Raw genomic sequence first — 107,065 nt, 5'->3', positions numbered from 1 at the left:
AAAAAATATTTTCAATTTCAAAAGACCTGTACCTTCCTTTTCTATTAAAATAAGCTTGAGGTTATTACTGCTAAAAGCGTATTTAAAGTTTAACTTAAATTCCATTTTCCATAACTGACTATCTGGGTGGAGCTGGCCTCTCCCCTTTCCTAATAAATCTTTTCATAATATTGCAACATAGATGACTTCATTCTGTTAATTGTTCATGAGTTGTTCATTTAGTTACATTCAGGATTTGAAACCCATAAGATTTTGTGCGTCTAGTTCTGGTTAATTTTTCATGCCGAAGACGTAAGTTTTGATCTTGGCTAACTTTGATTGTTTACCATTTTCTTACAGCACTTGCTTAAAATCCCCAGTGTTTTTTCCCTTCTTTAAGTGAACATGAATGTTTTAAGAAATGTGGAGCAGAGTTTAATTCGACGTAGGAAAGGATTGGGGCGAGTTCAGTGTAATCAGGTGTCCCCCAAACCACCCCGAATTTGCTTGGATTGAGCCACAGTTGATTCATCCAAATATACTTGTCACTGTGCTCACCATGTTGTGACCCATCTGCTCTGTGGGTTCCAATAAAATACATCATATTATGAATTACAGATTTTTAAAAAAATTTATTTATTTTTGGCTGCATTGGGTCTTTGTTGCTGCCTGCAGGCTTTCTCTAGTTGCGGCCAGAGGGGGCTACTCTTTGCACAACCGCGAGCGGTGCGTGGGCTTCTCATTGCGATGGCTTCTCTAGGCGCGCAGGCTTCAGTAGTAGTGGCAAGCGGGCTCAGTAGTTGTGGCTCGCGGGCTCAGTAGTTGTGGCTCGCGGGCTCTAGAGCACAGGCTCAGTAGTTGTGGTGCACGGGCGTAGTTGCTCCGCGGCATGTGGGATCTTCCCGGACCAGGGCTCAAACCCCTGTCCCCCGCATTGGCAGGCGGATTCTTAACCACTGCGCCACCAGGGAAGCCCCAAATTACAGATTTTTCATTGAAGTTGGGTATGAGTGCTTCATAGATGGTTTTTTTAAAATTAATTATTAAATCCTCTTTTGGACTATTTAACCATGAAAACATTCACAAACCACATACTCTATAAACTAGAGGATGTAGCTCCTTTGTTCTTAACCCAGATGCTGCACCTTTTCTGACAGTTTTATGACCGTCCTGTGCCTTCTCTTCTACAATGCCAAGGCTCTGCTGATCACAAGGGTAAGGAAGCTGAGGTTTACAGGAGAGTATCAGTTACAGAAGAGAGTCCCAGAGGGATACAACCACCACATATTATTTGGCTTTTAAGCCATTACTAGCAGTCTTCTGGCAAAAAAATGCTTTGTCTGTGTTAGTTTAGGATGAAGCATGGGAAAGTATCTAATTCTTGTCAGGGTCTTGACTTATATAGTCTCCAAAAATCATTTTCTTAAAATCACCAATTTGCAGTCCCACATATTCATTCAGTCAATGATCATCAACAGATGCTGAAACCATTAGGTGAAAGATCGTTAGTGAACAGCATATGTTCGTGGCACCAAAGTACCATCCACGGATTCATTGTGAATTGCAAAGAGAAGACACACCTTTATAATGGAGCAATCTGATTATCACCCCTTTAATCAGGTGATCAACATTAGCCTCACAAATAGTGGGACACCCTGAGTGTATGTGCCTCCCAGTGGGATGCAAAAGGCACCCAACATCCCCCGTGAAGGACTGTCCAAAATGTCTTACTTGCATCTACCAAAGCTGTAAACCTAACCCCCAGTCCACAGGAAGCACAGGGGAGGGAGAAAAAGTTAAGTGACATCAAGAGGCCGCTTAGACAAATCTAGGCAAATCCAGGCTGTGGAGCATTCCAAAGGATAACAGTCCTGGACTCATCAAAAATTCAAGGTCACGGAGGAAAAAAAAGGAGTGGGTAGACTGAAGAACATGTAACAAGCAATTCCAAGGCAATAAAAGCTATAAAAACATCCTGGGCACAATTTAGGAAATTTGAATATGGAGTGTATATAAACGCTATTCAGGAATGATTGTTAGTTTTTTCAGGTGTGATAATAGGACTGTGGTCACACAGGAGACTGTCCTTATTCTTAGAAGACTCATGCCGGAATATTTAGGATGACCTGTCCTCCTATCATAATGTCTGCAACTTTACTTTCAAATGACATAACCAAACATAAACGTAAATTATATAACGGTACATCTATCTATGGATCAAAGCTATCTGCCTAGAGAGACAGAAGCAGAGAGAGTTTGGGAGAGAAAGAGAGAGAGGGTACACATATGGCAAAATGTTTAATCTGCGTGGAAGGTACAAGGGTTTTCATTGTACCATTTCTTCAACTTTTCTGTATGTTTGAAACCCACTCCACCCCAACTGAAAAAAAGGGAAAAAATTAAGTATCTTCATTTTTATTTCAGCTGGAATTATCCACAATGCAGTTGAATCTGAACTTCACTTTTCAATTCTTAGACATGCTTTACACGGGGGAATGCTGGTTTGGATCAACTATATGCACTCAACTGCTAGGATGAAATTTACCATTCTCAGGACAGCTTAGTCAAACCGTCATTTATTGTTCGATAATTTAAAATTATTTATTGACAATTTGATTCTGTGGGGACTTCGTCAAACAAGATGTGATGAGCTGCCTTATGGTATTCTCGGCGCTGCAGCCTTTCAGTTTTCATGGACCAGAGCCCCTTCCCTTTGGTGTGCCAATGCTGGCACGTGCAATTCTGCTGACCGCTATCGATAAAGCCAGGCCCCGCCTTTAGGTTTATGGGCCTGTAAAAGCCCACCTGGGTGTTTCCGTTGCCCAGCTTTAATATAAGCAAGATCAGCTCAGGAAGCGTTTGTGTGCTGTGTTCGTACTGAAGCATAAAATCAGGTAATTTACATAAATGCAAAACCAAGGTAAAAATTCTGTAGGCTACATTAGTAATTTTAATATTATTTATACCTAAAAATTAGTCTTTTAATACAGGATAGTAGCTATTGCTGTTGTATATACTAATCTTACTTTAGAGGTCTAACAAGATATTAAAAGTAATAGGGCTAGGTAATTCAGGAGGTAAACTAATTAACTTAATTTTGTATTTATTTCTAGTTTATGCTTAACTACCTCATGTACATTTGTGCTCATGTACAGATCTTTATTACACACTGCTTTTGATAAAATAAAGATTTATTTTATGGCTCAAACATTAAGAAGATAGCATTCATAGTTCACACGCTATAAGCTCTTAGTCTGTATTTAGGTTTTTACGTCATATCTGAATTATAGCATCTCCCTCACTTAATAAGATACCATGTGATCTGAGTGATGTCAAGCTGCAGCCTTACAGTTTATGTACTTTTCTGTATGTATGTTTTTTGTTTTTTTTTTAAATTTCCATTTGATCTCTTGTTTAGCATGTTTTTTTTTAAATTAATTAATTAATTAATTTATGGCTGTGTTGGGTCTTCGTTTCTGTGCGAGGGCTTTCTCTAGTTGCAGCAAGTGGGGGCCACTCTTCATCGCGGTGCGCGGGCCTCTCACTATCATGGCCTCTCTTCCTGCGGAGCACAGGCTCCAGACGCGCAGGCTCAGTAATTGTGGTTCATGGGCCCAGTTGCTCCGCGGCACGTGGGATCTTCCCAGACCAGGGCTCGAACCCGTGTCCCCTGCATTGGCAGGCAGATTCTCAACCACTGTGCCACCAGGGAAGCCCTGTATGTATGTTAAGGTTACATTAAAACAAAATAAAACAAAAGATACCCAATTGAAGAAACGATAGTTATGTGTGACTATGGACCAATTAATCATGAGTTCATTGTCATGATGTCTCATTTAAGAGGAATTAAGGTCAGTTTTAGATCGCATGATCTTGAAGGAAGGACCAGCCATAGTTCAGCTTAGAAATTGCTTTGAACAGCAGGCCAGGCCAAGAAGGATCTTCTCCAACAGGGTTGCTGGTTTCTCATGAGTTTGCTGATCAAGGAAAGAATGTAGAGATGACATGCATGGTGATAAAGTTACAAATAGTATGTGATGTGGAAAGTGTAATGCACCTGGTCTTGTAAAGATGTTAATGAAGCAAGTATGGCAAAGTGCTAATATCCATTTTTGAAATTAATGGTGGATGTGTGGTTGTCTGTTATATTGTTTCTCTACTTTCCTGAAGGTCGAAATATTTCACAATTTATAATTTAAAAATATACTAGAAAAAGCATTCGACTAAAGTGAGGCTTAAAAAAAGAGAAAAAAAGAAAAACAAAAGAATGGAAAAAAAGGAAAAAAAATTAAGTGAGGCTATCAGTTGCTAAAGATGACACAGTAAAAAGGAAGGATGAGACTAGGTTTCCTGTCTCACCAACATCTGTTCATCCGTAAAGCTGCGATTAATAGAGCCACGAATACAATTGCTTTAAAAAAAGCATGTGCTTATTGCAAAGGATTTTTAAGTACCTTGGCTTCATTCCAATTGGTATATTATTACTCCTAATAGGCAGAAAGCTGAAAAAGCAACAATTTTTTTAATGTTTAAAAAGTCTTTATTTTTAGAGCACAGCAAAATTGAGCAGAAGATATGGAAAGTTCCCACGTACACGCTGCTCCCCTCCACCATCAACATCCCCCACCAGATGGTACATTTGTTACAATTAATGAACCTACATGGACCCATCATTATTGCCCAAAGTCTGTTGTCTACAGTGGGGTTCACACTTGGTGTTGTACATTCTATGGATGTGGACAAATATATCCACTATTATAATATCATACACAGTAGTTCACTGCCCTGAAAAGCCTCTGTGCTCCACCCATTCACTCTTCCCTCCCCCCAACCCCTGCCAGCCGCTGATCTTTTTACCATCTCCATAGTTTTGCCATTTCCAGAATGTCATATAGTTGGAATCATATAGTATGTGGCCTTTTTAGATTGGCTTCTTTTACTTAGGAGTACACACTTTAGGTTTCTCCATGTCTTTTCATGACTTGATAGCTCATTTCTTTTTAGTGCTGAATAAATTTCCATGTTGAGATATACCACCGGTTACTTATCCATTCACCCACTGAAGGACATCTTCGTTGCTTCCAAATTTCGGCAATTCTGAATAAAGCTGCTATACACGTCCATGCACAGGTTTTTGTGTGGACGTTAAGTTTTCAGCTCATTTGAGTAAATACTAAGGAGCATGATTGCTGAGTCATATAAAAAGAGTATGTTTAGTTTTGTAGGAAACTGCCAAACTGTCTTCTCAAGGGGCTGCACCATTTTCCATTCCTACCAGCAACGAAGGAGAGATTTCCTGTCGCTCCATATCCTCACCTGCATTGGGTGATGTCAGTGTTCTGGATTTGGGCCATTCTAACAGGTATGTAGTGGTATCTCATTGTAGTTCCTTAATGACATGGGGTGTGGAGCATCTTTCCATATGCGTGTTTGCCATCTGTATGTCTTCTTTTTAAGTGGGTTTGATTACTTTCAATTGGTATTGTTACTGACCAAGGTTCTTGGCCTCCTTAATCAATAGAAATTGATTAGAGGCCAGACAGGAAATTCAGGCAATCTGTATATCTTCTTTGGAGAAGTCAGAATGGCCATCATCAAAAAATCTAGAAACAATAAATGCTGGAGAGGGTGTGGAGAAAAGGGAACCCTCTTGCATTGTTGGTGGGAATGTAAATTGATACAGCCACTATGGAGAACAGTACGGAAGTTCCTTAAAAAACCAAAAATAGAACTACCATATGACCCAGCAATCCCACTACTGGGCATATACCCTGAGAAAACCATAATTCAAAAAGAGTCATGTACCACAATGTTCATTGCAGCTCTATTTACAATAGCCAGGACATGGAAGCAACCTAAGTGTCCATCGACAGATGAATGGATAAAGAAGATGTGGCACATATATACAATGGAATATTACTCAGCCATAAAAAGAAATGAAATTGAGTTATTTGTAGTGAGGTGGATGGACCTAGAGTCTGTCATACAGAGTGAAGTAAGTCAGAAAGGGAAAAACAAATACCGTATGCTAACACATATATATGGAATCTAAAAAAAAAATGGTTCTGAAGAACCTAGGGGCAGGACAGGAATAAAGATGCAGATGTAGGGAATGGACTTGAGGACACGGGGAGGGGGAAGGGTAAGCTGGGACGAAGTGAGAGAGTGACATGGACATATATACACTACCAAATGTAAAATAGATAGCTAGTGGGAAGCAGTCGCATCTCACTGGGAGATCAGCTCCTGCTTTGTGACCACCTAGAGGGGTGGGACAGGGAGGGTGGGAGGGAGACACAAGAGGGAGGAGATATGGGAATATATGTATACGTATAGCTGATTCACTTTGCTATAAAGCAGAAACTAACACACCATTGTAAAGCAATTATACTCCAATAAAGATGTTAAAAAAAAAAAAAAGAAATACAGGCAAGGCTTTACTGGGGCCCCTGCTGTAGCAGCGGGGAGCAAAAACAAGTAACAGGTTCCCTTACTTGCGCCCCGAGCAGGGTGGGAAGGGAGGGGGGTGGTGCGAGCTGGTTCCTCATATGGGGTGAGTGTAGGGGTGTGTCCAGGGGTTGGGCAGGAGGGGGGGCTTAGGGGGTCTGCCCACCCCTTAGGTGGTGTCTTGTGCAGGGGGCATGCGCAGTACCTTGCTTTTGCTCCTGGCTCTTCAGAAGTGGCAGTTGGGTTTTTGGTCTTTTTGTATCTTGTTGTCCATAATTTGCCCCAACTGCCCATATACGCGGTGATTTTTAGTCCCTTATAATTTCTTTGTGTTTTGTTGCTAGAGGAGATGCAAGTCCTGCAGCAAGGGCTCCCAGGTCCCAGGTCCCAGCTTGTCTCAGTGTTATTCGTACTCTTAGTAGGTCAAAGGTTGAAAAGCCACAATTTAAAAATCTAATGTTTTCGTGAAAATTAGATTGCTATCTGGGCTCATAAACAGAGTGTTCTGTTTTGTTTTGTTTTCTCTAGGTGATATTAGACTCAGATTAGTGTAAACACATCCAGTTCCACTCTTGTCCTGTAATGAGTTAGGGCTGTTAGGGTGGAAGATTTCTACTGTATGAGGCAGTCATGGCCAGACTCAAATTGGGGTGACTTCTCAGGTCTTTCAAGGAAACCTAAAATGGGAAGCCAAGTAGGGTTGATTATAAAAATTAGTTATAAGCTTATGAAGTAGAGTTAATTATAAATTTTTCAAAACCTGATTCAAAGCTGACAATTCAACACAGTTGCCGAGAACTGCTTGGAAGGGTGCTGTGTTTGCAACTGTTTGACCGTATTATTAACGAGTGAATTAACATGACTACTGTGCCTTCTTACTCAATAAAAAGTTTGAAAATATCATTAGGCATAAGAGTTATAGTGATCATAAATCAGGGTAAATGTTTTGAGTAATTGATTAATATTTGAGTAAATATGTACCCATTTTTTAAAATTTCAGAATTGAACATGTTCTTAAAAGGCAGGAGGAATAAAGATTACTGAAATATAATCAAATTTAACATTTATGACGAGCCTAAGTGTTTGCATAGTTGGTCAATGTGGGTTTGAAATGGTAGTCATCTGACCTGCATTAGTAAATGTAAGACCAAGAAGAGGACAGGTTAAAAAGGCATGTGAAAGAGCTATTTGAATATTGATATGACTCGTGCAAATGTGTGGATAACGCAGGAAAAGTGACCATCAGGTTTATTACTGTTAAAGTATTAGTATATTAATACTTTTTAGTGTGGAGCATTACCAAGTTTTTGGCTCCTGAGCAAACGAACAAACTAAAAATTATTATCTAAAATCTTTAAAAAACCACTGTTACATAAAGTAACAGGAATTCGAAATTCTTAAAATTTTTCTTAATACATGAGGACTAATGAGCTTCTCTTCATAGAATCATGATCCAAGGTTTAATTTAAATTGTATTTACAGTACTTGAACCCATGAATAATTTTAGGATTAAGTTATAGGAGTAGCAGAGAGATTACATATAAATTTATGTGAGCATGTCTATATACAAAAGATGGTTTAGTGCAATTAAAATGATTAATACATATGCTACTTTCTATTATAAAGACTGTATAATTAGAACGAGCTGTCATTACTAAATTTAGAACTATCTGTAAAACAGTAATGCTCGATTAAAAGAAAGAATCATTAGTTACAAGTTTGTCCCAATTAGATTAATAGGCGGGGAAAAGCTAGGCTTCTTAAGTCAGCTGACAATAATGTTTATAATCCTCACACAAATAAATAGCACTACTATAAATTTCCTTATAATTTGAATTACCAGTTAAGTAATATAGATGTTAAATCATGAGCGATCATAAGAGGTTTTGCCCCTATAAACATTCATATGCTTGAATTAGTGCTGCCGTTACTGTTGCTGATGCAGAAGCCATTTGTGATTTTTAAAAGTCCTTTAAAAAATATACCCCCGGGACTTCCCTTGTGGTCCAGTGGTAAGGAACCTGCTTTCCAGTGCAGGGGACGCAGGTTCGATCCCTGGTCGGGGAAACTAGGATCCCACATGCCGCGGGGCAACTGAGGCTGCGTGCCACAACTAGAGAGAGAAAACCTGCTTGCCACAGGTAGAGAGAAGCCCGGGTGCCACAACTAAGACCCGGTGCAGCCAAATAAAAAAATTAAAAAATATATATATATATACACACACACACACATATATATGTGTGTGTGTGTGTGTGTGTGTGTATCCCCAAAAGGCAGTATTTTAATTTTTAACGGATAGGTTCTTCTGCTGTGGGAAGATGGAATAAACAGATTTTCTGTATTCCTCCTGCTAAATACCACTGGAAACCCTAGACATTACACATAAACTTAAGAAGAGTCTGGAAGGTGGAGAGGAGGCAGACTGGCTAGGGGGTCACAAGTCCCAGGTGGTGAAGGGTGGTGAGTTCTCTGGGTTTTCTGTTTGCCTCGTCTATTTCCCAGACTTGGAGGTGGAGAAGTGAGCCCCCTGGAAACGCCAATAGGTGCAAAAAACAAACAAAACAAAACCCTCGAGAAAAGGCTGCTGCCTGTACCAAAGGAGCAGGGAAGCGTCAGCCCAGCAAGACAGGAAGCCTGTAGACAATACCCGTACCCTAGCCAAACACTGACCTGTAGACAATACCCGTACCCTAGCCAAACACTGAAGGAAAGCCGTGGACCTACAGCCACCCACACCAGCCGAGGCCGAGGCGGGGCCTGGGCCTCCGCCCTCCCCTGGCTGGAACCACGTGCCCCTGTCTCCTGGGGGCTGTCAGAGCAGCAGAAGGAAGAGCCAGAACTTTCTCCACCGCCCAGTGGTAACAAGGTCACCCCACACTGGGTGTCATGGAAAGCACGTGGGGAGCAGGAGCTGCCCCCCTCGGGGATCATCACTGGCCATGGGGGAACCTGGACTCCTACCCCTCCTGGCTGTAATGAGGTGGCATCTCCCCCCATCGCCAGCCAACTGCCCTGCCAGCGTCGTGTCGGAGGCAGCATGCTAAAACACAAGGTTTGAAAAAGATCCAGAGCCTCATAACATAATACCCCAGATGTCCAGCTTTCAACCAAAAATCACTCATCATGCCAAGAACCAGGAAGATCTCAAACAATCAGTAGATTGAGTAAAAAAAGACCATCCATAGATGCCAAGACGGAGTTGACAGAGGTGTCAGGATTATCTGACGAAGACTTGAGAGTGCTGTCATAAAAATGCTTCAGTGAGTGATTACAAACACACTCGAAACAAGTGAAAAAAGACATAGAAAGTTAATATGGAAATCTAAGCTCGCGTGCTTATAAGCGATAGTGGTAAAAGCCCTGCTGTTAACAGTGGAGGAGAAGAGGGAGAGCACGGGTGGCACTGGTGAGTGTGGGATTTGAGCTCAGATCAGATCCCTGATGTACTCACATCGCAGTAGAGAGGCGCATTAATATGACAAAACAAAGAGCATCCGTTTACAGTAGGGATGGTTTAGACCATCAGCCCTGTGGTTGGGATAAAATTTTCTAGCATTGATAAACAGCCAAGATTTTGAATAGAATCACTATTGCGGATGTTAGATGCTGTTATTAGCAAGCCTCATCTTAGAGCAGCACTGGGCAGTGAAAAGGCTAGAAGAATCAGAGAGATTAGGGTAGATGTTGTTGAGGGGATGTATAAAGGACCCCTGTAAGAAATAATAAAGGCATAAGGAAAACTCCATGCTGGTGGCTGGTCAGTGAACTCTGGCTGAGTTCTGTAGCAGGTAGGGAAGCACTCTGGTCCATGCTGTTTTCTGCCACCCTCCACAGATGTCAACCCACTCTGCCTGGTCATTGGTCACTGTCCTCACTCTTTGCAGCGTTTGTCGCTGCCCACAATCCTTCCGTAGCCTCTAGCATGGAAAGCCCGTGCCACATCTGCGAATGCCGTCCCCCCATCCCTGCCCAGAGGCTCCTGCTGGTCTCTGGACCCTCCCCCGGTCACTCCTAGTGCTGTCCAGGAGGGCTGTGGGATACGGGGCACTGGACATGCCTAGTCACCATTTCCACAAGACTGCTATGGCACCAGGCTTGCTGCCAATGGGCAGGTCTCTCCGGACGTGGGCATGGGGCTTCTGTGTCCTCAGAGCCCCACACATCTCCGGGGTATCCTGTCTCACCAACCCCCTGAGATGTGGTCAGGATTGATAATAATAACAACCACTATTAATTAGCATGATCGACGGCGTCACTTCAGATGAAATTGCTAGCGCTACTGCTCAGAGCCCCGCACGAGGCCCCAGGGTTCCAGGCTGAGCCGGATACCAGGACTGAGTTTCAGGGAGGCGGACAGTCCTGGCAGGAACCCCAAGTTTGTAACTGCAGGCGAGCTCGGTGGTGGGCTGGTGTTCAGAGCATTAAAATAAGGATCAACAGTCCTGGTCCTTTGGTTAATCATTTTAAGAGTATCTGCAGTTGGACACATAATATTTGAGCTTTTAGACCTGCATGTTGTCTCAAATTTTGTTTATACTCGAAAAATTAGACTATAGATAGAAACTCGGCTGAACTTCGATGATGCAGGACATTGGTCACCGAGGGCTTCTGGCTTTATTTGCAGTGACTCCACGAGGGGGATACTGATATGACTTCAGGGCTGGACACCCTCTAGTCTATATAAGCTCCAAAACAGGTTTCCTATTATTTGGGAGGTAACTACTTCTAGTAATCATGTTTTGGTTCCACTGATGATGTATGAACACTTTTCTTTAAATGTATTAATTATTTTATTTGGGCGTTTGTCATGCTTTGGGGTCTCCCAACCAAAATGTGGAAATCCAGGCCGATGTGTGTGTCATATCCGTGCGGTAATTTTATGTGAATGGATTAATGAAACCTTCACAGTTTCTAGTCTGATCCTTGATTGAGGGAAGGAGCTAGTAAAACAAAGTCCATTCTCTTTCCTGTTTAGAAAATAAGGGGGACTGTGTCCTTGGCCATCCCAGTGCTGTGGCTGCCAGACACGTGATGGGACAGGCAGTGCCTCTAATGCATGCGACGCTCCAGGTGATGTTTGCAGCAAACAGGCCTGATTTAAGTGTGCCAAGTTCCTTCTGCTTCTTTTAATCTTCTTTACCGTACTCCTGTGTTGGTATAGCAATGATTTGAGAAGTAATTCACAATTAATTTCATATGTTAAGTTGTCCGCTATCAATGGATTACCCAGCGACACGAGGCTGCTCTTGTAATTGGTCCAGGGATTGGAAGGCAGGAAACATGATGGGAACTATTTCCTAAATTGTACCAGGCTGGACCGCGCATCAGTTCTGTCCCTGTGCTCTATTCTATACCATATTGAGGAAGGTCTTTTGCTGCATTCAAGATGCTGATCTGAGAGTGTGTTGTTGCCAAAACGGTTTATTCTCAGAGTTGCAAGATAATAATAATTTATATTTACATACGACTTCAAAACAGAGTTTGTAGGCGTTTCTCATTTCACCCTCACACCAACCTGGTGAGGCAGTGATCATCCTCCACTTTATCGGTTACGTCGGAACCAGGCGTGACACAGGTCAGCTGTGGACGAGGCCCCGGTTGGAAGGCCGAGTCCTGAGCCTCCAGGGAGGCAGTGCAGGCAGGGAGCTGGCTGCTCACGGACCACAGCCCTGCGGCAAAAGCAACGAGATTTTGCGTGTCATTCTGCTTTCAAAGTCCGAGCCGTCGCTTTTCCTGGGCTGAGGGGTGTGTTGGAAAGCTGCTATGTTTCCTCAGTTGGCCACTTGGTTGTAGGGAGGTGGTTCTCAAACTGGTGGGCTTAGGAACCGTCTGAACTCATCCAAAGGCAGGTTCCTGGGCTGCTCTTCCTAGAGTCTGATTCCAAACGTTGGGCGTGAGGCCCAGGAACCTGAACTTTTAAGAAACTGATGGTCTCTGAGGCACACTTTTGAGCAACAAAGTGTTGCTCTCCTCCTACATTGGAGGAGAACTATTGTGAACTTAAACAAATTTAAATTGCGGTAAAGTACACATAATATAAATTTTACCTTCTTGACCATTTTTAAGTGTACAGTTCAGCGGTATCAAGTATATGCACATTGTTGTGCAACCAGCACCAACATACATCTCCAGGACTTTGGTCACCTTGCAAAACTGAAACTCTGTACCCATTAAACAACATTAACAATATAAAACAAGAACTCCCCATTCCCCTCACCCAGCCCCTGGTAACCGCTATTCTACTTTCTGTCTCTGTGAGTTTCACTACTCTAGGCACGTCGCATAACTGGAATCATACATTATTTGTTTTATTTTATGACTGGTTTATTTCACTTGTGGTAATGTTTTCAAGGTTCATCCATGTCGTAGCACATGTCAGAATCTCCTACCCTTTTAAGGATGAATAATATTCCATTGTGTATAGACCACATTTTGTTCGTCCATCAGTGGACACTTGGGTTGCTTCCACCTTTTGGCTATTGGGAATAACGGTACCTCTTCAAGTCCCTGTTTTCAATTATTTTGGGTTTGTATCTAGAAGTGGGATTGCTGGATCATATGGTAGTTCTATTTTTTTTTTTTTTTTTTTGAGGAATCTCTGTACTGTTTCCCACAGTGGCTCTATCATTTTACATTCTCACCAACAGTGTACAAATGTTCTAATTTTCTTACATCCTTGCCAACACTTGCTGTTTTCTGGTTTTTGTTTTTGTTTTTTGATAACTATCCTAATGGATGTGAGGTGGTATCTCATTGTGGTTTTGATTTGAATTTCCCTAATGATTAGTGATGTTGAGCATCTTTGCATGTGCTTCTAGGCCATTTGTATACCTTTTCTGGAGACAACGGACTTCTTCAAGTCCTCTGCCCATTTTTTAATAGGGTTTTGTTGTGGTTGTTGAGTTGTAAGAGTTTTCCATATATTCTGGATTAGATAGATGGTTTGCAAATATTTTCTCCCATTCAATGAGCTGCCTTTTCAATCTATTGATTAAGACTTTTGATGCACAGAACTTTAAAATTTTGATGTCAAATTTATCTCTTTTGTTGTTGTTGTTGCCTGTGTTTTTGGTGTCATATCCAAATCCAGTATTGTGAAGCTTTTCTTCTATGTTTTCTTCTAAGAGTTTTATAGTTTTAGCTCTTACATTTAGGTCTACAGTTCATTTTTTAAAATCTTTTTCCCCCCACAGTTTTATTGAGATATAATTGACACAGCACTGTATAAGTTTAAGGTATACAGCATAATGACTTGACTTTTATATATTGTGAAATAATTGCCACAATAATTTTAATTAACATCCATCATCTCATGTAGATAGTAAAAAAAAGGAAAAAATGTTATTTTCCTTGTGATAAGACCTATTAGGATCTACTCTCATAACAGCTTCCTAATATACCATACAGCAGTGTTAATTATATTTATCATGGTGTGCATTACATCCCCAGGACTTATTTATCTTATAACTGGAAGTTGGTACCTTTCGACCCCCTTCATCCGATTTCCCCACCCCCCCACCCCTGCCTCTGGTAACCACAAATCTGATCTCTTTTTCTGTGAGTTTGGTTTTTTGTTGTTGTTGTTTTTTTAGGTTCCACATATAAATGAGATCATACAGTATTTGTCATTGTCTGACTTATTTCACTGAGCATAATGTCATCAAAGTCCATCCATGTTGTCGCAAATGGCAGGATTTCCTTGTTTTTATGGCTGAATTTATTCCCTTGTGTATAGATACCACATCTTCTGTATCCATTTATCTGTCAGTGCACAGTTAGGTGGTCTCCATGTCTTGGCTACTGTAGATAATGCTGCTATGAACAACAGAGTGCAGATATCTCTTCGTAAGAGTGATTTCATTTCCTTTGGATATAGTCCCAGAAGTGGGATTGCTGGATCGTATGGTAGTTCTACTTTTAACTTTTTGAGGCACCTCCGTACTGTTTTCCATAGTGGTTGTACCAGTTTACAACCCCACCAATGGTGGGTCCCTTTTCTCCTCATTCTCGCCGGCATTTGTCATCTCTTGTCTTTTTGATGACGGCCATTCTAACAGCTGTGAGGTGGTATCTCATGTGGTTTTGGTTTGCATTTCCCTGCTGATTAGTGATGTTGGGCACGTTTTCATGTACCTGTTGGCCATTTGTACGTCTTCTTTGGAAAAACGTCTATTCAGATCCTTTGCCCATTTTTTAATGGGATTATTTTGTTCTTTTGTTATTGAGCTGTATATGGCCCACTTTTAGTTAGTTTTTGTAGTATATGGTATAAGGTAAGGGTCCAAGTTCCTTCTTTTGCATGTGGATATCCAATTTTCCCAGCACCATTTGTTGAATAGACTGTCCTTTCTCTAGACAGGCTTTTGAATCAGTAAGACCTGGGTTCAGATACTGATTCCTCCACTGACTAGGCCAGAGATATATGGGGAACCCTCAGGTAAACCTCCTGCAAATGCGCTTTCCCTCTGAACGGAAGTCAGAGGGATACATAAGCTGTGGTTTGCCTTAGCCAGCTGTGCCAAGGTCTGTGTGCTCTTCCCCAGGCAGAGGGCACATCAGCAACAAGGGGTAACATCTGGAAAGCCCTGGCCTAAAGGGGCTTTTAGGCCCTTTGTTTAGAAATCACACTTTTAATGCTTCGGTACAAGTCAGGAATACCTCTCCCTTTCCCGTCAGTACTCCCAAAGCAGTGGGAGCATCGCGATTGGATGAAGCCGTGGGTCTACATCTTCTGATCTGAGGAGAGCAACGGGACAGGTCAGGACACTTCACCCCCTCAGTACTGCACACAACGGCCCAGCGACAGGTCACCAGCCATCTGTCGCAGCACCCAGGGAGCCACCCAGCTCTGGGCGGAGACGCCTTGGGCTGCTTGAGAATCACATGGGCAGGCAGAGCGCAGTGAGGGCTTCATCTGGACACCATTGGGCACGCATGTGGCAACAAAGTAAAGGGAGAGGGAGCCCCTGTGTTTTGTAGCCCGTAGTTTCATCTTATTGTGATCACAAGGGAATCTAGGACCCTCAGGCTCAGAGGGAAACGGCAGCCCTCAGCTCACGAGACACAAGAGCCCTTGTCTGGAGTTTGCCTGTAAAACATAAGCATTCTGCAGAGCCATTTGGCAATGACTATTACAATATTTACATCTGCATGGCTGTTGAACTCTCAATTCCACTTCTAGGGATTTCTGTGAAATTCTTGACATGTGTGCAAAGATACACGTACAAGGATGTTTATTGCAGCACTGTTGCAATAGCCAAAATGTGGAACACCCACCAATGGGAAAACAGTTAAGAAGTGGTACATCCATCCGATGGGATACAAAGCTGCTGTTAAAAAAAAAAAAAGAACTGACACAGGTCTATTTTCAAGACAGAGTATTAACTGGAAAGAAAATTGCAGAAGAGTTTATCTCTGTGAGTTGCCTTGTGGGAATTCCACTTTCCGAATTATATGTTTCTGTATTGCTCTGTTTTTTCCCCCCTGAGATATATATTTTCCATTTAAAACGTGTTTAGATAGGAAAGGTGTATACAATAAAACTAATATTTAAGGATCTAATGAGATTTATAAAACCCCTAGCATAGATCAGGCATGAGGTGATACTCACTAAAATTTAGCTCTGCGGTATCAGGAAACAGCTAGATAGATACCTTCTTGATCTTGGTGCAGAAAACCACTCATCTCAGCAGGAGAGCCAGTGGAAAACAGTTTCTTCAGCAGCTTTTCCGCCCTTTGACTGTCCTTACAAAGCAATTTCAAGTTTCCTGTCTAAGGAAGATGAACTGGTTTTTTACACCATACTCTCATTAGCTGTCTGGTCATTTTCACAGGCAACCCTTCGGTGAATTTCAGATGCTGACAAAGAAGAAGGATGTTCTCCAGGAAACACTCATCTTTACCTTGGGGTCCAACCTCATTGCTCCTTTCATCAATATCTCTGGTTCAGGCACACTTGCCATACGCTACTGGACTCTAAGAGGGCAGGTATGCTTCTTTTTAAGAGGTCCGAATATCTGCTCCAAATATGAATCACAAAAAGATCAGTGAAGGAGAAAATTTTACAGTTGCAAGAGGACTCTGCTGTGCTAGATCGCTGAAGTTTCTTTCAACAGAGAACCCCCCCCCCGGTTCATCTGAAAAAGGATTTACTTTGTAAAAATTGGTTAATATGACCTTTTGGAAACATCTGTTACATAGAGCAAGGAATATTTCTATTAACTGGGACTATCTAAGATGAACTGCAAGACCTTTGATTGTGACAGGGTAAAGCCAATGACTCTTCTGAGCCCTAGCAGGACGTCAGAACCTACTAAACCCTGCTGGAAGGCCTCACATTCAAAAAAGCCCCGGAGAGCGATGGAGAAGTTAGGGTGGGTCCTGGTGTCCTAGTAACTTCTCTGCAGCCCAGAGCAAGCTGCCTCTCCTCTTTTCCATTTCCTCACTAGCAATGATGGGAGAAACGTTTTTCTCTCTGAGTTATTTCGAGGTTTAAATGAGATCATGTGCCATCTTCCAGATATTCAGACAGTATAAAGTACAATCATTAAAATAGTTTTTCCTCCCTGGAGAATAAAAGAGAGCTGAATGACACAAAATAGAGTTCAGAAATAGATTCAAAACAAATGAGGATGAAGTTTCTGATAAAGGTGAACTTCAGTGTAGTGAGAAATAAGATGGATGTTTAAATAAACGGCTGGAACTAGCTTCTTGGGGGGGAAATAGTGCTGAATCCCTACCTCATTCTTTACACAAAAGGAAATTCTAAATAGACTATTAAATCTAAAAAAAGAAACCACAAAAGTATAAAGAGAACATCGGAGTGATGTTCATTGATAATCTTGTAGTAGGGAAGGCTTGTCTAATCAGAATATAAAGCCTAGAAGCCATAAAATGTCAACAAATTGGCTCTCAGAAATGTTTTTTAAAAAATCACACCAAGCAGTGTCAGAAAATAAATTGGGAAAAAATTTGTCAAAAGGCTAATGTCTTCATTTACAAGGAAGGTATATATCAGTAAGAATAAAGAGAATGTCTATTTCTGGGAAAAGGATTTGACCAGGCAGCATGAAATACAAATGGCCAATAAACCAATGAAAGATAGTCAATATCACTTGTAACACAAGAAATCCATTTAAAACCATAATCAAATTGACAAAATTGAAAATTTTTGATAGTATTTACAGTTAGCAAGATTTGGATAAATAGACACTCCATCATTGATGTGGAGTGAATCAGTGTACTTTTCTAATCTTTTCAAGGGATAATTGAAAATACCTATCACATTTTTTAAAAAATTTATTTTATTGAAGTATAGTTGATTTTAAATGTTGTGTTAATTTCTGCTGTACAGAAAAGTGATTCGGTTATACATATACGTGCATTCTTTTTCATATTCCTTATCACATTTTTTTTTCCATTTAAATGCCACCTTTATTGAAGAAGCCTTGCCAAACCTTATAAAGTTGCTCTAAATTTTCAAATGTGAATCTTTATCAATAAGATTTATAATTATACATTTATTGTAAATAACGTGCTAGTTTTAATGGTTGCTTGGCCGTTTATCCCTAAGCATTTTTGAAATTTTCATACATGTTAGTCGGATATGTTTTATTCAGTGGAATCTGACTAACTTGGTTTTTTAGTGTACATGTGAAATTAAAGATACTTACTGGAGCCACTGACTTCAACCCCCTCTCACCGTGACAAACACCAAGTGGGTGTAGATTTGTCCCCTGCCCCCGTGCAGAGCACATCACTGCTCTGCTGATCTTGCTAATAGAACAAACAAATCCATTTTTCATGAGAAGTAGGTGTGTAGCTTCTTCAGTGATTAAGCTAAAAGATCTAGTGTGTGTTTGTGAGAAGTATTTTCTAGAGAGCAGCAGACTGTGGAGACACTGGACAATTTGAGGAAATCATAAAGTTTTTAAATGATCTCAAAATAGTGAAGTTCAGCACTTACTGAAATTGCAGTCTGTGGTTTGAGTGAAAGTGGTGATTTTAAAAGAATAGGGAATTCTGTGTAAACTTTAGAGACAGAAACCATCTATAAATCCCTAGTAGCCTCAAGGACCTAATAAAGGATCAATATGCCCAGCTGATTCCATGTTTAGAATCTGATCATATAATATGTTTTCTATCCATATTTTCTTCTTAAGTTTTTGTCTTTATTTATCCTACTCAATTGTACCACTCATCCCTATGTATTTAACTGTGATATTGTATGTAATCTAAAAATAGAAAGAATTTAGCTTAAAATAAATTGATTAAATCCTGGCACATACCATCTCTGACTCTCACGCTTGCCTTTTTATGACTTTCCTATAACAAAGATTCTGGGGTATTATATAGGTGAATTTAACATACTTTAAACCTCTAGTTATCCTTGTGGGTAGGGTAATGTTCATATTTTCATATGATTAAATATACAAATTATCAATTCAAATTTAGCCTGGTCCTTCATTTATTATTTTTAGTTTTTAAGTTCTATTCCCTTACTTATGACCGCTCTGAGCAATTCAATTTACTTGTTTTCTTAATCCTTGGAATGCTTGTTTCTAATTTAATCTTTCTGCTTATATTGCATTAAAAATTTTTTTTTTCTTATTAGTCATCCATTTTATACACATCAGTGTATACATGTCAATCCCAATCGCCCAGTTCATCACACCACCACCCTCCCCCCGCCACTTTCCCCCCTTAGTGTCCATACTTTTGTTCTCTACATCTGTGTCTCTATTTCTGCTCCACAAACTGGTTCATCTGTACCGTTTTCTAGGTTCCACATATATGCGTCGATATACGATATTTGTTTTTCTCTTTCTGACTTACTTCACTCTGTATGACAGTCTCTAGATGCATCCACGTCTCTACAAATGACCCAATTTCGTTCCCTTTTATGGCTGAGTAATCTTATCAAATTTTTGAATGCATAAACCTGATTGAGCATTTCACTGCTAGAAATCTGCTCTACAGGCATATTCCCAAATGTAAGCCAAGAGTATTCACAGCAGCGCACTTTTGTAATAGCTAAAACTGATAACGCTACAAATGTTCATGAACAGGTGACTGGTTATAGATCATGTTACATACATACAATAGAATCATATCCAGCTGATAAATCAATTAGGTGAAAATGTATGTGCTGCCAGCACCCTGATCTTTGTTTCCAAATAACATTTTCCACTAAAAGGAACCAGGATTCCTTGGAGAAAAGGCTGATTCCAGGACGGTGGCATAGAAAGTGTGAGATAATCCTGGAACATCTTGTTGCCAGAATGTTACCAGAATATAAGGAAGGGCTCAAAGAATGATGGGGCCACATCAAACGGACAAAGGAGCCAACTTGAAGTGGCTTTCACTGGCCATTTGAAATAATTTAAGTATCAAAATTAATAAAAGTAATAGCATTGGATTACAACTCATTGAATAAAATAAGAATCCAAAGGTTTATACTAATATAAACAAAACAAATACATAAATAAATGGTGGAGAAGGGAAAGCTCTTCTTTACAGTAGAATGCCAGCTAAAAAACCAAGTTCTTTACAGTAGAATACCAACTGTAAGGAACGATAGATTTACAACATCATCAAAGGGGACTTCCCTGGTGGTCCAGTGGTTAGGACTTCACCTTCCAGTGCAGGGGGTGGGAGTTCGATCCCTGGTCGGGGAGCTAAGATCCCACAGTCTAGAGGTAAACTGTGTAAAGAGGTAGACTGTCTCTAACATACTCTGAAATGGTTCAGATAAGTAATAGGTAGCAGCACTATTCACAATAGCTAAGACATGGAGCAACCTAAATGTCCATCGACAGATGAATGGATAAAGAAGATGTGGTACATCTATACAATGGAATATTACTCAGCCATTAAAAAAGAACAAAATAATGCCATTTGCAGCAACATTGTTGGGCCTAGAGATTATCATACTAAATGAAGTAAATCAGAAAGAGAAAGACAAATACCATATGTATCACTTATATGTGGAATCTAAAATATGATACAAATGAACCTATCTGTGAAACAGAAACAGACTCAAGGACATAGAGAACAGACTGGCAGTTGCTAAGGGGGAGGGATTTGAGGGAAGGTTGGAATGGGAGGTTGGGATTAGCAGATGCAAACTAGTATATATAGGATGGATAAACAACAAGGTCCTTCTGTACAGCACAGGGAACTGTATTCAATATCCTATGATAAACCTAATGGAAAAGAATATAAAAAAGAATGTATATATATATGTATAACTCAGTCACTTTGCTGTACAGCAGAAATTAACACAACATTGTAAATCAACTACACTTCAATTTAAAAAAAAGAAAAGTAATATGTAGGTGGGTAGACAGATAAAGCAAAAGGGGTGAAATATCGATAATTGGTGAATCTGGCTCATGGGTGTACAGGAATTCCTTCTACTATTCTTGCAGGTTTTCTGCAAGTTTGAAATTATATCAAAATTAATATATATGCTGACATGGAAAGAGTTCCAAGACGGATTATACAGTGATAAAGGGAAGGTACAGAGCCGTGCATATGTTATGCTGCTTTAAGACAATATCCCCGGGACTTCCTTGGTGGTCCAGTGGTTAAGACTTCGCCTTCCAATGCAGGGGGTGAGGGTTTGATCCCTGGTCGGGGACGTAAGATCCCACATACCTGGCAGCTAAAACACTAAAACATAAAAAAAACAGAAGCAGTATTGTAACAAATTCAATAAAGACTTTAAAAATGGTCCCCATCAAAAAAATTTAAAAAAAAAGAAAAAGACAGTATCTCCTCTTCCCCCTACAAAGAACATAAAAGAAATATTGATGTGTTGGCTCTTGGGGGACAGACTGGGAATTAAGACCTGGAGAGAGAATTTTTACTTTTAATTTTGTTTGTTACTGTTTGAATTTTTCTTTCCCTCTGGTAAAAGTTGTTCAAGACATGTGATTTTACTTCCTTTTCTTTTTCCAGTTAAAATTCAAATGCCCCGGGGGCGCGGTGGAAAAAAAAAAATTCAAATGCCACTGCAAAGGGTCCCAGTCACAGAAAAGGGCATGAAGCTGGAGACAGAGGCCCAGGGGACAGAGGAGTTGGGTAAGATGTCTTCAGACAGAGAGAGGCCCCAGTCCGGAGGCAGGAAGTGGGTGGCGAGATGGAGATCCGCTTTACCTATTTGGAGATCTGGCCGCCTGGAGTCGCCCGCAGCCTCCTGCAGAAAGGAGAAGTTGGGACGGGGCAGGCAGGTGGGACAAACACCCTTGACCAGGGGAAGTGCTGACAGCAGCCTGGGCTGGGGGCGGATTGGGGTCTGACAGTTGAATTGCAACACAGTGCGGGACTTTAATTAAAGTTCCCATCTCTGTGGCCCTGTGGCCTTCCGCCTCCTCCCTCTGGAGTTGCCCGGCCTTTCCCTTTTCTCTCTGTTCCTTATTCCTGGCTCAGGCGGCTCAGTGGTGAGCCCTTCTTCCCCACGTGGCTGACTCAGCCGGGTCTGGAGCCGCTGACCCGGGCCCTTCCCAGTGTGTCCACTTGGTCATCTCCAGCTTTTGACTTCTCAGCAGGAGAAATCCAGCCCAACTCAGCAGGCTGGCCACACCTTAACAGTTGTCTAGAAGTGGTAGCTGCGAGGAAGTTACATGAACATGGGCCAAACTGAGTAACTGCAGTGACTGCATCAGTGCTGGCCGGGGGTGCTGGGCCTGGAGCCGGGGAGGGGTGGACGGCAAGGGGCCCCAAGGGAGGCAAACTTTGGGGTGATGGAGATGTTCTATGGGGTGATTCTCATGAGAGTTATTGGGCTACACACAGTTGTAAAATAACTCCTTAAATTGTACACTTAAAATTGGTACATTTTATGGTATGTAAATGGTATCTCTATAAACCTAATTTTTTTTAATGACCAAAAGGAAGTAGAAAGATTATCTATGTGTTTAAGTGATCTGACATCCTCTGGTAATAAAATGAATGGGGTCTACAATTTTTTCTCCTAAGAACCATCCCTCCGGGTCCTGCCATTTTTTGCCCACTTCACAGACCCACCCACCAGATCAGTGTGAATTGATCCAGACTGGCAGGTAGCAGTAGCAGAGAGGGGAAAATTTTTATTATTTAGGACCCAGAATGGTCTGTCGGTGTTTCTGTCTTCTAAGGGGAGGCAGAATTCCTATCGAATCACTGCAGTTCCCTTTTTCTTAGAGGGTAGTGGCTCTGCAGGGACAGAGAAAGAAATTAGAGTGTAGACGTCCCCTCGTTCAGCCCAGGATTTTTGTCATGAAGGCGAGGCCTCCAGGGGGTGACGGAGCGTCTGGAGGAGGTGATGGCAGCCTGAGGGCAGCAGCTGGTGAGTGGGTGGGCCCGGAAAGGACAGGCTTGAGGCCTCAGCCTAAGGCGTTCGGATCTGAATCTAGTTTAGAAGCCGTGCTGGCCGCCTGAGGGCCCCTGGCTGTGTTCTGTTGGGGACCTAACCGAGGACGGGGCTGTGGCCGAGAAGAGTGGGCTGCTCTGCCCGAGATGTCAGAGGGATCTGGCTCTTTGTCCAGGAACAGGAGGCCTGGAGCTGGGCGGCCAGGGCAGGTGGGAGGTGGAGATGGGGGAAGCTGGGCCAGGTGGTGGGAATGGAAACTGCTCAAGAGAAGCTGTCTGATGCTTATTTCAAATCGCCTGTGGTGCTGGGATGTAAATGTCTCCATCTCTGCAAACCTTTGGCAAAGTCTGTAAATACGAGTCCTGCGAATGATGATTTGGGTGAATTCGAGCTGAAGGGCTGTCTTCCAGGTGTGGGCAGAGAACTGGATCCACAAACCCAGGGGGGCAAAAGGATTTAATTTAAATCCTGATGGGGTTTCCCAGGTGGCGCAGTGGTTAAGAACCCACCTGCCAATGCAGGGGACACGGGTTCGAGCCCTGGTCCGGGAAGATCCCGCATGCCACGGATCAACTAAGCCCGTGCGCCACAACTACTGAGCCTGCACTCTAGAGCCCGCCAGCCACAACTACTGAAGCCCGCGCGCCTAGAGTCCGTGCTCCTCAACAAGAGAAGCCACCACAATGAGAAGCCCACGCTGCAACTAGAGAAAGCCTGCGTGCAGCAAAAAAGACACAATGCAGGCAAAAATAAATAAATAATAAATAAATAAATAAATACACAATTGTGTTAAAAAAAAAACCTGAAGTCTTTTTAAAAAAATTAGTGATAATGGCTCTTAAGAACTAGAAGAGAGTGTGGTGACAAAATCGCTGGCTGTGGTGGAGAGGAAGACCGATTTAGAAAGGACAGTCAAGAATTCAGCAAAAGCAGGAGCTCAGAATCAGAGGAGGCTGCGAAGCATACTATCTTTTAACACCACCACCTCTTACATCAAATTCCTGGAGAGACGTGACAGGTGAATGGACACAGGGCCTTTCAGCGTTAAGTGGGGGCCGGCTGGAGCCCATTTAACTTGAATCACAAGGGACGAGGATCTCAGCTGAATTCTGGATTATTGCATTTAAAAACTAACAGTATTAGGACTTCCCTGGTGGTGCAGTGGTTAAGAATCCACCTGCCAACGCAGGGACACGGGTTCGAGCCCTGGTCTGGGAAGATCCCATGTGCCGTGGAGCAACTAAGCCCGTGCGCCACAACTACTGAGCCCGCGTTCTAGAGCCCGCGAGCCACAACTACTGAGCCTGCACACCCTAGAGCCCGTGCTCTGCAACAAAAGAAGCCACCGCAATGAGAAGCCCACGCACCGCAATGAAGAGTAGAGACCCCACTTGCCACAACTAGAGAAAGTCCGTGCGCAGCAATGAAGACCCAACGTAGCCGAAAAAGAAAGACAAAAAGACACAAAAAAGTATTAACAACTACTATTCAAACAGGTTTTAATAAGCACCAAGCTCTGTACTAGGCACTTTATAGTTCTTATCTCACTTAAACCATATAACCATGAGGAGTAGGTTTTATTAGCCTCCAATTTATTTGTTTTAATTTTATTGAAGTATAAGTTGATTTACAATGTTGTATTAATTTCTGCTGTATAACAAAGTGACTCAGTTATACAGACTCATCATATATATATATATATATATATATATATTCTTTTTCATATTCTTTTCCATTATGGTTTATCACAGGATATTAGTTTCCTGTGCTATACAGTAGGACCTTATTGTTTATCCATTCTCTATATAATAGTTTGCATCTGCTAATCCCAAACTCCCACTCCATCCCTCCCCAACCCCCCTCCCCCTTGGCAACCACAAGTCTGTTCTCTATGTCTGTGAGTCTGTTTCTGTTTCATAGATAAGTCCATTTGTGTCATATTTTAGATTCCACATATAAGTGATATCATATGGTATTTGTCTTTCTCTGACTTAGTTCACGCAGTATGATCATCTCTAGGTCCATCCATGTTGCTGCAAATGGCATTATTTCATTCTTCTTAATGTCTGAGTAGTATTCCATCGTATATATGTACCACATCTTCTTTATCCATTCATCTGTCAATGGACATTTAGGGTGTTTCTATGTCCTGGCTACTGTGAACAGTGCTGCTATGAACATAGGGATGCATGTATCTTTTCGAATTATAGTTTTCTCCGGATGTATGCCCAGGAGTGGGATTGCAGGATCATATGGTAACTCTATTTTTACTTTTTTAGGGAACCTCCATACTGCTCTCCATAGTGGCTGTATCAATTTACACTCCCACCAGCAGTCTAAGAGGGTTCCCTTTTCTCCACATCCTCTCCAGCATTTATTATTTGTAGACTTTTTAATGATTATTAGCCCCCCATTTAGAGATGAGAAAACTAAGGCTCAGTGAGGTCCAGTGAACTGCCTGTTCACAAAGCCAAGAAAACGCAGAGCCAGAGTTAGAACCACATCTCTCAGACTCCAGAGACCACCTATAACCAAATGCTAAAGGGTGCAGTTTCACCAAGTCTTTGCCTTGGCCAATTCACCCATTCATTCAGTAAATTCTTACTGAGCACCTGTGATGTTCCAAGCACTAGGAATGAAGCAGGGAATAAAATCTCTGCTCCCATAGAGCACAGGTAAGAGCTCAGAACTAAGGTGAGCTAAGAAACATCCTAAGGTATGAGCACACACACCCAGCCCACATCCACGGTTTCCCCACCACCACGGCCAAGGGATGGGCAGCTGTGCTTTAGCAACGCCTTCCTCTTTAATTTGAATTTACTGGAATAAAAACATGTGCATGTACAAATGAAAGGAGCTTACAAGCTGATTTCCTCCCCCAGCTATAATCCCTCTCAGGAGGGGGACTCAGGGCCCCAAATCCCCAGCTTTCCGTGTTTCACCCAAGGTTTGAAGCACAATGGCCAGACTGGCCCAGGTCTCATTCACAGAGGTAGAAGTTAGCTACATTTTCTTCCCTTCCTCACTGCAGCCAGCTCTGCGCTGAGCCACGTAGGGTCTGGGCTGAAGTTCATTCTCACCATCAGTCTCCACCAGCCCACTCCCACCTCCCACGATCTCCCCTAGAAGAAAGGCGGATTTCTTTACGTCCTTCAACTGCAAGTTTTCCAACTTCTGCGACAAAAGATTTTTTGTTTGTTGAAGGAGCAGGTCCTGACTTGCAGAGCTCTCTCCCTGCAGGGCTGGGGTAAAACAAACTTGGAAGGATAGTGAAAGAGTTGCTGAAATCACTGAACCAGAGCTGACTCTGGGGCTGGGGGCCTGGGGAAATCCTCCCTCTTCCGAGTGGTCTGTTTTATCGCTTTCCTATCTTTTAAGCTGGCTTCTCTTACTATGACTCAGCTCCCAGATTGCTCAGAAAACAATCCTTTTCTCACTCAAAGGAGCTCAGTGCTGTTTTGTTCTCAAAGATCGGGCAAGAGGATAGTTATTTTTTACTTACCCTGTGAAGAAGACTTTTATTTTACAATAACCCCATTGGAAACGTTATCCTTATCACCAACACCATACCGCCTCTACAGCAGAACAAATTAGCACTGGACACTGTATTGCCTGGTCCCATCTCTCATCACTTGGGGACCCTCAGTGAGTCGTACACCTCCAGTAAGGTTCTAGGTGCCTCTAATGAGAGTTGGATACCCTGGACCAGCGGTACCCAGGGCTGTGCAGGGCACTCAGGCTGCTCAGTGTTTCTGGATTACCCAAAATAGCACATTCAGCCTCAAAACAGGAAGGAAAAGGAAGACTTTTCTGCTGCATCTGAAAATATTTTTTGTAAAAAATCTGCTCAGTCATCTCTAGAACAGGATAAAGACCAGACGTAGGCAGTGGACGTGTCTTATCTGGAGGGAAAAAGGGACTTAACATGATAAACATCTCAGGACATGATAAAACCCAGAGACTCCTTCCTGGGCCATCATTAATTTTTTTAAAAAAAATCCAGTAATATGTGACTTATCAGAGAGATTTATATTCAGCTGAAAGCCAAGGTATTTTTAGCTGAGCAAATGAGAATTCTTAAATTATAGTGGTGCAGAGTGAACCCTTGGCATATCTGTGGATGTCTCACTAAGTTTCTCAGGGACAGTGATTTTCAGTGGTGACAGGATTAAAAAGAAACCTTTTGTGATGTCATACAGGAAACATACTCTAGAGAGGGCCCAGCACCTGTAGGAACTCAGTAAAATTTTATTTATGAAAATAAATTTATTTTAAAAATTGATGTATTAAAGAGACTCTTAGGACTTCCCTGGTGGCACAGTGGTTAAGACCTGCCAATGCAGGGGACACGGGTTCGAGTCCTGGTCTGGGAAGATCCCACATGCCGCAGAGCAACTAAGCCCGTGCCCCACAACTACTGAGCCTACGTTCTAGAGCCCGCGAGCCACAACTACTGAGCCCGCATGCCACAACTACTGAGCCCACGTGCCACAACTACTGAAGCCCGCATGCCTAGAGCCCATGCTCCGCAACGAGAAGCCATTGCAATGAGAAGCCCGCGCACCACAACAAAGAGTAGCCCCCGCTCGCCGCAACTAGAGAGAGCCCGCGTGCAGCAACAAAGACCCAACGCAGCCAAAAATTAAAAAAAAAAAAAGAGAGACACTTACACTGCACTTAGAATATGTCAGGCACTATTCTAAGTGTTTTACAACTGTTTACTCATGTTCTTTTCTCTTCCTGCTTTGAGACCCAGCATGCTGTTTAGCAGAAGCAATAGGATAAGTGGAGAAACTCTGAGCATCCTGGCGTGGCTAGGGCAGCCCTGGGCACACTGACCCGTCTGCTTGGGTTGACGTCTGTTCCTAAGAGTAAACTTCAGCCTCAGGCTCTGTCCAGGCAGGAGCGTCCTCTGTGTCAGGCACGGCTCTTACCATCTTATCACCTGTCCTTCACAACACCCTCGCCCTCCCAGCCCTCCTGTCTCTGACTTGTGTGCCCTCTTACCTCCTGCTGCTTTTAGGCTGAACCAGATGAAACTGCTAATCTTTGTTGCTGATGTTTCAACTGGTTTTGTTTTATTTTAAAAAATGATAATTTCATGCAATTCAGCCTTATATTGCCTACCTTTTAAAAAAAATTGAGGTATAGTTGATTTACAATATAGTTTCAAGTGTACAACATAGTGATTCAAATTTTTTTATAGAATATACTCCATTTATAGTTATTAGAAAATATTGGCTCTATTCCCTGTGCTGTACAATGTATCCTTGTAGCTTATTTATTTAATACATTGTAGTTTGTACCTCTTAATTCCCTACCCCTTTCGTGCCCCTCCCCCTTTCCGTCTCCCCACTGGTAGCCCCTAGTTTGTTCTCTATATCTGTGAGTCTGCTTCTTTTTGTTATATTCACTAGTTTGTTGTATTTTTTACATTCCACATATAAGTGATATCACACAGTGTTTGTCTTTCTCTGTCTGACTTATTTCACTTAGCATAATACCCTCCAAGTACATCCATTAATATTGCCTACATTTTAAAGAAAAGAAATGGCTGCTTAGAATGGTCTAAGTATCAATAACTTGCCCTAAATTCTCAGAGGTTCTCAATAACAGTACCCGGATTCAAAGTCCAGTTTGCTCCCTTCTGAACTTACTAGTATGCTACTTTTAAGAGCTTGCACCCAAGAACCAGCTGCTGGGGTTTAAACATCAGATCATCATCCTCTTATAAGGCTGTGACTTTGGGATAAAGATTTTTCGCTCTGTGCGTCACTTTTCTCATCTGTAAAATGGGGATAATAATGCAGTACTGTCCAATTTGTAGGATGGTCTTGACAATTGGATGAGGAAATCCAAGTACAGAATTTAGACAGTGCCAGGCACTCAGTAAGCACTCTATAAAGTGAGCTATTATCTTCAGGTTGCCTTTAATACTTTTTTTCCTGCTTGAGTAAATATACCAACACACACAGGCCTCTCCTTTGTCTGCTAACATGAGGCCCTCGAACTGAGAAAGTGAATAGTAAAAACCTAATTATGATGCTAAGTAGGTAGGAGATGACCAATTAACAGCTGTTCTCACAATTTCCAGACGTCACTGGGGCTGAACCTGCAGTTTTGTGTTACGCCACTGGATTCTTTTCCTTGACCTTATTTTTTTAAGGAGGAAACGGGGGTTGTCACTCCTGCTAGGAACGACAGGTGTGACTTATCATTCTCGATATGAGCCAAGGAGCCTCCAGACGAGGGGAGGGAGCGCAGCCCGAGAACAGAGGCCCAGGGCAATTCTTGTAAACTGTCCCTAAACCAGTCCTAGCAGGGGCCGGGAAATTCCCCCAGTTCAAAGTCTAGGAAGCGTGTCAGGCTGACTCCAGGGGTGCCAGGTGAGGAAATCCCCATCTTCCCTGTCCCAGAAGCCGCTCGGGTCGAAATCGCTAAGTCTAAAAAGGGGTCTGGCTTTTCTCAGGGCTGGTCACCGGGCGGAACGGGGCGGGGCCTGGGCCGCGCAGTCCCTTTAAGGCTGCAGCCCACGTGCTCCGTGACGTCAGAGTAGGAAGTGTTTGAGGAAGCGGCCCTCGGCTGGCGGTTTTGAGATTCCCGCACTTTAATGTCGTCTGGGTGGCGCCCGCTCCCCGCCGCCAGGTGAGTCCCTCGGGCGGGCGCCCCCGGTGTCACCTGCCCGGCGGGCTCGCACCCCTCCTCTCCGAGGCTCGCGGAGACGCCCGTGACGGGTCCTGAGTCAGGGGTTCCTGGGCGGGGGGAGCTGGGAGGCCCCGGAGCCCGGCCCCGGCGGGGTGGTGCCGGGTGGCGGCCGCGAGGCGGGGGCCCGGGACGGGGCGGTGATTCGTCCGCGCCGCGGTGACGCAGGGACAGCGAGGAGCTGGGAGGGGAGGCGCCCCGGCCAGCGGGCAGGGCGCCCGGGCGGGGTCCCGGCTGGGGATCCTCTTGCAGGTCCTGGGCAGTGGGGCGCCCTGTCCTTTGAGGGACTCTCCTCCCTGCTGCTTCCATACAGCTTGGGAAGGGGGGCGGGTCGGTGGAGGGGCTGCGAAAGGCCGGAGTTGGCTACCAAAACCAAAACCAAACCAAGCAACCTGGTTTATGTACGAGGTGAAAACCACTTCCGATTTTTCTTTCACATGGAAGGGCTGTAGTATCTCTTGTCCATCTCCTTGCGTTCCATTCTTCCTTAACCTCCGCCTTTTGTCCCCCACCGCCAAATTGCTTACAGAGTTAGCAGGACATCAGTATGAGCTGGTCACCTTCCCTGCCAACCCAGACATGCGGGGCCTGGGAAATGAAAGAACGGCTTGGGACAGGGGGATTTGGGAACGTCATCCGATGGCACAATCAGGTAGGCCCGGTGCCGCTGGGAAGAGCTGGGGGCGGCGGGGTTGGGGGCAGGCTCCCCCCTCACTGCCTCTGTGCGACCCTGCGCTCCCTGGGTGAACGGGGCTCACCTTGGCCATGGGCTTCTTGGGAGAGAGTGAGAGACGGGGCCTCAGGGCCCCTAAGCTGACTCTAGGTTAGTGGTCTCCAAGCTTTATTGACTGTGTCACCTAAATAAATAGTAAAAAAAAAAAAAGTTTAAGCTTTCAGCTTCAGTTATATATATTGAAAATTATATATCTATGCTAACCTTAGACTAACACCTACTAATACATTGTGTAGTAATATATTACATGTTATGAAACATGCAAAAATAGAAAAATCTAAAGTGTGAAAATAATAAAATATTTTTAAATGTTTGAAAAGTTAATTTAAAAAATATTTGAAGTACTTACCAATTACGATGTCTTCCCAGTATTGTTTGCAATACTTCACAGCACAAATTATACAGAGACACACGAAAGTGAGAATTATCGTTAAGGATGGTGGGTGAACATCCGTTATTTCAAATAATTTTTATAGTTTTGAATTCTTTGGACCAATTTCTTTTTAGCTCTGCTAGATCTTCATTGTTTTGTTTTAAACATCTTTATTGGAGTATGATTGCTTCACGATTGTGTGTTAGTTTCTGCTGTATAACAAAGTGATCCCCGTTGTTTTTATTCCTTATGTGTCTGACGTGAGTTTCTCACCCCACAAGCGTTAGGTCTTCCATATTACTGTTTGTGTGTACTGGTGTTACATGCACTGAAATTATCCACAGCAGTGTCTTTAAGCCATTCATCCATTTTATGAGAGTTATTTTGTTAAAATCGGATAATACCATCCATAATTCTACCAAAGTGGGGCACACGGAACCTGCAGCACGTCCTCCATCCCCTGCCTGTGGAATGCCCATTTTCCTTGGGATCCCTTGAGTGTCAGAAGCGGCACGTGACCTGACAGATGATCTGAGGACGGTGCTGTACGGTTAATAGCAGGAAAGCTTCATTTCGTGTTTATTTTTTGGATTCCAGTCTTGGGAAACCCCTACATATACCCAATTTGGAGACCATTGCTCAAGGAAACCCCCTCTCACCAAATAGATAATACTAGCTTCTTGACCCAAAATTCAGACACCCCAGAGCCCCTGAGGGAAGAAGGCTCCTGCTTTTTAATCAAGGGCCACGAGCATCTTTTTGGACTCAAGAGATGGAAAATTTCGTACCGCTTCCCAGGAGCCTGGCTGCAGCCAGCAGGGAGGTTCATCCAGGCCCCCGGCCAGCCACGGCAGAGGGCCATCTCAGACGGCCACCCTCCTGTATCAACTGGAAGACACTTTAGGCCCTGCCCTGAACTCTGTCAGCTCTGAGTGGATGGAGCAGCCCCTGGAGGAATGTGAGAGCCAGAGCTGGAGGGCAGAGGACAGCCCTGCATCTGGTAATTTTCACACTCACCCAGGAGACGCCAATTCCAGCAAACCCTGTGGCTGGGACGGGGTTGGGGGAGGGGGGCAGGGGGTGCAGCCAGGGGCCTGGCATCAGGACAGGAGAGTCAGATCCTTCCACAGCCCCACGCAGACCTGGGCCGGGCTGCTTCCAGACAGGCCAGGGCTTCTGGAGTCTTGACTACAGCAAGTGTCCCGCTGCAGCTGAACTGGAGACATCTTGGTTTCCTGCAGGAAGAGTTCTATCAGGCTGTGCCGCGTGTCTGCCATCTCTCACCCCAAGTGGCCTCCATCTGCTCTCTGGGCTTGGGATCCGCTTGTCAGATGGAGTTTGTTTCTGGCTTTATAGCTGCGAGCCCAAGAGTGTGTGTGTGTGTGTGTGGACTTGTTTTCTAGAATTGCTACTTTCCAGTATCTTCTCCTGTTCAGAAACCTTAATTTTTAGAAGGCCAAAGGCCGAGCTCTCGTTCTCCCGTTTGCGGCCCCTCCACTCCCCGCCTCTCCCCCGTCGGCTCCCAGCTGAGCCCTGTGCGGGACGAGCCCCTCTCTCCTGGACATCTTTGTGTGCACTCTGCCCCTGCCTCCAGGACCCCGTGTGGACCACCTCCCACAGAGCCGGCAGGACCCCTCGTCCCGCGGGAGCTGGCTCTCACTGAACCCTGCAGCCTCGCTTGTTCGGGCAGCCTCACGCGGTGTGGTTTTCTGCCTAGGAGTGTTCCCATCGGCCTGGGCTCTGCCCGGCTTTGGGCTTCTGTCACTCCCCCCCGAGAGACTCTCTTGGTGTTACAGGTGTGTTAGGTGCACAGGGTCATCCACTCTTGGCTAAAGACCTTTCTGGAAAAGGGAAAGAGCCATTCATCAAGTGTTATAAATGTAAGCTCCCAGCTTTGATCACTGCGACTCAGGAGAGGGGCCCGGTGCAGTGAAACCTTGTACCGGAGGCCGGGGTCCGTCACGGGGTCTGGAAGGCTGCCCCAAGGAGGCAGCGCTGGACGGGAGACCTGAGGGATGGTGGAAGCTAGCCGGGCAGAGAAGGCGGGAGGAGGGTTCCAGGCCCAGGGCGCGGCCTGTTCGGAGCCCCTGCCGGGGGGGTTGGGAGGGGTAGGTCATGGCAGGTGGATGTGAGCGGAAGGGCTGAGAGGGGAAGGGCTGCTGCAGGGAGCCCCACTCGGGCTGCAGGAACACATGGCGGGGCCCAGGCAGTGCTGGGCTGGGAAGTCAGCTCTCCAAAAAAAATCCCTGACTCCTGCAGCGTGACGGCTCCCACTGCGGCTTGTTTCTTGCTGCTGGCGGTTTAACCTCCTTTCTCACCGGATTCCTGAGTATTAGCAGTCAGCTCTCGGGAGCCGGTACGGGGACCCCACTGGCACTGCCCCGTCTGTTGGGGAGACCAGTTAAGTAAGAGGTTTCCGGAGCAGTCCGGGTGTGAGATTGGACTGGGCTGATGGTGGTGGACGTGGGGGGAAGTGGGCAGATTAAGAGCTTTTCAGGGTGACATTGGCAGGACACAGGGGTGGAGTGGACGGTGAGGGGCTGGGGGAGTGGTGTCCAGCGTTCCCAGGTGTGTCGTGAGCACTGGCTCGGGGCCTGGCTCCGTCCAGGAAGCACTCCAGGTCCTCCGGGCGTTCCCCCCTTGGGGAAATCCCTGGGCTGCTCTGGGTGCTTAGGGGAGGGTCTTTAATCGGTGTTCAGGATCAGAACACGAGCGTGTTCTCCGGGGGGACACCCCTGCTTTCAGAACCTCTGGAGGAGAGCAGCTGGCATAGGGTGGTGGTTACTTAACTCCAGTCGGACAGAGTAATTGCTTATATTCGACATGGCAACCATGTACATTTTCCTAATACGCCATGTACCTTGTCTACAAGAGAGAATATTTGTCCTTCGTCATAGGAGAAGCATAAAGGAGCCTAAGCATTGGTGTCCTCAGTCAGATGAGTCAGACTAATGATCAGACCCATCATTTTTTTTTTCTCAGTATTTTTAAAATTAATTAATTAATTAATTTTTATTTTTGGCTGCGTTGGGTCTTCGTTGCTGCGCGCGGGCTTTCTCTAGTTGTGGCGAGCGGGGGCTGCTCTTCGTTGCCGTGCGCTGGTTTCTCATTGCGGTGGCTTCTCTTGTTGCGGAGCACGGGCTCTAGGTGCGTGGGCTTCAGTAGTTGTGGCACGCGGGCTCAGTAGTTGTGGCTCACGGGCTCTAGAGCGCAGACTCAGTAGTTGTGGGGCACGGGCTTAGTTGTTCCGCGGCATGCGGGATCTTCCCGGCCCAGGGCTTGAACCCGTGTCCCCTGCATTGGCCTGCATCTTCACCACTGCGCCGTGAGGGAGGTCCAGGGCCATCATTTATGGAGACCGTCCTGTATGCCAGCATGGGCGAGGTGTTTCACATGCTTTATCTCCAGTCTGCTCAGCCACCCTAAATGGAAGTACTCTTGTCTTTACTCCCATTTTATAACTGAGGAAACTGAAGCATAGAGAGGTTAACCCCTTACCCAGAGAGGCTAAGCTAGTAAGTAAAGGAGCTGGAATCTTCTGAACCTACATCTGTTTGAATCCCAGCCTCATGCCTCCTCCACTGGCTTGTGGCTTCTCCAAGGTGGGGATCCAAGGTCAGGGACACCCCGGAACAGGCTCAGTTGAAGCACTAAAGGAAAAAGCCCCCTTTGGATGACAAAATGTATAAGTCTTCCTTGCTAAACAGAGAACCCTAAAGTGAATATTTCCCAGGGAGGAAGGGCCGTGCAACAAATGACCCTACCCGTCTCCATGAGTTTTTTGGTTCTCTTACCAAGCATGGGCCTTGACAATCCTTGCTGTGTGGATACTCCCTTAAATCTTCAGCCCAAGGGTCAGCACTTTCTAGATGGGCTGATATTTTCAATAAGGTGTTTGTCAAACACAAAGGAAGAAGAAGAAGAGGAGGGGACCTCAGTGACCTCAGCTGCAGCCCCCTTCGGGAGCGAGGGGGAGAAAACTCAGGACTTGCAGTCACACAGCCTGGGCTCAAGTCCTGGCTCTGGTGTCGGCAGCTTCAGGGCTCTGGGCCACAGCCTCCCACATGGATCTGAAAGAAGCTGAGATATCGATCCCCTCTGCTCTCAGCATGTCTGGGCCAGACGTGGCGCTGCTACGCCCTGGAAGCCTCTGGACACGTCCCAGGGTACCTCACAGATACCACATACTTACTCTGTGCGCTGCCCTGGTCCCCGAGGACACACCGGTTATCCCTCTAGAAGTGGCGCTGGCTCTACTTGTCCCCTCACTGGACGACACTAAGCTCACTTTAGCCTGTCTGTGTGTCTTCAGGTCTTAAGGACTTTGAGCACAGGCCTGAGGCCATCAGGGGTCCGTCAGGGAAAAAAGGAGGTGACCCTGACGCACTGTGCTGTAGTCGAGGAGGGGATAAAGTGAATCCTCAGGAACGTATCAAGTGAGTGTAAATATGAGCACCAAATCGTGAGGAAATAATCACGGCTCCTGTTTATCGGGAATGTCATTGCCAGTTGTGCTGGGTGCTTTACCCACGCTGTCTCGTCGATGCCCGGAGGTGACCGGAGGCTTCTCAGAGCAGGGTTTCACGGGAGGTGGAGTGCGGGTGGGGGGACGGAGAGAGCACCGTCTACACGCGCCTAGGAAGGGAACGGTGCTGCGCGAATGTGCTCGGGCCCTCAAGGATCAGATGCTGCGTCTCATTTAACTGAGAGCACCGGCAGGGGGAGGGTCGCCTCCACCTTGTGGATAAGACCCAGAGGCCCAACGGGCTCAAGGTCGCACATTCGCCAGGCGGGGTACAGGGATCGTGATCTGACCTGCTTCACCCCTGAGCCCCTGTGGGCGGGTTTGGAGGCCGACGTGCCCGTTAGGTGTTGACTCGGAAGGGAATGGGGTGGGGTCAGCCGTCTCGGCGTAGACTGGTCACCGGGGTTGAGTCAGGGGTGAAGCTGCGACCAGACCTCGGCCTTCTGACTCTCAGGCCTGGGTTCTGTCCCTAGGATCTCTCTGGGCCCAGCTTCGCACCTCCTTCCTGAAACACTCATCTTGGAGGGAGGACCTGAGAAGGAACAAGGAAGGTATTTCTAACCCCCCTCTTGGACCACAGAGGCCTGTTGGGTGGTTGCCGTGGTAACAAGAGTCGGCTTTCTGACCTGAGGGTGTGGAGGGACCTCTTGGCTTCCTGTGCATGTCCCCTTGTCGTTAGAAGAACACCATCCGACGGTCTCAGAAGTCTGAGGAGGCATGCCCCCCGCCGCCCTCGCTTCAGAGTATGCCCACGTTTATACGCGAGGTTCGTGTTTTCCTGTACAAAAGGCAGAGTTGCAGACACTCGAAGGACCTTCATAATCAACTGCCTTTGATGTAGGTACCAGTGTGGGCCCCTTTCTCCATTTTATCAAAGTACACATCACTTTTGAATTTTGCCCCAACTTACTAGGAGCTGGATACTGAGATGGTTTGGGCCGAGTCTGGGTTTCCAGAGAACTGAGCTGAGAGTGGGAGGGTTCCGAGCCAAGTGGAGAAAGTCATCCATGCCCTCGAGTGGCATTGCTGCTGGAGAACCAAGCCCCCTGCCCCCCGAGTTTCAAAAACTTCTTCGTAGTCTGTTTACAATGAATTGAATTTCGCTTTCCAGAGCCAGTATGCTTTTAGCAATGGAAGGTCATTCTCTTTGGGTTTCTATTTCAAATGAAACATTACTCATGGAAAAACGGGAATGTTTTAGAGTACTTGCTAGAGGGCCACCAGGTAAGAAAAGTTGTGTCTGTGTCTGCATGGGACACTCAGGCCTCGGAAGTCAGGATTTCCCCTGCCGCCGCAGGACGAAGCTGAGCTGTCCGGAGTCAGTGTTGGTGTCTGTGCCCACTTAGTCTGTAATGTGTTCCGTGTTCATATCGTTAAGTTGGCTCTTTAGGTTTGGTTTGGCTGTTGAGACCAATATCGGATCAGTCTTCAACATCAGAATCTATTTGTGGATTCTGGGATGGGCCAGGTGATGGCTGTGTGTTAGCTCCGGTGTTTGTGTTGGGCAAAAGACTACAGTTATCTACAATCACCCAGCATATACAGGTAGAGTCTATAAAATATTTTCTAAGTCACTTAATAAGTCTACCCTTTGGGTTTGATTTATCTGTTATCTTTATGAAGGAAGCATACTGTTTATGCTTGGGAGAATAATGACGCCTCCCAAAATGTCTGCGTCCTAACCCCTTGAGCCTGTGAGTATGTTAGGTTACGTGGCAGAGGGAATTAAGGTTGCTAATCAGCTGACTTAAATGGGAAGATTATCCTGGGTGATCTGGGTGGACCCACTGTAACCACAAGGGTCATTAAAAGTGGAAGAGGGAGGCCGGAGAGTCAGTGTCAGAGTGATGCAACCACAAAGACTCAGCTGGTCACTGATGGCTTTGAGCTGCAGGAAGGGGCCATGAGCCAAGGGATGAATGCAGCCTCTAGAAGCTGGGGCGGGTGGGGATGTGCATTCTCCAGAAAGGGACACGGCCTGCCCACATCTTGATTTTAGTCCAGTGAGCCGCTTGCCAGACTTCTGACCTCCAGAACTATCACGAAAATAAATTTGTGTTGTTTTAAGCCAGTAAGTTGGTGGCAATTTGTCGTAGCAGCAATAGAAAATGAATACACTGTTCTGTGTATTGAAGTTAAAATAGGTGCAGATTTTTAAACTCTCAGAGACATTCTGAGGTAACACACCACGTGTGGCAGTATCTTCTTCGAAACTGTTGCATAAAACACTGTCCGTCACAACGTCACACGCTTGAGTGGACGCTCCCAATGGCGTCACCGCCTTTTACAGCCTGGCCGTCAGTCTTCTCTCATTGGTAGATCTCGGCATCCCAGCCCGGGTCCCTGTGCGATCCCGCCCACCTGGAAACAAGCATCTAGACACATGTCAGAGCAGCTGTTGGTGAAGTTACCAGAGAACTGGGTGAAAACGTTCTAGTCTGAACGCTTAGTGGGAAGTGAAACTCGAAAGCAGGTTCAAATCAGTTCGAGAGCAGAGGAATTGGGAAGTTCACGCTGTAGAGGATGGAACATCTTGTGAGATGTAACTCAAGTCTGTTTGTACATCGATTAAAGAAACAGTGGTCTCGGGCTTCCCTGGTGGCACAGTGGTTGAGAATCTGCCTGCCAATGCAGGGGACACGGGTTCGAGCCCTGGTCTGGGAAGATCCCACATGCCGTGGAGCGACTAGGCCCGTGAGCCACAATTGCTGAGCCTGCGCGTCTGGAGCCTGTGCTCCCCAACAAGAGAGGCCGCGATAGTGAGAGGCCCGCGCGCCGCGATGAAGAGTGGACCCCACTTGCCACAACTAGAGGAAGCCCTCGCACAGAAACGAAGACCCAACACAACCATAAATTAATTAATTAATTTAAAAAAAAAAAAAGAATAAAGAGACTTTATTAAAAAAAAAAAAAAAAAAAAAAGAAATAGTGGTCTCTTGACACACACCGTAACTCTTGACAAGTATTAGCTGAACGTCCACCCAAGTTCACTCGTCCGGCTGTACTGATGGGTTCAAGAGCAACAGGACTGACAGTTTTTGAAAGAGGTCAGCTCTTCTTCAATAGGGCTTCTGAATCCAGGCCAGAGATCAGGATTCTAAGAGCAAAGTAAGTGAACGATGTGGCGCAGCCTGGCCATCAGTGCCTGCCTGGCACCAGGGAGCGCTGGCACAGAGGCAGGCGTGGGCCACCGCAGGGTGAGCCCGGGGAGCACTGTGCTGGGTGAGAGGCCGTCACGAAAGGCCACATCTTGTGTGATCCCACTTGGATGAAATGTCTGAACAGCTAAATCTGTAGAGACAGAGTGTAGATGGGTGGTTGCCTAGCGCTGGAGGGCGTTGGGGAGAAACGGGAAGTGACGGCTGACGGGTGTGGGGTTTCTTGGGGGGATGATGTGCGTGTTCTAAGACCGATGGTGGCTTTGGCCACGTTACTCTGAATGTCCCCCAGCCATTAACGTGCAGGCTTTATTTATTTATTTATTTATTTTTGGCTGCGCTGGGTCTTTGTTGCTGCGCACGGGCTTTCTCTAGTTGCGGCGAGCGGGGGCCACTCTTCTTTGCGGTGCATGGGCTTCTCACTGCGGTGGCTTCTCTTGTTGTGGAGCACAGGCTCTAGGCGCGCGGGCTTCAGTAGTTGTGGCACGCGGGCTCAGTAGTTGTGACTCGTGGGCTCTAGAGCGCAGGCTCAGTAATTGTGGCACACGGGCTTAGTTGCTCTGCAGCATGTGGGATCTTCCCGGACCAGGGCTCGAACCCGTGTCTCCTGCATTGGCAGGCGGATTCTTAACCACTGTGTCAGCAGGGAAGTAAGTCCCCACATGTGTGCTTTAAACGGTTGAATTGAATGGTATGTGAATTATAGCTCAGTAGAGCTATTGAAAAAAAAATAAGCATGTGAGGTGACTGCATGACAGAGGCTTACCCACAGCCACGTGGGGATTTGATAAAAGCCACTTACTTCTGAGAGTGCCCTGGAGGTGTGGCAAGTACCTGCTTCGGGTCTTGGAGCCATCACGGTCAAAAGATGCCTCCGCCTTCTCCCTGAAGCTTTTGTTCTTGAATGTCGGTTTTAGGGACGGGTCTGTTGACCAGCGAGTCAGGGGTCTTAGTGGACACCGTCTGTCTCCGTCCGGGACTCCCATTTTCCTTTTCCTCCCGGGTAGGTCCTTGTTCACAGGGATAGTGGCTAGTTTGGTGGACGTGTGACCGCGGTGTGCTTCTGCCGCCCTTGGGAAGCATGTGTTCCTGGGGACCTTGCCACGTCCTCGACATGCCTCTGTTAAGTCCCGTTCTGTACCGAATGAACTCCTGCACTTACAGAGCTTATGATTCCTTACAGTATGCATTTTCATAAACAGAGAAAATGGTCTGACAGGGCCTGTAGGACACCCATCCTTCAGTTGGGCACCAGTAGGATTTTGGTACCGTTCTGAAGCCTTTTCTTGCTGGATTTACACTCCGCCCGTCCCACCGGCTGGGGCTTGTTCCAGGGCTCGTGGCACGAGGGCTGTTGGGGGAAGGGGTCTCGCCGCAGGTGTGTAGGGTTCGCGGGGTAGGGGTGGAGGTCGGCTTGCTCGCTGATGGCAGGGCCAGCACCCAGGCTGCTGCCACAGAGCCATGGCCAGGGCAGCTGCTGACCCTCGGCCGTCCTGGGAGCCCCATGGGCCAGGAGGTGGCGGCCGAGCACTGTCCTGGGTTCTGTCTAGACACCTAGGGGAAGGGAAGAGTTAATTCTCGGGGCCCAGGCAGTTGCTCATTCACGAGAATTGTAGTGATTGCCTTCGTTCATGGAGCCTGCATCGAGGGTACTGTGCCAGGTACTGCATTAGAGGTTAAACGCACGAGGAGGGACAGGCCTATAGTTTAACAGAGAAAAGAGAAAATAACCCTGTGACCCTACGGAAAGTAAGTCCTAAACGCACGAGGAGGGACAGGCCTATAGTTTAACAGAGAAAAGAGAAAATAACCCTGTGACCCTACGGAAAGTTAGTCTTTGGTAGGTAAGTACAATGAAGGAGTGGGGGGGCTGGTGCCTGGGCATCTGCACGAGCCAGAGCAGAGACCCTAGAGCACAGGACCGGGCCGGTGGTCTGACCTAGACTTGGCATCAGACGCCTGGGGTGGAGTCGACGGGGGATGATGGAAAGGCAGGTTAGAGCCCAGCCTGGAAGGGTTTTACGTGCCAGGAGTGCCTGTGTGACATGGGTCTGCCCCCAAGAGTGTTACTGAGCACCCCTAAGGGCTGGACACTGCTAGGGGCTTAGCTGCATGACAGCCCTGAAAAGTGGGTGTCAGTGTTCCCATTTTACAGATGAAGACAGCCAGACCTCGTGGTCTGCCAAGGGTCACAGAGCTGGTACATGGCTGCATCGGGATTTGAATCGGCCTGTGTTCCATCTCCTATACCAGGCTTGCATTCTCTCTGGAGCGAGAAACCCCCCACAGGGAGAAGCATGAAGCCTGAAGCCAGGGCATTAACTGTTAGGTGGAAGTGCAGGGAAGTGCCCTTTGCACGGGTCGGAGGTCACGCCCAGCAGCGTTGGGGCCTGAAGAGTGAGGACTGTCTGGGGCAGGAGTGGCCGGCAGAGGCCTCGTGGAGGAGGTGGGGACGGAGCAAGGCCTCGGTGCAGACTTGGGATGGATAGAGATGAGGGGAGGGGCAGGCTGGGAGGTGGGGCTGGTGGGGACCCGTGTGACGGGCTGGAGGTGACTGGGGGACATCTGTTCAAGTGGGCACCCGTGCGGACCTCGGGAGCCTGGAGGTGATGGCGGTCCGTGCTCCAGGTCCTAGGGAGACAACTTCGGATTTGACCCTCGGCTTTCTCTGATCCTCCCGTACGTGTCCTCTGCAGGAAACGGGCGAGCAGATCGCTATCAAGCAGTGCCGGCAGGAGCTTAGTCCCCGGAACCGCGAGCGCTGGTGCCTGGAGATCCAGATCATGAGGAGGTGAGAGCCTGGTGCACGAGCGGGCCCGGGTGCGGGGTGCGGGACCTCAGGGCCGGGGGCCTGGGACGTCGGAATGACTCTGGAGGGAGCTAGGCGGCCGAGCTTTGGGATGTGGAGCAACAGCCCCAGTTCTGTCTGGGAAAGAGCCGTGCATCCCAGCCCCTCAATAAGGACCCCAGCCAAACTGTCCAGAAGGGTGGCTTCTGGAGGAATGGCAGTTACAGCCCACCACTGGGCCTTGCCAAGGGCTCTTGGGGGTTTTCTTTGTTATGTTAAATTATTTAAAATAGCCATCACAGTGAATTTTCCTTTGTTGGCAAAAGTCCTTTTTTCTCCAGTGTTTGCAATTCCGAGCTGGTATGTGAGTCTCCTGTCCTCCGTTCCTCCAGGGTGCCCTCCCAGCCAGGAAGGCACGTGGGGAAGCTCACAGACCGTCGGGCCCCAAACAGGGGCTCCCTGCTGGAGCTCAGGGAAAGGGGAGGCGTCCCCTTGTTTGCAGGTGCACGTGCGCGTGCACACACCACACACACACCACACACACACACCACACACACCACACACACACCACACACAGACACACACATCACACACACACCACACACATACCCCACACACACCACACACACCCCACACACAGACACACACACCACACACACCCCCCCACACACACCACACACACAGACACACACATCACACACACACCACACACACACCACACACATCACACACACACCACACACACCACACACATACCCCACACACACCACACACACCCCACACACAGACACACACACCCCACACACACCCCCACACACACACCACACACACAGACACACACACACACACACACCACAAACACTCCACACACACCCCCCCCACACACACACACCACACACAGACACACACACCCCCCACACACCACACACAGACACACACACCCCACACACACATACCCCAAACACACACCCCCCCACACACACCCCACACACACCCCCCCACACACACCCCCCACACACACACACCACACACACCACACACACCACACACACACCACACACATCACACACATCACACACACACCACACACACACCACACACATACCCCACACATACCACACACACACCACACACACACCACACACATCACACACACACCACACACACCACACACATACCCCACACACACCACACACACACCACACACACCACACACACACCACACACACACACCACACACAGACACACACATCACACACACACCACACACATACCCCACACACACCACACACACCCCACACACAGACACACACACCACACACACCCCCACACACACACCACACACACAGACACACACACCACACACACTCCACACACACCCCACACACACCACACACAGACACACACATCACACACACCCACACACACACACACCCCACACACACCCCCACACACACACACCACACACACACCCCCACACACACCCCCCACACACACACACCACACACAGACACACACACACCACACACACCACACACAGACACACACAACCCACACACACACACCCCAAACACACAGCCCCCCCACACACACCCCACACACCCCCCCCACACACCCCCCACACACACACACCACACACAGACACACACCCCCCACACACATACCCCAAACACACACACCCCACACACACACACCCCACACACACACCCCACACATCACACAGACACACACACACCCCCACACACACACACCCCACACACAGACACACACATCACACACACCACACACACCCCCACCCCCACACACACCCCCCACACACACACACCCCCACACACACCCCACACACACCACACACAGACACACACACCCCACACACATACCCCAAACACACACACCCCACACACACACACCCCACACACCACACAGACACACACACACCCACACACATACCCCAAACACACACACCCCACACACACACACCACACACACCCCACACAGACACACACCCCCCCCACACACACACCCCACACACAGACACACACACCGCACACACCACACACACACCACACACACACACACCCACACAGACACACACCTCCCCCCCGCACACACACACACACCCACACACACGCACCCCCCCCACACACACCCCCCACACAGACACACACACACACACACACACCCCACACACAGACACACACACACACCCCCACACACACACAGGCACACACCCACACACCCCCCAACACACACCCCACACACAGACACACACACCACACACACACACCACACACCCCATCCCCGCCCAGTGGTGTGAGATCCGAAGTCCCCCTGCTCTCTCTGCCTCAGAGCAGTGTGGAGATACAGGGAGGACTTGCCGGGGGCCCTCTGAAGAGAGCGGAGCTCTGCACGGGGCGCCCAGAGCCGGGGCTACGGTGCTGACAGTAGCGCTGCCGGGCCCTGGGCGAGTGGTGAGCCCCGCGTCTCCCCGCCGCTCACCCTCCAGGGCCCTCAGCGCCTGCAGGCCGTGGGGGGCTGGGGTGGAGCCGGAGCCCAGCTCTCCCTCACTGGTTCCCTCCCCCCAGGCTGAACCACCCCAACGTGGTGGCCGCCCGGGACGTCCCCGAGGGCATGCAGAGCCTGGCTCCCAACGACCTGCCCCTGCTGGCCATGGAGTACTGCCAGGGAGGGGACCTGCGGAAGGTGAGGCTGCGGGGGTCGGGCAGGGCGCTCGGGAGCCTGGGGCGGGGTCGCGGGTGCACGGAGGGTAGGGAGGGGCTTGCCGTGCACCCTGCGCAGCTGTCCCTGATGTGTCGCGGAAGACCCACCAGGTCCGAGCGCAGGGAGAGGCCGGACAGACTCCAGGACGGGCCTTCCTCCCTCAGCACGCTGGGGCCACTTGAGCCCTTGGGTGTCGTCGTGGCCACTGTCCCGGTTCGGAGGGCTTCTCCCAGATGTGGCCGCCCGGGGTCCTGGAGCGGGGCAGGAAGGGACTGGCTCGGGCCAGCCGGGCTGGGGACCCAGAGCCCCACTGACTCAGCTTCTGGGCTCCTCTCCCTTTCTTCCCGCCGCGTCCACCATTTGCCAGAACGCACGCTGCGGGGTGGGTGTCGGGGACCGTTGTGTGTCCCCCTCCCCAGCGATCTCCGGAACAGTGTCACGACCCGCTCTTACACGTGGCCTCGTGTGATTCTCAGCAGCCTGTGACGTGGGTAAAACGGATGGGATCCCGTGTGAATGGTGGGCCCCGCGGCCCCGAGGGCCCACGTGGGTGTCTGGGCCTCACAGAGCCGCAGCGGCAGAGGCTGAGTCACGGCCGGTGGGTCCCAGCCGCGGGCCCCCCTCCGTCTGTGAAGGGAATAGCGCCCAGCGCACGAGGACCGTGAAAGCTCTGGGCAGAAGCTGGCTTTGTACTGAAGAGAGGCTGCCTGTTCGTCTCCACCCCCCTCACCTCGCGCTCTGGACAAAGGTCTGCGTTGTTCGGGGGCACGGTCAGGATAGCCAGGCGGTTCTTCCATCCGTACTCAGCACTTTCCGGGACCCGGCATCGCGTGCTTTCCCAGCACTCTTCCGGCCCCTCCCGCCTTCCCTCTCCAAAGGAGGCTCTCCATGAGGGCTGGTGTGCCCGGGTGGCTCTCCCGTCCTGGGAGATGGGCTCGTCCTGGGGTTCAGGGCAGGATGTGAGCACAGTCGTCGGCAACCCCCAGGCCGGGGACTGATAACCGATGACAAATGGGGAAATTGACAACGCTTCCATTTTCCTCTTTATCTTCCTAACCTGTGACAGCTGATTCCTAACTGCAGCTATTTAGTGAGATAAAGCTGTGTCATTGTAGTTGAGTGGACAGTCCTTAGAGGGCAGCGTGGGAGGGGTGGGAGGTGACCAGCTTACAGAGGCAGAGGATTTTGGACATCATCTTGTAGGCAGCAGGGAGCCAGTTGGCCAGGGAAGAAGCTGACACAGACTTTGGTGTGATTGACCTGGCACGGGGTGCAGGATGGTTCAGGGGACGTGGGAAACGATTGTACCCCATGGGGCCTTGACCCACGCGGTCACCAGGGGACCTGGGAGGAGGGCGTTGCTGCCCCGGTGCCCGAGGTCTGTCCTCTTTGTTCTCCAAATGAGGTGGCTCGTCTTTCCCACCTCTAGAAAGTTCAGAATCCGCACCTGGTCTGGGGAGACAAGTTTGGCCAGCACGGGAGCAAGGGTAAAAGCCAGAGCTGATTGAAGGAGTGCCGTGTGTGTGCCTGTCGCAGGGAACGGCTGGCGGACGTTTGTGTGTGTGGGTGTGAGTTAACGACGGGGCACCCTGTCGGGAAGTTACTTCCTGAAGTTGAGGCCGGCTTCCAGCAGCAGACGGAGCGCCTCGACAGGCTTGCCAGGGCCAGGAGGGCACAGGGGCTGAGCGTTTGGGCACGAGCCTCAGGTGGACCTGTGTCCTATGGCAGCTCTGCCGCGCAGCGGCCGTGGTGGCGGACGGATGGCTGAACCCTTCCCGTCCAGCACCCTCACCTGTGAAGTGGAAATGCCGCCAGTGCTGGCCTGGGGGGGTGGTGGGCGGGAGGAAGGGTGAAGTGAGACGGGGCAGGTGAGGCTGCACTGAGCCCGTCCACGCAGCTCTGCCGGGTGCCCGGCACGTACTAAGTGCTCACTGCCCGGTCCCTGCTGTCATCCCCACCCCACAGCAAGGCCGCGTCGGGGAAGGGGTCGGAGGGAGGTGTTCAGTGGCTCCTTTGCGCTCTCGGGAGCAGTGGACCAACTGTGGCTGGGCTCAGATGGGCCTGCTTCCCCCGGGACCTCCGCACAGGTGAGACTCTGAGCATGACTCAGGGTTAGGGGTAGGGTTACACACGGGAGCGCTTCTAGGAGCTCTCAGGTGCTTCCTCCTTCCCCGCCTGGGCCGACCCTGCCCGTCCTGCCTGGGCTGGCTGTCCGCCCAGGTCCCCAAGGCCCAGGGCCCGGGGAGTGCTCAGACGGCCTCGGCTGGTGAAGGACACTTGTGGGCGCATTGGTGGCTGGTGACCGCTCCCCCTGACGCCTCTTTCCCCTTCTTGACAGTACCTGAACCAGTTTGAGAACTGCTGTGGCCTGCGGGAAGGAGCCATCCTCACCTTGCTGAGCGACATCGGTAAATCCCAGCCCTGGAAGTCAGGCCGTGCCCTCCGGGGAGAGGCCTCTGGGGGCGAGGAGGGGAGATGACTGGTCCTCCGGTCTCTACGGAGGTGGGGTTGTCGGGGGCAGACGGTGGTGGAGGACTGGGGACGGTGGGGATATCAGTAGGGCCTAGTCGGGCTGGCGCTGAACTCAAATAGATTTCCCTTCCTTCCGGACTAAGTCATGAAGTGAATGATGGTGTATATAGGGTAACAGATTTCCCTTCCCATTAAAAGCTCCACTCCCTACTTTCCCAGAACAGCCAGTGATGGAATAGGTTGTCTGTCCTTTGAATGAATTTCATCCCTTGGCAATGAATTTTTCCACTTCCGCACTGGCGGTTCTTTTGCTGGCCGCAGGCTTAGGAAAAACGGGCCTTGTTTATCCCTTTGGTGCCCTTGGTGTCCTCCGAGGAGGGTGTCCATGGCCCTCGGAGAAGGCCTGGCTGGTGGCCCGGCTGGCCTGGGGAACGGGAGCCTGACCTCAGCCTGCAGGGGTCAGATCCAGTCTCCTCCACCCTGGCACCTGCTATTATTTAGGGGTAAACCTCCAAGGTTGGTGGTGCAAGGATCTAAAGTTTAGAGGTACCCAGAGTTCATCACTGAGCCTTTGCCCCCAGATTTGGGGAATGACGTCATTTTCACCCCTCTGCCACCACAACCTCTTCGAAGCTGTATTTTTCTTTTTTCCTTCTATGCGTTCAAACTTTCTTTTAAGGAAAATATCAAACATATAGGAAAGTCGGAAGAGTAGTGAAACCCACACACCCGTCACCCAGGTTCACCAGTTGTTACCGTCTCGCCACGTCTGTAAAGCTGTGTTAGCTGACGCTTGGCCTGGGAGGGCAGGGGGCCTCTGGTCCCCGCGGCTCCGGGTCTGCCTCCCTCTCACTCTGGGCAGGAAGGAAGTGAGCGGAACCGAGGGATGACATGCTTAAGGTTAGGATCCGAGTGGTCGGACATAGAAAATTCCCTCTCCCCCTGTAGCCAGTGTCCCTGTCCTGTGGATGGGGTTCACGGTGAGGGCAAGTTGACCTGGCGCCAGTTTGGGGTTTTTTTTTCCAGCTCTATTGAGGTATAACTGACAGGTAACACATGTAAGTTTCAGGTGCGCAGTGTGAAAACGTCGCACCGGTTTTACGTGACCAGCATGGCCGTCCGTCACTGGCCAGACTGCTTGCCTCGTGTGGGTGTGTGGGAGGTACCCTCTCTGATTCCCTAGGACGTCCAGTCCTTAGGCCAAGATCCCACCTGTTCCCTCGACACCTTGCCCCACCCTGGCCCATCCACGCTGTGCTTACACATTTACCTGTTTTTTGCCCCAGTGGCCACATCATCAGTTTATTCTCCGTTGGGTTGAAGGCAGGTTAGAAGGTTGGGGAATATTCTTTTGCTCTTCATGGGCAACTTTGATTTTGTTTCTCTCTGGTTAGAGTTGCTTCAAGTCATTTTTTTGTACGTTATTCCCTCAAATATCGTGCTTCCCCTCATTAGATTATTTGTGCATTCAGGAGATCGTTATTAAGTAAGTCTTTAAATTATTGGCTCAAGCACACGAAACTGTCTACTTCCTCATGCAGCCTTCTACTGCCTCAGGTGACTGTGGTGATATTCATGGAGCCTCTGCTGGTCACGTGTCCCTTGGTGTGGGCATGTGTCACATCCAGTTACCTTGGCCTCCTGCGGTAGCTTTCGTGTGATGCATTCAAGGTGTCTGTGTGTAAGTTACATGTAAATCAGTCATGAAGACAGGAGACAGGTTCACTCCACGTGCTTATGTGGCTCTGTTCTCCTGTTGGTGGATGAGTATCAAAGGTCTTTAGGTCGCTGATTCCCTATCTTTCCTCTCTGTGGCCCCAGGTTGGAAATAATGAGGCTTTGAAGTACTAGTCAACTAGACTTAAGTCCGTGAAGGCCGAGACTTAGTCACTGCTGTGTCTCTGGCATCTGGAACAGCAGTAGTACCTTATGTAGCAGCTTCTTTGTAAATATTTGTCAAACGAATGAAATAAATCCCAAAGGAAATTAGAATAAGGACCTCTTTTTTTTATTGAAAAGAACCGCTGTCCACATATAATTAAATTAACACTCCCAAGTCAAATACCAGCGATTCCCCCTGTTGGCGGTGTGACCTAGGGCACGTTATTTAATTCTTAAGGGCAGCAGCTTTATTTGCTGTGAGGTGGGAACATAACTCACCACGTGAGAACCGTTAGGAGGGTGGAGTGAGGGAGGTGGGACACGTAATCCCAGCACGTGCTCTGCTTGCCACGTTAACGTGCAGTCAGCACGTGCTCGCCCCTTCCTCCTGTCCTTCCCCCCGGGTTTGGGTTCGTAGCACCCCTTTTAGAAAACCTCCGTCGCCCTCCTTTGGGTTGTGACCTGAGGCTGGGATCCAGTGAGCCAGGCGGGTGGCTGTCTTCTGAGACGTCCCTTCCCGGAAGTGGCTGCCTCCGGGATGCCATCAGGCCCCCTGATTCGGAGGCTTCGGTGGAGGTAGCTGATAAGCCTGTGTGGTACTTTCAGTCCCTTTTCTGATTTGTGTACGAGATCCATGAAGTTTATTTATTTTGCACGGATGTCGTCACAGAGCCCGAGTCCAAAAGTTTTTCTGGGAGTTCATCTAACATAACTCTTTTGTATTCTGGAACATTTCCTGAGCCTGTTTTGTTCCAGTTTGTCCCAAGGGCCGGCCGCACGTCCCCTTTGTGGAGCTGCCCTGCTGGTCCCTGCCAGGTTGACTTCAGATAAGGGCAGAGCCCCACCCTTGCCTGCCAGGTCAGATTCACGACCTTCTCCTCTGGGTGACACCTACTTGCCTTTAACCTCTTCGGTGCCACTGGCCTCCCAGAGATGCCCACTCACAGCAGCGTCAGGATGATAGACGTAGGCGGGATTTTTTCCAGTGAGCTTTACGTTGCCCAGGAAGATCTTGCAGAGTACGCATGAGTGAGTGAGCAGACGCCCGGCAAGCACGTGGGTGAGCCCGTTTCCTGTGCCAGGACGGACAGGTCTGTTAGAACATTGCTCTCAGGCTAGTAAGAGGTCTGGGGACAGGTGGCAGAGGCAGCTGGAAGCGATCTGTCTTCCACATAAAGCGACCCTAAAATAGCTCCAGGAAGTTGTATCTCAGTGGACTCTATTTAAGCAGTGTGCTCATCATCCTTTGGAAAACGTTGCCATGTGTTTCCCTCTGCCAGCTGACAGCAAACCCCTGCGCACTCTGGAGGCCCAGGTCTCTGCTGCCCAAAGAGCGGGGACCTGCCCACACCCAGGCCAGCTGGGCGGGATGGTGAGCGATCACCATGGCCTTTCCGGATCTTAGCTCTGCACCCATCTTGACTCTCCAGGTGGCAGGGGTACCGTGGTGACCGACCGTCCTGTCCTCTAAGCATTCAGGGCCCCCGCTCCCCATTTTGTCTATACTCCGTTCTCTGAGTCACCATCTCCGTCCCTGTTAGAGCTGCTCCTGGCAGGCGTCCAGCCCTTCCGTCTTACAGGACAGGGAGGGGGTTCCAAAGGGAACTCAGGGCTTTAGGGAATCAGAACACTGGGCTCTCTGCTTTGTGTTTATGTAATTGTGGATTTCCTTGCTTATTCTGTTGAATACTTATATTCTGACTGCACTGCTGATTATAATAAAAGATGACTACCTGGTCTCAGCAATCCAGGTCATTTGTATATAAAATACATGGAAAGGCGTAAATAACCAGATTAATGAATGTGATCATAATAAAAGAGAAGACAGCTGCTCTCAGTCCTGGCCTCGCTGCCTCTCCAGCTCTGCTGCCTCTGATGAGGGCCTTTCCTCTCTGGAAAACCAAGGTGACTTTCTGGGCCTGCGCGTCTTCAACTTTAAATGAGGCATTTGGGCTGGGTGACCCCTAGGGGCCCTTCTGACTCTGAATATTGCTTTTTCATGGTTCAGGTTCTGATTTTCAGAAAGGTTGCCCAGCATGTCTTTGACATCCGCTGCACCGCCCCAGCCTGACTGCTTCCCGTGCTCCTCACGCATCATCTTCTGCCTGGAACCTTGTCTTGATGCTGTCTGTCTATTCCTGCCCCAGCCTGTGTGTCCCTCTCTGCACCTGGGTGACCGCCCACTGCTTCCAGTATTCTGTGTGCCGGGCCATCCTCACGACATCTTTATCCACCAAATCTTTTCCGAAGTCTGGATGTTGAACGCTGACCTCCACCCTCAGCTCCATATCCACGTCTACACGATATTTCTCCCCAAGTCACTTCCAAATTGAAGTCCTAGACGTTTTCCTTAAAGCCGATCCCTTCCTGACGTCCTCTTTCTTGTGTCACTGGCCCTGTCTTTCTGCCAGCTACCCGACACGGGTGCCGACCTCGAATCTCGTCTCTCTTAGAACCTGCCCTCTTCCTGCTCCGCACCGTCCCACTTAAAGGGCCTCCATCCTTTCCTTCGTGCTGAGCATCCCACTTTCCCTTTCTGTTCCCACCACCTCCGCTCATTCCGTGTTGCAGCACATCACTTACCTGGAGTCCTTATTCCCGTTTTACTAACCCATCTTTCATGCTTCTGAAAGGATGCTTTCGTCATAAGTCACCACTAGATCAAGGCCAAACCTCACAGCCTCGCATCTCTCCTGATCCACTCTAGCCAACCTCAGAACCCACTTGTCGGTCCCCCTGCGAGCCTTTGTCCACACGCTCCTTTCTAGAATGCTGCTCTGGCCGCTCCCCACGACCCTGCGCTTTCGACCTGACCCTCCGTGGGGACCGCCCTGGCCTGGCGCGCACAGTGGTCTCCCTCTCGGGATTCTTCTGCCCTCGTGGCCTCCTCCACTCAGGACTTGGTTTCCCTGCTATTGTTATGTGACCTCTGCCTGTGCTTGACAGTAAGGACTGACTTCTGGGTTTGGGGCCCATCTACCAGACTGTTTGTGCGGTAAGTGAAGAAAACGGTTCGATCCAGTGGCACATTTTCGACAACACCTGGCACACTTATGTATGAAGACACTTCCTGAGGATGGTTGAATGAATGAGAGAATGATTTTGCACTTTTCTCTCAGCACTTGGTGTGACTGCCTTGCTACCTTGCTGATGAGTCATAGGGACTCTTTTAACCAAGAAACCATTAGCTGGACTAAAATCTCCACATGTCTGCACTTGGCCTTCCAGCCTGTTTTGCTTGGAAAGCCCAGTGACACCAAAGCGACTGGCACATAGTAGGCGTGCGGCCAGTTTTTATTGCGTGAACGAATGTCCTCTTGCCCTTCTCCCGCACTGGTGACTCAGACCACCAACTGGTAACTGTCTTTTCTTTCCCTTCTAATCTCTGCGTCAGCTCTCTGGTCCATTTATCTTTCCATTTCTTGCATCGTTGCTCGGGACTGTATCCCGAGCAACAGTATTCTCAAGAGAGCTTAGTAATCTCTTTCAGTTCAGGGTATGGTCAGTGGGCTTCATGGACACGATCCTTACACAGCTGCTTCTCGACACGGGAGTCTAGCTGGTCCTGTCTGTTCCCTAATTTGTGGAGTGTGGTTTGGGATTCTGACTCATCAGTACGAACTCCAGGAGTGCCGCAGTCTTCAGTTTTAATGTTTGTGTCTCCCTCTTGAGCTGAGGGAAAGCTGGGGTGCAGACCTGGGTGCTGTTCCTGACGAGGACAGCGGGGGGGGCAGGTGCGGACCCCTCCGAGGAAACGCCACTGCGCGGTGTGCAAGCTCACACGGGGTACTGCCTGGCAACACTTCTGTCCCTGGAACATGAGAAATTAACCTGCAGGCTTTTCTGCTTCGTGGTGTGCTTTTCCGTTTCTGTACACTTGTAGTACCTCTGTTGTTAGGGGCTTCGATTTTTAAGAAACTTTCAGACACAGAGGTATTGGTCTTCATCTCAAATTCTTATGTTCCATCCAACTGAAATCAAATTAGATTCTCTTGGCTTGAGACAATTCCGATTCGTGACACTCTCCTGAGGTACCGTTGTGTGAAACAAGGCACCGTCAGACTGAACTAAGCCTATTAAGGACTGATCCCGTAAGGGGAGCTGTCTAAGAGCTCCTGCCCATCAAGGTTTTGACCGTTTCACTCAGTCCAAGAAACCGTGTATAACAACACCTATAGGATTTTTTAATTCCGGGCTTTATTAAGTTGACAAAAAAGCATTTGAGAATAAATGACTCCCCCGAAATGAGGACTCAAGTTTGTCATGTACAGTTGCTTAAGCATAACAAGAGACAGCTGTTAATAGTGATCACTGGCTTGGTCACCAGCTTGCCCTCCGTCCTCCCTAAAGACCTGGTGACAACTCTCAATCTTTGTAGTGTCGAGAGCAGCCCTCTCCGTGTGATCTGAATGCCCTCCCTGGGGGCTTCTTGGGACACCTCCCCTGCTTGTGCCCCGTGTCACTGGCTCTGAGAGGTTCACATCTAGCTTCAGAGGCCTTGCCTTAGTCTGTGTTTCTACTTGCTCTAAATACAGTGAGTGTCAACGTTCATATATCCTGCTCTTGAACAAACTGACCCACGCCTTCACGTATTACACCCCGACACTGTGTCACATACCCAAGCAGGCCTTTGTGACTCAGTCACTGAGCAGGCAGGCCCGGTCTTCCCACACGGTGCTCCCACCGGCCACTCGTTCACATGCAGCAGTAGCAGCGCCCCTGTGTGCAATGTCGTGTCTGTGCCATTATTAGTACTTGTTATTACACGTTGCTTTGATTCTTTAATAAAGATTAGTAAAATAAAAATGAAAGTGCTGGTAAGAAGCATGTCTTTTAAAAATTACCGTGACCGAGAACAAGGTTTGGGGGGATTTGGGGGGCACACTTGGAAAGCAGCAAGTATGTTCCTTCATTTGGACGTTTGTTGGACCTAAGCCAATCACTGTACCCAGTTATGAAAGAAGAGAAAAGAGGGAACAGGTGTGAAATGTTGAAACTCTGTGGTCAAAGGCTGGGTTTAAAAGGGCAGATTTAAGGAGAGGTTTTGCGATTTGACTTAATGTGCAGATGGAACACCCCCGAGAAGATGGAAGTTGGGTGTTTATTTATTTTTAAATAAATTTATTTAATTTATTTATTTTTGGCTGCATTGGGTCTTCATTGCTGCACGCAGGCTTTCTCTAGTTGCGGCGAGCGGGGGCTACTCTTCGTTGTGGTGTGCGGGCTTCTCATTGCAGTGGCTTCTCTTGTTGCAGAGCATGGGCTCCAGGCACGTGGGCTTCAGTACTTGTGGCACGTGGGCTCAGTAGTTGTGGCTCGCAGGCTCAGTAGTTGTGGCACACGGGCTTAGTTGCTTCGCAGCATGTGGGATCTTCCCGGACCAGGGATCGAACCTGTGTCCCCTGCATTGGCAGGTGGATTCTTAACCACTGAGCCACCAGGGAAGTCCCTGAAGTTGGGTGTTTAACTCTCAGTTAGACTTTCTCCAGTGTTTTCAGGAAACATTCAGCATGAAAGTCTTTACACAGCATATCTGATCCCTCGGTTTCTGCGGAGGGCTTCTCTCTTGCCCCCTCCCTGCTGTGCCCTGGCCGAGGACCCATTAGTAAACCTCTCTTAGTGTTGTGATCACTTTTGCTTTTTACCTTTTTTTTTTTCCCTAATAAAAAAAAGGTTCATACCATTACATCATTGACATCCCTCTGAGTTGTGTAGTATAAACCTAAATAATTTTTGATAATTGCCTGTTATATTATGGATCTCCGATAATTTGTTCAGCCGTTCCCTGATTGATGACTTTCCATTAGTTTCTAATTATTTCACTCCACACTATGCAGTCCACATCCGTGTTTGTATGTGATAGTGCTTTTGATTTTGTAAGGTGGATTACTAGAGGCGGAAATGAAGGGTCAAATGATATGTATGTCTAAAAATTTAATAGCTTTTGCCATATTTTTTTCCCCCAATTGCACAGCAGTTATTACTCCTTCCAGCAACGTAGGGAGTGCCTTTTATCTCTCATCTAAAATTCCTGCCAGCTGAAGAGGTGAAAGGCATTTCGTTGTGGCTTTTTTTTTTAATGTATTTTTTTTTTGGCTGCGTTGGGTCTTCATTGCTGTGCACAGGCTTTCTCTAGTTGCAGCGAGCAGGGGCTTCTCTTGTTGCGGAGCATGGGCTCTAGGCGCGTGGGCTTCAGTAGTTGTTGCCCGTGGGCTCAGTAGTTGTGGCTCGCGGGCTCTAGAGCACAGGCCCAGTAGTTGTGGCGCACGGGCTTAGTTGCTCCGTGGCATGTGGGATCTTCCCGGACCAGGGATCAAACCTGTGTCCCCTGCATTGGCAGGTGGATTCTTAATCACTGTGCCACCAGAGAAGTCCCTCAGTGTTGTTTTAATGTGCACTTTGTGGACGGCCAGTAAGCTTGAGCGACTTTGTGCACAATTGCATAATTGTTCACGGTTTGCGTTTCATTTCTACTCCTGTAAGTTACCGCTTCATGTGTTCTTTGCCCTTTTTTCTACTGGGTTGCTTTCTTTGTGTGTATGTGTTAAAATGGTCTTTCCTTTTTTAAATTATTAATTACTAAATTACGTTGATAGTAGATAATAATTTATTATTTTTAGATGAACTTAACCTGGCAAAATAGAAATATAGTAATCCTCTCTTTTTTTTTTTTTTTTTTAATTTAGGGAAGGCTCTTTTGTTTATTTATTTATTTTTATATTTATTTTTGGCTATGTTGGGTCTTCGTTTCTGTGCGAGGGCTTCCTCTAGTTGCAGCAAGCGGGGACCACTCTTCATCACGGTGCACGGGCCTTTTCACTATCGCGGCCTCTCTTGTTGCGGAGCACAGGCTCCAGACGCGCAGGCTCAGTAGTTGTGTCTCACGGGCCTAGTTGCTCCGTGGCATGTGGGATCTTCCCAGACCAGGGCTCGAACCCGTGAACCCTGCATTAGCAGGCAGATTCTCAACCACTGCGCCACCAGGGAAGCCCTAGTAATCTTCTCTTGGACCCCATCCTCAGTTTTTATTCTTAGTTCTACTGGTCTGGATCCAAAAACCTTGGAGCCACCTGTCTAACCCACCTCTTTGGTTTTTTTATGTTCCTTTAAAGTAAAAAGCTATGTATTTTTTTTCATTAGAAAAGTAACATAACATTATGATTTTGAAAAATAGAGGTTCAAAAAAGGAAAAACAAAAGTTTTCTTGCTACCCTAACATCTGGGTTGCTTTTTTATTGATTTGTAGTAGCTTTTGTCTGTTAGGTATACGCTTTTTGTCATATGTGCTGCAGATATTTTTTTCCCTTTTTTTGGTCTTTTGCTTTGTGTATAGTGTCTTTTGCCATAAAGCTTTCTTTCTTTTTTTTTAATTGAAATGTAGTTGATTTATAGTATTTCAAATGTACAGCAAAGTGATTCAGTTATACATACATGCGTGTGTGTGTGTGTGTGTGTGTGTGTGTGTGTGTGTGTATATATATATATATATATATATATATATATATATATACACACACATTCTTTTTCAGATTCTTTTCCACTGTAGTTTATTACAGGATACTGAATAGAGTTCCCAGTGCTATACAGTAGGTCCTTGTTGTTTATCTGTTTTATATATAGTAGTGTGTATCTATTAATCCCAACCTCCTAATTTATCCCTCCCCTGCCTTTCCCTTTGGTAACCATTTCTTTTCCATGTCTGTGAGTCAATTTCTGTTTTGTAAATAAGTTTTTACATTCCACATATAAGTGATATCATATGATATTTATCTTTCTCTTTATCTTTCTACTTACTTCACTTACTGTGATAATCTCTGGTTCCATCCATGTGGCTGCAAATGGTGTTATTTCATTCTTTTCTATGTGTGAATAGTATTCATTGTATATATGTACCATATCTTTTTTATCCATTCGTTTGTCAGTGGACACTTAGGTTATTTCCATGTCTTGGCTATTGTATATAAGCTGCTGTGAACATTGGGGTGCATGTATCTTTTTGTTTGTTTTTAAATTTATTTGGTTGCACCGGGTCTTAGTTGCAGCAGGTGGACTCTAGTTGTGGCTCGCCGGCTCCTTAGTTGCGGCATGTGAACTCTTAGTTGCAGCATGCATGTGGGATCTAGTTCTCTGACCAGGGATCGAACCCGGGCCCCCTGCACTGGGAGCACGGAGTCTTAACCACTGCGCCACAGGGAAGTCCCCTGGGGTGCATGAATCTTTTTGAATTAGAGTTTCTGTCTTTTCCGGGTAAGTGCCCAGGAGTGGGACTGCTGGATCACATGGTAACTCTATTTTTAGGTTTTTAAGGAGCCTCCGTACTCTTTTCCGTAGTTGCCATAAATTTTTAAAACCTCTTTATGTTATTTGTATTGCTTTTCTTTATGCCATATAGTTTTCCTCACATGACACTACTTTTTTTGCTGAATTTATCGTGTGGTGTTTTAGAATTTTTGTTGCTAATGTGAATGGGATTTTATTTTCTTTTTCCTTTCAACTGGATCTATGACAGGGAGAAAAACTATTGATTTGTATATACTTGTTTTGCTTCCAGACAACTTACTAAATTTTTCCCAGTTTTTAGTCTGTTGAGTCTTCCTGGCATATAGTCAGATCATTTCCAAATAAAGGTGATTTTATCTCTTTCCAATACTTCTTCATTTTCTTCTTTTGTAGTACAGGTTGTTAGGACTTCTGCTGAAGTTATTAAACCTCTCTTAGGGGTAAAAATCACGTCCTGCTTGGAGTCTTAGCCTTGGCCGTCCTGGGTCAGTCGCATCATCATGTTTGCTCTTCACGGCAGAAGCCGTGGTATCAAGTGACTTCACAGCCAGGTTGTTCAGGCTCCTTCCTTGCCAGCTAGATTCTGAGCCCTTTAAAGTTGGGGACCATGTCCTCCCTGATTTTATGTCCCTCAGAACCCAGCAGAGAACGGGGCGCGTAACAGGCACACGTTGGACTGTCAGATGTATTGAAGGCGCCCCCATTCTCTCCTTCCAGAGCCCCCCGCTTCTTCCTTGGAGCCACCTCTGCCCTGCGGACTCTACATCAGATGACCAAGTGCTCTCTGTCCAGAGGGCCCTTCTCCCTTACCTGCCCAGCAGAATTTAGATTTCTTTTGAGCCTCTAGACCAGAGAAGTTCCCCTTCTCAGTCTTTATCAGCATCACCTGGAGGGCCTGGTGAAACACACATTGTGGGGTAACCCCAGGTTTCTGATTCACTTCGTCTGGGTTGGGACCCAAGGGTTTTGCATTTCTAACAAGTGTGCACGCTGCAGGCCCAGGCAGCGCAGCTTGAGAACCGCCACTCAAGACTGGAGTTGGTGACCTCGTGGGTGGAAGGCTCAGAGTTCTTTGCGTGAACGAGGCAGATTCTGGTGCTGGTCCAAGTTCTGCTCCCGTAGCCGGGTCCCCTTCCCTTCACCGGAGGGGTGTGTGCCGGGCCCCGTCCCTCCACTGCGATCCCCTGCACCGCGTCAGGGTGTGTGTCGGGGGCACGCGGTAATCATCTTTCACTGGGTAGGCGATGCCAAGTGAAAAGCATTGTCCAGGCTTAACGAAAACTCACTCCCCTTTCCACCCTGTCAGCCTCTGCACTTCGATACCTTCACGAAAACAGGATCATCCACCGGGATCTAAAGCCAGAAAACATCGTCCTGCAGCAAGGGGAGCAGAGAGTGAGTGACCCTCCAGGGCCTGGGGAGGGCGGGTGGCAGCTGGGCGGGGGAGGAGCCCGCTTTGTGTGTTTGCGTTCCTTTGCTCACATATTTGCTTTGATCCTCTGGGAATGCTTTTTGATTTGGAACGAAATTCAGCGAAAAGTTCTCGCAGATTGAGGCAAGTTTGAATGGACCACATTGTTAGTCATCCAAGTTGCAGGAATCTGATAAGAAAAATAATGTTTGTCTTCCAGCTGACACCCCCAGCCTTTGGGACTTGCACTTCTTGGAAGTGGACTTTTTGTTTTCCCTCTGTTTGAGAGCCTCAGCTTTTGAAGCTAACAGGGAGACCATCTATAAGTTGGTTCTGGACGTGGCCGAGAGGAGGCATTTGGAGCTGGCACCTGCCCATGGGGCCTGGTCCAGCCTGCAGTTTCCCCAGAGCTCTCAGGGACCTTCTCCGGGGCCCCCTGCTCAGGTGTGGGGTAACCTCCCCGCAGGGCTCGGCCCTGTGCTCTTCCTGGCCTTGTTTGTTCAGCTGGGTGACGGGCAGGGGCTCAGCAGAGTGGAATGCAGTAACTCAGCTCCCGGACCGTCTGATCTCTTCCACGCAGCTTCCTCCAGCATCCTAGGCGTGACCCATGCCTGTCCTAGCTCTCACCTTTGGCCCAGTTCACGCTCATTCCTGCCAGTTCTAAGATTTGAGAATTAAAGGTATTCACTGAGAAGGAACTGGCCTGGTCCTCCTTTGCGTCTAGGTTTAGCAATCCTGAGGGCTGGTGCGTGGTCTGCTAATTTTGACCTTCCTCTGGCAGTTGGTCGCAGAGCAAGGGGGAACATGTGCCTGGCGTTTTTACATTGTTTCCTTTTGCCCAAATCTACCATGTCTAGGGCATTCTCCTGTGTATTTGGTGGTCCTTTGGAACTTAGGGTCTTAGGATTGGGAATTCAGAAATATCCTCTGCTCTAACAGAGACGTTCAGAATTCGTGAAGGACAGTGCACTCTCATAACCATCAGGTTTCTCCTCCTCCCTTTTTTTTCAGTTAATACACAAAATTATTGACCTAGGATATGCCAAGGAGCTGGACCAGGGCAGTCTATGCACTTCGTTTGTGGGGACCCTGCAGTACCTGGTAAGAGACGGGGTTTCCATGTTTGTGTGTCAGTTTCTGTCTGATGGCCGTGTCTGTGGGTCTCTTCCTCCATCCTTGCCTTCTGCCATCTAAGTTTGCTGGCTCTTTGGATGTTTCCTGGATGCCTAGGAACTGTTGTATGAGGTCAGACTCATAATCCATTCAAGTCAGCACGTTTTGCCAGCAGAGGCCTTACGGAGGGACGTGGTCGTCTTCTCATATCAAAAGGACTCTGCTCCTGGGCCCTCGCACGAGTCCCATAACCTCTCATGCTGCAGTATTTTATCTGAGGACACAGAGTTTAAACCAGGTTCTTGCTGGTCTGTAGGGGGCCTCAGTTTCCACGCGGCGTCTCAGGGGCCATGGAGGAGAGGGCTGAGCTTCGAGCTCCCACCCTTTCTTTTTGTTATTTGGTCTTAATACTGCGGTTCTATTTGAGTCACTCATTCATCCAAGAAATATTGGTCAAGTGTAGTTTTAGAGTTTAGGAGGAAAGCAGACATCACCCTGATAACATAAATAATGAAGAAATTACAATCGTGTTAAGTACTGCAAAGGGAAAGTGCAGGGTGTTAGGAGAATATATTTTAGGAAGACCTAGCCTGGTCTGGGACCTGAAGGATGAGGGGGGGAAAGGGGGACTGGGGGAGGGGGAGAGAGAGGAAGTTCCAGGTAAAGGGATAGGACATGGGAGACCAGAAGGTGTGGCAGGAACCAGAGAAGAAGGAAGAGGGTATCTCGAGTTGAGGCTGGAGAGAGAGATAGAGGACAGATTATTCACAGCCTTGTTGGCTGGGTTAGAGATTTTAAACTTTATCCTGAAACCTCTGGAGAGACATGGAAGGTTTTTAAGTGTGAGAGGGATCGGGTTTACCTTTTGAAGAGACCACGCTTGGTACCGCGTGGAGGGTGAATTGCAGGTAGTGGGTGAGTGGTAAGGAGGCTGTTGTGCTGAGCTGGTCCGAGCTGGTGGAGGGCCTTGAGGATGTAGAGGATGGTTCAAGAAGTGCCTGGAAGAGACCCAGCAGGACTCGGTAGTAGATTGTTTGCAGATGATAGCCAGTACATGTTGATTAAAGGAGTCTACAATTTAAAAAAGAAAAACAAAAAAAAGGTTGAAAGCCACTGGGCTCGACGAGCTTAATTATCCTACGTGGCTCTTATACAGAAAGAGAGAAAGCCATTATTGAGGTCCTTTTGAGTGTGTACCCATACTTTCCACTAACCCCGCAACCGGGCAGTGGCCTGCCGGTTCATCAGCTGCCCTGGGGGGTAGGGGGTTCAGAGCGGGAACTCGCGGCTGTGACTGAGCACGTGTGCCCACGCAGCGTGGCCCTGTGGCTCCTGCCCGGTGTCCTGCGGCCCCCTCGTCGGCTCGGCAGCAGTTAGCGAGGACCCCAGGCTCTGACAAGGGTGCGCGGCCAAATTGTCGCTTGCAGGCCTCAGACTTGCGTCCGTAACCGGACACAGAGGCTGACCTCTGCGTCCCCACGTGTTTCCTCTTGGTTTGGACTCCGTGGTCCTTCATGAGTGTCATGCCTCCAGCCAGCCCGGGCGCAGTCCTGCCTCCACGCCTTCGCTTGTCATGGTCCTTCCTGCGCGGTCTGCCCTGAGGCACTCTGAGCCGTTCCATCCCACCTGCGCCGGGAAGCTTCCCTCGGTCGTCCCCGCCTCTCTGCTTGGGCAGCAGCCACGTATCTGGCCTTTCCTACCTGACTGCAACGATCCGTCCCGCTGCCCGACCGCATGCTGTGGACCTCACCGCTTTAGGGGACCGGCTGGCATGCCGTGTCCCGCTGTCCGACCGCATGCTGTGGACCTCGCCGCTTTAGGGGACCGGCTGGCACGCAGTGCGTGCGCTGCGAACGCGTGTGCATGGCCGGGATCGCTCCCCTTTGTTGTCCGTGCCCTGTCTTCCCCTCCCTGCACAGTGCTGGGAAGAGGGTACACGCTGCACTCCGGTTCACCTAAAATACCCCCAGGCCCTTGTTTCAGCACCGGGACTGAATGAGGTCCAGAGAGATCCTAGGCACCACCTGCTGAACACGTGGTCTCCTCCTCACCTGGAGCGGGGCCCAGGGAGCACAGGGCACGATGAGAGGCTGGGTGGCCCGCTCCATGGTAGACCCTCGGATGGGGAGCAGCTGAGGTATGTCCCGCCATTGTCACCGCAGGCCCCTGAGCTGCTGGAGCAGCAGAAGTACACGGTGACCGTGGACTACTGGAGCTTCGGCACCTTGGCCTTCGAGTGTATCACGGGCTTCCGGCCCTTCCTGCCCAACTGGCAGCCCGTGCAGTGGTGAGTGCGGGCTCGGGGCGGGCCGGCCGCCCGAAGGGGGCGGTGTCCCCCTGTCTTTGTCAGATGTCACCTTGCCTGTCCTGTCTCACTGGGCGCCCCAGGCTGGGCCTGAGACACCTGTGACCTGTTGCCCGGAGGAAGTCCCGTTAAGACCTGGCACATGGGCAGTCTGAGCTCCAGAAGCCTGGAAAGATGGAAGGTTGTTAAGTGTCAACCTGGATTCTGAACCTTAACAGCTTTAAATCCAGTACTGTGTAAATGCCTGCTCTGTGCAGGGCAGGAGGTCATTGTGTTTACAGAGTGTGTGTGTAGTGTACGCTTACACTGAAAACGCTGTGCATTAGTAAACAAACAGCATGTTCACATGACAAATTATGAGCTGTATTTACATGAAAATTTACTGTTGACAAATTTTACTGTTTTTAAAAGCATCAAAAAGTGGCTTAAAATGTGAACTGAATACATTTCCAAAAAGAGATTTTCTAATAAAACAAGTCAAAGGATACAATTAAGTTTTTAAAAATTACTTTATATTTTGAAACTTCTTTTCTGATTATAATACTAACGTGTGGTTCATTGCATACATAAAAGTTAACCATTACTGAAATGCATCATTTAAAAACTAACACCCCCCTAAATCAGTTAGGTTGAGAGACCACACACTAATTGAAATGATGCGACTGTTGTTCAACATTATTTTTTTATCTCCAGTTTTTATTTTTTGGAGCAGTGGTAAGTTCATGTGGTTCAAACTTCAGAGCATAAAAGTGAAAAGTCGTGGTTCCTCCCCACAGGCATCTGGTCCCGTTGATTTTGGGTCCACCTCTGAGGATGTCTTGTACGTGTACAAGCAAATGGGCATGTACCTGTTTGTTAACTCATTTATGTATGCCACCGCATTTTACCTCAGTGACAGTGTAATACGCACACTGCCCTGTACGTGCTCTTCCAGGATTTTTACACTGAGAATTTCCTCCGACTGCTGTGAACATATCTCTGTGTCTCCAGATTCTTCATTGTGCCTGTGTTTATTTAAAAAACAAAGTAGGTTACCATGCATACTCTCATAGAACCTGCCTTTCAGACTTGCTACTGAAAATGCTTTCTGTTCTTCCATGGTCTTTGTCACATCTGTTTGCTGTTCCACTGTAGTTGGTTTAACCTGCTCCCCATTACTGGAAGAATCAGTGGTTTATAATTTTTACTTCTTAAAATAACACCAAGAATAACATCATTGTAGGGAAATCCTTGTATGTCCGCAGTTATTTCCCTGGGATAAATTCCTAGAAATGGGATCAACAGATCAGATTATCCGCATTTTAAAGGTCTTCCATGTGCACTAACAAATTGCTCCACAGAAAGTTTGTATAAATAACGTTTCCACCAGGAACGTACGAAGCTGCCCCTTTGTGGGTCCGCAATGGCTGTTGTCACGTTTCTCAGTATCTTTCTGGAAATAGCGAAAACGTTGACTTTTTCAAGGGACAGGTACTTACATCATGAGATTGTTTATTTATAAGAGTAAGATGTAGCCTTTGAAATCAATTCCAGAAGAGTAGTTTTGTGTGACGCGGTCCAGTTCAGTCACCATTCACATGCCAGACACTGGAAGAGATGCGCCGGGCACGGTCCCAGCTCCTGAGGAGCCGGGTGACCTGGCAGAGAGCGCCCTCCTGTGGGGACTGACTTTAGAAGAGGCAGCGCTCCTGAGCTGGGTTCTGGAGTGTTGAATTAGCTCATTACATGAGAGTCACACCTTATCATGTAACCATCATGACAAAAACTTTAAATGTCTGTACATCTATAGCGTTTTTAACTAACCAAGGAATTACTGCGTTTTTTTCAGTTCAAATGTCGAGCGTTTCCATTATTTATAACAAGATGAGTTAAAGTCCATTAGAACTAGAAGAAGAAATGCTATTTGAAGCTATCCCTAATGGCCTGGCATCTTCATAGTAAGTTTTTTGTCTTCAGAGCCAGCCTCCTGTACGGAGCCGGGAGGCCGGGTGACCACTTGCAGGCGGACATCTCTGAAACCCAGTAGCTGTGAGACGTGCCTGTCTTGTCTGCCTTGTAATGCCTCAGGCAGCTTTAGCAATTTCACTCTCATCTCAGGTGGCAGGTAGATAGTAATTTCAGGACAAATGCAATTTGAGCTTTACTATCCTATCACTGAGCTACTGTGAAGTACATTTTAGGACCGGCCTAAGCAGTAAGCATTTCACTTACTGTGTCCTTTTCTTTATCTATATAGTTTCCCGTTGACAGACCGAGTTTCTGTCCGAGGACCATCCCATTGTGTGTAATGACTGCCTGACTTAGAGCAGGCAGGTTCCAGCTGGACCCCAGCTCTTCCAGGCTACGTGTGCTCCACGTGGTCCGGGTCACCCCTTGCCAGTGAGGCTTCAGGGCTAAAGCATTTTTCATTTGAATTTCTTACGTGTTTTTGAAAAGGAAGGATGTAGGCATTTAGACAGAGTAGAAGGGGCACCAGACTTTGGATCTGAGTCCCCGGTGGTGTGACCTTGGGCAGGTCACCTGATCTTCACTTCCTCACCACTGAATGGTTGGCTGAAAACCATCTACCACATGGGGTCATCGGGCAGAGAAGGGCGTGTTCGCAGTCAGTGCTTGATTATCTATGAAGCATTATTCAGACTTATGTCATCACCCTTGTCCCCAAGAAGATTTGAAACCAGTGTAAAAGTTTGCTTCCTTCAAATACTATTTCAGATACATCAAAAGGGTCTCTAGGTTGGGAAATGTAACCGTTCATTCACCATCAGAAGTAACGCTTAGCCACACGCATTAAGAGGGAAGTGTGTGGTGCCTGCAGGTTTCACGTGAACAGGATCCTTGTGCAGTAATCTTGGTGTGCACGTCCTAATTTCATGCTCTACCAAAACGTGAGAGTTTGGTGTTCGATGAAAAGTAGAAGAAAGATAAGGATGAGCCAGGGTGAGGCCAGGAGTCAGCAGGACAAGGCTGAAGGTCAGTGACACTCACCGGGCAGTGCTGACGGCCTTAAACGCTCAGAGAAGCATCCTAGCAGGATGCAGACGCACTGGCCGGCATCCCAAGGGGTTAGCTAGCGACCCGGGGGCATCCCGTCCGGTTGTCAAGTGGAAGGCTACCGGTGTAGAGGGGCTGTTGGCTGCTGGGTGACGCAGGGTCATCACGAGCGGCGTGATGGACCAGGCCCTGCGTTCGCAGGCACTCCAAAGTCCGGCAGAAGAGTGAGATGGACATCGTGGTGAGTGAGGACCTGAACGGAGCCGTGAAGTTCTCCAGCTCGTTACCCCAACCGAGCAACCTCAACAGGTACGGCCCCAGGCCCTCCCCTCCGCGTCATGTCCTTCCTTTTTTAGAAGTGGAGGTCAGAGCAGACGTCCTGGTAGCTCTGACGTGGGGACGTCCCGCTGTGGCCGGCACCTGGCATAATCCATCTCAGTGTTAAACTTAGAACGCCTTCCCCCCGACCCCATCTAGAAGTTATCTCCTTCCCAAATTCACACAGCAATCTGTCTGTACCTCTCATCACTCCAAGAAGCTTCTACATCACGTGACATTTGGTTTTGCAGAGGGTTTACCTTCTGGTCAGCTGTAAGCCTTTGACGGCCAGGGGATTACGCTTTATTTCTCTTTGCCTGCAGCCTAATTGTGTATTACTGTCAACAAACAAACCTTTGCCGTTTGAACGGCACTGCCGTCTGGTCTTAGAGCCAGAATATGAGCAGTCAGGTAATCCTATCAGAATTAGGGGCTAGTACAGAGGAAAGCTGCCAGGCGGCCACACACAGCTGAGGAGCACGGAGCACAGTGACCATGAGTGTTTGGAGGATGGGGAGAGAGATACCGAGTGGACTAGCTGCGCGGGATGACTGGGCGGGCTGGAACTTTCTGGAAGGATCTGGAAAGACGTGCAGGACAGGCATGGGAAAGATGGGGGGTGGGGGGGCCCAGGAGCGGCAGCTCGTAGCGGTGCTGGCCTCTGCAGGGCTTTCTTGGGGGCACGGCGAGGGCCGCTGAGGGTGCCGGCGGGGCCCCGCCGGGCCGGGAGAAGTGAGAACTTTGTCGTGTGGACCCCGCGAGGGGTCCCCGGGGCGACCGACTAAGCGAATCGGCAGCGAGAGGTCTGGATCGTGTGGGCGTTCTCCTGAGGTGGGGCGGGCCTGGGAAGCACATAGAAAGCTCCCTGAGGTTCTTGCACAGCCATCTGCTGAGACAGCCCTGATGTGAGGGTGTTGGCGCGGATCCGGGGGGGGGGGTGTTGAGCGCCTGAGTGAGTCGTTTTGTTGGAAAGGCTCGTCTTTCCTTAGGTTAGTTCATCCTCAGGGATCACTCTGGCCCCGTCCGCATGATGGTCACGTGCGTGTGAGGTGTGAGTGCCTTTCAGTTCCCACGCGGGGCCCTGAGGCTGGCTCTGGGCCCACACGCACGCGCATGGCCCCCTCTTCTCAGCGTCCTGGCCCAGCGGCTGGAGAAGTGGCTGCAGCTGATGCTGATGTGGCACCCCCGACAGAGGGGCACCGACCCCGTCTACGGGCCCAATGGCTGCTTCAGGGCCCTGGACGACATCTTAAACTTGAAGGTGAGCCTGCGGGCTGTGGGCTGCCCGACCAGTGGGCAAACGCAGGCTCCCGTGAGGGCGTCTCCGTGTGAGAGGGTGATGGGACCCCTTGCTGACCAACGTGGGTCACGAGGTCGTAGCTGTGGCCGGACAGGAGTGGGAAGACTCCTCCTGTGTGTGGCCCAGCGCTGGCCTTCCTCCCCAGGCCGGGCCTCTGGGAGGCTGGGAGGTGCGGGGAGTGGCAGGGGATCCGGGCCAGCAGGCGGGAGTCCGTCAAGTGGTTTGTCCTGGGTTGTGTCGCAGCTGGTTCACGTCTTGAACATGGTCACGGGCACCATTCACACCTACCCCGTGGCAGAGGACGAGAGTCTGCCTAGCTTGAAGGCCCGGATCCAGCAGGACACAGGCATCCCCGAGGAGGACCAGGAGCTGCTGCAGGAAGCGGGTCTGGCCTTGACCCCCGACAAGCCCGCCGCTCAGTGCACCTCCGACGGCAAGGTGAGACCGGCCTCCTGCAGGCGCCCCAGCCCCACCCGACCCCGGGAAGCTGCTCGCCCGTCCCATCCCACTCCGTCGTGCCAGGCAGTCTGTTACCACGCAGGGCAGGCACCTGCCTGTTTTGAGGTTGGAATGCGAGATCCCGTGAACCTGATAGGAGATCTGAGTCACCCCATGCTTCACCTGTTCCTTCCAGACCACTGGGAGTGCCTTTCTTTTGCCTTTGCTGCCAAAGTGATGCTTCATTTTTCCGAGTCAACCAAAACTATTTTTGACACACCTCGTGTGTGCAGAAGCATGCTGATAGCTGCACAGAAAGAGCTGGAAAGTTAACGCAGGAGAGAGAGTCACTGGACAGTAAAACAAACCATCTAAGTTGCACAATAAAGACAATCAGAGAATAAAACAGAACAGAGTAAGTTGTAGATAAGGTTTGCATTTGGGAATAAGTGTAAAAGGAACAGCCAAGGGAAGCAGAGGCCGCGGCCCCTAGGAAAGGCTCGGTGGGCGCCCGGCACCTGCTCTCTGAGGACGGTGCTGTCGGGACCCTCTGAAGACTGCCCCCGTTGTTGCTTGAGAAAAGGAGGGGCTGGGTCCACGAGGCCTCATTTTGCTCTTGTCCCTTTGCAGCTGAACGAGGGCCGCACCCTGGACATGGATCTCGTTTTCCTCTTTGACAACAGCAGGGTCGCCTATGAGACCCAGATCTCCCCACGGCCCCAGCCTGAAAGCGTCAGCTGTATCCGTAAGAACAGCGTGATCTTTTAAAAGATAATTACTTACAGTGCTTGGGACGAGGCTGGAGGGAGAGCCCTGGACCGAGGGAGAGCCCTGGACCGAGGGAGGGGCCCCCCCTGAGAAGATGAGTCCCTCCGGCCCTCAGGCAGCCTTCCTCACTTGCACCCGCGAGGAGTAGCCCAGGTGAAGAGAGGAAAGGACATCCATCTTCAATTAATGTCAACCTCATTTAAACAGAGGACAGACGGTACTGCCCACAGGCCACTGAACTTGACCCACGTGACCATTTTGTTGATTTTTGAAGTCGTCTTCATATTTTAACAATTGATACGTGCATGCGATACCAAAAAATCAAAAAGATTGTACGGTAGGCAGTAAGTGCCTCCGTCTCCCCGGCTCCCCAGGGGAACCACTGCTGCCTGACTCCTGGGTCTACCTTCTGGGGTGTTCTGTGCGTCTGTAACTTTTGACGTGCCTGTGCTCTACCAGGGCACAAAAATGTCTGCAACCGTAACCAGGCCCAGCACCCGACACGGTTGTGCAGCAGCAGAGCATTACATAATGGAGCAGTGTAGACGTGCCTGCGAGCCCCGCGGGCAGGAGGCGGTCCGTCGCAGGCACCGCTCCCTGATGGTCGTGTGTGTCTCTGGCAGTGCAAGAGCCCAAGAGGAGCCTCCCGTTCTTCCAGCTGAGGAAGGTGTGGGGTCAGGTCTGGCACAGCATCCAGGCCCTGAAGGAGGACTGCGGCCGCCTGCAGCAGGGCCAGCGCGCCGCCATGTACGTGCCCGGTGGTTCGCCTTCGCTTGCTCAGAGCTGCCCGGTGGCCCGGCCGCAGGACGGTGGCAGAGGCGAGGGCCCGGGGGTGGCCACTGGGAGAGCAAGCAGTGGAACGCTAGTCTGGAAGGGTGGGACGGAGGGAGGCTCCATCAGACCTGACCAGGCCGGTGTGGTCCGCGGGTGGCACAGGGGCGCAGACGGGGCGGGGCTGCCGGACGGAGGGCAGCACCGGGACCGCGGAAGGGCTCGCTGCGGCGTGGGTCGGCCGCCCTCCCCTGACCGTCCTGCCAGGCCGGGCTGACTCTTTCCCCGGGTTGTGGCTGGTTTGGGTCACTTCGTGTGGTACTTGGCCTAATTCCAGTTTGGGAGCAGAACCTCAGCCATTGCTGAGGGCCAGGAGATTGTCGTTACGGTTATAGGTGGCTGCTCTTGTTGTGGTTATGCTAATTATAGCAGGGGCCTGCCGTGGTGTTCGAGGTGGTTTTGTTATTGTCCGGGAAATGGTACTTGGACGCCAGAGACGCCCCACGGTTCTGTTTCTCGGGGCCCCTGCAGGATGAATCTGCTCCGGAACAACAGCTGCCTGTCCAAGATGAAGAATTCCATGGCCTCTATGTCTCAGCAGCTCAAGGCCAAGCTGGATTTCTTTAAAACCAGCATCCAGATTGACCTGGAGAAGTACAGTGAACAGAAGGAATTTGGGATCAGTGAGTGTACGCTTTGCGATGAGTCTCGAGAGAGCGTCCCTTTCCTCTTCTTTCTGAGGTGTCTTTTGTCCCCTTGCCATTGAATCGCTTGTTTTCTGTTTTGGTTTGGGGATGTTTTCGTTTTGCTTTTAATTTATTTTCCTTCCATTTTTTTCCAGCGTCAGACAAGCTGCTGCTGGCCTGGAGGGAGATGGAGCAGGCCGTGGAGCTCTGTGGACGGGTAGGAGGCGCCCTGGGGTCCCCAGCCCGGCTGAGGGCGCGAGGCTTTCACTGCCGTCCTCCCCTTTCTCACTGCGCGCTCGGTTGAGCTTGTATGTCGAAAATGAGATTTTCCTCTCCCAACTATCTGCCCTCAGCTAGGACTTGCTGGAAAGAGGGGGAGAGGCAGGGGGTGGGGGACAGTGCAGGGGGCCCTGCCGTGGCAGGTCCGGGACCTGCACAGATTGGAGTCAGGATTACGACGTGAAGTGTCCTCTTTCCACGAGAAGGGGCCTTGGATGAAGGAGCAACACGCCGTCTTGTCGGAGGTTGTCCTAACCTCCTTGGGACATGAAATCCCCAGGAAAGAATGGGTCTAAAGGGCAAGTCTTAGGACAGTGTAAATCAGATGCCACTGAAAAGTGTTGATTATGAGGCCAGGGTGTGACGTGGCAGACCTCACACAAATGCAAGACTGTGGACTCCAAGGCTTTTTCCTGGACTTTGTCACCATTTTCCCTGTGAACTTGGGCAGGGAGTTTCACCTCCGTGTCTTAACATCTGTTTCTATAAATCAGTACCGATGTGCCTCCTTAAAGGTGGGTGTCCATCGGCAGTACCTTGTTCAACCACAGGGACACGAGCGCACCCCCAGTCTTGGCACTCGTGGGTGTAATCCCTGAGATAATGGACGAATTTGGAGAAGAGAATGTGCCCCAGCCGCTTCTCCACGCCAGGACCAGGCCAGGCCCCCACCTGCTCTGTCTCCTCTCACCCTAACGCAACCCTTTGAGAGCCTAGTTCACGGTGGAGGAAACCGCAGCGCAAGGTCAGGTGACCTGCCTGAGGGCCACGCAGCTGGCAGGTGGCCGACCCCAGATCCGACTGCAGGGCTCCAAGTCCGTGTCCCTTCCGGCTGGTCAGCTGAGGGTCTGCGGTGGGCCGGAGGGCTCCCCCGAGAACCCCGTGTCTCAGGAGTTTCTCGCTGCGTCCTTGGCCTCAGCACCGCTCTTCCTTCAGGAGAACGAGGTGAAGCACCTGGTGGAGCGGATGATGGCACTGCAGACGGACATCGTGGACCTGCAGCGCAGCCCCATGGGCCGGAAGCAGGGCGGGACGCTGGACGACCTGTGAGTGTGTGTGTGCATGTATATGTGTGAGTGCATGTTGTGTGAGAGTGAGTCTGTATGTGAGCGTGTGTGTGTGCGTGCATGTATATGTGTGTGAGTGCGTGTTGTGTGAGAGTGGGCCTGTATGGGAATGTGTGTGTGTGTGTGTCTCTCTCTTTGTGTGTGTGGGTATGAGTGTGTGTGTCGGGCTGGTTCGAGTGCGGTCCCAGTGGAGCCCCATGGGCCCACTCCCCCCAGAGCTCGGCCCCTGGGGGGTCATCTCGGCACGTGCAGAGATGAGCACGGACACACCTCCGTCACTCTGAGCCTCACAGGATAGAGAAGCGCTGTCTGACCTCACAGTTACGGGGACCAGTTCAGATAACGCCCCCAGCGGTGGCTCGTGAACTATGGAGGCTGCCGTCCCAGGAGCCTTTGCTTGACCAAAGTATCAGATTAGACGCCAGGGCTGCCCAGCCCATCCTCACTCGGCGTAGCCCGAGGAGCAGAAAGTAGAACAGGGGAGGAGCCTGGCAAGTCTTAGAAGGTGGGATGTGGAAACCTCATCTGAGTCTTGATCAGGAACTTGGCCTTGGCTCCGGGGGGGGGGGGGGAGGGCAGGGGGGTGCCTAGGCAGAGCAGCCCCGCCTGCAGCCCTGGGAGCGGACAGGAGGGGCAGGTGAGCCTCGGGGCCCCTCAGGAGCTACCTTCTTGGGGCTCAGCTGTGTCCTCTGATGCTTCTACTAGGATTCTTAGGACCAGACGCCGAACATCAGAAATTTAGTTATTTGTAGTCCATATTTTCTCAAGTCATTTAACCCTTTATTCTCCTCTGGTTTTCAAACGAAAGTCACCCCTGAAAATGTCAGCCCGTCTCACTGTGTTAGGGGCACTGGGAGGGCGTCTGTGTCTGCTCCTGGGCTTGAGTTTTCGGGGGCCGCGTTCTCCGGGCTCAGGTCCAGCAACAGACCGCACCCAGAGTCCCGATGGCAGGAGCCGGGCGGGCAGGGAATTCAGAGGAGACTCCTGTCCTGAAGATTCTGGAGGTGTTTGAGTTTTGATAATGAGGCGAGCCTTCCCTTGTCATGGATTTCACCTGTAACATCACCAGGAACGATCGTTTGCTCCAGTCGGGATGTGCTGCCCATCTGGCTTCTAGAAATCAGTAGTGCTGCCGGCAGGAGTTGGCCCCGGCGCTTCAGGTGAGCTTGTTGACCTCTGCTCGATGCTGACGAAGCTGCTGTCTCGTGTGTTTCAGAGAAGAGCAGGCGCGGGAGCTCTACCGGAGGCTGAGGGAGAAGCCCCGAGGTGAGTGGGCCACCTCCCATGTCCCTCGCTACCCGGGCACCAGGCCAGCCCCCCGCGGACTGTGCGACCCCGTCCCTCTTTGCAGACCAGCGAACCGATGGCGACAGTCAGGAAATGGTACGGCTGCTCCTGCAGGCAATCCAAGGCTTTGAGAAGAAAGTGCGAGTGATCTATACGCAGCTCAGGTATCAGGCCGCCTTCCCTCCGGCGGGGCGGAGCGAGGAGGGGCGGCGGGCTGTGTGTGAGGCCTCGCCCACTCACCTGAGCCCCACGGGACCTCCACCTGCAGTGGCCGAGCGGAGCCTTAACTGCCGGGGCTGCGTCCTGCTTCCTGCGACGCACGTGCCGCTGGAGCTTGTCACGTTTGTTCTTCACAGCAAGACTGTGGTCTGCAAGCAGAAGGCTCTGGAGCTGCTGCCCAAGGTGGAGGAGGTGGTGAGCTTAATGAGCGAGGACGAGAGGACTGTGGTTCGGCTGCAGGAGAAGCGGCAGAAGGAGCTCTGGAACCTCCTGAAGATCGCTTGTGTGAGTGACCCTCGGCCGGGCCCTGTGCTGCCGGCCCCCGCCCACGCGCCCGGTGTGGGGACCGCGGGGCTCCCGCCAGCGCTCCGCTGCTGCCGCTCACTTTCTACTTCTCTGCTCCGTGACTTGGTGTGAGTGGGGAGGGGCGAGGTGGGCGCCTGTGTCCTTGTGTTACTTGTGCGTGTGGTGGCTGTGATAAATCATCACAGTTATTCTCACGGTCCTGGAGGCCAGAAGGCCGCCCTCAAGGTGTCAGCGGGGCCGGGCTCCCTCTGGAGGCTGGAGGGGAGAATCCCTCCTCCTTCCTCGCCTCATCTTCGATTTCGGCGGCTCCCAGTACTCCTTGGCTTGTGGCAGCATCCCTCCCGTCTCTGCCTCTGTCTCCACATGACCCTCTTCTCTGCATCTCTTTTCTGAGTATCTCTTGTAAAAACACTTGTCACTGGATTCAGGTCCCACCCAGATAGTCCAGGGTGATCTCATCACAGGCTCCTTAGCTACACCTGCAAAGATCCTTTTTCCAGGCGAGGTCACACGCCCAGGTTCCTGGTGATCTGCATGCAGCCCCCGCGGTGCGTGCCCGTGTGGCCTGAGCCATGCCTGTGCCGTGCAGCACTCAGCCCGCACTTTCTGTGCCCGCCGTCTCAACGTAGCTGCAATCCCACTGAGTGTTGCTCAGAGAGAACCCTCAGCACAAAAGAGAGCCCCGGACAGAGAAGGGAGACGAGCCGGGTAAAAGCCGTGTCTTGGAAGCGAGCTGGTGGGACAGACCCCGCCGCTGTGAGGGCTGCAGGGAAGTTGAGGAGGTGACAGCAGAGCGACTTGGTCACGGATCAGGGGCGCACGGCTGCATAAGGTGGAGTGGCCGCCGCAGCCTGGGGCGTCAGAACACCTTGGTCTCCTTCTGTCCCGCGGATGGTGCGAGTCACAGAAAGTCACTTAGGACCTTTGTGTGTCTGTCTTCTACTTGGAAAGAGTAAACACACCTGCCTTCTAATTTCCTTGTAAGAGTTTGTTAAGCGACCCAACTAATGAAATAGAGCCCTCAGATCTCTCTGTATTTAGAATCTTTTTTTTTTTAATATAAATTTATTTATTTATTTTTGGCTGCGTTGGGTCTTTGTTGCTGCGCGCGGGCTTTCTCTAGTTGCGGCGAGCAGGGGCTACTCTTTGTTGCGGTGCACAGGCTCTAGGCGCACGGGCTTCAGTAGTTGTGGCACGTGGGCTCAGTAGTTGTGGCACGTGGGCTCAGTAGTTGTGGCTCGCGGGCTCTAGAGTGCAGGCTCAGTATTTGTGGCGCACAGGCTTAGTTGCCCCGCAGCATGTGGGATCTTCCTGGACCAGGGATCAAACCCGTGTCCCCTGCATTGGCAGGCAGATTCTTAACCACTGCGCCGCCAGGGAAGCCCCTAGAAACTTTTACCAAAAAGCACACCTATAGATACAGAAACAGTTTCTAAACTGAAATGCAAACCATCAAATAGCGAAGTTGACCTATCTCTCCAGGAGGAGCCTGTGTCTCATGGCCAGTTGTCTCATGAGAAAATACCCTGGTGTGGTGACTGGGACTTACCTGGCGGTCCAGTGGTTAAAGACTTCACCTTCCAATGCAGGGGTGTGGGTTTGATCCCTTGTCGGGGAGCGAAAATCCCACGTGCCTCTCAGCCAAAAAACCAAAACATAAAAAACAGAAGCAACATTGTAGCAAATTCAATATAGACTTTAGAAAGGGTCCACATCGAAAAAAAAAAAAAAAACTTGAAAAAAAGAAAATACCCTGGTGTGAATGCAAAATTTGAAACATCTGTTTGCTCCAAAACTGCTGACTCTCTTCCTGGTTTTGTCATCTAGAGCAAGGTCCGAGGTCCCGTCAGCGGAAGCCCGGACAGCATGAACACGTCCCGCCTGAGTCAGCCCAGCCAGCTGCTGTCACAGCCTTGCCCAGCCCCTGACAGCTTACCTGAGGCCGTCAAGAAGAGGTGCGTCCCTGTTCACCGCGCCCAGTGCAGGAGTCAGGGCGCGTCGGTCACCCGTCGGCGGGTCTGTGCGTGTTCCTCGGTGTTTGTTCCCTTTGCCAGGTGCTGTGGGGACAGATGTGGCGTTCTGCTCTCAGAGCTCCTCCTGACTTGCCGACTAAGGCTTCCTCGTCTGAGGTTGGGTTGCTCGTTGCTGGACGGGAGCCTTGGAAGTGCTGGCCAGTCCCCGCTTCCCGCGAGTCCGCCCATCGCGGTCTGCTCGTAGAACCAGGTCCCTGAGGGCGTGCCCTGGCCTCCACGCCTGAGTCACGTGTCACTGGTCCCTCCCGTGGCCTCTCCCTGCCCCACTCATCACCTGCACCCCTGCCGCAGAGCTGGGAGCAGAGCCCCAGAGCCCTTCTGGTGAACTTTTCCCTCCCTGCTTCCCCCCTAGTGCTGCCTCCAGGCTCCTCTGGTGAAATCAGTCTTCACAGGAGACCATTTTGATCGAGTTATTCCTCAAGTTATTTAGGGACCAGCCACGGCTTCCTGCTGCCTCGGGGTCCAAGCCTGAGCCTTCTCAGGCCTTCACGCCACCTCCCCATTCTGACCCACTGCTCCCGGGCAGACTCCTGGCTCCTCCGTCACGGGTCTTAAAGTCTGGTCCAGACCAGCAGCATCGGTGGGTTCTGGGTACTTGCCAGAAATGCAGATTCGGGATCAGGAGCTCGGGGTGGGGCCGAGCAGTCCTGTTGAACCAGCCCTGGCTGACCCTCCCGCACCCTGAAGTTCCAGAACCTTGGCTCCGCTGACACCTTTCCCCAGAGCCATCCTCCCTCTGCGCCCACCTCCTCCACAGCCCTGACACACGAGCACAGGGATCCTTCTCCTCCTGGACATGGTTAAAATCGGTTCCTGTGGGCAGATCTATAGAAGATAATATAGATTAATGATTGCCGAGGGCAGGGGGCGGGGCAGGAATGGGGAGTGACTGACGACAGGTACAAGGTTTCTTCTTGGGTGATGAAAACGTTCCAAAACTGGATTACCAGGATGGTTGCACAACTCCATAAATGTACTCGAACTATGGAATTGTGCACCTTAAATGGGTGAACTTTATGGTTTGTAAATTTATCTCAATACAGCTGTTTTTAAAAATCCTGTTCCTGTACTTGGGGGGTTTGTAGCCTGTACTGTTTTGGATTTTTTATGTTTAATTTTTTTAAATTTTTTATTTTTTTTGCCACTTGGCTGGCGGGATCTTAGTTCCCCGACCAGGGATTGAACCCGGGTCCTCAACAGTGAAAGCGCAGAGTCCTAACCACTGGACCGCCAGGGAAGTCCCTGTTTTGGATTCTTAATTCTCTCCCCAGCTTACTGTTAGCTCCTTGAGGATGGTAACCAGGTCCCGCGCCTCTCACGGGGCCTCTGGGGCCGGCCTGGAGCCTGGAGCCTGGTTAGTAGCCCATGGATGAGTCTGGGCAGCGCTGTGCTCTGTTCCTTCCATCAGTGCCCCCTTCACAGTGAGAGGAGGGGATCGAGGGCCCTTCCTCCTGGATTTGTCACTCTCTTTCCATGAGATCCTCAAAGCTCTGGAGAAGTCGTCCTGGAGGCCCAGGCCGCTGTCTGTGTCTCCACGCCCTCGAGCCGAGGTTAGAAAGGACAGACGGCTCGCTCTGCTCTCCTGTTTCTCACCGCGGCCGGTTCTCAGGGGGACACGTGCATTTCTCATCAGAGAGAAGGAGAGAGCGCAGTAAACAAATCAGTTCCCAGAACTTGCTTCCCCCACATCTCAGTGAGCTGGGGACACCTGGGGAAATTGCATGGTGTGTATATTTTTGTCCAATTCAAAAAGTGGAAAACAGGTGATTTGGGAGAGATCTTCAGATTGTGGCAGTTTGGAGAGAATCTAGTTAAGTCAGAAAGAGCTTTGGTATTAAGCCGGATCGCTGCTTTTCCACGTTGTGAACAGTGGTGCTCGTAGCTGGATTCGAGCTTCTGTAACAGCACTTAACTAGACGGATGAAATCACTTAGGCAATAACATGGTGTTTTAAGACACTCAGCCTCAGAATAATTATTTAATTTTTAAAATCTTTCCAGAAGCTCTTTAGCATATTTGCAAACACTTTTGAAAAGTTAACATTGACCACGTTCTAATAATTCAATCATTTTTCTTAGTGAAGACCTCGTGGCTGAAGCACACACCCTGTGCGCCCAGCTGGAAAACGCCCTACAGGACACCATGAAGGAGCAGGACCAGAGCTTAAGGGTAATGGCCCGTGGGAACCCCCGCTGCTCCACGTCCTTTCTTTCTGCAGCAAACGAGAAAAAGCAGATCGAAAGGCGATGCCGTGCTTCCTCGATCTCAGTGTACACTTAGGATTTTCTAGTGCATACTTCTTATTCCCCATGATAACAGTGCTGATGACTGGTGAATGTGTGCAGGTACTTTATGTGCATTATCTCATTTCATCCTCACTGTACTTGATCCTTACGAAGAAGGTAGCATCACTGTGAGAAGGCCTGTCCCCTGCTGCACCTTCTGTACAATTGCCGGGCGTCTGTGTGTGGGGCGCAGTGCTGGGCTCCGGGAACAGAGCAAGAGCCCGTCACCACCCCGCCTCTCAGGGACTCGGGGCTTAGCAGTCCTAGTTGTAGGGAGGCTGACCTAAAGAAAAACGAGTCCAGATGCAGGTGCGTTGAGACAAAGCTGAAGTTGCTGAGAGGATGCTAAATCATTCGCTTGGCTCTTTGGCCTTTTCCTGCCGATACGGTCACATGCTAGCGTCTCCACAACTTCTTATTTTGGGGAAGAATCGGAGGGAATACTGCTCGTTGTAATCACTTCTTATTTATTCAAGTGTCCTTCTCTGGTTTGGGGCTCTCTGTGTCTCTTCTTGCTGTTCTTCCTCCTCCGAGCCGTGTATATTCCGATCCTTTCACTGCCCGTTTGCACTTCTGCCAGAGGAAAAGGAAGTCTGACCAGGCCATTTCACCTGGCGAGGTTGGAAGTCGAGAGCTGAGATTAGCCCAGGGTACCAGCTGCCCGCAGTGAGCATGAGTCGGTGCTGGGAGCTGCAGTAATAATACTTAAATCGCCTTCCCGGAATCTCAGGGCTCCAAGCCCATCCGAAGAAAAGCTCCAGCACGGTTTTGCAGACGTAGCTCTAGCTCAGGGGTACCCTGCAGAAACAAGACTGTCTTAACGAGAGGCATTTAATTTCCTTCTAAACGGTGCTGGTTGCCTCCCGAAGAAGGCAGATGCCTGGGTGGCCTCGGTGTCTTTAACGTGCCCGTTGACTTTCAGTCTCTAGACTGGAGCTGGTTGCAGTCGGGGGAGGAGGAGCAGCACAGCCTGCAGCGGGCCTCCTGATGGTGGGCGGCCCCGAGCCCGCTGGGCTGCCCGGCCCGAGGCCCCCGGGGCCCCGCCGCATCGCGCCCGGTGTCCTCGGGACCCAGATGGAGACCTCGCTTCCCCAGCAGCCGTGACCGCCGCCGTGGACCGAGGGTGCAGCCCTCCGTGGCAGTGCCAGCAGCTTGTCTGCACGCCGGACGTCCTCCGCCACAGAGGCCCAGCAGACGTGGATGCCGAGCGCGGCGTCTGGGGAGATGGAGCCACGGCGGCCGCTGCCTCTGCGCGGAGACAAGTGCTCCAAGTACGGTGGCTGCACAGACCACTGGCCGCACGTCTAACTGACTTTCAGGACGAAGTGTGAACGGCACTTGGTGCTAGCTGTGCTCTCCTGACCCCTCCTGATCTCCAGAGGCCTCACCCACCTGTCTTCACAGCTAAGGTTTCATCGGGATCCGGCTTCTCTCGAAACCGTGGCTTCGGCCCGGCCCGGCCCGCTCCTCCCTCCTCTTCTGATTTCACGGCTGCTAACGTTTTCCTTCTGCCTACGACCTTGGGCCAGGTTGGGTGAGTGCTGCTCTCCCCGTCCGGAGTCTCTCCAGCCAGAGTGAGTCGCGGGTGCCAGGAGGGGAGAGCATCTCCCTTCCTGTGGGTCCCAAAGAGTCCCCGGGAGCCAGCTGCCATGGAGAAGAGGGAAAGAAGAGGAAGGTGTCTGTCAACCACCAGCTTGCTGACCCCTGTGCCCACACCCCCTGTCCATGGGTGTGGCGGGGTGGACGGGGCAGTTCCCATCCCTCGTATCATCCAACGGTATTATTAAATGGATTTATATTTAAAAAGCAGATTCTCTATGTTGTAGCATGACTCAAATCCCACAGTCTATTTTTATAATACCTCTGGTTGGGACTTCTGAACTCAAAGTCCAACTTTAATGGAAAGTTTTATGAAATTGAAGGGTGCCTGATCAAACAGTGCCAGAGCACCAGCACTGCCTCTTTGACGTTTCACAAAAGCCGCTCCTTCCTATAACAGCAGGAAAGCAAAGTGAGTTCACATGATAACAAACAGGCAAGTTTGGTTGGAGAAGAAAGTGGGACGAGAAGAGTTTCACAGAGTGCCTTCCATGGAGGCGGTACAGTGGGTTCTGTGTCAGGGAAGTTTGGGAAACGCTTCATGCTTTAACTGCCTCTTGGAGATTCACCTTGTGCACTGGTTTATTAAAGAATCTGAAAGATCTATAATAATAAACTGGCTTAAATCTGCCTAAATCCACTGTTTACCCAACTCATTTGACAGTAGAGCCTTTTTTTTTCTCCCGGGTGCATGTAACATTGATTAACATCCCAAAGAACTGAGTTTGATAAAGCGTGATTTTGGAAACACCGGTGAGGAGCGCAGTGGGACATTATACCAGAAAGGTAGGCTGGGACGGGGTCAGATTAGGGAGGGAATGAATGTGGAGTTAAGAGTCAGGGGCTGATTTTATAGGCATTTGGGAGCCACTGAAAAATTTTGAGCAAGGAAGGACATCACCAAAGCTAATGTTTAAAGCGAGTGATGTAACTGGAATATGCTAATTGGTTGAAAAAGTGAAAATTCTGGAGGTAGGACTTCCACTTCCAAAAGGTGGAGCAGATGTACTTTTTTCCTATTCCTCCTGCTAGTAAAGCTGAGATCCTTGGACGTTATTTATAAACAAAGATAAGAAGACCCCAAAAGGCAGTGAGAAGGAGGCAGACCAGCTAGGGACCTTGGCCCTGAGCGGTGAGGTGGTGGTGAGTTCCCTGGGTTTTCCTCTTGCCTCCTGTGTCCCTGACGGAGGCTGGAGACGCCGACCAATGGCACAAACAAAGAAGCTGCTCTCCAACTCTGTTAGATTCCTAGGTCTGCTGTAACAAATCACCACAAACTACGTGGCTTAAAACAGGCATTTATTCTCACAGGTCTGGAGGCCGAAGTCTGAGATCAAGTCCTCCAAAGTCCCTAGGGGAGATTCTGTTCCTTGCTTCTTCCAGCTTCTGGTGGGTCCAGGAGATCCTTGACTTAGTGGCTGCATCTCTGCCTCTGTGGTCACATTGCCACCTCTTTTTCTATCTGTCAAATCTCCCCTGTGTACCTTTCATAAAAAACCCTCGTGATTGCATTTAGGGCTGAGCTGGATAATCCAAGATAAGTGCCTAAGAGGCACATAATTTGATCAAGACCCTTAATTCGATCTCATGTTTTACAATATAAGGCGATATTTATAGATTCTGGGGATTAGGATGTGGACATTTCTTCCTGGGGGGCCACCATTGAACCCACTACAGTCCACCATCTAGCCCCCCAAAATTCACATTCGTCCCACATGCAAAATACATTCACCCCATCCCGAAAAGTCTCAACCCACTACAGAATCAACACTAAGACCAAAATCTAAATATCATCAGCTCAGAAGTCTTGAATCTCATATCTACATCAGGTTTGGCAGGCTCTGGGCATGATCCATCCTGTGACAAAATCCCTCCATCTGTGGGCCTGTGAAACTAGAAAACAGTTCATCTGCTTCCAAAATACAATGGTGAGATAGGCATGTGATAGACATTCCCATTCCAAAGGGGAGAAATTGGAAGGAGTAAAGGAGTCACTAGCCTGAAGCAAGTTTGAAATCTACCAGGGTAAATTCCATTAGGTTTCAAGTCCTGAGAATCATTTTCTGTCACTTGAGGCTCTGTCCACCAAACCCAAGGCAGCTTCATAGGCCTCTGCCTCTGCACCCACTGCCTCTGTAACTGCTCTTCCAGTCTCTTCCTTTGCACCCATGGCTCTGCCCTCAGAGTCATTCCTCCTTTGTCTTGACAGCTAGCACATGTTTACAACCAAGTAACTCTGTCAACCATTTCCTGGCTCTTGAGTTTTAGAAGTCCAATAGACTTATTCCATCCTCCCTCTGTCCTTTTCAGACCAAGCTTGTTTCTGCTGATATAACATTCTTAATAATCTTGTGGGTCTCCTGTGTATGTCATGGGAGTCCACACCGTTAACAAAAGATCCACAGGTCTTTCTTTAACTCCACAGAACTCCACTTCTGTTCCTGGCTTCTGCTGAGATGAGTGAGTGGGTCTGTGAGTCACACAAATAATCTCTTCAGCCAAAGGTTGTCCAGCTGCACTCTTGGACTTCTCTCCAACAGTGAGTTTTTTAATTTTAGCATCCTTTGCAATATGGATAGATGGAGAATCTCCTAAATCATCAAATGCTGCTGCTTTTCTTCTTAACAGTTCTTTCTTCAATTTATTTCTTTTGTCTTGCATTTTACTATAAGCAGCAAGGAGAAATCACACTACACCTTCAACACTTTGCTTGGAAATCTCTGCAGTAAAATACTCAAGTTCATTGCTTACAAGTTCCGCTGTCCACATAATGGTAGAACACAATGGCAGAGCCAAGTAACATTCGCATTTACCAACATTCTGTTCATGACAATGTATGTATTCTCTGAGACACTAGAAACATTTTCTACCGTGCTTCTCACTTTCTGAGCCCTCATCATCAATTTCTTTAACACTCATTTATACCAATAGTCTGTTTAAGGCAACCTAGGCTTTTTCTCTCATGCATCTCAGAATTCTTCTAGCATCTAACCATTATATAATTTGAAAGCCATTTCCACAGTTTTAGAGTTTTTTAACAGTAGCACCTCACTTTCCAGTACCAAACTATAACAAGTTGCCACAAACTGGGTGGCTTAAAACAAGAGAAATGTGTTCTCTCACAATTCTGGAGGCCAGAACTCTGAAATCAGGATGCTGGCAGGACTGTGCTCCCTCCAGAAGTTGTAGGGGAGATATGTTCCTTTCTTTTTCCAGCTTCTGGCGGCTCCAGGTGGTCCTTGGCTTGTGGCTACATCTATTCAGTTTCTGCCAATGTGATCATATTGCCTTCTCTTCTATCCGTCAAATCTCCCCTGTGCATCTCTTATAAGGACACTTGTCATTAGATTTAGAGCCAATCCAGATAACCTAGGGTGAGTTCCTCCTCTCAAAGTCCTTAACTGAATCACATATTTTGCCGTATAAGGTGATGTTCACAGGTTCTGGGAACTAGGACATGAGCATGCCTTTGGGGGTGTGCACCCAACTCACTACATCAGGTGAAGGGTCAGGACGGGGCAGCCTCGCAAAACAGGAGAAATGTAAACAATAACCACTCTATGGCAGCCAAACATCACAAAACATACTGCCCCACCTCTGCTTGCAAAGACCAAGGGGGAAACTTAAACTTCCACACACATCAGGCCATAATTAAGTGCCCCACTGGAGTGATGGGGTGAGGAACTGGGACTTTCATTGATGCTGGACAGTAACAAGGCCTCTCCTGCTGGTATCAGGGGAGACCATGTGGGGAATGCCCAGCAGGAACGAGGCGTTCCTGCCCGCAGGTGACAGCAGACCTACTGGGGAGCCGGGACTCCTATTGCCACCCAACAGTGAGGAAGAGCCCTTCCCACTCGGGAAGCCTGGGTTTCCACTCCCACTTGGTGGTGATGAGATAGCACCCTGCTTCCCCCACTGGATATCAGACAAGGCCTGCTAAGACAGGAATTAAATGAAAGCCAGAGTCTCATAACCTGAGACTCAGATGTCCAGGTCTTATTCCAAAATCACTCATCATACCAAGAGTTAGGAAAGCTCAACTGAGAAAAGGTAACCCAACAGACACAGACACCCAAGTGGCAGAGATTTAGAATTATCTGAAAAGGATTTCAAAGCAGCCATCATTTAAACATGCTTCAAACAATAATTACGAACTAGCTTGAAACAAACAAACAAAAAATAGAAAGTCTCAGCAAAGAAACAGAAGATATAAAGAAGAACCAAGTGGAAATTTTGGGACTGAAAAATACATGAAGTAAAATAAATGAAGTAAAAATATCAGTGGATAGGCTCAGCAGCAGAATGGAGGGGAACAAATCAGTGAACTTGAAAATAGAATGATAGAAATTTCTCAATCAGAACAACAGAGAGAAAACATTGGGAAAAAACAACAACAGAGCCTCAAAGGCCTGTGGGGCTATAACAAAAGAGCTAATATTTATGTCATCCAAGTCCCAAAAAGGAGAGCAGAGAAGAGGTGTAGCTGAAAAGTATTCAAAGAACGAATACGTGTAAATCCTTCAAATTTGGCAAAAATATAAACCTGTATATTCAAGAAGCTGAGCAAACCCCAAACAGGATAAACTCTCACAAAGAAAGAGATGTATATGAAGACAAATACAGTCAAACCCCTAACAACTAAAGATAAAGGGAAAAAAATGTGTATAAACTACAAGAGATACACCTTAGTTATGGGGAGTGGGAAACTATTTGAATGATAGCAAATTTCTCATCAGAAACCATGGAAGTCAGAAGAAGTGGCACATTTTTCAGGTTCTGGTAGAAAAGAACTGTCAACCCAAAATCCTGTGTCCAGCTAAAATATACTAGAGGCATATTCAGGAATGCCTTCTGAATGACGGGAGAAGTCACGACATTCTCAAATCAAAGAAAATGAAGAGAATTTGTAGCCAGTAGACACACCCTAAAAGAATGGCTAAAGGAAGCTCTCTAAACAGAGTGAAAAGGATAAAAGAAACATTCTTGGAACTTTGGTAAGTTAGGAAGAATAAAAGAAAGACTAAAAATATGGATAAATGTAATAGACTTTCTTTTCTGGAGTTTTCTAAGTTATGTTGGTGGTTGAAGCAGAAATTATAACATGGTTTGATACGGTTCTCTGTATGTACAGGAAGTATTTAAGACAATTTTACTATAAATGGGATAGAGTAAAAGATACAAAGAGAGGCAAGGTTCCTATACTTCACTTGAATTCAGAGGGAATTCGTAAGTTGACACTTTAGGCTCAGGTATCAAACTGTGATAAGATACGCATATATAATAGAATACCTAGAGCAACCTGAAAAAGGTATAAAAAGAGGTACACTCAAAAACACCATAAATAAATTGAAATGGAATCCTAAAAAATGTTCAAGTAACTTATAGAAGAGGAGGAAAAAGAAAAAGAGAAGCTAGAAGCACAGAGAAAAAACAGAAAGCAACAAAAAATGAAATGGGAGACTTGAGCCTTAACACATCAATAATTATATTAAATGTAAATAGACTGAAATGCAGCAATTAAAAGACAGATATTGGCAGAGTGAATCTGAAAGAGACCCCAATATATGCTGTCTACAAGAATCTCATTTCAAATATAATGATCAAAGCAGGTTGAAAGTAAAAGGATGGAAGAGATATACCATGCAAACATTAATCAAAAAATGCAGGAGTGACTATATTAATATCAGATAAATTATACTTCAGAGCTAAGAAAATTACCAGTGAGAGGGAAGAACATCATAGAAATAAATTGCAGCAGTCCATGAAAAGACATAGCAATCCTAGATCTATATGCACCAAACAACAGAGATGCAAGATATATGAAGCAAAAACTGATAGAGCTGCAAGGTGGAAAAGACAAGTCCACAAGCATAGTTGGGGGTGTTAACAATTTATAGAACAACTATATAAAATCAGCAATATATAAAGGATATAGAAGAACTCAACAGCACCATCACCCAACAGGATCTCATCAACATTTATAGAGCCTTCCCCCAACAACAACAGAATACATATTCCTTTCAAGCACCCATGGAACATATACTAAGATAGACCAAATCCTGGCTAATAAGACAAACCTCAAAAAACTTACAAAAATTGATAGAGTGTGTTCTCTGACCACAGTGGAATCACGCCAGGAATTAGTAACAGAAATATAGCAGGAAAATCCCAAGCATACGCAAACTAAAAAACATGCTTCTAAATAGCTCATGGACCAAAGAAGAAGTCTCACAGGAAATTTTAAGAATACATTGAACTGAATGAAAATAAAAATACAACATATCAAAATTTGTGGGATATGGCTAAACCAATTGAAAGAGAAATTTATAACACCAAATGACTTCAAGGACTTAAAAAAAAGAAGAGCAAAATAATCAAAAGCAAGCAGAAGGAACAAAACAAGAAAGATAAGACCAGAAATCAAAGGCATTGACAAAAAGGAAAACAATAAAATCAATAAAACAATGAGCTGCTTCTTTGTTAGGATCAAAGAGAGAAGACACAAATTATCAATATCAGGAATAAAACAAGATGATATTATCAATGTTGCAGATATCAAAAGAATAGGAAAGGAATACCATGAACAACTCTATGCAATAAATGTGACAGCTTAGATTAAATGAACCAATTCCTTGAAAAGCACAAGCTACCGCAACTCATCAAATATGAAATAATTTGAATAGCCTCATAGCCATGAAGGAAATTGAATTTGTAATTTAAAAATCCCTGAAAAAGAGATCTCCAGGCCCAGATGGTTACACTGGAAAGTTCTACCAAACAATGAAAGAATTAACACATTCTACACTATCTCTTGCAGAAAATAGAATAGGAGGAAATACTTCCCAATTCATTTTGTGAAGGCACTGTTAACATGGTACCAAACTAGACAAAAACAGTACAGAAAATGAAAGTTAACACATAAACATCCTCATGAATATAGATGCAAAAATCCTTAACAGAATATTAATGAAAATTCAGCAGTGTTATAACCCGTGACCAAGTGTGGGTTTTTTTTCCATGGATACAAAGCTGGTTCAATATTTGGAAATCCATCAGTGTAATCACATATTAAGAAGCTAAAGAAGAAAAATGACACGATCATATCAGTTGATGCAGAAAAACTCTGGGCGGTATTTAACACCCATTCAAGATAAAAGGCTCATAAAAACGGAAATAGAAGGAAACTTCCTCAACTGAATAAATAGTCATCTACAAAAACCCAACAGCAACCACTTTACTTAATGGTGAAAGACTGAGTGCTTTCCCCTTACATTTCAAATAAAGCAGGGATGTCCTCTCTCACCTCTGCTATTCAACGTAGTAGTAGAAGTGTTAGCACAATAAGGCAAGAAAAGGAAAGAAAAGACATAGGGATGGGAAATGAAGAGATAAAACTGTCCCTATTTGCAGATGACATGATGGTGGTTTATGTAGAAATCCCAAAGAACCTACAAAAGCTCTCCTAAAACTAAAAAGTGACTTAAGCAAAGTCACAGAATACAAAGATAAACATTCAAAATTCTATACTAGATGAGCACATGAAACCCCAAATTAAAAATACACTAGCATTTATAATTACTCAAAACCAAATTAATACTTAGGTGTATTAATATCCAACATATATAAACAGCTCATACAACTCAATATAAAAAAAAAACCTGATTAAAAAATGGGCAGAAGAACTGAATAGACATTTTTCCAAAGAGGAAATGCAGTTGGCCAACAGGCACATGAAAAGATGCTCGACATCGCTAATCATCAGGGAAATGCAAATCAGAACCACAATGAGATACTACCTCACACCTGTCAGGATGGGTATCATCAAAAAGAACATAAATAACAAATGTTGGCAAGGATGTGGAGAAAAGGGAACACTTGCACACTGTTGGTGGGAATGTAAATTGGTGCAACCACTGTGGAAAACAGTATAGAGATTCATCAGAAACCTAAAAATAGAATTACCATATGATCCAGTGATTCCACTCCTGGGTGTTTATCTGAAGGAAACGAAAAGATACATACACTCCACTATTTGTAGCAGCATTATTTACAGTAGCCAAGATATGGAAGCAACCTAAGTGTCCATCAACAGATGAGTGGATAAAGAAGATGTGGTACATCTATACAATGGAATACTACTCAGCCATAAAAAAAAGAATGAAATTTTGCCATTTGCAGCAACATGGATGAACTTGGAGGGCATTATGCTTAGTGAAATAAGTCAGACAGAGAAAGACAAATACTGTATAATATCACTTATATGTGGAATCTAAAAATACAACAAACTAGTGAATATAACAAAAAAGAAGCAGACTCACAGACGTAGAGAACAAACTGGTGGTTACCAGTGAGTGGGGCAGTGGGGGGGGCAACATAAGGGAGGGGGAGTGGTAGGTACAAACTACTGGGGGTTAGACAGGCTACAGGGGTGTGTGTGCAACATGGGGAATAGAGCCAATACTTTGTAATAACTAGATGTAGTGTAACCTTTAAAATTGTATAAAAAAATGAGAATAATAAGAAATTTGAAAATCATAAAATAAAAATGGATCCGAAGGCAAAAAAAAAAAACGAAAACTTAGGTGTAAACCTAACAAAACATGTATAGGACCTGTATGCTGAAAACTATAAAATGCGGATGAAAGAATCCAAAGAACTAAACAAATGGAGAGAAATACCATGTTTGTGGATTGGATGACTCAACAACTTAAAGTATCAGTTCTCCCCAAGTTGATAGTCAGGTTTAACACAATTTTTATCAGAATCCAAGCAATACTTTTGGTAGATATAGGCAAGATTATTCTCAAATTTATATGGAGAGACAAAGGAGCTAAATAGCTAAAATAATTCTGAAAGAGAAGAGTGAACTGGATTAATGACTCTACCAGTTTCAAGACATTCTAGTGGTTAGAGAAGTAAACACACAGATCAACTGAACAGAAAAGAGGAACCGGAAACAGACCCACACAAGTACAACCAACAGATTTTTGACAAAGGTGCAAAAGTAATTCAATGGAGGAAGGCTAGTCTTTTCAACAAATGGTTGGATATCCATTAGCAAAAAAAAAAAAATTGACCTGTCTCACACTTTATATAAAAAATATCTCAAAATGGATCATAGAGTTAAGTGTAAAATGTAAAACTACAAAACTTTTAGGAAAAATACAGAAAATCTTCAGGGTGTAGAGCTTGGTGAAGTTTTCAGACATTATATCAAAATCATGGCCCGTAAAATTTTAAAAATCAATAAAGTAGACGTCATCAAAATTGAAAACTTTTGCCCTGTGAAAGATACTTAAGAGAATGAAAAGACAAGCTCTAGATTTGGAGAAAATATTTGCAAACCATATATCTCACAAAGGATTCATCTAGAACATATAAAGCATTCTCAAAACTTAACTTTTTTTTTTTTTTTTTTTTTACTAACAATCTGATTAGAAAATGGACAAAAGCCATGGAGAGATATTTCACGAAAAAAGGATGCACGGGTAGCAATCATGTAAAGAGATGTTCAATAGAAATTCAAATTAAAATAATTAGTGATACAATATCATTATCACTTACAAAGGAAGTAAATTTTAAAATGGTGACAATATCAACTGTTAGTGAACCTGTGGGGAGCTGAATCACTCAGACTTTGCTCATGGTGTATAAAGTGGTGCCCTGGAATAGTTTGGCAGTTTCTTAAAAAAACTAAATAGATACCATATGACTCAGCAATCACATTCCTGGCATTTATCCTAGAGAAATGAAATCTTACATCCACACAGAAAGGTGTTCATTGCAGCTTTATTTTTAAGAGCCAAAAACTGGAAGCAACATTTCACACAACCGGTGAACAGTTAAACTGACTGTGATACATCATAGCGTGGAGGACTACTCAGCAATAAAAAGACACAAACTATTGACACATTCAACGATTTGGATAGACCTCAAGGACGTTATGCTGAGTGAAAAAAAAAAGCCAGTCTCAAATGGTCACATACTGTGTAGTTCCATTTATATAATGTTCTAAAAATGACTATGTTATGAGTTGGAGAATAAACGGAAATTAGTGATTTCCTGGAATTAGTAACGCTGGAGGGGTGGAGGGGGGGTGTTTAAGGGATAACCCGAGGGAGATATTTCTGGTAATAGAATGGTTCTGTATCCTGATTCTGGTGGTGGTTACACAAATCTGCCTGTGATGACACAGAGCTATACGCACACATTGAATCAGTGTCAGTTACCTGGTTTTTACAAGATGTAACCATTGAGAAAAACTAGGTGCAGGGTGTGTGGGACCTCTCTATAGTGGATTTGCAACTTCTTGTACATCTGTAATTGTTTGGAACTTCCTGTGAATCTATAGTTATTTTAAAATTAAAAGTTTTTTTAAAAAAGAGCAAAAAATCCCTGGAGGTAGAAGCCCAGTTTTGTGGATGGGTGTTGGGCTGGGGCTTGGGGAGAAGAGGAAGGTGTGGGCAGAGAGAAGGTAATGGTAGAAATGGAAAGAATGTGAGTGACATGGACACTTAGAAATATATTCTGTGTATATAAGAAGTGTATGTCTATTGCAGCAACATGGATGGACCAGGAGGGCATTATGCTTAGTGAAATAAGTCAGACAGAGAAAGACAAACACTCTGTGTTATCACATATGTGGAATCTAAAAACAAACCAAACGAATGTACATAACAAAACAGAAACAAACAGAAACAAATGTACAAAACAAAACGGAAACAGAAACAGAATGTACATAACAAAACAGAAACAGACTCACAGATATAGAGAACAACCCAATGGTTATGGGGAGGGGGGAGGGGAGAGGGACGGGGGAGGGATGTGATGGGGGTTAGGGGATTAAAAGGTACAAACTATTATGTATAAAATAAATAAGCTACAAGGATCTATTGCACAGCACAGGAAAATATGGCCGTGATTTGTAATTACTTTAAATGGAGTTTAATCTTTAAAAATTGTGAATCACTATGTTGTACACTTGAAACTAATATAATATTGTAAGTCAACTATACTTCAAAAAAAAAGAAGTGCTCAATACAAACTGACAATCTGTTTTCTAGTTAGCAATGCTGGTTTTATCTTATCCTTTTCTTCTATACCCATTCTGATTAATAAATAATAGGTAGCATCCTCTTTACCCTCCTCACCCCGTGTCATCTTGACGCCAATCTCAGTGAGATTAAAAATTGTTAAAAACAAAGATATGCATTTTTGCCTATTCCAAGTTGCTGAAGATATTTTCATAATCTACATTTACTTTTAGAAGCTTTCTACGTTTAGCATTTAATTTAAAATAATATCTGCATATGTTATGAAGAATAAAGTTTCAATTTTATCCCCCCCAAAAAATTATATATATATGTCCGTATTAATAGAAGTTTCTAGAAAAGTGCTCCTCAATAGAACTTCGTGTGGCAACAAGAGCCATCTAATCTGCACTGTCCAGTTAGGGGGCAGCTGAGACTTGAAATGTGGTGAGTGCAACTGAGGAACTAGATTTTTCTTCTTACTTTTTATTTAATTTCATTTTCAATGTGAATAGCCATGTGTAGCCAGTGACTACTATATTGGACAGTGCATTCTAGAAGGAAAACACTGTCTTTGAAAGATGTATCTGGAGCAGGACCAGCATGTGTAGACTGGTTGAAATATGCCGGGCACTGAACTAACTTTACTTGAAATAATATGTTTCATCAGCGATAAAAAGTGTGTAATTTTTTCAACGTGGGACATGTTTTTGGATCAATGTCATGTCACAATTATGGTTGTTGACTTACAGTTGTCATTTGCGTGTGTGAACTTGGTCATAGCTGTCATTCAGTTGAGCCATGTACACTTGGTACTACCCACGTTGAATCTAATTGCCTTTAAAAATCTCTTCAGAAAGATTACCCTTTTTCTTTTTTTTTTCCTTTGGCCTCGCCACATGGCATGAGGGATCTTAGTTCCTCAACCATGGATCGAACCTGCACCCCCCCCGCAGTGGAAGCGCGGAGTCCTAACCACTGGACCGCCAGGGAAGTCCCAGAAAGATTACCCTTTGATTCAACTTGACACAGAAGTGTATTGTGTACGTAGAAACGCATAGGAACAGCAGTGAGCATAAATCTGATATGGGTCAAATAAATATTTCATGTGGAGATATGACCATAATTCTACCAAATTCTAATGGGTCATAAGAACAGAATATACCTACAAAAAGGCAAGACTGTCTGTCACTGAAACACAAGCCAAAGGACAAAGGTCTATCTCGCATGCCAAGCAATGCAACGGAAGGCAAGAGAAACTGCCAGGTCCCTCAGGGTAGCTGAAAAAACTCAAAGCAACAAGAGGCTGGTGTGACTCATTCATTTGTCATGGCGATTACTGCTAAGACGTGGTGCCAAAGTTTAGTTGATGGCAATTTTTTCTTACCGGTACATAAAATCATGGTGTTTCTTACAATTCAGTGGGTTTAGGTTGTTAAAATACAGCCTTTGGTAGCCCTCGCAATTCTGATGTGGTTAAGTGCTATCATTATCCTCATTTTATCCATGAGGAAACTGGGGCTGTAATCAGCTTAAATTAAATGTGATCCTCTTTTGGGGCCCAGGACGTCTCTCAGAAGTGGCTCTCCCTCTCCAAGAAGAGCTGGCTGTGGGGTGAGGGCAGCAGTCAGATTTTTCCCATCACAGACTGTCTCCCAGTTTGTTGGAATGATGCTGGCTCTCACGGGATGTGGCATTCCTGCATGGGTCACCGCACACAACTCACTGAGAAACTGCCTCCGGGCGTGGGCCCCCAATAGGAGCACATCCGAGCAGCAGGAAGAGCCCCTCCTCCTCCGTGTCCCTCCAGTGTTCCCGGTGACAAAGCTGATAACCGGGCCAGCCGGCAAGGCGGAGATGTTCCAGCATCAAAAACAGGACCATGAAGGGTGGATTTGGGATGAATACGCAGTAAGCCGGTGATGCAGAGTCCAGCCCTTTGACCGTCAGCTTCCATATCTGTCCTCCCACATACACTTAAACTTCCTTCCAACAACAAAACAACTCTGTTTCCACCTAACAAGATATGACCATTCTGCACAGAAATGAAAATGTTCTCACCCTTCCCCCCAAATCAAGAGATACAGTCACTGTATCCATCACCAGCTATATGAATGACTCCCCAAATTCAGTCACACTAAATTATAAAGTTTTATTTCCAACAACCTGTATATGAAATAATATTGGGAAGAAGGAGAGAGAAGAAAATGGATTGCATGTACAAATAAGCACACGCATAACAAGCAAAGAGAAAATGCACACAGCCCCTGCGTTCTTGTTTCTGTACTTGATACCTTTGTCTTCCATGAGGCTGGAATTGACCAGATGGCTTTCTTTCCCCACTACACGTTCCATATTTCCCCTGCCCTCAGCCAGAGCCTCAGCTGGTCAGGATTCTTTGCCAGGTGCTGTGATCCAAATCTTCATTCCTAAAAAATCCAAATCCAAAATCATACAGCCTTTTTTTTTTTTTTTTTTTGCTGTAATTTTACATTAATCTTAACTATTGCACATAAAAGTGCCAAGAGACGCTCCAGAGAAACCCCTGGGTTCCAAACACAGTTCTCACTGCCCCGATTGTATAGCAGCAACTCAATTTCTTCCTGGCAATCAGGATCAATCCTTCTAATCAGTAGAGTAAACACTTTCCTGGCCTGTTGGCTCAGTGGCATCAGGAACCCAGAATGGGCAGGTGGCAGTCTCATGCTCCAATTCAATGGAACGCTGCTGGTTGAAGTGTTCCCTCCTTGGGCACTAAGACCTCCAGACCAGCAGAGCTCAAGACTGCCAGTGTGGGAAGCAAAAATTCTGCAAGGCTTTTTTTTGTATATATAGTGAGCAAAGTCTCTCCTTTCACCCTTTCAATCCCAGACCCATGCATTCTCACTATGGCAGAGATAGCATCATATAATGTCCTTTGATCCAATGCATAGACTGCATCCTATAAGGCAGAATCCCATCCTTTCAGGATGCTGTGTCCCAACTGGTACTGAAACTGTGTCTTCATTAAGCCACTCCAATTTCTGTTTTCCCAGCCACCTCTGGACGATAGAGTATGTGGCTGCACTTCCTTTGCTGTGAAATGAGCTCCTTCATCAGAAGCAGTGCTGTAGGGAGTGTGGGTCTATGGGTCCGCAGACGGTGGTGCTGACAGAGGCAGATGGGGAGAGCAAGTCCATATCCCGAATGCGGAGCTGTTCCAGTGGAATGATGCCCAGGATGAATCTCTGCCTCTTCCACTATAATCAAGCTGCCGTCATTTGGCTGGCTTGTCTCCCTGGGAACAGTGCCACGCTGGGGGCTCGTGGGAGTCTCTGCTGGCCGGTTAACAGCAGCATTATCCAGCTCTGCCTTGGTCAGAGGAAGGTCATACTATTGAGCGAACAGTGTGGTGACCGGGCAGAGAAACTGACCAGCATCCACTTACCGTGTAATTTTGCCCGCCTTGTTATTAACAGGCTCCCTGCGGTGGATGTCCTTTGTGGGCATTTACAGGAGACACGAGTATCTTCAGTCTCTGCCCATCCTGGGAGGTTCATCCACGTGCCTCTCCTCCAACCTCCCTTGCCCACTCCTTCCACGTCCCTTATCATCCAGCCACCCATGAGTGGCAGCCCAGGAATCAGAGTAGATCCATACTTCTGGCCATTTCTTATTCCAGACAAAATGGGCAAGAATTGTAATGCTCAGAATTGTAATGCCCACTGAGAGGCTTGGCCTTCGCTTCTGTGCTTCCGAGCTACCTGAGTGGGGCTGTAGTGCTGCAGCTATTTACTTCCAGGTGGTATCAGCATGTCATGCAGAGCCATCCACAAACCAGGCTTCAGTATTTTCTTCTTTAGTCCACTGGCCATAAAGAGCACCATAGGCATGGATTGAGAAAGAGGAAGAGGAAGCAACATCGGTTAGTGTTGAAGGGGTCTGAGCTACCACTCCTGCAACTTACACCCTCTGGACCTTCCCTCCCAGGTAATTACCCCCATCACCAAAAAGAACCAGTGTTCTGACCTCTCTCACTGTAGATTAGTTTTGCCTGTTTGCACTTCACATAAATGTGGTCACATAGTATATACATATATATATGTAGTCACATATATATATGGTCACATAGTATATACTCTTTGGTGTCTGACTTCTTTCCCTCAACTTATGGCTGTGAGATTCATCCATGTATTGTATCTGTCCATTTATTCGGGTCTTCCGTAAAGCTTTAAATAACTTAAATATTTTCCCCATGTAGATGTTGTGCATTAAAAAAATTTCTAGACACTTTGTTGTTTTGTTCTATTGTAACTTAGGCCATTTTTTCCAATATATTTTATTTCTACAATTTTTTGAACACTAATCGATAATTTATTCATTTCTATATCTACTTACATCTTTTAATTTTTAAGACATACATTTATGGTTCTTTCTCGATTATACTGACAAAACATTTTTCTTACTTTCAATCTGGTAGGTCCCTTTTGCTACATGTCTTGTTGTTGTACTTGGACTATAGTCAGTTTCTGGCTTTATCCAAACTCGCTTTTCAGAGTGACTTTTGTGTAGAAGGGTTTTGAAAGATTAAGAAGAGTTTGTATAAGGAATCTCATCTTTTCTAGGAATTATGAAAAGGGTATAACCCTCATTGGGCTTATTCTGTTGTGTTCTAATAAGGCTCTACTGTTGAGGCCATAGTGTAAGGCCATCCTCGTCGAGGTAGACGTGATCTTCTCTGAAGAAAGTGAGCATCCCTGCATCAATCATCTGGAAGGGGCAGTTCCTCAGACCGATGTCAAGATCTTGGAAGGTGGGTCTTAGACTTGGGTGAGAACTCCTGACTTCCTGTGGGACCACACCCTTGCTGGGCTTTTAGGTGTACTGACTATTTGATGATGCTCCCTGGTGGTATGGAAAAATGGCTTCTCCCAAGGGCTAGGCAGGAAGGCAGTCCCCCCTGTAGGGGAGCCTAAGGGGAAGCGATACACTTTCAGATTATCAAGCATTACGTTGCTCTCTGTGTTCATTCCCATCCAGCTATGCCTAAGTCTTTAGCAAAGCCGTATAATAGTTTCGGCTGGCTCAGGTCTCAGTTGTACACTAAGGATCTTAGGTGAGAATTTGGAGCTAAAGAAGAGACAGTAACTTGTTAACATAGTTATATGTGGTTATAGTTATTAATAAGGATAGTAACTATCAGGTATCGAGTACCCACTCAGTGCCAGGCACGTTACATGTGCTGTCTCATCTAATCTTCACAACAGTCCACAGAGATAGGTTCTATTTGTATCCTATGTGGACGAGGAAATCGAGACTCAGAGAGATTACAAATTTGCGCACATCCCGTAGCTACTGGGAGTTGGGTTTTCAATCTAGGTTTCATCTGACTCCAGAGGCCAAACATACTCTTGTCAAATTACTTAACTTCTCAGAACTTAAGTTTTTCTGTATGAAAACATCTACCTTCTAGGGTTGCCATAAGAATTCAGTGAAATGATGTATATAAAGGTCCCAGACCATTCACTAGAAGACAATAGGTATCCCCCAAAATGGTGCTTATCATTAAGTTTTCCTTCTGCCTTTCTGGACATTCCTTCTTAATATCCTTCAAGGCTTCCTCTTCTTCTGATGGCCTGCTAAATCGGTGTTCCCTAGTTTGTTTTTTAACTAAGCACTCTCCTTAACCCAGGGCTTCAGCTACCATTTTTATTCTGGTGACTTCTAAGTCTTTATCTTCAGCCCTGATCACTGCTGAACTCCAGACCCAGATATCCATTTATCTGACATCTGCACTTGGATGTCTCATAGACACACCAAATTAAATATGTCCCAAACCGAACACATCGTCTTTCTGTTCCAATTCTGGCTTCTGTCTCAGTAAGTGGCATCATCAAATCGCCAGATAACTAACCTAGAAGCCTGGGAATCTTTCTCTACTCCTCATTCTCACTCATCCCTCACACTCAATTAGTCATCAGTTTCTCCCAAGTCTCTTTTTATTATCTCTTATATCAGTCCCTCCCTCTCTCCCTGTCCTCCCTCAATTTCATTTCTGCAGCCACTCTCACTGCCTAAATTCAGACTCTCATCACCTCTATCAGGCACTACTGCAGTAGTCTTCTAACTGGTTTCCCTACAATCTACTCAACCCTCCTATGTGTCCTCAACATTACTGATAAAATGATCTTTCTAAAAAGCAAATTGTATCATCTATTTCCTACTTAAAATCTTTCAAGAGCTTCCCATAGCTTTCAGGACAAAGTTCAAATTCAGCACACAAGGCCCTTCAAGATATAACTTCTTCCTGCTTCTTAAGCTGTATTTCCCACTATTCCTTTATTTTTCATCTTTACCCTTTGTATCTACTTTAAAGAATTACTTGGGACTTCCCTGGTGGCGCAGTGGTTAAGAATCCGCCTGCCAATGCAGGGGACATGGGTTCGAGCCCTGGTCCAGGAAGATCCCACATGCCACAGAGCAGCTGAGCCTGTGCACCACAACTACTGAGCCTGCGCTCTAGAGCCCGTGCTCCGCAACAAGAGAAGCCACTGCAATGAGAAGCCCACGCACCGCAACGAAGAGTAGCCCCTGCTCGCTGCACCTAGAGAAAGCCCATGCGCAGCAACAAAGACCCAACGCAGCCAAAAAAAAAAAAAAAAAAAAAAAAAAAATCAGTGCTTTTTTTTTTTTTTTTTTTTTTTAAAAAAGAATTACTTGAACTTCTCTAAAGGAAGCTATTTCTAGCCTTGGGCCTTCAGACATGTCCTTTGGAGGCCCATCCTTCCTCCCTCCTCCGTCCTCCTCTGCTGCCACCTTGCCCAACTGCCCCCCTTTCAACTCCTTCCTTAAAGCTCAGCTCAAGGGGCACTTCTCTGGAGAGCTTTTCCTTGAGCTTGACTCTGGTGTTTCTTCTTCTTTTTTTCTTTTAATTATTATTTTTTATTGGAGTATAATTGCTTTACCATGTTGTGTTAGTTTCTGCTGTACAATTAAGTGAATCAGCTGTAAGTATACCTATATCCCCTCCTCTTGGACCTCCCTCCTACCCCCACCCCATCCCACCCCTCTAGGTCATCACAGAGCACCGAGCTGAGCTTCCTGTGCTTTATAGCAGGTTCCCACAAGCTATCTATTTTATGCATGATAGTGCATATATGTCAATCCTAATCTCCCAATTCGTCCCACCCTCCCCTTCCCACCCTGTGTCCACACGTCCCTTCACTACATCTACGTCTCTATTCCTGCCCTGCAAATAGGTTCATCTGTACCATTTTTCTAGATTCCATATATATGTGTTAATATACAATAATTGTTTTTCTCTTTATGACTTACTTCACTGTGTATGACAGACTCTAGATCCATCCACCTCACTACAAATGACCCAATTTCATTCCTTTTTATGGCTGAGTAATATTCCATTGTATATATGTACCACATCTTCTTTATCCATTCGTCTGTCATTGGACATTTAGGTTGTTTCCATGTCCTGGCTATTGTAAATAGTGTTGCAATGAGCATTGAGGTACATGTGTCCTTTTAAATTATGGTTTTCTCAGGGTATATGCCCAGTAGTGGGATTGCTGTGTCATATGGTAGTTCTATTTAGTTTTTTAAGGAACCTCAATACTGTTCTCCACAGTAGCTGTATCAATTTACATTCCCACCAACAATGCATGAGGGTTCCCTTTTCTCCACACCCTCTCCAGCGTTTATTGTTCGTAGATTTTTTGATGATGGCCATTCTGACTGGTGTGAGGTGATAACTCATTGTACTTTTGATTTGCATTTCTTTAATAATTAGTGATGTTGAGAAGCTTATCATGCGCCTCTTGGCTGTCTGTATGTCTTCTTTGGTGAAGTGTCTACTTAGGTCTTCCGCCCATTTTTAAATTGGGTTGTTTGGTTTTTTTTGTTATTGAGCTACATGAGTTGTTTGTATATTTTGGAGATTAATCCTTTGTCTGTTGCTTCGTTTGCAAATATTTTCTCCCATTCTGTGGGTTGTCTTTTCGTCTTGTTTATGGTTTCCTTTGCTGTGCAAAAGCTTTGAAGTTTTAGGTTCCATTTGTTTATTTTTGTTTTTATTTTCATTACTCTAGGAGGTGGGTCAAAAAAGATCTTGCTGTGGTTTATGTCAAAGAGTGTTTTTCCTATGTTTTCCTCTAAGAGTTTTATAGTGTCTGGCCTTACATTTAGGTCTTTAATCCATTTTGAGTTTATTTTTGTGTATGGTGTTAGGAAGTGTTCTAATTTCATTCTTTTACATGTAGCTGTCCAGTTTTCCCAGCACCACTTATTGAAGAGGCTGTCTTTTCTCCATTGTATGTTCTTGCCTCCTTTGTCATAAATTAGGTGACCATATGTGCGTGGGTTTATCTCTGGGCTTTCTATCCTGTACCATTGATCTATATTTCTGTTTTTGTGCCAGTACCATACTGTCTTGATTACTGTAGCTTTGTAGTATAGTTTGAAGTCGGGGAGCCTTATTCCTCCAGCTCCGTTTTTCTTTCTCAAGATTGCTTTGGCTATTTGGGGTCTTTTCTCTTTCCATACAAATCGTAAAATTTTTTGTTCTAATTCTGTGAAGAATGCCATTGGTTATTTGATAAGGATTGCATTGAATCTGTAGATTGCTTTGGGTAGTATAGTCATTTTCACAATATTGATTCTTCCTGTCCAAGAACATGGTATATTTCTCCATCTGTCTATGTCGTCTTTGATTTCTTTCATCAGTGTTTTATAGTTTTCTGAGTATAGGTCTTTTGCCTCCTTAGGTAGGTTTATTCCTAGGTATTTTATTCTTTTTGTTGTGATGGTAAATGAGATTGTTTCCTTAATTTCTCTTTCTGATTTTTCCTTGTTAGTGTATAGGAATGCAAGAGATTTCTGTGCATTAATTTTGTATCCTGCAACTTTACCAAATTCATTGATTAGTTCTAGTAGTTTTCTGGTGGCATCTTTAGGATTTTCTATGTATAGTATCATGTCATCAGCAAACAGTGACAGTTTTACTTCTTCTTTTCCAATCTGTATTCCTTTTATTTCTTTTTCTTCTCTGATTGCCATGGCTAGGACTTCCAAAGCTATGTTGAGCAAGAGTGGCAAGAGTGGACCTCCTCGTCTTGTTCCTGATCTTAGTGGAAATGCTTTCAGTTTTTCTCCATTGAGAATGATGTTTGCTGTGGATTTTGTCATATATGGCCTTTATTATGTTGAGGCAGGTTCCCTCTATGCCCATTTTCTGGAGAGTTTTTATCATAAATGGGTGTTGAATTTTGTCAAAAGCTTTTTCTGCGTCTATCAAGATGATCATATAGTTTTTATTCCTTAATTTGTTAATGTGGTGTTTCACATTGATTGATTTGCGTATATTGAAGAATCCTTGCATTCCTAGGATAAATCCCACTTGATCATGGTGCATGATCCTTTTAATGTGTTGTTGGATTCTGTTTGCTAGTATTTTGTTGAGGATTTTTGTCTGTATATTCATCAGTGATATTGGTCTGTAATTTTCTTTTTTTGTGATATCTTTGTCTAGTTTTGGTATCAGGGTGATGGTGGCCTTGTAGAACAAATTTGGGAGTGTTCCTCCCTCTGCAATTTTTTGGAAGAGTTTGAGAAGGATGGGTGTTAGCCCTTCTGTAAATGTTTGATAGAATTCACCTGTGAAGCCATCTGGTCCTGGACTTTTGTTTGTTAGAAGATTTTTAATTACAGTTTCAATTTCATTACTTGTGATAGGTCTGTTTATATTTTCTAATTCTTCCTGGTTCACTGTTGGAAAATCGTACCTTTCCAGTAATTTGTCCATTTCTTCGTGGTTGTCCATTTTATTGGCATATTGTTGTTTGTAGTAGTCTCTTATAATCTTTTGTATTTCTGTGGTGTCAGTTGTGATTTCTCCTTTTTCATTTCTAATTTTATTGATTTGCATCCTCTCCTTTTTTTTCTTGATGAGTCTGGCTAAAGGTTTATCAGTTTTGTTTATCTTCTCAAAAAACCAACTTTTAGTTTTATTGATCTTTGCTATTGTTTTCTTCATTTCTATTTCATTTATTTCTGCTCTGATCTTTATGAGAGAACCAGTATTCTGACTTCTCTCACTGTAGATTAGTTTTGCCTATTTGCAAATTTATTGCCTATTTTGCTTATTTATTCATATAAATGTAGTCACATAGTATATACTCTTTGGTGTCTGACTTCTTTCCCTCAACATATGGCTGTGAGATTCATCCCTGTATTGTATCTGTCCATTTATTCAGGTCTTCTGTAAAGCTTTTAAATAACTTAAATATTTTCCCCATGTAAATGTTGTGCATTAAAAAAATTTCTAGACAGTTTGTTGTTTTGTTCTATTGTAACTTAGGTAATTTTTTCCAATATATTTTACTTCTACAATTTTTTTTTTTACTGGCTGTTGCTCATGGGAAAGTATTAATTAATGTTTATAAGTCAATTGTGTATCTGAGAACCTTACTGGACTTTTATGAGTTATAATAGTTTATCTTGACTCTATTGTGTTATCTGTATAAAAGTTATTTTTAGCTGCAAATAATTATGGCTTTGTCTTGTCCCTTCTAATCCTGACGCCTTTTATTTCTTTCTCCTTTCTTACTGCATTGGCTAGGATCTCCAGTACTGTTTGTACAGTTGTGATGATAGTGGACATCTTTGCCCTCTTCTGAGACTAAAGTTTCCCTGTCAAAAAGAATGTTTACCCTAGGCTTTTAACAGAGAGTCTTTGTCAAGTGAAGGATATTTTCTACTATTCAGTTTCCTGAGTCCTTTTAAAACCATAAATTGGTTTGAACTTTATCAAATGGTTTTTATTTATATATTGAGATTATCATGTGATGTATTTTTTTCCTTTATCCCATTATAGTGAAAAATTGCATTGTTAGATTTTTCTGGTGTTAAACTGTTCTGGTATTGCTAGGATAAACTCTACTTGCTCAAGATTTTGAAAAATAGACTTTTTTTCTTTTTTCGTGGTCATTTATTATTTGTCACATTATTTTATATACCTTTTTTGTATGCTTACTATGTTTTATAATTTTATAAAGGGGAAAGACATTATATAAGATAGTAACAACAGAACTTTAAGACAACTGATACGTTGTTAGCTTTGTCTTCCACTGTAGATGAGTTACTCCAAGTAGATAAATGCAAGTATAGACTTCACTTTTTAAAGCAGTTTTGGGCTCACAGCAAAGTTGGGCAGAAGGTGCAGAGATGTCCCATAGACCCCCTGCACCCACACATGCGTCACCTCCCCCGCCACCAACATCCCCACCAGACGGTACACTTGTTACAACTGATGATCCTACGCTGACACATCATTATCATCTAGAGGCCATAGGTTACATCAGGGTTCACCCTTGGTGTTGTACATTCTGTAGGTTTGAACAAATGTATAATGACATGTATCCGCCATTATAGTATTGTACAGAGTAGTTTCGCCACCATATAATTTTTTGTTTTGAAAATCAGCTAATATTTTATTTGATATTTTTACATTATTTTAATATCTGAAATGGGCCTATACTTTTTCCATGGGCACACAAAGTAGAATGTATATTTTATGAAATTGAAGGGAAATTCTGTTTTTTTCTCATGGTTGATGTACATGGACTGTCATCTTTATGTTGATGGCTCATAAATCTACATTTTTATCCCTAAACTTCAAATTTGTATATCTACCTGTGGTGAACATATCCCATTACCTCAGAAACACTGACTTTATTATCTCCCCTCCCCCAAACCTGTTACTTATATATTTTTGATTTCAAGTATTAGCATTGCCTTCCACTAAGTCCTATAAACTGGAGGTTAGTGATCGTGCTGGACCCCTGCATCTTCTTCACTCCCTCCCTATTTTCTACATTTTAATTTAAAAAAAAATTTTCTCTCTCATGTTCTCTTGCCTTAGTTTTTAAAATAGTCTCCTTGCTTTCAGCCCACTTTCTAACACCTCCCACGAAACAAAAATTCATTCTCTACAGTGCTGCTAGAGTGATTTTACTAAAGGAAAATTGAAAAATGTCACTTGGCTATGTGAAATCTTCCACTGACCCTACAGCACCCAAAGATTAAAGTCTAGTCTCCATAGTCTGGCATACATGATCCCATCTTGGTTTCTTTTTTCAATCTTCTAATTAGAATTTTTTAATTGAAGTATAGTGTTTCAGGTGTACAGCAAAGTGACTCAATTATATATATATATATATATATATTATATATATATACATATATATATATACACACACATACATATATATGTGTGTGTGTATATATATATATATATATATTCTTTTTCAGATTCTTTTCCATTGTGGGTTTTTACAAGATATTGAGTATAGTTCCCTGTGCTATACAGTAGGTCCTTGTTTATCTAATTTTCATATAGTAGTGTGTATCTGTTAATCCCATACTCCTAATTTATCTCTACCCTCCTTTCCCTTCAATAACCATAAGTTTGTTTTCTATGTCTGTGAGTCTCTTTCTGTTTTGTAAATAAGTTCATTTGCACTCATCTTGGTTCCTGACTTCACATTCCTCTGTATACACCAACTGTTTCTCTTTATGGAAGGTTTTTCACATGCATCACCTAATTTAATCCTTTTCATCCTCATTGGTGGCTCTTCCTGTTTTCTTGGTTGATTCCATGACCTCTCCCTGACCTCTAAACTAGTTGCCCTCCCCACATTCCGCCAGGAGTTCTCTTCTGTAATCTATCTTTACTCCCAAGGTGATTTAATCCTGCCCCATGGCTTTAAATACCATACTATGCTGATTCTTTCGCCTCAACCCTGAACTCCAGAATAATGTACCCAACTGCCCCCCTTCAGCATTGCTGACCGGATGTGCAACAGGCATCTCACATTCCAAAGTCAGCTCCCGATTTCTCCCTTCCAGTGTGCGCTCCGTGGTCTCCCATTTCCTTACATGGCAGCTCTACTCTTCCAGTGGCTCAGTCACGGAACCATGGAGTCATCCCTGACCTCTCTCTCTCTCGCTCACATCCCACCTCCCATCCATCAGTGAATCCTGTTGGCTCAACCTTCAGCCTAGAGCCGGAATATGAGTACTTCTTACCATCTCCTTCAGCCTCACATGGCCCAAGGCATCATCACTTCTTGCCTGCATTACTGCATTATCCTCCTGACTTGTCTCCCCACTCCTGTTATGTCCTCGCTCCCCTACATCAGCCGGAATAAGTCTTTTAAAACCAAGTCAGATCCAGTCACTCCTCTGCTCACAACCCTGAAAGGGTTCCCACCCTACTCTTAGTAAAGCCAGAAGTTCTCACAGTGGCCCTGTAAGATCTGGCCCTGCTGTTCTCTGACCTCACCTCCTACCATCCTCTGAGGCTGTGCTCTGGCCACCTCCCTGGCCTTGGGCTGGCTGCATCCTCCTCTGAACACACCTCTGACCTCGTCATCTGTTCCCCTCATCCTCGCTCACTCTGCACCACCCACACTATCCTCCTTGCTGGTCCTCAAATAAAAGAAAAAGATTTCGTTCCAAATTTGGTCTCATTAGTATCACCATTTGTTAAATGCCTGGATCACTTTCTCCCCAGATATCCTCCTGGGTCCCTTCCTCTTCACCTACATCTCTGTTCATCCGTGGCCTCATTAGAGAGGCCTCTCCTGGTCATCCTCTGTATCCTGGTACCCATCCCCTTCCCCACCTCCCAGGCACTGCCCTGTAACTCTGTTGTCTTGACTTCTTTGTTTTGTTTTTTTTTAAGATTTATTTACTTATTTATTTTATTTTTTTGGCTGTGTTGGGTCTTCGTTGCTGCACGCAGGCTTTCCCTAGTTGCGACGAGCAGGAGCTACTCTTCGTTGTGGTGCATGGGCTTCTCATTGCTGTGGCTTCTCTTGTTGCAGAGCACGGGCTCTAGGCATGCAGGCTTCAGTAGCTGTGGCTCGTGGGCTCAGTCATTGTGCCTCATGGGCTCTAGAGTGCAGGCTCAGTAGTTGTGGCACACGGGCTTAGTTGCTCCGTGGCATGTGGGATCTTCCTGGACCAGGGCTCGAACCCATATCCCCTGCGTTGGCAGGCGGATTCTTAACCACTGCACCACCAGGGAAGTCCGACTTCTTTGTTTTTATGCCACTTATCACCATATGATATATTTATTTGTCCCTCCACACTCCCACTAAAAAGCTCCACAAAGCATGGGATTAACAGATACACGCTACCATATACAAAATAGATAAACAATAAGGATTTACTGTATAGCACAGGGAACTATATTCAATATCTTGTAATAACCTATAATGGAAAAGATTTCAAAAAGAATGTATATATATCTTAAATGTATATATATTTTAAAAGAATGTATATATATTTGGTTATATATATATATTTTAAAAGAATATATATATTTAAAAAGCATGTATATATATTTGGTCAAAATATATATATATATAAAACCAAATCACTTTGCTGTACACCTGAAACTAACACAATATTGTAAATCAACTATACTTCAATTTAAAAAAAAAAAAACCTCCGCAAGATGGGACTCGGTCTGTTCATTGCTGTATACCCAGACTCCAGAGCAGTGCCTGCCTCTTAGTAGGTATTCAATAAGTGTTTGTTGATTGAATGAGCACTTTTTACCCCAGAGAAACTCCCTCAATCACACTTATCTCAGAAGTACCAAGCACACTCTCTTTAAAGGGTTCAGGCTTTGGGAATCCTAAAACGAGAGGGGCTTTTTGCTGTTACTTTTTTCTCCTGAGCAAATGAAACAACTACAATTATTGTCTTGGGATGGGTGGAAGGGAGGAGAAAATTGACAGGTCAAATTTCAAAAATATTATCCCCTACAGCAGTTCTTATGTCCCATTTTCCCAAAAGAGTCCACAGACTTGTAGGTTCTAAAGTAGAGAATGGTTTTTTGGCCAGAGCCAAATGCTATTTCCATGTGGGGCCCTGAGGCCCTGCTCACCACTTGATTTCCTCTCCATCCCGGCCACCTCTGGCTCTCTCCTTTGTACTGTGTGTGAACCTTTCCACTTCTCCCAATGAGTACTGTGGCTTCTATAGCTCTCAATCCCTCTTCCTCCTTTTCCCCTCCTATGATCAATTTTATAGACATTCAATAAATATTTATTTTTAAAATTGCTCCACTTAGGAGCCCTGAAAGAGTGCTCAGTGTTATATTCCAAATTAGGTTTTGTTAGTGTCACGATTTGTTAAAATGATGACAAAACTTAGGATGACCCACTTGTCTCGGTTTGCCCAGAATTTTCCTGGTTGTAGCCTTGAAAGTTGTACCTTAGTAAACCTCTTGTTTAGTAAACCACTTGTATCTTAGTAAACCTCTCAGTCCCTGCCAACCTGGGATGATCAGCAATCCCATATCATAATCAGTCAGTATCCTGTGTAATTTGAAATATCTGACACTTCACTTCAGCAAGATTACAGTTTAGGATATTCATCCAAGTTTCCTTGAGCACCTCTACGTGGCGAACAAAGACGAAGCCCCTTCTCCCATGGAGCTTACAATCCATGTTGGCGGGAGGGAGGGTCGGGCAGGGAGCGGATAATAGGCAACTAACATGTTTCAAATAGTGTTCATACTAAGAAGAAAATAAAAGGCGGTAATGGAACAGAGAGTGCCTGAAGGTTGTTCAGGACTGTGGCTCAAACGATGAGCAGAAAGCAGCCAGGCAGTGGCCGGAACGACGAGCCCTGAGCCCTGAAGCAGGTACCTGTGTGCACACCTGTGTCCTAGACAAAGGGGAGAGTGGCAGGAAGTGAAGCAGGGGAGTTGGTAGCAGGCGGACACATGAGGCCTTGAAGGCCATGGAAAGGAGCTTGGATTTTATTCTAAGTCCAATGAGAGGGTATTTTTTTTTAATTAATTAATTTATCGATTTATTTTTATTTTTGGCTGTGTTGGGTCTTCGTTTCTATGTGAGGGCTTTCTCTAGTTGCGGCAAGTGGGGACCACTCTTCATCGCGGTGCGCGGGCCTCTCACTATCGCGGCCTCTCTTGTTGCGGAGCACAGGCTCCAGACGCGCAGGCTCAGTAGTTTGTGGCTCACGGGCCCAGTCGCTCCGCGGCATGTGGGATCTTCCCAGACTAGGGCTTGAACCCGTGTCCCCTGCATTGGCAGGCGGATTCTCAACCACTGCGCCACCAGGGAAGCCCCAATGAGAGGGTATTTAAGCAAATGAATGACATATGCTGATAACACGTTTTAAAAAACTCACTCTTGTCCTATTTGGAGAGTGGCCTTTAGAGTAGAGGTCCCCAACCCCCAGGCCACGGACTGGTTCCTGTTAGGAACCAGGCTGCACAGCACAGCAGGAGGTGAGAGGCGGGAGAACGAGCAAAGCTCCATCTGTATTTACAGCCGCTCCCCACCACTCGCATTACCGCCTGAGCTCCACCTCCTGTCAGATCAGCGGTGGCATTAGATTCTCATAGGAGCACAAACCCTACTGTGAATCGTGCATGTGAGGGATCTAGGTTGCGCGCTCCTTATGAGAATCTGATGCCTGATGATCTGAGGTGGAGCTGAGGCGGTGATGCTAGCGCTGGGGAGTGGCTGCAAATACAGATGATCACTAGCAGAGAGGTTTGGCTGCACAGAGACCATAATAAATCAACTGCTTGCAGACTTGTATCAAAACCCTATCAGTGAGTGGCAAGTGAAAACAAGCTCAGGGCTCCCACTGATTCTACATTCTGGTGAGTTGTATAATTATTTCATTATATACTACAATGTAATAATAATAGAAATCAAGTGCACAATAAATGTAAAGCGCTTGAATCATCCCACAACCATCCCCCCCCACCACCCGAACCCAGTCCATGGAAAAATTGTCTTCCACGAAACCGGTCCCTGGTGCCAAAAAGGTTGGGGACCACTGCTTTAGGGGACAAGAGCAGAAGTGGGGAGGCCACTAGGAGGCTATGGTAGTAATTGGGAAGCAAAATCATGGTAGACTGGACTAGGGTGGTGGCAGCAGAAGCGGTGAGAGGTGATCCAATTCAGAATAAATATTCTGGAGACAGACCAGACAAGACTTGCTGACAGATTGGATGTGGGGTGTGAAAAGAGCAATTAAGAATGACTCCTAGGATTTGGGCCTGATGGCAGGGTGGATTAAATGTCATTAATGGAGATGGGGAAAAGTTAAGGAGAAGCTAGTGGGGCAAGAAGCAAGAGTTTGTAGGACATTTTGTCTTTGAGATGATATATGAGACTAGAGCTCAAGGGAGATCAGGGCTAGAAATATAAAAGGAGTCTTCAAGCTTCACTTCACGTTTAAAAGGGCGAAACTGGACAGAGTGGAAAAGCTGGTTAAAGGACCAAGGCCTGAGGCACTTTCCCACAAGGCTGGAGAGTGGAGGAGGAGCTGGGAACCAGCACACACACAAACAAACCAACACTTGAGAAGGGGTGGCTAGTAAGGAAAAGTGAGGAAGAAGGAAAACCCAGAGCACGGGCTAACTTAGAAGCCAAGTGAAAGCAAATTGTTTCCAGAAGAGAGTGAATGAGTGAATCAAATGTTACTGGTTTATCCAAGAAGATGAGGACAGAGAATTGATCATTTTCCTTGGATTTTCTGGCACTGATCTTTTAAAAGTTGACATAACTCATACAGGGATCCCACAATTCCCAAAGTTGTAACTTTCATTATCGAGAGGTGAATAAAAACTTTTTTTTTAAATGAGAAATGATCATTCTTCAGAACAAAATAATATGAACATAACCTGGAATAGAGATTGCATAGGAAAAAAGGAGAACAGAGAACATCTAAATGAAGGTGGGAATCAAGGTGTTAAGAAGCTTTAGAATAAAGTTAAAAGGCAAGGGACAAGAGGATAGTGCAAATATTTACAAAAAATTTACAAGTAAAATATACAAAAAAGTGTTAGTAGTAATATTTTAAAAATCTAACAAGTTCATAACAGATAACTACCCCATTAGAAAAGTGAACAGGACTTCCCTGGTGGCGCAGTGGTTAAGAATCCACCTGCCAATGCAGGGGACATGGGTTCAATCCCTGGTCCAGGAAGACCCCACATGCTGTGGAGCAACTAAGTCCATGCACCACAACTACTGAGCCTGTGTGCCACAACTACTGAAGCCCATGTGCCAAGAGCGCAGCAACGAAGACCCAATGCAGCCAAAAATAAATAAATAAATAACTAAGAAAAATGAACAAAGGATATAAATAGGAAATTCAGAAAAGAAGAAATACACATGTCCAAGAAGCATAACTTAAGATGTACACTGACAGTGTAAAAAAAAAAAAAAAAAAAACCAAAAAAACCCCCACACAGCCTAATCACAGAAACTTATTATATCTAAATAATTATTCTATTATTGAAAAGGATTTAGAAAGGACTGGATTAGAAGACTGGAAGTATATGTCCCAAAATATTAATAGTGGTTAAACTGGATGGTGAGATAATCATTTAT

At 46.8% G+C, this 107,065-nt stretch overlaps 1 protein-coding gene across 4 annotated transcripts; it reads left to right on the top strand.

The window, feature by feature from the left end:
• The first annotated feature begins 29,280 nt into the window (after positions 1 to 29,280).
• Positions 29,281 to 78,228, top strand: IKBKB (inhibitor of nuclear factor kappa B kinase subunit beta). 4 transcript variants are annotated; one of them, XM_082444324.1, is made up of 22 exons: positions 29,281 to 29,425; positions 30,012 to 30,134; positions 40,968 to 41,062; positions 43,645 to 43,762; positions 46,119 to 46,188; positions 57,720 to 57,808; positions 58,836 to 58,925; positions 61,100 to 61,224; positions 64,438 to 64,545; positions 65,686 to 65,815; positions 66,098 to 66,292; positions 66,923 to 67,037; positions 67,684 to 67,807; positions 68,363 to 68,514; positions 68,673 to 68,734; positions 69,733 to 69,842; positions 71,080 to 71,129; positions 71,215 to 71,314; positions 71,507 to 71,654; positions 73,503 to 73,630; positions 75,787 to 75,877; positions 76,916 to 78,228. In XM_082444324.1, exons 2-22 carry the CDS (start codon positions 30,030 to 30,032, stop codon positions 76,979 to 76,981), a joined length of 2,271 nt encoding a protein of 756 aa, XP_082300450.1. In that variant the 5' UTR covers positions 29,281 to 29,425; positions 30,012 to 30,029; the 3' UTR covers positions 76,982 to 78,228. The 4 variants fall into 4 exon arrangements, with proteins under 4 accessions (XP_082300450.1, XP_082300448.1, XP_082300451.1 ...); XM_082444322.1 differs by having other exon boundaries at positions 68,363 to 68,520; XM_082444323.1 differs by lacking the exon at positions 29,281 to 29,425 and adding an exon at positions 29,646 to 29,890 and having other exon boundaries at positions 68,363 to 68,520.
• Positions 78,229 to 107,065: the final 28,837 nt, after the last annotated feature.

Source organism: Balaenoptera physalus (assembly GCF_965194825.1).
Source record: "Balaenoptera physalus genome assembly, chromosome: 21".
Taxonomy (NCBI): domain Eukaryota; kingdom Metazoa; phylum Chordata; class Mammalia; order Artiodactyla; family Balaenopteridae; genus Balaenoptera; species Balaenoptera physalus.
This window is presented reverse-complemented; position numbering and strand designations above follow the sequence as displayed.

What these genes read in the sequence shown, in the direction of transcription:
- IKBKB (XM_082444322.1), top strand. Translation starts at nt 30,030, where the DNA reads ATGAGCTGGTCACCTTCCCTGCCAACCCAGACATGCGGGGCCTGGGAA. An exon ending in AACTGGCAGCCCGTGCAGTG is followed by an intron (nt 61,225 to 64,437) that starts GTGAGTGCGGGC and finishes CTGCGTTCGCAG; the next exon opens with GCACTCCAAAGTCCGGCAGA. An exon ending in GGAATTTGGGATCAGTGAGT is followed by an intron (nt 68,521 to 68,672) that starts GTACGCTTTGCG and finishes ATTTTTTTCCAG; the next exon opens with CGTCAGACAAGCTGCTGCTG.